The sequence below is a fragment of the Eschrichtius robustus genome, chromosome 14 (assembly GCF_028021215.1).
Source record: "Eschrichtius robustus isolate mEscRob2 chromosome 14, mEscRob2.pri, whole genome shotgun sequence".
NCBI classification, from domain to species: domain Eukaryota; kingdom Metazoa; phylum Chordata; class Mammalia; order Artiodactyla; family Eschrichtiidae; genus Eschrichtius; species Eschrichtius robustus.
In genome coordinates this window covers 47,225,774-47,341,576 of record NC_090837.1, presented here as the reverse complement: position 1 = coordinate 47,341,576, position 115,803 = coordinate 47,225,774, and the positions used below count along the sequence as shown (strand labels likewise).

At 39.7% G+C, this 115,803-nt stretch overlaps 2 protein-coding genes and 1 non-coding gene across 4 annotated transcripts; all 3 read right to left on the bottom strand.

Moving 5' to 3' along the window:
- Positions 1-21,824: 21,824 nt before the first annotated feature.
- Positions 21,825-70,053, bottom strand: DSG2 (desmoglein 2). 2 transcript variants are annotated; one of them, XM_068563137.1, is made up of 15 exons: positions 69,967-70,053; positions 52,574-52,609; positions 50,043-50,177; positions 45,824-45,985; positions 45,534-45,678; positions 44,555-44,721; positions 42,289-42,426; positions 41,989-42,174; positions 37,897-38,162; positions 35,360-35,502; positions 34,840-35,067; positions 29,955-30,182; positions 27,891-28,012; positions 26,339-26,674; positions 21,826-24,674 (listed from the first exon to the last, which is right to left on the bottom strand). In XM_068563137.1, the coding sequence occupies exons 1-15, from the start codon at positions 70,003-70,005 to the stop codon at positions 23,652-23,654; spliced, it is 3,354 nt and encodes a 1,117-aa protein (XP_068419238.1). In that variant the 5' UTR covers positions 70,006-70,053; the 3' UTR covers positions 21,826-23,651. The 2 variants fall into 2 exon arrangements, with proteins under 2 accessions (XP_068419239.1, XP_068419238.1); XM_068563138.1 differs by lacking the exon at positions 50,043-50,177 and having other exon boundaries at positions 21,825-24,674.
- A 7,079-nt stretch (positions 70,054-77,132) lies between these two features.
- Positions 77,133-77,239, bottom strand: LOC137777078 (U6 spliceosomal RNA). The gene has a single exon (XR_011076407.1). It is a non-coding gene; the product is annotated as a U6 spliceosomal RNA (small nuclear RNA).
- Positions 77,240-88,166: 10,927 nt separating this feature from the next.
- DSG3 (desmoglein 3) lies at positions 88,167-115,517 on the bottom strand. The gene is made up of 16 exons (XM_068562601.1): positions 115,470-115,517; positions 108,597-108,632; positions 107,944-108,075; positions 106,129-106,284; positions 105,396-105,540; positions 104,229-104,395; positions 103,238-103,366; positions 102,765-102,950; positions 100,020-100,291; positions 98,668-98,807; positions 97,368-97,589; positions 95,431-95,688; positions 91,728-91,867; positions 91,361-91,424; positions 89,718-89,965; positions 88,167-88,784 (listed from the first exon to the last, which is right to left on the bottom strand). The coding sequence occupies exons 1-16, from the start codon at positions 115,515-115,517 to the stop codon at positions 88,167-88,169; spliced, it is 2,961 nt and encodes a 986-aa protein (XP_068418702.1).
- Positions 115,518-115,803: the final 286 nt, after the last annotated feature.

The following is a 115,803-nucleotide window of genomic DNA, read 5'->3' as shown; positions in this document are numbered from 1 at the left end:
CAGCCAAGAAGGGTGATTAACAAAATTCATGCCTCAAGATCCTGTTTACTTTGTATTGTGAAGTACACGTATGCACAAACTCAAGGCCAATTGGATGCCTTACTTATAATTTATAAATAATGGCTGAAATTCATGTTTAGCTTTGAAACAGGTGGCAGTGAAATTCTCACCTGTGCCTACAGTGAAAATTTGATTACATTCTCTATATCGATAATGATAGCCTCTAGCACGAAGTAGGATAAGAATTATTTATTGAATGCAGTATCCATTGATAGGTATCAGTATTGCTGCAATAATTACAGCAGAAGACCGCCATGGAAACAAATACTTGGTTAGAGTTGATACAGAAGAATGTCTAAGGCTCTAATGAATTTGATATTATTCCTCTTGGGGCATTGATTTCTTCTTGGTACTATACCTGATCTTCAAAGTTCCTTCTTTTCTGGTGGACATACATTCAACTCTAAGGAATCACCTAGGGGAAAGTATATTGTAATTCTAGAAAAATCCCACAAGGCTTTCCCACACACAATCCTCTGGGCCAAACCCCATGGTCTTTATTTACCCTTTTGCTGCCTGTGGGGGGAGGAGTGGGACAGGTTCAGTGGGTGTGGGGTGGCCCAGCCTGGAAGTATCAGGCCCGGGGCATGAGGTTACCTGGGGTGCAAGGGTGCTCTGGGCAAGAGCTGGAGGTCATATTCAGAAGGAGAACAAAGGTCAACATGTGTTAACACGCCTAAGGTCTATGACCAATGTAAAAGACTAGCTGGCCAGCAAATCTTTGGCAAGAGAAAGCAGCAAAGCCAGGAGTCAGCAGAATCTGACCGGAAGAAGGAGAGGAAAGCCTGGAGGCCCAGAGCAGGCCACTGGGGTCTTTGTGTGTGGCCCCTGGTAGCCGTGCTCGGATGTCCTAGTTCAGTCTGTGAAGGGCAGTGGATTCCTTGCAAAACCGGGAATGTTAAGATGGTATCAAGCTTGGGAGTGAGTCTGTGTGGAACGGGACACCTGAGCAAGGGTGGCCGGAACACACAAGCTTCTCTGCTCACCTACAAGGGGTCAGACGTAGGTGAATGCAGGTTGTCTCAACAGCGTTCTGGGCCCAGCTTCTCTGCCACTTGCTTGGTTTCCCTTGAGGGCTGTCACCCACCCACTGGCTGTCCCCATCGTGTTTTCAGACAACAGAAACCTGAGCAGAAGAAGGGCGTTTCTGCCGATTGGCAAGAAAAGCCTTCCCATGACTTTCCCTCTGAGCCTGTTGGCCAGGATGGAGCCACAAGCTCAGGACCTGGCCGCAAGGCAGGGCAGTAAAGCTGGTGTCTGGCATTTTCGGCTTCTATCAGCCAGGAAAGAAGACGGTCCAAGGAGTGGCAATTGTAATTCTTCAGGCAGTGGCGGCTGCAGCGTTTTCACACCCTGGGGTCTTTTAGGTCTCGCTCGGAAGATATAAAGTTCCACCACATTTGCTAATTCCCATCTCAGCCAACCCATTTGACTGTGCTCCGTCCTGGTTGAGAGAGGAGTTATAGACGCACCCAAACTATTCTTGAGAAGCCAAAATGTGAGCCAGACAGGAAGCCGGTATTTCCTATCCTCTTGTTTCCCGTACCCTGCCGCTGTTTGTGGAGTAATTGGAGACAGCAGGACCAGGTCGAGAACTCTCTGCTAAGGAAGAGTGCAGGTTTTTGCGGAAGGGTTGCTATCAGGAATGGAACATGTGTGGGTCATGAACTATACTGCTCGTCAGAGAATCTGTCACACGCCAGCTACCACGTGACAGACATTCCACCTACAACATGATTTTTAGTATCAGATCCACCCTCAGGGTCAGCTTTTGTCCTGGCTTTCTCTGCGTTCCACCGATTTCGTTTGACACTGCTCTGTGTGCATGTGTCTAGTAAGCTTCAAGCTATTCCGTAGCAGGATGGAAGTGTATACACAGTGTACTGGGTTGTTCAATGGCCACATTTTTGCTTGAGGAACAGAATCCCCTATGTGTTCCAGGGTGCCCTTCCCTCTATGGTCTGAGTGAGAGTTGGCCAACAGAGACACCTGCATGAGATTTGAGGGGCAGCCGGGGAGCAGTGGCTGGTTTGCTCTGAGGCTCTTTGCAGGCTGATATGGTGGCAGCCGGATGGGTGGTGTCCAGCGGCTTCAGCCTGTCCTTGCTGCATCCCTCCGGTGTGCAGCTCTTTTTCCTGATTGTTGGCCCAGCTGAACGACAATCTAGCACCAAGCCACGTGGCTGGGGATCCGCAATGCCCCTCCTCACCACACAAGCAACCCTACGGCTGTTCTCCTCAGTGACTGACCAGCACTTGGCCAGCTCTGGTCAGCCCACCCAGCCAGCGCTTCACGAGGCCTGGACAGGGCGTTTTCTCTGATTGTCTCACTTTTCCTTCCAGTTTCTTGCTTTCCGAGCTCCTCCCACAGTAGGGTCAGGTCCACTCCCTAGACTAAATCTTATCCCACAGCACACATGGCAACTCTCCTCTCATAACGCAGCCTGGACGAGACACAATGCTACTCAAACGTGCACAAAGCTGGCCTTCATTTATTTTTCTCTAAGCCGTGTTTGGTGCCCCCATCTCTCCCCAGGATAAGGGGATGTGGGATGCTACTTAAACTTGCCAAATTAAGGAAATCCTGCCCCTTACAGTTTCAAACACTCATTTTCTGGGTTAACTTAAACTGTTTTGCATCTCCCTCCCTCCTCTTTTTCCTGGGTGCCCTGTCCGTGGGCGCGAGGGAAGGCGCCCATACTCCTGCTGGGACGGCCCTCTCCCGGCATGTTGATCTCCACGGTGGTGTAGCTAGCCTGTCCCTGGAGGCCCTGTACTGCTCTCACTTGAGATGTGGCTAATTCCATATGGTCCTTCGGGCCAATGTGCTGGAATCTTCTGCTGGATTCCAAGGCCCCTGACATTGTGGGGGTTTTTTTGGCTGCAACATGCAGCCTGTGGGATCCTAGTTCCCCAACCAGGGATCGAACCCATGCCCCCTGCATTGGAAGTGTGGAGTCTTTTTGTGTTGTTGTTAGTTTCTGCTTTATAACAAAGTGAATCAGTTATACATATACATATATCCCCATATCTCTTCCCTCTTGCGTCTCCCTCCCTCCCACCCTCCCTATCCCACCTCTCTAGGTGGTCACAAAGCACCGAGCTGATCTCCCTGTGCCATGGGGCTTCTTCCCACTAGCTATCTATTTTCCATTTGGTAGTGTATATATGTCCATACCACCCTCTCACCTTGTCACAGCTTACCCTTCCCCCTCTCTGTATCCTCAAGTCCATTCTCTAGTAGGTCTGTGTCTTTATTCCCGTCTTGCCCCTAGGTTCTTCATGACCATTTTTTTTCCCCTTAGATTCCATATATATGTGTTAGCATACGGTATTTGTTTTTCTCTTTCTGACTTACTTCACTCTGTATGACAGACTCTAACTCCATCCACCTCACTACAAATAGCTCAATTTCGTTTCTTTTTATGGCTGAGTAATATTCCATTGTATATATGTGCCACATCTTCTTTATCCATTCATCCGATGATGGGCACTTAGGTTGGGAGGCGTGGAGTCTTAACCACTGGACCGCCAGGGAAGTCCCCCAAGGCCCCTGGCATTTGCCCGGGCTGCTGAGGCGGCCACCCTCTCTGTCCTTGTCTCCTGACCCCAGCTCTACCCTGGCTCACCCATGCTCTTGGCAGCTCCACATTCCCCCACTCGGACACTCCAGAGGTTTCATCAGTTCCGTGCCCAGGCTGTGCGGGAATCAGGGCACTATCAGAACCATTTCGGGAGTGTCTAGAAGTTCAGGGAGAATCCACTAGCAGGAGGAGGTTTCCAGTCTCCAGAATGTTGAAGAGTAGATGCAGTGGGAACGGAGACATGCCTGGGAAAGCGGGGACTTGAGATAGCGGTTTCTGAGGTAGAGCAGTTCCTGGAGCTGACAGACTCGAGGACATTCCTCAGGAGTGGGGATGGAGTGAAATGACCCTGAAACGGAGCACACAGGAAACTTACCTTGTGCTCGTGTTGGGGAGAGGCTTCAAGGAGAGCAGCCAGGAAGCCCCAGGATTTGGGGGGAGAGCAGAAAGAAGCTCAGGAGAGGGGAACAATCGTGGACTTTGTAAGTCAACCTCCTGAGTTTAAATCCTGGGTCTAAGGTCGAGGTAGATTCTTTCTTTGAGCCTCTCTTTCCCCAGGTGTTAAATGGGGGCCATGACGTCCCTTCTGCAGGATGACTTGTGAAATAGTCAACAGGTACCTGGTGCTCTGCAATCCACCATTAGCTACATTCATGAGGCATCATTAGCTGGCAACAGCCAGAAAGGAAAACAGTAAAAATGCACCACTGTATTCCTTGCACTCCCCTTGGGTTTCTAGAATCCAGAGGGTGTATATGTTGTCGTACTCACTCTCATTTCTGGCCTCTTTGTTCTCTTATTAAAGCAAAGGGTTCATCCTATAATTTATGGTACCTTAAATCCAGGAGAGATATTAATTTACTGCCACTCCATGCACGAACAACGGAACTGGACACAGTTTGATGTTCCTTTTATCTCATTTTGCCCCTAGAGGGCGTGCCCATCCGCTATGGCGGCCCCCGCCCCTCCCCAGCCTAGCTCCTCCCTCTCCAAGTGGAAATTAAGAAATAATTGGATTTTAGTGATAAAAATAGAGCTGAAACTTTGACATGGAAAAATTAAGGTGGTTTTGAGTGGTCGCTCATCAAAATGCAAAGTTTCAAAAACAGAACACTCCCGCAGTTCACACAGCATAGTCTGCTGCCATTATTTCATTAAGTATCTGCGTCACCGCAGGAGACCATAAGCTCCTCGCCAGCGAGGACCATATTGTCAGGATCTTTGTATGTCCAGGACTTAGTCTAGTGCCAGGCCCGGTAAATGTCTTTCTAATGAATGACGGAAAAATTGAACCTGGAGGAGAGAAAGGTCCATGTGAATTCATGATGCCTGTCAAATTAATAAAAGACTGAGGAAAATCATAAGAAAAATAGATGCTTCCATTATAAAGAGTATAAGAAGGGATTAGCTTGAAACAGTTCCATGAGGGATTCCAGTGAGACTTAGGGAAGAACTTCCTGACACAGAAGCTGTGAATGGGAGTGGAAAACAAAGAACAATGGTGCCCACCCGCACACACCCCACTTTCCTACTTTCATTGGTCAGGAGGTGCCTCTGAATGGGAGGCTGGGTCTAGCTGACCTTCCAAGCTCATTTCAGCCCTGAGACTGTGAATGTGTTTTCCTCACTTATTGCAAATCATTGCTGTTTTCTTCACTGCTGCAATCTAGTCTTGACAATTTTTTTGGAGGCTTCAGAGCATTTCACCCCTGATCTTAACTATCATGGGCTGGTGGGGATTTCTGTGGATGTAAAAGCTGAGAAGTTGCAGAGGCTGAGTAATGGGCACAAGACCTCCTAGGGGTTCAGAGACTAAGCGAGCTGGGGACCCTCCCCACAGCCCAGACTCCGGTCTCTTTCAAAGACTATATGCATTTTATAACCCAAACAAACAAAGAAGACTTATTTTGCAGTGAAGGAGAAGAAACTCAAAGCAAACCAACAACAATTTTGCCTGACCTTTAAAACCCCTGTAAGCCTCAGGGTTGTTGGCTGTATTTTGTAATAACTCTGATCTTTTGACTAAAAAAAAAAAAAAAAAAATTGCTGATCAGCCTGGGGATGCCAACCTCCATTTGTTACCCTGTTGCTAAGTGATAGCTAAAGAGGATTAACCCTCATAGATCACAGGCGCATGGAAATTTCTGCCTTGTGCTTTTGTTTGTAATGATGAAAAATAGAGTATTTGAGGAAAAAAACCCTTTCCTGCATCTTTGGCTCTTGAATTGTTTTTAAAGAGCCCCTCTCTGTCCCAAAAAACCCAAAGATGGGAAGGTGCAATAAACAGATTTCTGCAGTCTTGAAGTGCCCCTTACACTTGACTTTCTCTTCTTTCTGTCATCATTTCTTTAGCTCGAGCTAAACCTCTGATGATGCAGAAGGCATGAGACAGATCATCTAGCTTTACATATTGTGTAACTGCACTAACCATCAGCTTACTCATCCATAAAGTGGGAGAAAAAATAGGATGTATCTCTAGAATTGTTGAGAGGATAAAACTAGATTAGTATGAGAAATGCTTAATTGGCATCGTGTCTGCACCAAGAAAGTACCCAGTAAATAGTGGATACTGTTATTGCTACCACCGCCATTGTCAAGTATCAGTGTCTCTCTGTGGCTTCAGAGTACTATTATTCCAAAGTGAAACGCGCATTTATTTTCTTCTCTTAAAGACTGACTGCAGTTACAAGTTTTGATCAGAGTGAGGACCACCCAGGGGCGAAGGTCACCGCGTGTGAAAGCTTTGCCCAGCATCCTGTACACAGGGCCACACCCTTTGGTTTGCTCATCTGAAAAGTGGGCCATTAAGCCTGCTGTAGCTGACACACACTGTCACGAAGTTTGGATGGAGCCGTGGAAATACCGATTCCATGTTCCCTTGTATTCTTGCAATTACTGAAAGTAATTTAGAAGTATCACCATTTTGTAACTTTAAAGCGTCTCATTAATCTACATGTGGCACTGCACAGAGCTGACTTTTAATTTATAATGTTTGCATGATAAACAACACTGTGATGAACATCCTTCTACGCACATCTGGGCCTCATTGTAAGATTATCTCCTGAGGTGAAATCTCAGAAACTTAGCTGCTGAATCCGATTATCTTTCGATGGGTCACTGGCAGTGTCACAAGAAGCGCCTGGTAGCAGAGGTTACTCATCCCCGTTACCAGGGTGTCAGAGCTGGAGGGGGGAAGACCTGGAGAGTTTGTTTCCCTCTGCGTTCCTTTTACTTCTTTTATATTTCTCTGCTGCTTTTTTCTAACCCCCTGATTTGTACTTGTGACCAAACATTACTGGAGACAGACAGAGAGAGAGAGAGAGAGAGAGAGAGAGAGAGAAAGAAAGAGAGACAGAGACAGAGAGAGAAGTGAGAGAGAGAGAATATTCCTCTTGATCATTGCCTTTATTTCCTTTTCAACCGAGCTATTGTCTGTGTCTAAGGTAGGTGGATTCCCTAAGCCAGTTTTTCTAATTTTTAAGAATTTAAATCCTGCTTTAGCACTAATGAGGCGGATTATATCAATACTACCCTTTCTGAGAATGCTCTAGATTATTCCTCTTCATTTGCAAGGGAAACTCCTGGAAGAAAAAGCTCATCCCTTAGAAAAGCAAGAATCCCCATTTATCTCTTTAACCACCGATTTGGCTGCTTTCAAAGAAATTGGAAGAGTGCTTTGTTTGTCTCTTTTTCCTTCTGTGTCCACTTTTAACTAAATGCTTCTTTCCAGTGTCTCCATTTCAAATTTGCAGAGAAAGGAATTAACTGGACCGGTTACCATCATCGCTTTGTGAGCAGATCTTTGAATCAGTCTTATCTTTTCGGCTTCTAGACACCCTATAGATGGCTACTCTCGGGCTAAGCATCCCTCTCTCATCTAATCAGCTTTCAGTTCTGTGTGTGTGTGTGTGTGTGTGTGTGTGTGTGTGTGTGTGTAGTGACAGTCTATTTGAGCTGCTATAACAGAACACCATAGGCTGGGAGGCTTATAAACAAATTATAAGAACAAATTAATTCTCACAGATCTGGAGGCTTGGAAGTCCAAGATCAAGGCGCCAGCATATTCAGTGTCTGGTGAGAGCCCCCTTCCTGGTTCACAGACTGAGTCTTCACATGGTGGAAGGGTTGAGGGAGCTCCCTGGGGTCTCAAGGGCACTAATCCCATTCATGAGGGCTTCATCCTCATGACCTAATCACCTCCCAAAGCCCCCACCTCCTAAAACCATTACACTGGGAGTTAGTTTGAATTTTGGGGGGAACACAAACATTTGGTCTATAGCTGGTGTGTATCACATGGAGTGGAAAGACCCCTCTGCTGTTCTGGAGTTTTGAGTGAGGTGTATAGCATTCAGTGAGCTTGTATGGGTGCTCTTACTCAAGGTTTCTCTTAGGTTGTCAAACCAGGGGGGAGAATTGCCAAGCATTTTGTAAAAAGGAGCTCCTGACAATATCTAAACATTTACCCCGTGACCGGCAATTGCAATCCTAGTTATTTGCCCGAGAGAAATGAAAACATATGGCCACAAACACCTGAACAAGAATGTTCATAGTATCTTTATTCCTGATAACACAAAATTGGAAAACAGCCCAGGTGTCCATCAAAATGAGAATGGATAACCAACTTTGACATGATTATATGATAGAATACTACTGCCGACAAAAAGAAATGTATTACTGATACACACAACACAGGTGAATCTCAGAAACATTATTCTGAATGAAAAAAGACTTATCCCCAAAAGTACATGATATACGACTCCAATTTACATGAAGTTATAAAGAGGCAAAACTAAAAAAATTAAAAAAATAATAAAAAAGTTGTTGCCTCTGGGGTTGGGAGTGGGGCCTCGGTAGGAAGAGGCGAGGCGTTAGTATTTTTGTTGTGATAATTTCTACATCTTGAAAGGGGTTTGAGTTGCACAGGTGTAGGCATTTGTCAAAACTTAGCAAATGCACACTTAAAATTGGTACGTTACATTGTCTGTAATTTTAACTCAGAGGGAAAAAAATGTAAACAAATCTTGAACTCTAGTTAAAGATATGCACTCTGACAAATTTAGGGGGAAGTGTACTTACGGCTATAATTTACTTTGAAATTGATTAAAAAATAAGATGGATTGATGCATGGATAGAGAAATGGGTAGGTAGATAGATATGTGATAAGGAAAGAATTAGTAAAATATTAATGGTGGAATTTGGTGATGGGAATACGGGTATTCTCTGAAAATTCTTTCAAATTCGCTGCATGTTTGAAGTTTCCCAATAGAATGTTGGCTAAATACCTGGTGAGGCAAGGAATGCCGTTCAATTAATTTCAATAGTACTCAGTTTAATTTAAGGTCAATGCAACAACAACGAAAAATAATTGAGTATCTGTAATCTATAAAGCAGTGTGTTATGTACTAAAGATACAAGAATAAACAAAGACAAAGTACTTGGCTCAGGAAGCTTACAGTTTCATAAGGGAGACCAAAGAAAACCCGAACTGTCATGGGGACAAACATAGGTCAATGATTTTCTGGAATAGTCTAACTGCAAGTACTTTCATTATTTTTAAATGTTAACGGGTTCATTAAGTAAATAACTCAGTGTTATTTTGATTGCTTAACTTTGTAAGACTTTGTATATAAATATATTCACAAATCAGGAAAGAAAATCTTTTGTTAAGTGCAGTCTCCCGATTTTGTTTAGGAAAACATTTTTACTATAATTACATCTGGCCTCTCTGTTGGTTCAGTGACCTTGTTGACATAATATTTAAAATTTACTTTACCCCAAGGAAAGAGGCACCGGAATACATGGAAAAATCAATGAACGTCAGAGAAGAAAAGGTTACTGTTTAAGGTTCCCATGGGTTGGAGTTATTTTTAACTTTCCCCCGCCCTCTTGCTTTAGTATTTCCCACCCGCAGCCCATCACCCACTACAACCGGGGGTCTCTTTCTAAACCCTGATCATAAGATTGTCCTGCTCAGAAATGTCACGTGACTCTCGGTTGCAGAGCCTGGTCCCATGGCCTTCACCTGCGATCTGTACGTACCCCTCCATCCATGCCTTCTGCTGCGTCCTCTGCATGTCATTTCCCAAACACTAGCTACCCGCAGCCCTGTGAGGTGAGCCTTTCATCCAGCTGATCCCTGTTTACTTAATCTTCACTTTTCATGAAAAGCCCTGCTCTCGAAGAAGTCTCCTTAGGTAGTCCCATCTCCACAACCTCAAAGGGGAATTAATCTCGCTTAGCAGCCTCGGCGTTTTCTATCTTTGATGTCTTATTACAAGCCGTCTTGGTTTTCGGAATAAGGTGTTTGTGACTACCACCTGCACTGCTGTGTGGGCCCCTGAAGGGCAAAGGCTGGGTCTTACTCACCTTTGAATACACTTTAAGGCACTAAACAGTGCTCTGCCCACAGTGAGAAGACAACAAATGTTGGTTTAATTAAATCTCGTTTTGCAGAAAAAGTCATTTCTTCTTAAAATTAGCCCACACCGGGCTGAGTCCGTTATTTGTAAATCCATGGGCCAATCCATCCTCCAAAGTGCAGCATTTTTAATAGGACCGAAGCCTCCTGACTTATCTTCGGAAAAGACACTGCGTATTTCGCCACCGAAGGAGCCTACAGGTTTCAACAGACTTCCATAATCTGGGCCTCGTTTCCCAGGTAATCCTGAAGCAGATCACACTTCATCTGGGAGGAGCACAGTTAGCAAAGGCAGGTATTGGTCTTTGTGAGTTTGCATTGCTAATGAATTTATTAAATTGCTTAATTTTTTCCCTCGTAGTTTTGATACTGATCGACTTTGATTCCTTTGCTGCATGCATAGTGCCATCTTGTGGCCACAATGCATATAACACCCACTTACTCCAATGGTACTGTGGCAGTGGTTTTTGAGCACCTACTTGCTTAGGTCGTTGTGCTTCTGTTATTCCATCTATTTCTGTGGTCCAGAGGATCTCCAAATGGGGAAGCATGTGAATTACTACTAGGTGAACGTACACATAATTCACTGCTAAGCCAACTCAGCTTGGGCTTCATCTACCAAGAGTATATTTAGAAGCAATTATGATGTTTGTATTTTCTGCGTTTTCTTATTTTTTTCATAACAGTACTCCAAGGGCTGTTTTTCCCTCCTCACCCCAGTATTTTTCCTCTGAGAAAGAGCCCGTGTAAAGCTGGGACGATGGTAGGCGTGGTCCTTAGAGGGGTTGGGAATGACAAAGCTCAAGGTTACTCCAGCAGGGTCCAACTCAAGAGTGTCGTGAAACCAAACGTTCTGCTGGAAGAAGCTGAGAGCAGTAGATGAGGGCAAGTGGGACATCTGGGTTCCATCCCAATGTCAGCCTTGAGTAAAAGGACAGAACAATAAAACAAGTCTTTAATACAGTGAGTAGAATGTCTTGACAATCTAAGCAACCAGAATGTAGAAAGGAACTCTGAAATAAACACATATGTTGAGTCATTGCAAATAATTCCCATTCTGCACTAAAACCTTCATAGTTCTCTTTATATTCTCAGAGTTTATTGATAAGACTTTACAATGAGAACAAACTTGGGCTTGGGATGCAGCAAGTTAGAGGCTGCAAGTTAAATGAAGGATGGACAGATGAGACACATCTGTAGGTTTAATAAATCTACTTTGAAAATTTTGTTGGATTTTCAAAATTCACAATTGTCCTGTTTGAGCGTATCATGAGAAGACAGATTCCTGCCTTCAGTGATCTCAATCCCTAGTGAGGTTGGGGATAAGAAACAAGATTAATATACACAAAATAGTTTGCTTTTTCTTCTTTAATCTGTGTTTTGCCTTTTTCCCCCCCCAACAAAGTACCCATGATACAAGAAAACGTTTTGGTAAAATAACACTTTAAAAGTGAGAAAATTGGAGTGACAGAAAGAAGGGGTTGAACCCAGGCAGTACATCTTCTAAGAAAATAAATTAAGCGGACATTCTGGTGAGCAAATGACAACTTTTTAAGATTTTAAATATTGATAATTTCTGCTAGTCGGAGATAGTTAGGGGGCTGTACCAATGGTTTATTACAAAACAAACATTAAACTAAGTCTACAACATGTATAAATATTTATTAGCAAACAGTTCAAGAAAGCCATACAACCTGATTTTGTAACTCACGGCATCTCTACTCTGCCCTAGTCCCTTCTGACTAGCAGTTGATGAAAGGTAGATGGAATCGTGTTCAGATGACAGGACGAGCCAGCGTTGTGGTTGGCCAGATGGCAGGAATCTCCTGGGAGTGGAAGGACACAGGACTGGTGAGGCTCCAGTGCTTCAGTGGAGCCATCCGACTCTTGGGACCCCCATATTTTCATGCCTCGTTCATGGATCTGCATGTTGGGGGGTGGTATACCCAATGCCTCAACAATCGCCAGTCTCAAAACCACTCATTTCACCAATTAACAAACTTCTATCCCTTATGCTAGTTAGCAAATCTTCCGATGTGGATTTTTTAAAATATATTTTAAAATTGAAGTATAGTTGAGTTACAGTGTTGTGTTAATTACGGCTGTACAGCAAAGTGATTCAGTCATACATATGTATACAATCTTTTTTTATATTCTTTTCCATTACGGTTTATCATAGGATGGTGAATGTAGTTCCGATGTGGATTTTGATACTGATATTTGAAGGGCTAAGTAACCACCCCCGGAGTGTCAATTTCTGATTAGAATCCTTCAAACACTAAGCACACCTTGGAAATAAATTAGAACTAAGTTGTATATGTTTATCACACACCTTACACTGAAGTGAAAATGAAGTGAATTATCTCGTAGATATTATAACAGAAGTCATGATGAAGAAGAAGATCAACATATTTTAAGGTCTCTGTATCAACATTTTTTAAAACTAGAAGGGAAGATAAGGGGAGAATAATTTGTACTGACCTAAATTCAGAATACAAACGAAAACCAGGAAAGGCCACTGAGCTAGGTAGAGAAGGCTCAGAAGCAAGTAAGAAAAAAAAATTAATCCTTGGAATGAGTTCCACGGGAGAGGATCACTATGCTTCCCCTCGCTTAGCTGAAGAGTCATTTGTGGTGCATGGATCGCAGAAACCTCTGGGGAAGCAGAAAAGCTATATGAAGCCCGCGTCCTATGGTGCTGAGCTGGGGTATTTGGTGCTGCCAACGATCTTAGGTCCCCGGGTTTGGAATCTGTACAAGCAGATGTGCTTTGCTTTGATTGCCTTTGAGGTTTTTCTCTAAAGGTTCAGTAGATACTCTGCAGTGTCTTCGTTCAGGCTACTTTCAACTCAGGTTTAAATTTTATTACTGTTTCAAGCAATGTGTATTAATTATTAACCAAATAGTTGAATGAAGAAACTCATGGCTTTCATGGGAAAAAATAGTACAGCTCTTCAAGCTAAGTCTGTTTGTTTACTAGGTGTTACGGGCTGAGTCCTGTTCCCTCAAAATTCAACTGTTGAAATCCTAATCCCTAGTACCTCGGAATGTGACTGTGTTTGGAGCTAAGGTCTTTACAGAAGTAAAGTTAAAACAAGGTCATCAGGATGGGCCCTAATTCAATATGACCAGTGTCCTTATAAAAGGTGGAAATTTGGACATAGACACGTACAGAGGAAAGACCATGCGAAGATACAGGGAGAAGATGGCCGTCCACAGCCAAGGAAAGAGGCCTCAGAAGAAACCAACCCTGCTGACACCTTGATATTAGACTTCTAGCCTTTAGATGTGTGAGAAAATAAACGCCTGTTGTTTAAGCCCCCAGTCTGACGTGCTGTGTCATAGCAGCCCGAGAAGACTAACATACAAGGATTTTTAAAGGGGAGCAGGTCTCACAACTTTACAAATGAATCATCGTTTAGCAGCTGAATACCTGAGTCAGTGAGTGAACTCCCCCACGCCACCCCGGCCGTCCCCGCCGCCCCAGGAAGCAGACAGAAGTGAGGAGAGTTTAATGGATCAAATACAAAAGGTGTGGCAGGTGGGGGGAAACCTCATGGGACGGTCCAAGATCCTGAGCCTGGCAACACTTGAGGAGGGGGCAGTCATCACCAGCAAGCCTCCAGGTGCAGAGAGAGGGAGTGGGTCCTGGAACTCAGAAAGGCAGTTGCTTTGTAGAGAGAGATGCCTGGCAGGTGCTGGCAGTAGGAGACGGGGAAGAAATGCCCTGACCTTATTGTTCTCTTTCTCACCAATCTCCAGCCAATGCCTCCCACCGGCCAAACCCATCTAGAAGCCAGAGGGCAAGGATGCTTGGTGAAGCATCCATGGGTTAAAGCAGGTGAGAAGGGGCGGAGCGTGACATGAAGGGGCACATGGGGAATCTACAGCTCCAGGCATATGTGGATTTTAGAGGTACACATACCTCATCTCATTTTTCCTACTTGGCTCATGGGTTGGTGGAGCTTCTCTAATCTGTGGAACTTTGAGTCCATTTCCACTCATAAATGGACTTGATAGAGAATATTCTATCAGAATTCTTCAGAATACTCATGCCAATAACGCATTATAGTCAATGGGGTGTATCAAGGAAGGTGTGGGAGGAACAGGAGGCCATGTTTGAGGGCCTCTTGATGACAGTATGGGTGTGAAGAGGGTCGGAGAACTAGTGACATAGCAAGATCCACAATGTGTAAGTTCAAGGTTTATGTACATTGTGAGGCAGTAGAATATTTGAAGGCAGACTACATAAAGATGCACACTGTAATTTCTAGAACTATGGTGCCAAAAACCTTTCCATAATGATAGAAATGGTCTATATTTGTGCTGTTCAGTTGGTAGCCACTTGCCACATACAGTGTAGCCCAAGAATCTAAGGGCAAGTAGAAATCTTAAAAAAGAAAAAACGGAATTTTTCCTAATGGGAAAAGGGAAAGAAATTTCCACCCCCCACCCCCACTTTACTTTAGAAAACTGGTAATTGATAATTCTTTCTCTGCCCTTTCAGATGGTATATCAATCTTTTAAAAACTAAATAAGCCTTTTGCCAGCTTTACAGGCAGGAATGTCTTTCTCAAGGACTTGGGAGCCATCTCTTTGAACATCAAGGAAGAAAGGACCGCATCTCTCCTTCTCCATGGGTTCCTGGCTCCAAATCATAACTAGCTACCTGTCATAGATATTACAAGTTTTATTTCTTTGGATAAGGGCAGTCAACAAACACAATGGCCACCTCAATTACCAGGAGAATTTAAGATGAGCTATGTATGAAAATGGTTCTGGCCCATGTTGCTTGAGAACTAGTTATCGTTTATCATCTTGTGAACAAGCATGTAATCAGTTGTGCGCCTGGTAAAGAGATTTCCTTCTGTCTTTGCAATTTCTTTATGGGTTGCCTATGATGCACGTCGCATTCTGGCTTAATGCGTATTCAATAATAAATCTGTTTTCTTTCTCTTCTACCTTTGTGAGAGTTTTTCTGGGTTGGCAGGAGATTTTGTTTTTAATTAGATTTCCACAAGAGCAACCAGTTAAAAAAATAAACATGAGGAGGTATAGTTAAAAGGTCAGTAGAAGAGCTACAGTGGAATTCTAGAACACACACACAAAGAAAGGCAGAAAATAAGGAGCAGAGAAATGAAAGAACAGATGGGACCAAGAAAAAACAAACACCAAGATGGTAGGTTTAAACTCATCCATGTGAATAACTGCTGTAAGTAAATTAAAACTTTCCATAAGAAAGCAAGACCTATCTATACGATAATTACAAGAAATACACATTGGAAATATAAAGACATAGACAGGTTGAGAATAAAAGAGTCAAAAAAGATATACCATGCAGACTGTAAGCCTAAGAAAGCTGGAGTGGTGACAATGTTAGGCAAAGCAGATTTCAAGACAAAAAATATAACCGGAGATAAAGACATTCTATGATGAGTCATTTCTTTGGAAAGACACAATAATTCTAAATGTATTTGTATCTAATAACACAGGTATAACAATTTTCAAGGTACAAGAAGTAAATAGAGGAAGAGTTAAAGAAGAAACAGACAAAACCACAATCAATTGGAGATTGTAACTTTCCTCTCTCAGCAATTAATGGAAAAAGTAGACAAAAAAATCAATAGTGATATAGAGGATTTGAACTACACTAATATAGTGAAACCAAGAGATTTCTGTATGTTAAAGAAGTAAGATTTAATTATCTGACAGCTGTTATGTGAAACACCTCATTTCTAGATGATACTTGATAAGCAACGTCTTACTGTATAAATTTTGATGTAGTGGTGACTGGAATATGTCTGTAGCGATTCAGGAAATCAATCAACAGTTGCTCCCATGGACCACTTGGGGTGGGAGCCCTGGGGTCACAGAACGGTCTTCACGCTTTAGGATGTCTTGATGCACTTGTGTTGTGAAATACTTACTTATTAATGTGACAATATAGTACAGGCAGAAACTCTGATCTTTTCTCTGGTAAACTATAATAAGAAACTATAACAGCCTCTCCACACTGGTTGAATGATTTCATCTCTTGGGGTCAGATGTGCAAGCCTTCTCCAGCCAAATCCACAGGTTCCTCCAATGTTAATTTCTGGGCAGACAGCAAAACTCGGTCCCTTAGAACAAGGTTACTAGACAGGGCAAATAGAAATACAGAACTCCCCAGTTCAACCCTGCACTCTTCAGTCAAAAAGGAAATTCCTCAGGAAACTACCTAAATTACTATCACCTCATGACTTCACTAAAAACTATTCATATTTGAACTCAATTTAACTGGGCCTTCTGTTTTCTACCCTACTTAGGAAGGGAAATATATTCTTGCAAGGAGGCTGGCTGAGCAGGATGTAAGCAGTTCGAATTAAGATGCCAAAGTCCCATAAACACCTGCCGTCAGAGTGCTGTCTCCTCCCTGGCGACCAGCTATATTCCTTGTAAACTATGATGGGGGCAATAAGAATATGAGGGCAATAAGAAGGTATGGACAGTAGGAAGATGGGGGCAATAAGAAGATATAGGAAGTAAGAAGATGGGGGCAATAAGAAGATATAGGCAATAAGAAGATGGGGGCAATAAGAAGATATGGGCAATCCACCAGAGGGCAGACAGCACAAGCAAGAAGAACTACAGTCCTGCAGCCTGTGGAACAAAACCACATTCACAGAAAGACAGACAAGATGAAAAGGCAGAGGGCGATGTACCAGATGAAGGAACAAGATAAAACCCCAGGAAAACAATGAAATGAAGTGGAGATAGACAACCTTCCAAAAAAGAATTCAGAATAATGATAGTGAAGATGATCCAGGACCTCAGAAAAAGAATGGAGGCAAAGATTGAGAAGATGCAAGAAATGTTTAACAAAGACCTAGAAGAATTAAAGAACAAACAAACAGAGACGACCAATACAATAACTGAAATGAAAACTACAATAGGAGGACTCAATAGCAGAATAACTGAGGCAGAAGAACGGATAAGTGACCTGGAAGACAGAATGGTAGAATTCACTGCTGCAGAACAGAATAAAGAAAAAAGAATGAAAAGAAATGAAGACAGCCTAAGAGACCTCTGGGACAACATTAAATGCAACAACATTGGCATTATAGGGGTCCCAGAAAGAGAAGAGAGAGAGAAAGGACCAGAGAAAATATTTGAAGAGATTATAGTCAAAAATGTCCCTAACATGGGAAAGGAAACAGCCACCCAAGTCCAGGAAGCACAGAGAGTCCCATACAGGATAAGCCCAAGGAGAAACACGCTGAGACACATAGTAATCAAATCGGCAAAAATTAAAGACAAAGAAAAATTATTGAAAGCAGCAAGGGACAAATGACAAATAACATACAAGGGAACTCCCATAAGGTTAACAGCTGATTTCTCAGCAGAAACTCTACAAGCCAGAAGGCAGTGGCATGATACACTTAAAGTGATGAAAGGGAAGAACCTACAACCAAGATGACTCTACCTGGCAAGGATCTCATTCAGATTCGATGGAGAAATCAAAAGCTTTACAGACAAGCAAAAGCTAAGAGAATTCAGCACCACCAAACCAGCTCTACAACAAATGCTAAAGGAACTTCTCTAAGTGGGGAACACAAGAGAAGAAAAGGACCTACAAAAACAAACCCAAAACAATTAAGAAAATAGTCATAGGAACATACATATCGATAATTAGCTTAAACGTGAACGGATTAAATGGTCCAACCAAAAGATACAGGCTTGCTGAATGGATACAAAAACAAGACCCATATACATGCTGTCTACAAGAGGCCCACTTCAGACCTAGGAACACATACAGACTGAAAGTGAGGGGATGGAAAAAGATATTCCATGCAAATGGAAATCAAAAGAAAGCTGGAGTAGCTATACTCACATCAGATAAAATAGACTTTAAAATAAAGAAGGTTACAAGAGACAAGGAAGGACACTACATAATGATCAAGGGATCAACCCAAGAAGAAGATATAACAATTATAAATATACATGCACCCAGCATGGGAGCACCTCAATACATAAGGCAAATGCTAACAGCTATAAAAGAGGAAATCGACAGTAACGCAGTCATAGTGGGGGACTTTAACACCTCACTTACACCAATGGACAGATCTTCCAAACAGAAAATTAATAAGGAAGCACAAGCTTTAAATGACACAATAGACCAGATAGATTTAATTGATATTTATAGGACATTCCATCCCAAAACAGCAGATTACACTTTCTTCTCAAGTGCGCATGGAACATTCTCCAGGATAGATCACATCATGGGCCACAAATCAAGCCTCAGTAAATTTAAGGAAATTGAAATCATATCAAGCTTCTTTTCTGACCACAGCGCTATGAGATTAGAAATCAATTACAGGGAAAAAAACTTAAAAAACACAAACACATGGAGGCTAAACAATACATTACTAAATAACCAAGAGATCACTGAAGAAATCAAAGAGGAAATCAAAAAATACCTGGATACAAATGACAATGAAAACACGATGATCCAAAACCTATGGGATGCAGCAAAAGCAGTTCTAAGAGGGACGTTTATAGCTATACAAGCCTACCTCAAGAAACAAGAAAAATCTCAAATAAACAATCTAACCTTACACCTAAAGGAACTAGAGAAAGAACAAACAAAACCCAAACAGCAGAAGGAAAGAAATCATAAAGATCAGAGCAGAAATAAATGAAATAGAAACAAGGAAAACAATAGCAAAGATCAATAAAACTAATACCTGGTTCTTTGAGAAGATAAACAAAATTGATAAACCATTAGCCAGACTCACCAAGAAAAAGAGGGAGAGGACTCAAATCAATAAAATTAGAAATGAAAAAGGAGAAGTTACAACAGACACCGCAGAAATACAAATCATCCTAAGAGACTACTACAAGCAACTCTATGCCAATAAAATGGGCAACCTGGAAGAAATGGACACGTTCTTAGAAAGGTATAACCTTCCAAGACTGAACCAGGAAGAAATAGAAAATATGAACAGAGCAATCACAAGTAACGCAATTGAAACTGTGATTAAAAATCTTCCAACAAACAAAAGTCCAGGACCAGATGGCTTCACAGGTGAATTCTATCAAACATTTAGAGAAGAGTTAACACTCATTCCTCTCAAACTCTTCCAAAAAATTGCAGAGGAAGGAACACTCCCAAACTCATTCTTTGAGGCCACCATCACCCTGATACCAAAACCAGACAAAGATACTACAAAAAAAGAAAATTACAGACCAATATCACTGATGAATATAGATGCCAAAATCCTCAACAAAATACTAGCAAACAGAATCCAACAACACATTAAAAGGATCATACACCATCATCAAGTGGGATTTATCCCAGAGACGCAAGGATTCTTCAATATATGGAAATCAATCAATGTGATACACCATATTAACAAACTGAAGAATAAAAACCATATGATCATCTCAATAGATGCAGAAAAAGCTTTTGACAAACTTCAACACCCATTTATGATAAAAACTCTCCAGAAAGTGGGCATAGAGGGAACCTACCTCAACATAATAAAGGCCATATACGACAAACCCACAGTAAACATCATTCTCAATGGTGAAAAACTGAAAGCATTTCCTCTAAGATCAGGAACAAGACAAGGTTGCCCACTCTCACCACTATTATTCAACATAGGTTTGGACGTTTTAGCCACGGCAATCAGAGAAGAAAAAGAAATAAAAGGAATCCAAATTGGAAAAGAAGAAGTAAAACTGTCACTGTTTGCAGATCACATGATACTATACATAGAGAATCCTAAAGATGCCACCAGAAAACTACTAGAGCTAATCAATGAATTTGGTAAAGTAGCAGGATACAAAATTAATGCCCAGAAATCTCTTGCATTCCTATATACTAATGATGAAAAATCTGAAAGAGAAATTAAGGAAACACTCCCATTTACCATTGTAACAAAAAGAATAAAATACCTAGGAATAAACTTACCTGTGGAGACAAAAGACCTGTATGCAGAAAACTATAAGACACTGATGAAAGAAATTAAAGATGATACCAACAGATGGAGAGATATACCACGTTCTTGGATTGGAAGAATCAATATTGTGAAAATGACTATACTACCCAAAGCAACCTACAGATTCAATGCAATCCCTACCAAATTACCAATGGCATTTTTTACAGACCTAGAGCAAAAAATCTTAAAATTTGTATGGAGACACAAAAGACCCCAAATAGCCAAAGCAGTCTTGAGGGAAAAAAAACGGAGCTGGAGGAATCAGACTCCCTGACTTCAGACTATACTACAAAGCTACAGTAATCAAGATAATATGGTACTGGCACAAAAACAGAAATATAGATCAATGGAAAAAGATAGAAAGCCCAGAGCTAAACCCATGCACCTGTGGTCAACGAATCTATGACAAAGGAGGCAAGGATATACAATAGAGAAAAGACAGTCTCTTCAATAAGTGGTGCGGGGAAAACTGGACAGCTACATGTAAAAGAATGGAATTAGAACACTCCCTAACACCATACACAAAAATAAACTCAAAATGGATTAGAGACCTAAATGTAAGACCGGACACTATAAAACTCTTAGAGGATAACATAGGCAGAACACTCTTTGACATAAATCACAGCAAGATCTTTTCTGATTCGCCTCCTAGAGTAATGGAAATAAAAACAAAAATAAACAAATGGGACCTAATGAAACTTAAAAGCTTTTGCACAGAATAGGAAACCATAAACAAGATGAAAAGACAACCCTCAGAATGGGAGAAAATGTTTGCAAACGAATCAACTGACAAAGAATTCATCTCCAAAATATATAAACAGCTCATGCAGCTCAATATTAAAAAAAGAAACTACCCAATCAAAAAATGGGCAGAAGACCTAAACAGACAATTCTCCGAAGAAGACATACAGATGGCCAAGAAGCATATGAAAAGCTGCTCAATATCACTAATTATTAGAGAAATGCAAATCAAAACTACAATGAGTTATCACCTCCCACCAGGTAGAATGGGCATCATCAGAAAATCTACAAACAACAAATGCTGGAGAGGGTGTGGAGAAAAGGGAACCCTCTTGCACTGCTGGTGGGAATGTAAATTGATACAGCCACTATGGAGAACAGTATGGAGGTTCCTTTAAAAACTAAAACTAGAATTACCATATGATCCAGCAATCCCACTACTGGGCATATACCCAGAGAAAACCATAATTCAAAAAGACACATGCACCCCAATGTTCATTGCAGCACTACAATAGCCAGGTCATGGAAGCAACCTAAATGCCCATCGACAGACGAATGGAGAAAGATGTGGTACATACATACAATGGACTATTACTCAGCCATAAAAAGGAACGAAATTGGGTCATTTGTAGAGACGTGGATGGATCTAGAGACTGTCATACAGAGTGAAGTAAGTCAGAAAGAGAAAAACAAATATCGTATGTTAACACATGTATGTGGAACCTGGAAAAATGGTACAGAGGAACCGGTTTGCAGGACAGAAATTGAGACACAGATGTAGAGAACAAACGTATGGACACTGAGGGGGGAAAGCAGCAGGGGGGTGGTGGTGGTGGTGGGATGAACTGGGAGATTGGGATTGACATGTATACACTGATGTGTATAAAATGGATGACTAATAAGAACCTGCTGTATAAAATAATAAATAAAATAAAATTCAAAAAAAAATAGACCTTATTTAACAAGAAAAAAAAAAAGGAAGATAGGGGCAGTAAGAAGATGGGGGCAATAAGAAGATATGGGCCAAGGGCTGCAGAGAAGGTCGCCTTTTTATTTAAATATTTTGATGATACACATACAAATACAACGTTTCTCCTGTAGGACAAATGTAAAAACTAATACAAATCACCCTTTCAGGAACAAAGAAAATCATTTAGAAAATGTGGTGACTTTATATATAGGAGACATGTTAGGTTTTTTAAGCCTGTCTGAGGTGGAAACTTAAGACCAAGTTTTGTTTGGAGTACATAGATCACATTCACATTTTCACACAGTAGTGATATTCTTGTTGCAGACTTGGCAAAAAATAACTACTAAGTCTATAATGAAAAAAAAAGCAAAAACAACTAGTACGTAGAGAATAAAAACTTTATAGCATGGAACAGTGACCTTCATTTTGGCCACAGGCTTATGGTGTCTAAAAATATTTGCCTTTTATTCATACACATCAGTGGGAGTAAAAAAGTATAAACCTTTTGCATAACACATTTTTAGAAGTGTGCCACAAAATGAATTTTTAGAGATTCATTTTCCTAGTAAATATATTAAAAATTCATGAAATCACAGCCTTTAAAATTTATGGAAATTATTTTGTTGTGGAGGATATTTATATAATTGATTACTGATATGCACTTATACTTTGAAACCTGAAGTGGATCATTTCTTCAGGGAGCAATAAAAATACTCTATTCATTTGGCCAAAACACCCAAATCACTTTTCAGAAAGAAAGGCATGATGTACAAATTCAGGTCAGCTATACAATATTTAATATTCCATGTAGTAAGTCATGACCAGCTAGTCAATGACTTTGAGATATGGAATAAATCATAATTTCAAACTCATAATTATAGAAATTATAGGGTCTTTCAGTATTTTTTGCAAGTATAGATAAAAGAGTAGCTTCTAAAATTCAGTTTAATTCTACAAATATTGAATTGGCACCCATGGTAGGCACTGAGGATTTATAGCAGTGAAAGGGGTTCTTACCACCGTGTATATAGTTAATTTAGATGTACTAAATTAGAAGATAATGTATCCTGAGTTTTTTAATAGTATATTATTCCTATAAAAAATAAAGTGATTTTATATTTATGAATTTCGCCCTGAATTATTCTACTGAATTTGAAGTATTTAATATTTTCATGATTATTGAGTGACAAAGGGAAGGTATAATGCTGTTTTTGAGGTCATACAACACACGCACACACACATACTCAGAGTCCAATGCACACGCACACACACAGTTACGTGCACAGAAACACACAATGTGTGTTCTTACGGTGTCAGTGTTCCAAAATTCAATTAACCTTACGTGGATTGAAGGGCCTCTAGTTTTAAGGAAATCAAACAAGCCAAACGGGTCACTCAAACTGTGCATGTATCTTTGGATAAGTAAGTTGTTGATAATCTTCTAGGTGCAGGAACGTATGGAATACAGAACAGCAATGTTAAATGTTAACATGGTAGGCAAAGAGGCCCACTCAGTTTCATGGGGGGCTCTATCGGATGGCTCATGAACTGGACATTTTGTTAATTTGATAAAATTCTTAGAAACCAGATTTACTCTCTATTTAACTTGCTTTGTGAGTGCTGTGAGTACTGTGAGTACTGTGAGTACTGTTCGGCCATAAGTCACTCAAAGGCGCCTAAGTCACAGCATCATCATCGTGCCCCCTCAGTAAGCCCTGGGGCATTTCTGAATTGCACTCCTAGAAGCTAAGACAGTGAGGCTCTCTGCATATTAGTGACCGAGAAAAATTTGCAGCCCAAGGTATATGTGCCTCTTACATCTGTAAGGCTCATGAAAAGCCAGGTCCTTTGAAAACATGAAATGAGTCACTGCTAGCTAGACTCTGGGGCGGTGTGTGGTTAGGAGAAGGACTGCTGGACTGTGCCAGGCTTGGAGACCCTGGTGGAAGACGTGGTTATCGTATAATTAGAATGACTAGACTCCTCGAAGCCCGAGTCTGGCAGAGGGCCCGGGACTCCAGCTCCAGAAACCACAGTCTTTTTGGCCATTACAGAGGTTTCGGCAGGAATCTGGTAATTAGATTGCAGAGTGGAAGCTGGTGTCAGCACTCTTTCCGTCACTGTCACGTTCTGTCCTACGGCTACACTGCGCGCGGCCAGAGGGGGCTGCACACTGGAGCTGGGGGCGAGGAAGCGCTCTCTTTCCCGCACCGTAACATAGTGTGCATCGGGCAAGTGCGGGGTGCCCTCCAGGGGGCCGGGTGAGCCCCCGTGAGGCTGGATGACTCTCTCAGTAACCACGATGCTACCCTCACTAGCGTACTGCTGCTCTCCCAAGGGGGACGCCGGGGCATAGACCCGCTCCGTCACCATCAGGCCTTCGGACCGTCTGGGGTCCAGGACCACACTGCTCAGTGGCACCGTGGAGCCTGTGGCATAGGAAGTTTCTGTCACTATCACGTTACCAGAAGCCAATGGATCTGAAAGTGGTGCAGCTACCTTTTGAGCCTGCCTAGAAGACACGGATTTTTCAGTGATTATTTCCTGAGTGACTTTCTCTGTGTTTGCTTCATGCAAAGGTTTTGGAACTTGAAAGCTGCTACCAGAGGGATAAGTATTCTCGGAATTAACCCTGGTTTGCTCACAGAATGAATGTGAAGCTGCCTTCATGTCTGTTTCTCTCACAGGTTTTGGCCTCTGCTCGATTTCCATATCCATCTCTATATTTTGACCCAAGCAAACTTCAGCGAGTGTCTTGAATTTCAATCCTAAGTCATCTAAGAAGCTGTCATCTAGCTCTCCTTCAATAAAACTGCAACAGCCAATGGAACCCTGGAGAGAGTCAGTTTCTTCCTGAGAGTAAACCAGAAGGCAATCTTTGGCTGCGTGAATGTCATCTTCCTCGGTATAAGAGGCAGCTTTCTAAAACGGAAAGAAAAACAGGCATATAATGAGTGACGCACTTCCTTTAAGAACAAGACTCTAGATTCCTGCTCAAAATGTTTAACCTCGGTCTTGTAGTTAGACAAGAAACACCAGAGAAACACAAATTGAAGGACATCCTACAACAGGACTGGCCTGTATTCTTAAAAAAAATATATCGTGGAAGATGAGAAAGGCAGAGGGCACTGTTTCAGGTTAAAGGAGACAGCAGTGTCATGACAACTAAATGGAAAGCAGGGCCCTAGATGGGAAAAACAGCGGCTATAAAAGACATTATTGGGATAGCTGGCTAAACTGAAATACGCAATGTGTCACTGTTCAATCTCTGTACTGTGGTAATGTAAGAGGACGTGTGTGTGGGTGTGTGGGTGTGTGGGTGTGTCTGTGAGAGAGAGAGAGAGAGAGTGACAGAGGGACGAGGGAGGGAGGGAGAAAAGGCAAAAAGCAAATGTGGCAAAATGTTAATATTTGGGTAATCCAGGTAAAGAGTATATAGGAGTTCAAACTTTCTATTATTCTTGCAAATTTTCTGATGAGTTGAAATGATTTCCAAATTAAAAGCTGAGCACACATACATAATCAAGACTGGTTCATGCATGATTAGAGCAGAGAGGGAAAAAGATACTGAAATAAAACAGGGCACCAGAGTGGAGCCTGGCAGTGAGATAGGAAATGGACGAGAAGTGCTCTTCCTTGACACTGACCAAATCACCATTTCCCCGTCTACCTGGGGGCGGGCAGATGGTATGAAAGAAGGGAGGATGGGAGGGAACAGAAAGTGGGAAAGCACTCAGGTAATTTGCAGCCATGCGGAAGGGAGGGGACAGAAATAAACTGGCCTCTATGGAAGCCCATCCCTTCACTCCTCTCAAGGGTCCTTCAGGTCCCTAGCAATCTGACTCTGCCCATCCCATTCCCAGGCATGACCTGGTTCTCAAGAGAAGCTTCTAATTCCTAATCCCAGGCATGAGCTTTCTGACTGCATCCCATCATCTTTCCTGCAACTTTCCTTCTAATTTTTTATGAACCACCTCAATAGTGAACCAAGTACTTGCCTTCAAAAGAAAACACTTAAACGGACATAACAGATGGTGTTTTTTAGGTCATATAGTCTCTCCCCTCCCACCCTACCCGGCGCATCTCTATCAAGTCCGCTCCTGCAGAGGGACAGCACTTTCTGACCCACTGACATCAGCCTGGTCATGTGACTCGCTTTGGCCAATGAAATGTGAGTGGGAAAAGGCAGTGGCTTTGGGGGTCGTTGCCAGGTTTGGCATTGCTCTGTTCCCTGTGCCCCAAGGATGCCAGCTTCCTGGGCACAAGCTGGGCTCTCAGCACACATCTTGGAACGCGGACCACATGGAGCAGAGCAGAGCTGCATCGAGGGGCAAAAGCATGAATGTGGGAAATATGCCCTGGCGAGAAGCAAGATCGTGGGGTCATTTGTTGTCACCACATAACTGAGCTGACTGACTGACCCAGTGGGTCACACCTCTCCTTTCTCATTGCCTGTAAGCCTTCTCTTAACGAAAGGAACAGTGTCCCATTTAGATCCAAGAAAATGATTACCCTAATAACATCACGTTCACATAGAAATGTCCCCCCCCTCCTTTCCCCGCCAATACATAAAACCCAACACTTACTTCAGTGAAATAACTTCTTAAGAATTCCTCGTTCGCTGCCACCGCAGCTGCTCGAGCTCCGGCCACTTCTCTAGAAGCCGCTGCGGCTCTCGTGGTCCGAAGGGTTTCCGTGGTCATCAAGGCTCCTGTTGTCCCTGTAACCTGGGTGGCCCCCCCTGAGACGAGGCTTCTGTATTCTTCCCATCGGCCGTCCACCTCGGACATCTCATGCTGCCCTTTGATAAAGGAAGCGGAGCTGCTTCCTTTCACGGTAGCATCCTTGGTTGTCACAGCTCCTGTCCCACCGCCTACAGCTGCACTGTCTCTGTGGTCTGCCCCTAGAAGAGGCACCACTGCCTGTGAGAGCAAACACAGCCGAGTCCCGGACGGTCAGTACGCTTGGTAGAAGGACCTGAGCTAAGTGAGCGTATGCAGGGAATAAGATATTTCCGCAGAGGACAATTAGGAAAACTTTGCTTGAATGACTGCTGTTTTGAGTCTTCTGAAGATCTCCGCTCTACCTTCTGGTTTTGTTAGCTGATTTTAATCCAAGGAGAAAACAAAAAACTTTAAAGTATGGTCTCAGCCCATTCACTCTACTGGCACCAGTGGCATTTCAACTTTCCTCTAGAGTTTGGTGCCTTCTTTTACGGTTCTACAACACTTATTTTGTTTTATATTCTGGACACACGGCTGCCCCAAATAAAGACTACCTTTCCCAGCCTCCGTTGCTGCTAGACTAAGTTCCGGCTAATGGGATTTCAAGTGGAAATGGTGCATGCAACTTCTGGGAGGTGTTCTTAAAAAGTGGTTCCTCATTTTTCTTCCATCTGCAGGCTGGAATGTGGGATGGTAGCTGGTGTCTGGAGGGTGGGGCCAGCAGGAGAGTGAACTCCTCCATGGAGGAACAGGAGAGAGGAGGAGCCTGGGGCCATGCCATGGAGGAATCATCACATTGGTCCCAGACGGCCCATGTTTATATTTAAGCCACTGTTACTCCGAGTTCTCTGACACTTGATACTAAATCATATCTTATTAGGCAGGAGGCTTATGGCAGATGGTGATGAAGAGACCCCCGGGTGAAGATGCAATAGAGAGATGATGGGAGATGGCTATTAAGTAGGTAGGGGAGGGGATTTTGCAACATTTTACAACTGTCATGGGGGTTGTGGGTGCCCCTCTGCCGGCACTATGCATCGCGTGGAATGGAAATGGAGAAGCACCTGGCTGTGGAAGACAACCATTTAATATCGGGACAAACATTTCTACCTAAATCCCTACACACTCTTCCTCTCTTTAACCTTTTTTCTACATTCTCGGTGTCACTACCCGATGCTTCTTCTACATTCTCTGTAACTTAGGACCTGTCAGGGTAGAGCAAAACCACCTCAACTCTGTCCTGGCAACAAATACAAAGTAAGTGGTTATTCGAGCCCTGTGTTTAACGAAGGCATGTGAATGAAATCTGTAGTAATCACTTTACTCTCTCATGACCTAAGGTGTTAGAAACACTTCCCAAGGCCCCTTTAAAGCAGAAAAGAAGACATGTTCTGTTGACATCTGATTATCTGACCTTGTCTTCAGGTGGTGCCCCTTCGTTGTTCCAAGGATGCAGCATCTCTATGGTACCAGGGATGGGGGTAAAGTGTTTGGCACCCTTCCCACAATGGCACATCAGTAGTAGAAGTGGTACAACTGGACAGAAACAAAATTGAGTACAGAGAAGGTTAGTCTCGACAGATGTGCAAATTCATGTTGCATAATTTTGGAATTTGCGTATCTCTTCCTGAGTTCAGTCTTCACTTATTTACAGCCCTATTTTTCTGTTTTTCTTTTCTTCCTCTGATCTAACGTCACCAAGCCTGTTTCGGGTGAGTTATACCTAAGCCTAAACGGCAGGATGAGGGAGTCTTACGGATTCAGGGTTCTTGGCCATCACAAAGACTGTGGTCAACAAGTGGAACACCGAGACTGGATTTGATACTATCCAAATCATCAAAACCAACTTAAAGGCTTAAATTTTTGGGTTTTTTCTTAAACCACTTTAATTTTTAATATGAGAAAATTCACCATCTAAAATATACATATGTGTTAAAAACGAAATCAGAAGTCCCTAAGGGTAGAAAAGCTTTAATATATTCAAATATTCGAGAACATTAGAACTTCTATAATACTGCACCACTTTACCCTAGAGCAGAATTTGGCAGAAGGCATGACTCACTGAGGTTCCAGTTAACCTCTGAATTACCTAAGTACTATTTTCTAAAAGGATTCCACATTAAAAACCCTTAGAATATATATAACATTTCATCTAGAAGTTAATAAAATTTCAGAGCTCCCTCCTTCAATTTTATTCTACCTCCAGGAGGAAGTAAAGGCCAATGCTGGCCCCTTGATCAACAGAGTAAAGAATTAACCACATCTGCAAGCAGCCCACCCCAAATTAGCTTTTATTGACGCTCCCACGTGGCAGCTTCCAAGGAAGAGCTGACTACTCCCTAGGATCCTTTTTATGTAATAGTCACGATAGTTACTATGCGTAATGAAAAGACTGAAATCAGCCAGGGGTAATTCAACAAATGTTTATCAAGTGTCTGCCATGTGCGAGGCACCATGTTAGGTGCTGGGAAATCTGAGGTGAGAAGGCAATGCAAGGAATCTCCAGGTAAAAGATGTAGTCCTGCCCACCTATAAACTTGGTAAGCTGAGACAAGTCATTTACCACCATGTCTGTATTTTTTACCCATTAAATGGAGATGATGGTATAAAAGTGCACTATAAACTGTTGAGTGCTGTGCATTCAATTGAACATCTACTAATGGCTTTGACAAGCTCGTCTTCTGACACTGAAATAACTGAGGCTGCCTTGGAGGCGGTTCTCTGCCCATGAGCAGTGGTCAAGTGGACTCGTTCCACACGACCCCAGGCTGCAGTCTTCTGTTCTTCAGTGAAAGGAAACCCAAGGTCGTTGGAGGGCGTGCAGGGAGGGCAGGGTTGGTTGTCACTGTTGGGAAACATACAAGTGCTCAGAGGGTCTGGCTCCTGTTGGTGCAGGTGAAGGGGCAAGCCAAGCAGAGGGTCTGGGGAGGTGGAGCTCTGACAAGATGAATGTGAAAAGCAAGGATCGATGGGAAAAAGATGAGTTTGTAAAATAACCTTGTAACCATAATCTAAATGCATGCAACAAATCTTTTCTGACGACAGCTTTCTATGCACAAGGTGCTGTTCACGGCACTGGGTATGGAAGAACAGACGACATCACTCTCTCATGCAGAGCTTATCAAAATGGAGACACCAAAAAGGTTTAGGTTAAAAGGTTGTTGAAGAGCATGTACAATAACCTTGGTTATTTAAATCAGGAGATGATACATTCTTATAAAACAAAATTCTGAAGAGCACTTCAATAACTTTTGGTGAATTTATCAATGATCAATCCTTGCTTCCCTACTCACCCTCAATAGCATTCGAGTGTGATTATAGAAAAACGAAAGAAATCAATGACTACCGTAGTAACAAAATACTAAAAAAAAAAAACAAAACCCTAAAAAGGCACTAATGTTACTAAAAGAGCTAAAGTGTAGCTTTTAAAATACTAACATTACTAAAAGAGCTAAAGTGTAGCTTTTAAAATACTTACGCAGCAAGAGCAGAAGGGCAAACATTATAAGCGCGATTGCTGCAGGCCCGAGGCCAACGGAGGAGTCATACCACATTTCTACACAGCTACCGCCTTCCACACACTTGCAGACTGTGAGTTTAAGGACCTGCTTTTCAGGGCAGCTGAAGCCTTTACTATCTGCAATCAGCAAGCGAATGTCACTCCTCCCAAGCGTTGGTTCCTTTTGTTGCAGTAGCACGCTGGTACCTGCAAGGACAAGATAAAAAAGGAAATAAAAATGAGTGATTACCAAGGAAGGGCAAGATTAAATTATAGAAACATTCTTTTTTAAAATTTATTGAGATATAGGGACTTCCCTGGTGGCGCAGTGGGTTAAGAGTCTGCCTGCCAGTGCAGGGGACATGGGTTTGAGCCCTGGTCTGGGAGGATCCCACAGGCCGCGGATCAACTAAGCCCATGCGCCACAACTACTGAGCCTGCGCTCTAGAGTCCATGAGCCGTAACTAATGAGCCCTCTTGCCACCACTACTGAAGCCAGCGTGCCTAGAGCCTGTGCTCCGAAACAAGAGAAGCCACCGCAATGAGAAGCCCACGCACCGCAACGAAGAGTAGACCCACTCACCGCCAACTAGAGAAAGCCCGTGCGCAGCAACAAAGACCCCACACAGCCAAAAATAAATAAATTAATTAATTAAAAAAAAATTTATTGAGGTATAGTTGATTATATTATGTAAGTTTTAGGTGTACAACCAGTGATTCACAAGTTTTAAAGGTTATACTCCATTTATAGTTATTATAAAATATTGGCTATATTCCCTGTGGTGTACAATATATCCTTGTAGCTTATTTATTGTACCTCTTAATCCCCTACCCCTATCTTGTTCCTCCCCACTTCCTTCTCCCCAGCGGTAACCACTAGTTTGTTCTCTACATCTGTGAGTCTACAGAAACATTCTTTAATAGCTAATCATTGTTAGCTCCAGTTAGAAGCTTTATTTCATAACTTCTCTATTGAATTCACACTGTGCGCTTGATGAAACTAGTCCACATATGCAGGTGAATAGCAAAGGACCAGATCTGGACATACCTTCCTTTTATGATGACTAATGTTAACAAATTTGTGTGGTTTACCAGAGCTAGGAACTCTTCCATTACTGGGATACAGTGACAAACAAGTGGAAAGTTAAATGACATTTCCATCGAATGACCCTTATTTTACTATTTCTTTTTTTTAATATGTATTTATTTATTTATTTTGGCTGTGCTGGGTCTTAGTTGCAGCACCAGGATTTTCGTTGCGGCATGAGGGCTCTTAGTTGCGGCATGTGGGATCTAGTTCCCGGGCTAGGGATTGAACCCTGGCCCCCTGCATTGGGAGTGTGGAGTCTTACTCACTGGGCCAACAGGGAAGTCCCCATATTTTACTATTTCTTAAAAGAACTTTATTAAGGCAATTTTCAAACAGATGTAATCCAGGAAAGAGCATAATTAACTCCCATGGTACCCATCTCCAGATTTAATAATTTTCAGCAATGGGCCAATCTTGTTTCATCCAGTCCCATCCTTTTTGTTCCCAACATTGTATATTTGAAATTTTTCAAATTTCACTGTATATATGAAAACCTGAAAGACTATTACAATGAATATTGATAAACCCTTCATAAATTGTTTACATTTTACAACAATACTTTCTACATGCACACTTTTTTCCCCCTGAACTATTTCAAGGTAAGTTGCAGATCTCATGACGTTCTTCAGCATAAATCTTCTAAGACCAAAGGATATTAACCCTCTCAAGAAATTCATTCTTGATATAATAATATATTTAATATATAACCCATATTCAAACTTTTCAACTGTTGTAAAAACGCCCTTTACAGTTCTCGCTCTTAGTCTCTCTGGGTTTTGTTTTTTGTTTTTTTATGATCCTGGATCCAATCAAAGATTATGCCCTGCATTTAGCTGTCACCTTAGTCTCTATTAATAATCTATAACAGTCCTAACTTCCTTTTGGCCTTTCAAGACTTTGACCTTTTTGAAGTCCACTTATTTTAAAGGATTTTCCACAGTTTGAATTTGTCTGACTGTTTCCTCATGATTGGAATCAGGCTATACATTTTTGGCAAGAATATTACACAGAAAGTGTTGTTCAAATGACCTTTTATCTTATTTTTTAAAAAATGTGACTGGTGGTTATTTAAGAAATTTTCTTTCAACATGAATAAAAATAATGACCAGTTTTCCCATGAGTAAAAATAACGATCAGTTAGGATAGCTTAAAACTTTTTCTAATATATGTATAACACTTATTAAAAAATAATTTACTTGCAAGGCAAAGATGGATGAATACAAAGATAAAAAATGAGGTGTTTGTTTGGGAGGTTTTTTTGTTTTATTTACTTATTTTTGGAAGTAAGAGACATCCTCTTCTCATTTTAAGGTCCATATTTTATGGAATTTGATCTCCAAAGCTAGAACTATACTTATTAAATCATCCCCAAAGCTCTGGAGAACTGAGGAAAGCATCTAGTCATTCATTTAAGGAATATGAGCTTATTAAAAGAAGTATAGGAAAACATGGCCTGGAAGAATATAACTAAATTCATGATTGGCTCTGAGGGGAAAGATGGAAAGGGGAGGAAGGGCACAAAGGGGACTTCTACTTTGTCAGTGATCGTTAAAAAAAAAGGCCTGACTCAAATGCGACAAATTGTTAATATTCTTTTAATTCTAGGTGGGAGGTACAAAGGTATCTGCCTTATTAATAAAGTCTCTGTAATTTTCTGTACTTAAAACATTTCCCAAATAAATAAAACAGTTAGGAGCTATTTATTATCATGATAGTTGGTCGATCATCTCATTATACAGCCAAGGAGAAAAAAGCCTGGGTTACAGAACCCTATCTCTCTCAATTGTCTAGATATATACAGTATAAGCTCAGTGACTTCTTGTTATAACACTCTAACATGTATGTGTATCCTAAGGAGTTTTATGTTTCTAAGGCTAGGAAAAAACATTCAAGAGCCCATCAAATTCAAACATCTTTATCTTTAGACAGAAAATCCATTGTGTATCTGGAAAGGCAACAGAGCATAAAGGTAGTGAGTAGAGACTCCACAGCTAGGGTGCTTGGGTTCAAATACTAATTCCAGCTCTTCAACTAGCTGTAACTTTGAGAATGTTAGTTGAACTTTCTGCACCTTTGTTTCCTCATCTGTAAAATGATGATGACGGTAATGCCAAACTTCTAGGGTTGTTAATATTAGTAAAGTGCTTAGACCAATGCCTGGCATTTCCTAAACATCACGTTTCTTAGATAAAAATAAGTTAAGTCTTGGAATCTCAGCAAGTTCAATGCAAAACACATTTACTATCTTAGTCAAAGAAAGGCAAACTCCAATCAAGCAGTCAGCCTAGGTGGGAGTCCCAGACTGCTGTGAGTACAAAATGAGATAATGTGAGCCAGGGGACCAACCCTGTCATGAGTCTTGAGGCCTGTGACTTAATTACCATAAGAAGAATCATCTGGATGTCTGCATCCCAGGGCTCATGCTAGTTGAAAACTTGATCTTAAGTAACCTCAATTAATCAAGATGGTGATTGTCACCCTTACTGGGGAGACCACTTGAGTTAACCAACAATATAACTATCTTTTGCAAGTGAGTACATAAACCCTAAGAAGATTCAGAATTAAGTATAGGAATATTTAAACAAACTAAAGACTTAGTTTTAATATTTCTGCATTGTAAAGAAATTATTTGCATTTGCTATTTATACACTTGCAATATTTTAAGGACAATTAGCCCTATTAACGTGACAGCTTTGTAACTCCAATTTAAAATGTGTAATTATGTTACTAATTTAGATTTATGGTTTTAGGTTGAAATATCACTGGTTTGTTCAGTATTGGACCATTGAAGAGGACTTCAGGTTTGATGTATTTATAAGGTAAATTTACTGGAACTTTAGAGTATAGGAATCACAAGAAAGTTTTATTTGTTCATTCAGATCATTGAAATACATAAAAAGGATGCCAAATATACTAAATTTATAAATATATTGAAATGTTAAAGGTGTTTAATTTGTAAATTGGACCAAACATGATTCAAAGCCTCTTAAAATGACTGTAAAATTTGCTAAGCCTGAGAAAACAATAAACTTAAAAGTTAAGAAAAATTGGGGTATTACATTTAAAACTTTTCTGAAACGAGCACTACCTGTTTAAGACAAAAAGAGTCTTCTGGATAGATTTTTCTACATTTGAAACCACCTTGAAGGAAGCCAAAAGAGCACGTCAATAAGGGGGTATGTCCCAAGATACGGATCTATGCACACGTCCTCTTGGCATGGGGGCCAAGGGGTCAGACAGACTCCTTTCCATGTTTTGTCCATCACTTACCAGCTTTGTGACTTCAAACAAGCTATCTAACTCTAGTTAAGCCAAAGCTTCCTCAGCTGTAATCAGGGAATAATGTTATGGGGTAAGAAGTAAACAAGATAATGCATATGAAGGGATAGCAGAGTGCCTGGCACATGGTATATGTTCGGTAAGAGTTATTTTTAATGGAATCATCGTTACCGTACATCAAGAGTTTTAGAAGGCACCTACTCTGATTGCTGTGCTTAGAAAGGAAATATTCCTCAGCTTATGAGACAACTACTTCAAGAGCGATTTGGAGAATACCCAGTTACCTTAAAGATATTAGATATCTATTCTCCTTCACTCTCTCCAAATAGGGTATTTATTATTAGGCAGATCAAAGACACTATGCCTGAGGTTCAGATCCTCATTTTATAAACTCAGTTGTATTGGAAATATAATTCATGCAAAGAAAAAAGCCTGTATTATAAGGATTTTAGATTTCTATCATGTTTAAACATACAGTCCAGTGATTTTGCTTACTTTCTCGGCTTACTATTTTCCACCTTTCTGCCATTCCAGCTGGTTTGTCAATGACAGAGAAACTGAAAGGCCAGCTGTTTTGGGGTCCGTCCAGGTCCTCTGCGGTCACGTTCACATATTGCACGTCATCACAGACCGTCTGCACAGCGTCGACCAGTGTGGGACAATTGTCATTGATGTCTTCAACCATGATAGTAATAGTGCCAGTGATGGTTTTTCTAGGATATTCTTAAAAATAAGAAAAAGATAATGTATATTCTGGTTATACTGCTCATATGGACATAGTTTGAATTCTCTTGCCAATTTGGTAAGGAGAAGGTAGTAACCAAATTAGGATGCTTTCTATCTTAGATATGTTTTCATATTCAGATCAAGTAATATCTTTTAATCCACTAAATAAGTAGAAATGTGACGGTTTACCCATTTGGCCTTCCTACAAGATCAAAACAAAGGTCTCTGATGCTGGAAAATAAAATCTAAATGCACATAACCAAGAAAAAATATCTATTTAATAACTTACCTTCTGTCAGAGCCAAAATCTTTGCAGTGTATGTACCATTTTGGACATATCTGGATTCATAATCAGGAATTTTTACAAGTCTAATTTCAGAGGTGGCAGAATTCACAGAGATCCAATTGTCTATATCTTCAAATTTGGCATATCTGTTAGAAAGCAGACAAAATTAATTTTGAGTTCTGGATAAAATGAGACTATCTACAACTAATATCTACAACTCTTTTAAGCTTAATTTCTGCTTTATTATATATGTTCTTATCCCAGGCATTAGTTTGGAATGTTTTCAAATTTCCTGAAACTATCCTAAAAGCCCCTCTGTTTACTGTGTATCACACCTACTTTGGACCCTTCCTTATTTCTGTAACATACCCAAGACATACGTGCTAGGGCGACGCCCTTGCCTACTCACCCGGGAGGTTTACGAGTTGCTCTTCAGTCTGTCTTACAGCTTTCAATCTAGTTTTCCTTAAATTTGGAGTTAACCTTGGAGGATAACTTAGTCACCCAACAAGAACTCGTGGAGAAAAGCAGTTTTACAGTCTATTATTTATTAGCATGTTATTAATATTTAAAAATATCAATTTAAAAAATCAATGACTGCCTTAAATGGAAGTACTTTAAATTTTGGGATATTGTTGATTGTTCAGAGCAATAGGCTTCTTTCAGTTAGAAATGGTTAAAAGTGAAAACAATGCTGATAAGGTGATTTCTGGGTTTATTCCTTCAAAGCAAAGGAGAATTGGTGCAAAAAGAGACAGCTTTGGGAAGGCAAGGAGAACATTCATAGTACATTTTCAGAAATATATGTAATTTAATACCATCGAGTTTAAAATGTATCCAAATACAAATATAAACCAAACATATGAGAATTTGATTCAACCAATCTTATTAATGATTTATTTTCTATTAAGTGGCTGTTTAGGCATACAAAAATGAGGGGCTAATATATGGCAATATTTGTTTATAGTGACTATTTAAAAAAATTTCAATTATACACTCGAACTAAATTTTCCTGTCTTTTAATATTTATACCAGTAAATGATGATACATTTGGATTTTCACAAATATTTCTGAATTTCATGGCTGGAATTTTAAAGCTTGAACTTAGCTGCTGTCAATGTTTTCCCACATAATGCTTATAACAAAGACAAAGTTAAAGTAATAAGAATCACATTGCACAATGGAATGTTTTGTGTGGTCTCATTTAAGGGATTTTCTGTTTTCTATTGTGAAAACTAGACACCATTCAAAGTAGGACAGCAGCTCACATGTCATGTCAAATATCCATAACAACTGATGCATATGAATAATCAATAAAAGAGTAAATTATGACAAAGTCAAGAGAGTGATCCTTCTGCTGTCCTTATCAACATTTCTAAATTAGGCGAATACTGGAAAATTATTTCACTTAGCTGTGCCTCTCATTCCTTATCTGTAAAATAGTAGGTTCAAATTAATCTTTAAGATCATTCTTATTCTAAAGTTCTGTAAGTGTATGCTAAAAATAAAATACTTTTGAGGAGTAAAGAAACATGGTTCATTATTTTTCAAGGAAGAACATATGATCTTTTGATACAGTCGTAACTCTTACTAAAAACAGCCACCAAAATTAAATAGTTAGATGGAAATAGAAGTTTCAATAGAGAGTCACAATATTATTGGAGGATAATTAATTAGAACATCTAAGCCTCTCAGGGGACAGCGTGAGGAATCATAAGGAACACTCATTCTCAATTCCGGGGATTTAGGTGGGGACTGCCTTCTTAAGTTTAGAGCCATGGAAATAAAAACTAGACTATAAAACTCGAGAGAAGCTGGACTGGTTCCTGAAGTTAAGGTGGGCAAAAAGGGGTCACCAAGACATTGCAGAAAACACAATGGAAGCTGTTTGTTAACATTATTTTGGAAAAAGGTCACTTGCTACTATTGGCTGATGAATTCCATGAAAAGGAGATTCACTAAAAGGAAAGAGATTGTTGAAGAGCTTCCTCCATATTCCCATTCATGCTATGGTTGCCCACGCATCTAAATACAATGTTTCATGAGTGCTGCTGGCACCCAGGGACATAGGCTTAAGGGGAGTGAAGCAACCGACAACTCTGGCACCAACAGCAGGAAAACATAGAAGCTGTTGTGTCTTGGGTGGCAGGTGGGGATTCTTAAATTCAACCAAATAACTACAGCTAGGTAGAACTTCATAAATAATAGCTCTGTAGAGAGTCATCTTTTGATGGCATGGCTCTGAGATCTAAGATGTAAATTCTCTTTCTCTTTTTAGCCTTCTCTACCCAGAATTGTTTTGAGGTGAGCAACCCAGCCTCTGCCTCATACTCGGGTGGTGGAGGGAAGGGGATCCTGGGAAAACTCCTCTTTGCCTCTCAGTGACATGTACAACTCTAGGAAACTTAATCTATAGACCTTTGGGGGATTATAATGGCGGGCCTCGAAGGAGTGAAGTGTTAAAATTTCATTACGATTTTTGAAAATAGGCATTCAAAGTCATTTAAAATGAGGAAACAATATTCATAACTATCTCTTACTTTACACGGGCTACTTGTCCAGTGTCGCCGTCAAAAGCTTGAAATTTTCCCATTATTTGGCTTTGGCTTGATTTTTCCACGCTCTCACTAGTGTGAAATCGGATTATGCTGCTTTTAAAATAAATGCCTTCTTTCACATTTTTCACTTTGACTTTGATCGGAATGGATGTAGGCTTATATTTATTCTTAACTGATTTGTGAAAAGCTGCTTTGTTAGTGACAAAAATGCTGAAGTCAAGATTCTTCATTTCTTCATAATCTACTTCCTAGAAAGGCAAAATCAAAGGGAATGCTTTTCAAAGGGAAAACAACTAGAACACACATGTGTGGTTTTAGTGTCAGATTACAGTAATTTAAAACATGAAAAATACAGCAGTACTGAGTAGTCCAACTCTTATATTGGTACCATGTCATTAAAAAGTCTGTCAATTTTGATGTTCATAAATGTTAAGGATGTTAAGGAAGCATCCCCAATTTATTTAAGGTCAAAATCATTTAAAATGTATCCATTTTTATTTTTAGCAATCTGAAGTGATTTTTTTTCCTTAATAAAAAAAAGTTAATGGACATCCAATATAAGTTAATATTCCTCAAAATGTGTTCCAGGGGTTTGTTCTGATGAAAAGGGCTACATAAGTAGCTGCAGCACTGCCAGCTCTATCCCATGGCATATCATAAAACCGAGACCTAAAAAAAAAATTAAAAACAAAAACAAAAAAACAAAACAAAAAAAAACCGAGACCTCCTGTAGAAAAAACAACTATTTAGCTTTGTTAAGCCGAGGGATTTTCAAATTTGTTTAAACAGAGAATCTAACCCCCTCCTTTTTAGCATAATGTCTATTAATATCTGGTTTGCTATTAATGCCATAAAAGATTAATCCTCCTCTAAATACTTTGATCTTTGTGAATTGTGGTATTTATTAAGTACATTTGATATAATCAGTTTATCACTCTATGCATATTTTATGTTCCAATTTGTCCACTTCCTTTTTTAAAACATTTCTATAGTATTCTACTATTTAGATACACTTAATTTACTTAGCCATTCTGTTATTAGGCATTTCGACTATTTGCAGTTAATACTGCTCTGAACGTTTTTATACAAATTATTTTTCCCCTGTTGAGCTACAGAGGGAAGAGGTACCCAGTCAAAGTTTATGTAGGTCCTGTTGCTTTTTATTTCTAGTGGTCCTGACCATTTAGATGTACTGACTGACCATTTTTGCTGTTTCTTCAGTATATCATTAAATATATTACATGTGTTTACATGAATTACTGCAACGTTCACTTTTGCTTTTGGATGATTTATTACGAAATCCGTTTTCCTCTCTATAGAGTTCCGGATATATAACTTCTGCCCCCTTTATTATATGGGTCACTGTGGTGTTGGGACAATAACACAACACAAATTGACTACAGAAAAATACACTCTTTGTGACTGTAGAATCCTTGTGAAAGTTATTGTCTTTTTAAGTTGCTCTTGCACTTCACACACTTATTTTGATGGTATGAAGTATGCCGGATGAGAAATAAAATCTTTCAGCCATATGTCATTAGTATTCAAAGACCATGGAAGAACAAGACAGTGGTAAAAAAAAAAAAATGAGCTAGGTACTAGCGACATAAAAACCGTTTCATAGTGTTTGTTATAAATAGCCAGCGTGGGGCTTCCCTGGTGGCGCGGTGGTTGAGAGTCTGCCTGCTAATGCAGGGGACACGGGTTCGAGCCCTGGTCTGGGAGGATCCCACATGCCGCGGAGCAACTAGGCCCGTGAGCCACAACTACTGAGCCTGCGCATCTGGAGCCTGTGCTCCGCAACAGGGGGGGCCCGCAGGCCGCGATGAAGAGTGGCCCCCACTTGCCACAACTGGGGAGGGCCCTCCCACAGAAGCGAAGACCCAGCATAGCCAAAAATAAATAAATAAATAAATAAATTAAAATAAATAAATAAATAAATAGCCACTGTGCTCCAAAGGGAATGGAAAAATTTTCAGCATCAAGAGCAATGTATGAGGGCATATACCTCTATTTTTACAACTGTTAGCAAATTTTCTCTCTCCCATTTTTGCTATCTTCAATAGCATTAAAGATACTAAACTTATTTGTTAACACAGCTGAGGCTTTTTCTCATGTGATGATTCACTATCTCTGTTTCTACAGTTTAAAGGATCTATTCTTCTCCTGTATCTTTTTTAGACTGCTTTATTGAGGTATGATTTACCTACAATGAAATTTACCCATTTTAAGTGTAAAACGTGAGGATGTTTCATAAGCCTATGTGGTTTTGCAAATATCAAGACTGTTGGTTTTAGAACACTTCCATCACTCCCCAAAAGTTCCTTTTTGCCTATTTGTAGCCAAGTCACAACCCACCCCAAGCAACCACTGGTCTGTTTTCTTTATAAGCGCTTTTTGCCTTTTCTAGAAATTTCACACAAATAGAATCATACAGTACATAGTATTGTGTGCCTGTATAAAGTATGTTTTTGAGGTTCATCCACATTGTAGCATGTATCAGTACTTCATTTCTTTTTATTGCTCAAGAGTATTCCATTGTATCAATAGACCACATTTTATCTGCTCACCGGTTGGTGGACATTTGGACTGTTACCAGTTTTTCATTATTATGGATACAAACCACTATGAACACTCGCATGCAAGTTTTTTTTTTTGTAGATGTATGTTTTTATTTTTCTTGGGTGGATACCTAGGACTAAATCATTAGGTCACTGGATAACTACTCTATGTTTAACTTTTTATAAAACTGCCAAACTGGCTCTACCATTTAATGTTTCCACTGGCAATATATAGGAGTTCCAGTTCTATATTCTTGCTGATACTTGGTGTTGTCAGTCTTTCTTTGACTGTAGCTCATTCTAGCAGGTGTGCAGTGGTAGCTCACGTAGTCTTAATTTGCATCTTCCCTAATGACTAATGATGTTGAGTATCCTTTATGCACACATTTGCTATTTGCATATCTTCTTTATCTAACTTCCTTGTCCATTCATTTGAATGAAATCTGATTACCGCCTTTATAATTTGGAAGTGATTCTTTATACAGTTGCAAAAGTAAATTTGTAATTTTCTTCATCTGTTGCTGTCATTTTAATACTAAATTCACTATTTTTTTTCATGCCCCCTTTGATAACCCCTTTTTGTGCTACCATGGTGCATTGAGGATATTTCTATTATTCATCACTAAGTGATTGTTTCTCCTTATGTGTATTACTGGCTTTTTATCTCAGGCATCTAGCATGGTTGCACCTATAATCTATGACTAAAAAGTATGCTTAGTTCTGTATAAGCAGGTAAATCTATTTCGTCTCTGATGCCATTATCCATGTGTTCAGTAATCATAAAATGTGTCTTCCCTTCAAACATGAGCTAATCTTTTTCTATTTTCCTTTGCTTTACAAAAAGTAATCTAAATGCATAACGTAGCCTATTGATAAATGGTATCAATAATTATTACTATGAAACCTCAAGTTAATTTTTCTCTATTCGGTTATACATTATCATCATTCCTCTTCCTGCTATTAGGGTTTACCTACTATGCCATATATTAAGTTTTGTAAAAATGTGGAAACCTCTGGAATCAATTTTTGTCTGTGACTTAATGAAACAGTACTTGGAAAGCTGTAGCTTTGCTTTTTATTTTAAAATCTGATAAGGTAATTCTATCATAAACCATTTAAACATACACTGATATTCTTCTTTCCTTATTCTGTTAGATGAAGATCCATCCTTTAAGTTTTGTTTAAGAAATTCTGTGGGAGTAAAGGGTTTTAATTGTTTAAGACCCATATGCTTAATAACACTATTAAATTTCTGTTCATTGATTCAATTAAGCACACTTATAACACTGGGTTTCAAAATGTGACCCTCCTACTACTGACATTAGAAACACAGAAAGTGTAACCACTTACTAACCACAGAAATTGGGCAAGTAGGGATGGCTCTTATCTCTACAACTGTGGTGCCAGTTAACTGATTATGAAAAGTACTTGTAAATATGTGGAGCTCAAAATATATCAGTCCCCTCCTCTGGACCAAACTCTCCCATTCCAGTTTTGAACACTAAGTACTTACCTTGATAAGGGTCACGATTCCTTCATTAGTTTGAGTATCAGTTTCTATGTGGAAATAACCCCCTTCATTTCCTGATGCAAAAGTAAAATTGGCTAACCAATTATCGGAGCCTACTTCATCTGCATCGAACACTTTTATGCGTAAAACTTCTACATTGGCTTTGTTTTCTTCAACTGTTCCTTCATACTGCAAAACATAAACAGGCAATTTTTATTCTGATGTAACACAAACCTAGGTGATATATTTTTAGCTTATGACTAAAATATACATAGGCATGTTTGTTATAAAAATAATAGTTACCACTTTATTTTCGACTACAGGTATATTGTCATTGACGTCCAAAATACGAATCTGAACTTGAGCTTGTTTTCCTGGTTTATCTGTTACTTGTCCATTGCCATCTCTTGCTTCTACCGTCAAAGTATAGCTGCTGTGTTCCTACAGGGCAATAAAAAATACCCAGCTGGGGTGAAAATGAATGGCTCTGTCTTTCTGGTTTTCGTTCACTGTATCATCAAGGGAATGAACCACAGTACATTTTATTCATAAATAAGTCTCATGATCTACTGTTAATCCTGTGAAGATGCTGTTTATTTGCCATCAGAGCTTTTCTAAAAGTGCAGAAAAGCCCAATGCAGTTGTTGATATCGAATTCTTAATTATGTCATTGGTGATATTTATCAGGAGATGAGTCTCTCCTTATAATAGTCTGAGCACAAAAGAGTGCGTTCAAAATGTAGTTTGCGCTACACTGGAAGCGATGGGACCCTAGGACTTGGCTTTTTCTATCCCACACATCATTTTCAGCTAAAAGTTAAGCCAGGAAAACTTAATCCCCCAAGAACACTTGACCAGTGAAGGCAAAACTTGGTGAACTTTGTCCATACATCCCGGGAGATTAGATTCTTGGAGAACGTGTCCTAGAGAATAACGTCTCAGATATTACTCCAAAGGGAAGCCTCTCTTCCACGTGGTCCCCTTCCGATGGCTCCATTCAGTGTGGGTGTTGTTTAAGGAGCCGGGCAGCCAGTGCCAATACCTGGGGACCCTGTGCAGGGCAAACTGGAGCCGGGCAGCCAGTGCCAATGCCTGGGGACCCTGTGCTCAGTGAGAGGCAGGACAGCAGAGGCTTTGGAACCAGCTGGCTGGGTTCCAATTCTGACTTACTAGCTGTGTTGGACACACATTATCCCTTTGGCCCTTGGTTTCCTTCTATGTAAAATGGGGGTAATTGTATCCGCTTCACAGGGTTTACAGGTGAAGTTAATTTGACTTAATCCACGTAAAAGGCTTGGAATAGCACCAGGCATGTGGTGAGCGCCCAATAAGTGACAGCCAGTATTTTCTGGTTAAACTTTCCAGAGACAGAAGCTCATTAAAAAAAATCACACTACTAATTCAAAATAGTACTTTTCCATTCTCATTTTATGCAAAAAGGTAGAGTAGAATTTTAGGAGTAATAATATGTTTTAATTTTACGAAGACCTTGATAGGAATGTTGAGCACCATCCTCTCCGTCTCTGGCCAGAGTCAAATCATTTTTCCAAGTAATACAAAACACGCTGACTGTGCCTGGATGATGATTTATATTTGACGATAATACATTGTTCTTAGGGTCATCAACATTTTACTATGCATGCTGTTAAGACCTTTATGTATGTAGCATTTAAAAAAATTCTCTCTCCCTTTTTCAACTAAAATGTTCCCTTTGACTTAGAAACAAAAAGTGAAATGTTTGAGAAAGCACCCTTTTTAGGAAACTGACTCAAATTTTCCTCCAATTTGGGATTTACAGTAACTCTTTCCTTTACAAATACTTCTGTTACGCTAAATAGGACTCCTATTTCAAACTTTTTTCCTCCCTCTGTATATGTATTAGTAGTACGAAAGATTCCTGACGTTTCATTATAGAGCCACAAATTAAGGAACATTGCTTTGGAACTCACTAGCAAACAGATCGAGACTGGAGAGGCCCTAGGACAGTGCTTATGTAATTTTGAATTTTTTAGCAGCCGCATTTAAAAAAGTAAGAAGAGGGAATTCCCTGGCAGTCCAGTGGTTAGGACTTGGTGCTTCACTGCCGGGGCCCACGTTCAATCCCTGGTCGGGGAACTAAGATTCCGCAAGCCGAGTGGCGTGGCCAAAGAAATAAATAAATAAACATTAAAAAAAAGTAAAAAGAAACAGGTAATACTAATTTTAAACAAATATATTTCATTTAACCCATGGTATCCAAAATATAATCAACTCAAAAAGTGATCAACAAAAAAATTATTAAGGTGATATTTTACACATTCTTTTTTTTCATACTAAGTCTTCCCAATCTGGTGTATATTTTCCACTTACAGCACATCTCAATTTGGACTAGTCACATTTCGAGTGGTCAATGGCCACATATGGCTGATGGCTACCATATTAGACAGCACATCCCTAGAGAAGGAGCATTCCGAGTTATCCTATGAGTAAGTAACATAGACCAAAGTCAGAAAATTAGTAAAGAAATAGAGAATAACCTGGAAAGATAGAGGAGAGCTGAAAAGATGAATAACATAAAATATTAATTTACCTCTCTGTCCAAGGTAATACTGGTTGTATAAACCTCTCCTGTATCTTTATTTAGGTAAAACAATGGAGAATTAGCAGGCTTCTGAGATACGAGTCTATAGGAAATTTTAGAATTCAGAGTGTTGGGCTCATCTGCATCTGTTGCGGTGATTTTCATCACGAGTGTATCTGGCATCAGAAACAAAGGTGTCCAAGATGAAACTCAACCCTTAGCACACTTAATGTATGTTATTATTTTATTTATAATATCAACTTGTTCCAAAAAGGATTCCAGGTATTTATCAAAATCAGTTTACCAAGATCAAAACATTTAATTGTTTGAGGAAATAAGTGTGAATGGAGGTAGGAATAGGAAAAATAAGGTGAGGGTGAGGCTGAGGTTAGTACATACAATTCTTAGGATGAAGTCCTGAACACTTGCTATAAGAGGGTCACAAATTTGTTTATAATAGACCTAATAACCCATACAAAGAAAGAAGAATGAACAGATACAAATACATGCTTATTAAAATATAAGCAATTCAGGAGAAGCATAGCTATTCTTTACATTCTGATCAAAGAGAAATCTCTCCAGCATTTAACACGTGCATTGAAGTCTGACAGCTGAAACAATACGTCAAAGGTCAGCAAACTACTGCCAGCGAGCCAAAGCCAGCCAGCCACCAGCTCTGGTGAATAAAATTTTATTGGAACACAACCATGCCTATTTGTTTACATGTTATCTATGGCTGCTTTCCTGATACAGACTAAAATTGAATGGTTGCTATAGAGACCTAACCTATCACATCAATCTACCACATCTGTTTGAGGGTAAAAAATTTATAACAAAAAAGCAGTTCCAAACCTAGAGCAATACGTTTATTATTATTTGTCCTGTGGGTAATACTCAGCCTCCACTAAGACAGAGGTTTCAGTGTTCAGTTACACAATGGGGATAAATTGGCCTTGGATATTCATTCGTAAGAAAAATAACCTCTTACTTGCCGCACTCAGCTCTTCAACAGACCCAACAAAGACGTCCTGTGTGAACACTGGCTCATTGTCATTGATGTCAAGAACTTTAATTCGGAGTTCTATTGGTTTCTCTAAGTTGTTTCCTTTCTCATCCAAACCATGACCAATTAGCTGAAATCACGACATAAATAATAGAAGGGATTAGATTTAAGCTGAGGTCATTCAAGTACCATAGTCTCAAAACAATAATAAAACATATCATAATTATTACCCAAGAAGAACTGCAAACTAATAAATGTAAAATTGTTCTTCTTACCAGAAAAAATGGTGTTTCTTCTCGATCTAGAATGGTGGTAACGTTCAATTCTCCGGTGTCTTTATTAAAGACAAACACACCAAAAGGTGGCTCTGTGATCCCTTTTCCAGTGTATTTGTATGTAATTTTTAGTTTTTTTTCTTCTGCAAGATCAGAATGTATCTAACATAGAAATAAGAAAGGAATGCCTCAAGTTAAACTCTCTATAACTTATAGGTAGTTGTTTTCAATGGAAAATTTCACTCTGAAGCTGTCAGATGTTGATGGGTCGAGGGTGGGCGGTGCACAGGTGCTCCAGAGCAGAGGTGCTGGTGTCAGAGGACCTGGTTCTGGTCCTGTCTCAGCCACTCACCAGGTAGTGATGCTGAGGCAGTTACCTACCCTCCTGTGTCTCAGTGCTCTCATCTGTAACCTGAAGAGACACTACTGCCTACCTCTCAGGGTTGTTATGAAACTAAGGTATCATTAGGGGGGGTACATCTTGGTGGGGGTGGATTTTAAATCTAGCACATAAGGTAAAAACTGCAGAGTCAAAATCACCTTCATAACTCTGTTCGATCATCAGGACAGTATGAATAAGGCATCCTTCCATAGAAGGGTTAAAATAGTCAAGTGTTTGCCTGCTTGGAATGCTTCAGCAAATCAGGGTTTCTAACCTGCTGGGTCTTCTGTAGTTAACACTTTCGCCCTCTATAAACAGCTTTATTTGTATCTCTAATTCGTTTGTTTGTTTGCCATTTCTGTATCTCTCATTCTTCATTAGTAAGTGTGTCTCTGTGGCCTCCTACTGGATCCTCAATTTCTTTTCTTCAGACATCGTTGAAGCCATCACCACCCACCTGCCTGGCCAATTCTTTGTCCTGAAATCTCAGGATTAGCTACACATTCTTCCCAGAGGATTCTCAACATGCACTGGGGCTGGAGGTTGCTGCTGAGAATGATCAATGCGGCTCCAATCTCCTGCTAGAGCTGCTCTGCTCCGAGAGTGGAACGGTGATCCTGGGGCAGCCCATGATCACTTTTCACCGAGCTTCTCTGTCTTTCTTGTTCTCTGTGTTTCTGTTTGTCTGTCTCTCTTTTTTTGCCAAGTACATGCATATACACACACAACACATGTGTATGTGCATATACATATATACTTCAGTATTTATAGAGGATATTCTAGATCTCTATGTGCTAGTTATATGTATTATATAATTTCACTTACGTTAAAAATAAAACCAAACTGTGTGTGGACATAACAGTTGGTTTGTATACATATGTATGCATGTAAGAGTATGTAAGTATATACATACTTATGTATTTCACAAGATCTGGAAGATACTAAACTGTTGACAGTATTACTCCTAGACAGAGAATTTGGAAAGTTGGGGAAATACAAGATCTTTTGCTTTTTATGTACATTTTACTCTGAACAACTTCTTACTTCACTTTTTTCCAGCTTTATTGAAATATAATTGACATAACATTGTGTAGGTTTAAAGTGTACAATGTGATCGTTTGATACACATATGTATTGTGAAATATTTACCGCAATAAGATGAACAACTTTTATAATTAAAATTAGTAAGAAGAATAGCCAACACTTATCGAACCCCAAAGAATCAATGCATTTTAGGGAAAGAATGTGTGAATGACTCAGATATCTCATCAAACCAAACCAAACCAAACCAAAGCAAACCGAAAAGCTTAACTCCTTATATACATACTATTATGTAAAACCGTAATTAAACATTTAGATTTTAGAAGGCTTCTATGAAAACAACATGCTGCTGGAAAAAGGAAAGTGTTGTCTTCTGTAGCTGCTCTTTCTTTTAAGGAGCTTATCACGTATAATGTTTATAAGATGGGAAAGATGAAGGTACAACTTGCATATGAACAATCATTCATTCACACAAATGTTTACTGAACACCTACTGGATGTTGGCACTGCTCAGGGCACGGGGCATGAGCTATGAGACCTAAGGTCTAAGCCCCTGCCCTGGGGGAGCTTACACTCTACTGAGGGAACCAGACAACAAGCAAGCAATTTATGACATAACGTCCTGGAGGCGAATGAGCTATAAACTGAGCAGAACGAGTGAGGGGACCGAGATGGGGTGAGGCCGGGAAGGGAATTCTTTCAGGAGGTAACTCTTGGCTAGAGGCTTGATGCTGTGAGATACTGCAAATATCTGTGGGGAGGGGGTTCTAGGCAGAGGCAACAGCAAGTGCTAAGGGTGGGAGGCTGGAATGGCTTGTGTCAGCTTAGGGAGGTGGCAGAGTGGGGGCTGGGGGCTGATAGGAGCTAAGGTCAGAGAGGAGGTCAAGGCCAATGAATCCCAAGAGCTCTTGTAGGCCGCAGTGAGGCGTTTACTCCTTCCACTGCAGTGGGCAGCTGTTGAAAGTGTCTCACTAAGGGGATGCTTTGATTTGTCTTTTCAAAAGATCACTCTGGGGCTTCCCTGGTGGCGCAGTGGTTAGGAATCAACCTGCCAATGCAGGGGACCTGGCTTCGAGCCCTGGTCCAGGAAGATCCCACATGTCATGGAGCAACTAAGCCCGTGCGCCACAACTACTGAGCCTGTACTCTAGAGCCAGTGAGCCGCAACTACTGAGCCTGTGCGCCACAACTACTGAGCCTGCGAGCCACAGCTACTGAGCCTGCGTCTAGAGCCCGCACGCCACAACTACTGAAACCCTCGTGCCTAGAGCCCGTGCTCCGCAACAAGCGAAGCCACCGCAATGAGAAGCCCACGCACCGCAACGCAGACTAGCCCCCGCTCGCTGCAACTAGAGAAAGCCCGTGTGCAGCAACAAAGACCCAACGCAGCCAAAAATACATAAATAAAATAAATAAATTTATAAAAAAAAACAAACCAAAACAAAAAACCCCCCAAAAGATCACTCTGGCCGCTTTCTGGAGAATGGACTGTGGTGGGGGGAGGCGGAGGCAAGAGTGAAGGCAGGGAGGTGAAGTCGGGGCGCTTTTGGTAACACAGGTCAGAGCTGACAATGACTCGGACAAGGAGGGTGGCAGTGGGGGAAGTGGACAGACCTGGAATACATTTTTGGCATAGAACTGACAGTACTTGCTACATTTTTGAAATACTGGGTAGAATTATAGTGCCGTTTACTGAAATGGGTAGAACTTATGGACAACAGCTTTTGGGAAAAATCAAGGGTTCAGACTTTGCACATGCTAAGTCTGAGATACATATTAATAGAATTACCATATAATTTATCCAAAACAATGGGCATTTTGAGAGTGAAAGGGGAGTTATTAATGATTAGGCTAGGACAATGGCTACAAACTCAGACTGTTTCAGGCAGGATGTGTGGTCACCGTACCACCTATTAGATATCAGTTCTTCTCATTTTGAAAACTACCTTCATGGGTGGCAGAATATGCAACTCTGGTATAAGAATTATTTCAAGCCGAAAGCAATTGAGAAGAAGCAGATAAAAGAAAGCTCTCTGCCCTCCCCCTATTTGCCTAAGAGCAGGACATAAATTTGTAAAGGTGCCTCTCCACCCTTCTCTACGAGGAAGGACAAAAGTTAATCACAGGAGTTAGATCCTTATCAGCCTGGAGACAGGACCAGAGGAATCCACAAAACAAACCTGACTAACTAGCTTTTTCTCTTATTAGTTGCCCGTATAGTTGCCTTCCCACAGTTTGCTGCTCCTGGAGATTCAAGGTCCTTTTCGTCTTGTCACTTCTCTAAAAATTTATTGTTCTTTTGCTAAGTAGCTATATAAACCCAAATCCTAACCAAACCTTTGAGTTACTCACCTCTGGGTGCTCCCATGTGCTACATGCGTGATAGACATGTTACTAAGCTTGCTTGTTTTTCTCTTGTTAATCTGTTTTTTTGTCAGTCCAACTTCCAGGGCTCCAGCCAGAGAAACTAGGAGGGTGGTAGGAAAAAGAACACTGCCCCGCCCCCAACACATGATACTATCTCCTTTTGAGCATAGTAACCCTCTGTTAAACAAAGATTCAACTAGTGCCAGATTCAACTCTTAGTTGAATCAAAGCCCTACATTATATATATATGTTCACCAATAGTGCTGCATCTTCCAGAATGGGAAAGAGGCTCTTCCAGGTGGTATCTGGAATATTAAAACCTCAGTAAGTACATCATATAATTTTCCTAAAATTTTAAAGTGAACATGAAAGTCCTCAGACCACACTTTAGCAATACGCATGCATTTCCTGTTCCTCTTCAGAAGGTACCTTGGCAATCGGATTCTTCCTGGACAGATCCTCTCCTTCCCGAAGAGTCACAGGGGCAGTGAGCCAAGAGCGCTTTTGCCTCACTGAGTGAGTATGTTTAGGAAGCAGCTTATTTTCATTTCTTGAGTGTAAGGCCTAAAACAACAAAATAATGCCCCCAAATGATTAAGTGCCCTAAGACATTAGTATGGCATCCTGAAATTTACTAAAAGTTGAAAAGGGGCTGTGCAAATTTAAAGGTATAAATTTCATAATTTTTTAACAGGCTTCATTGTCAAAGAGGAAATATATACAGTCTAGCAAACACTATATACCTGAAGAGCTTGTTTCCAAACCAGTAAAGCAGTAAAGCAGTTTTTTATCAGTTAGAAGAGATCTCCCAGAGTGAAGAGTTAAAAAGGTAGAGTAATTGAGTGATCTTACAAATGGGCAAATTAAAATTAACATACCAAGTCAAGAATTTTTTTCTGACTGACTGAAAATGAAGTTTTATTTTTCTGTGGTGGCTTATAATTTAAAAATGAATTACTAATGTTTTAAGACTAAATGTCAGCAACCTGTTGATAAGATATCAATTTAACTAAAACTAGTGCAAGTGTCAGTTAATGAACTTATTGTCTTAAGAATGTTAAAGGATTAAATCACCCATCTTTGGTTTATCAAAAACTTTAGGTAGAAAACTATTCTATAAATTTTCAGTTGTGCTTTAATAGATGAATATATATTTTATCCAAGGAAAATTTTAATACAGCTGACCTAGTATTTTAAGATCAGAAATGATTTTTACACTAGGTTTACAGTTTTACTCATTTTGTTGCTGTATATAACAAGTATTTTATTTCAAAATATTTACACTGGTTATCACTAGGTCACTGATTTTTTTCTTTGTTTTTAGTGGAAAAATTCTTCTATAATTAAAAAAAATTAAATTATGTATCAAAACATTAAAATAACATTAAAGTTTATAATGTAAAAATGTAAAACATCCTCCTACTTTTTCCACTCATACTTTGGAGCATTCACTGTTAACAGCTTGATAAATATCTTTTATGATCTTTTCTTATGACCTTACATCTGCACATGTAAAAAGGTCTCTTTTTTTATAAAAATGCAATTATACTGTACATCTCATTGTGCCCCTTGATTTTTTTTTTTAAGGGTGATTCATTATTTATTTATTTAATTTTATTTTTGGCTGCGTTGGGTCTTCGTTGCTGCATGTGGGCTTTCTCTAGTTGTGGCGAGCGGGGGCTACTCTTGGTTGCAGTGCGCAGGCTTCTCATTGTGGTGGCTTCTCTTGTTGTGGAGCACGGGCTCTAGGCGCGTGGGCTTCAGTAGTTGTGGCACGTGGGCTCAGGAGTTGTGGCTCACAGGCTCTAGAGCGCAGACTCAGTAGTCGTGGCACACGGGCTTAGTTGTTCCGCAGCATGTGGGATCTTCCCAGACCAGGTCTCGAACCCGTGTCCCCTGCACTGGCAGGTGGATTCTTAACCACTGCACCACCAGGGAAGTCCTGCCCCTTGATTTTTCATTCAGTACCTCATCATGGACATTCTTCCATGTACCATAAATTGTTTTACCATTCTCTCATTGATGGACATTTAGATTGTCAAAATATGCTGCACAGACATCCCTGGATAGATGTTCCTGTGCATGTGTTTGAGTGGGAATGGCTGGGTCTGAGGTTATAGGGATAGAGTAGGATAATCAAGTAGTTAGCTCAGAAATACCACTAGGGGATTGTAGATAGAGAGAGAACTTTAGGGGACTTTGGGAGACCCCAGTAAGTTAATGATCATTCAGGAAAGCAACGGAAAAATCCTGAAACAAGCTTGCTTGACTCATAAAGCAGAGCAAGTCACTTAGCATCAAAGCCAGATCGGCTTGCTTAGCAATAAAACCATGCAAAACAGAAGCATGAGACATGCCCCAAAACAATCAAACACTAGTGGAAAATAAGGCCTACAACCTGCCCAGTGATGTCAACAAGTTAATGACCCCTAGGACATGCTCTCTGCACACAAGAAAACAGTAATTTATGGAAAGGTGACATTTCAAAGTGAAAGACCCTCATTGTACTGAGACCTGAAATAATTTTTCCATAGTGCCATGACGGTCCTGGATGCACCATATAGGGTCAAAAACTCCCCCGCCCAGCATGTAGGAGGAGTTAATGATTGAAGACTCAAAGAATGAAAAAGAAGGTGGTCTTCTCCCCCTCCCTCCTCTTCCTCTGATTATAAAAATGTAGCCCACTAAGTACTCGGAGCAGTGCAATGCTTGCCTGCTCCCTTGTAAGCCTCACAAGTGTCCTAGTCTCTAATAAATCACTTCTTATTTATCACTTTGCCTCTCGCTGAATTCTTTCTGCACTGAGACATAAAGGACCGGAGCTCCCTGGAGCCCCCCCGAAACGCCACCTAGCGGTTTCAGCAGGAGTGTGTGTTTTCAATCTGGGAAAGGCACAACTGTCTTCCATGAAATTAAGCCCTTGAGTCCAAAAGACAGGAATAATCCCCTCGGTTCCTTACCTCTAAATGGAGTCCATCTCCAAAGTTAAAGCAGATCTGGAAAATAAAATTATTTGTTGTTTAATACAATTTATCACTCAATTCAGCTTAAATACTTTGTTAATGAATAACATAGTACCTAGGATATTATAGACATTAAAAAAGGGGGGGGGGTGTGTTTAACCACTACTATCCATCTTTGTCAAAAGGAAACAAACTTTAATTTTCCCCTTTGCTTCCCATCATGACCGGGGCCAGAGAGAGGAATCCATATTCTTTTATATGCATACTCCCTCCCCCAGGAAGCTCAGAACACAACTCATATCTGAAAAACAAAGACACAAACTCTCCTTTTGAAATCTTAGCCACTCTCTGGTCCTTCCCTCCTTACCCTGTGGTTTTCACCTCATGTTCTCAGGGACCCACATACCTTTCCTCAAGGCCTTTAGGGTGAGATGCCCTCCCCCCCCTCCCCCGCTAACGCCCATCATGCCCCATAGTCGGGTCACACATGACTGCCCATATTCAGACTTCATTCCTCAGCTTCCTCGGTCCTACCAACTCTTTTCTTTGGTTCTTATCAAGCACTCTGGACTTATATTACACATCATTATACAGAACTAAATACAGTTATGTTTACTCTAAATCTGCACAACAAACCCCCATCCTGCCTTTTGACTTTTGCGGCACTTTGTTTATAGTCCATTAATCTCCTCTTGGCTTCCCTCTTCTCTTGGTTTAATCTGAACCAGCACTTCTAACAGGGTAGCCACATGTGGCTATTTACACTTAAATTATTTGAAATTGATAAATTTGCTCAATTGCCGCAAGAGGCAAGTGGCTTAAGAACACTTCCACCATTGCCAGCCATTCCAAAGATATTGCCAATGACTCAGGGATCCTCAATCTCTTGATCTTCTAATATTCCTGCCTCACTTCTTCCCCTAACTCTGTAAGCCTCACTATGATTCTTTTTGACCCTGTACTGACATTGCTAGAGAGGGCCAGAGAGATTGAACAGACCCGTCACACATCCATGCTCCCTCCACAGGGGTGATGTTTGTTTCTAGGGTGACTATGTATGTTTATGTTTGCCCAGGCAAGTCCTGTTGTGCAGGCATCCCATCTGTTAGCACCCCTTTCATTCTCCAAAGTGTGCTCATTCAGACCATAAATTATACAACGGCCCTATCTTTGCTTCTTGTATTGCATCCCTATCATACCATCCCAAACTTCCAGGCAATACCCCAATCACATTGACCACACTTCTGAACCCACTCTTAGATGATCCCACGTTTTATTTGACTGAGATTGTATCTTCCATCACCCTCTCCTTCCCCTTCTTTCTCCAAGGAAGAGGTGTCCTGATGCCTTTCCAAGGTTAACCACCATCTGTGTGCTTTATTTTCATCTTTTCCACTTATTCTCCCACATTTATCTTCTCAAGAAACTTGTTCCTTTCACCAATCTTTTATCTTCATTTGCTGCTGGCTCAATCAAACATGTTTATTTCCTTCCCGTTGGTTGGTCAAACAAAGTTAGATCTTCCCCATCTTAAAAACACACAAACAAACAAACCTCTTCCTTGTTTCTGTTAACATTTAATCTACTGCTCCATATCCTTCTTCTACTATAATTCCAACCTGAAATAGTTGTCTATATTTATTGCCTTTACTTCCTCACCTGCTACTTATGTATTAATTCTTTGTAATCTGTCTTAAATTTGGATTTTTCTCAGTCTTGTCTGCCTTTTTTCATGTGCATCTCAGGTCACACAGATCCATGAAGCCTTGGTTGGTAAATCATGGAAAGCAGGGCTTTCTCTAAAATTTTCCAGTCTCTTTTGCTTACTCACAATCCCTTTGAAGGCTTCTTGCAGGGTCTGCTCTACACATGGATCTTTCACCTTCCTTTCTTTCCTCTACCTTGTAGCACGTGTTCTTGTTTCCACCCTTGCAAAGAGATACGTAAGGATAGTGGATGTTCAGCCTCTAATATGAGTTTCTCTGGGGCAGATGAACCACCATGGCTAATTTTCTATTTTATGGTCAGATATATTATTTCTTCCTCATCCTCTCTATTACTCGTTTACCAGCTAGCAATGGCCAGAGATATCTCCAACCAAAGTCGTGCTCCCCAAATTTATGTACTTTCAAAGGTGGCATGGTATAAAAAAACAAGTGAAAGCAATGCTGAATGGATCACTCCTCTCTGCATGTTTCTCTGGTGCGTATTTTTGAAGGGAAAGACTAGGGACTAGATCCAGGATTCCTCATTGTCACATCACCAGGGGACATTCTTAAAAAGTGATATATTTCTTGCCCAGCCTCCTAACTACTGGTTTCTTTTCTCTGTACGGGCCACACTGAGGAGTTGGCTGGATTAAATATTTACCACTTTTATTCTTCCCTAGAATCTTACTGGGCCTAGCAAAGGTGTGATATTAAATATGTGTTATTTTAAGTAAATGTTATCATTCTGACCAAATACCATGTGTGCCAGGATGCAAGCAAAAGGGGCCAATTTATAGTCTTCTAGTCAAACATAAACTCTTTATAAGAGTATCTTCATTTTTTTTTGGAACGTACTTTTTTAGATGTGACTTGTTAAGAAAACTACATGACTTTAAACAGTGCTTCTTAAGTGTTAATGTGTATTTTGTTCACTGGGGATCTTGTTAATGATAAAATGAAGATTTCAATTCAGTATGCCTGGAGTTCAGCTTTATACTCTGTATTTCTAACTGGCTCTCAGACGATGCCAAGGCTGCAGGTTCTTGAACCACACTTTAAGTAGCAAAGTTGTAGAACTGTGACAGGCAATATCATTCGTTTGTCGAGGGATACAGACAACGAAGTCCACCTATTCATTATTATCTCAGTACTCAACACAAGAAACTTTGTCACTCTTGATTGCTAATATCTTGAAAGCAGAGAATCTTTTATTTCATGAATTTACTTATTTTTAACCTTTAAAAACTTTTAAATTGCAGTTATAGTCAGCCCTCCATATTGCAAACGCGGAACCCGCGGATGCAGAACCCACAGATACGGAGTAAGACGCGCCTCACCATTTTACATAAGGAACTTGAGAATCCACGTATTTTGGTTTCTGGGTGGGGGTGGGGGGGAATCCTGTAATCAACCCCCTGCGGTTACGGAGAGGTGACTGTATGTACAAAAGCAGAGTAAACAGTACAATGAGCATCCACATGGCCAGCACCCAGTTTCAACAACTGCCTAGCACACACTTTTCTTTTTCTTTGCCCCATTGCTTCTGAAGGGGTTTTATCCCATTTACACTTTACTATTGTTAATGCTTTAGTTATAGCGGCATTTGATTTTTGATTTTTGAGAATTTCCCTAAATGTTTTTTAAAAAAAATTGAAGTACATTTGACATACAATATTTGTTGCAGCACACATTTCTTTTTAAATAAATTTTTAATTCAGGGATATTTTTAGATTTACACAAATATTGTAAAGAGGGTACCAAGAGTGCCTTTACTCATTTCCCACTAAAGCTAACATTTTATTTTTATTTATTTAAAAAAAATTTTAATTAATTAATGAATTTATTTATGGCTGCACTGGGTCTTCGTTGCTGCACGCAGGCTTTCTCTAGTCGTGGCAAGTGGGGCAAGTGGGGTCTACTCTTCGTTGTGGTGCGCAGGCTTCTCATTGTGGTGACTTCTCTTGCTGCAGAGCACAGGCTCTAGGCACGCGGGCTTCAGTAGTTGTAGCACGCGGGCTCAGTAGTTGTGGTGCACAGGCTTAGTTGCTCTGCGGCATGTGGGATCTTCCCAGACCAGGGCTCGAACCTGTGTCTCCTGCATTGGCAGGTGGATTCTTAACCACTGCACCACCAGGGAAGTCCCTAAAGCTAACATTTTAAATAACTGTGGTACATTTGTCAAAACTAAGATATCAAAATTGGTATATTTAGATAATGCGCAGTTAACTAAATTCCACACTTCATTCAGATTTTACTGTTTCCACCACTAATGTCCTTTCTCTGTTCCAGGATCCAATCTAGGATCCCACGCTGCATGAAGTTGTTATGTTTCCTTAATCTCCTCTGGTCTGTGACCATTTCTCAGGCTTTCCTTGTTTATGACCTTGACAGTTTTGAGGAGTACTGGCCAATTATCCTGCAGACTGTTCTCTCATTTGGATTTATCTGTTGTTTTTCTTATGTTTAGAACCGGGTGATGTGTTTTTGTGAAGAACACCACAGAGTGGTGGTGAAGTGCCCTTTTCCTCACAGCATATCAGGGGTACATGACACTCACCTGACAATATTTGTTAAAGTAGCCTTTGTAGGTTTCTCCACTGTAAAGTTGCTGTTTTTCCCTTCACATGCTGTATTCTTTAGAAATGAATCATTAAGTCTAGCTCACCCTTGGAGTAGGGATGCCGGGAGGAGAGAGGTTAAGCTCCACTTCCGAGGGGAGGGGCATCTATCTATATTATTTGGAATTCTTTAGTAAGAAAGATTTGTCTGTTCTTCCCTCATTTATTTGGTTATTAATTCAATCATTTTTATCAGCTTGGACTCATGCATATTGATTTTATTCTGCGGGTTATAATCCAATACTATTTAATTTATTTTATTGTTTAAATAGTTCCAGCTTTGGCCGTTGAAAGATCTTTACGGTTAGATTCTGTGTCCCTTTGACATGTCCCCATGTTTTGTTTTTTGAGCTCTTTCTTACTGTCTAGTATTACAAGATGCTCCAGGCTCATCTTGTATTTTCCCTGTCCTAGCTTTAGAATCAACCATTTCATCAAGGAGCCCTGATTTCTAATACTGAATGGTATTTAGAAGCCAAGATCTGGGTGTGTAGGTGTAGCACACACATTATAAAATTGTTTCCAGTCTCCTCAGCCACTTTAAAGGGGAGGGAATAAAGATAGAGCTTTTCTTTTTAACTTTGTCGTTACCAGAGGCTGTGTTTTAATTATTTTTCAGTAGCAAAAGGTTCATCTAAACTTAATTAACTCCCAAAGGTCCCATCTTCAAACACTATCCCATATGAATTTTGGGGGGACACAAACATTCAGTCTATAACAATGTGTAAGAGAATTTGGCCAATGAGATATCAGGAGAGTCTGGAAAAAGATTCTTCTCTCTGATAAGAAGAAAAACATATGCATAGCCTCTCTTTTTACCTGCTTCTGGAGACTGCTGAGCAAGGATGTGACATTTGGAATCGCAATGGCCATCTGTGACCATGAGTAGAAAGCTAATAAAATGGCAGAGAAGACAAACTGAAACCATAACATCTTTGAGTTACGAAATTGGTCAAATCTGGAGCCACCCCATCTCCTGACCATTTGTTATGCGATATTAAACATTCTTTTTAATTAACCTTTTAGTTGGGTTTTGGTGCTTACATTTGAAAGCAGCCTAACGTGTACCATTTTTCAGAGTTATTATACAAATTAAAAGAAATAATACATAAATGTATTTATTGCAATGACTGGCACACAGCAGGCACTCAGTGAATACAATTATGATGGTATTTCCTCATTTCTAAGACTTGCATTTCCCTCATCTTAAAATTTCTGAAATCTGGATTTATCCATGCCTTCAATTTCCCAAGCTCCTGCAATGTTCCTGTCCTCTTGGATTCTTACATGTTGGGGAGAGAGACGAAGGTAGGGTGTGATAAAAGTTGTGACGAAAATTAAAGCAGGGCCAAGGTGGTAGAGAGATTTAAGACTGTGGGGAGGCTCTGAGAAGAGGTTATATCTGCATAGAGACCGGAATGGGGTGAGGGAGCAAGTCAGGTGGAGCCCTGCAAAAGGAACAGCCAGACCAGGAGGTGGGAATGAGAGCGCCATGGTCAAGGTGGTGGTGGTAGAGGGGAGGGATTCGGTGAAGACGGTGTCAGCGTGCCGGTTATGTTTCTTGATCTTGTTGCTGGTTACATGGTATGTTCGGTTTGTGAAAATTCAGTAATTCAGTACGCGTCACTAAAAAGTTACCAAAATTGATGTGCACCTTAAAGTTGAGGGTTTTTGGAATCTACCTAATAGTTCTGCTGTTTGCATTTTAGAGCATCTATTGCAATAGCCTGTTTTCACAGACACTTAATAGACATGATAGACTGAAATATTTGCTCCACATTCATGGTACAAACAACCCAAGAGAGTTGTACCAACATTTTGTCAGTTGTGGAACTGTTTGTTTATTTGACTAAGGAAATAGTTGAGGTCTTAACTACTCCTTCCTAAAGTAAACGATCTGGATGTTTCCTTAGGAATGTGTATCTCACAGAACACATTCTTAATTTAGGACAGTAGTTCTCAGTTGGGGGAGATTTTGTGCACACAAATTCCCCCACCCCTTTCCTGTGACATCCTGTGGTCACCTGGGATATTTGGTAAAGTGTGGAGACATTTTTGCTTATGAAACCAGAGTGTGTGTGGCGGGGGCGGGGGAGGAAGTAAGTGCTACTGGCATGTATTGGGTAGAGACCAGAGAAGCTGCTCAACATCTTACAATGCACAGGACAGCCCCTCCCCCAACAAAGCATTATCTGGCTCTAAATGCAAAGTGCCAAGGTTGAGAAACCCTAACTTAGACCATGTTTCTCTGATTGCAAGTTACTGTAATAGCTAGGGTCAAGAAGGTCATGCAAGTTCTGGAGGACCATGGATTTATGCAAATTTCCAAACTGGTAGCATATTGCAGACAATATAAATGGAGTAATTGACACACTCTGTCTTCTGCCCTCCATTCCCACTCCTTCCCACTTCCCTTTGAACATTTTCAGTTCTGTAAGTTTGAGTGACATCCCGTGGGGATGTTGTAAAAGGATTTCAAGCATTGGAAGGACGTCTGGACAAGGTGACCATTATGGTTTCTCCCAACTATGAAATCTGTCATTCTTTTTTCTCACAAGGAACTTGGTGATAGAAAAATGTCATGTGTGACATGCCTTTAAGACTGAAGATGAAAAGTAAGCTTCTAGTCTCTGTAGTCAAAGAAGTAGTGTTTTTAGATGAACCAGAAAAATCCTTCAAAAGCTTTCCCAATTTACTGAAGTTTAGAAAAAATTTTCTTAAAAATTTCTACCGTTAGATCCCATGCATCCTGTAAAAACTGGCCTTCTTGGTAACTGGAAAGAAAATAATTTTCTTTTTTTTTTTTTTTTGGCAGAGCCACGAGGGAAGGTCAAATATCACTGAAAAAATACAATCAATCAATGACTCTTTGTTCCCAAGGTCGGCACCTTTAGAAAAGACTTCCTGCTCTGAAGTCACCTTGATGAGTTTAACAAACAGAATCCTGGAGGACTTACAAGTCATTGATGACAGTTCTTCCTGGCTAATAGGCTGTCGGCCTGAAGTAGAGGCTTTTGAAGCTTTCTTTTGTGATTCTATGAGTCCAAGGTTAGGTGACCCCTTAAACTTTAATATCTCAGACCAATAGATAACTTACTGAAGATGAGATGTAGAGGGGTACAAAGTAGTTTAAAATATTGTTTCAGGGGCTTCCCTGGTGGCGCAGTGGTTGAGAATCTGCCTGCTAATGCAAGGGACACGGGTTCGAGCCCTGGTCTGGGAAGATCCCACATGCCGCGGAGCAACTAGGCCCGTGAGCCACAGCTACTGAGCCTGCGCGTCTGGAGCCTGTGCCTCGCAACAAGAGAGGCCACGACAGTGAGAGGCCCGCGCACCGCGATGAAGAGTGGCCCCCGCTTGCCGCAGCTAGAGGAAGCCCTCGCACAGAAACGAAGACCCAACACAGCCCAATAAATAAATTAAAAAAAAAAAAAGCTGTTCATTTAAAAAAATATATATTGTTTTTTTTTGTTTGTTTGTTTTGTTTTAACTTTGAGGCATTATAATGGCTTATTGTTTCCATTCAGCCAGAAAGAACTTTAGCCTACTTTAGCAGGGTGGTCAACGGATGATCTTCGGTACCCAAATAGAGGTGACCTAACACATGCCCGCTGTTGCTCGTCAACCTCATGCCCACCCACGACAATCACAGAAAAACCTGTTACTTCCCTTTCCTACCCACCCTTCCAACCACGCAGAATGTTTTAAAATTCTGTTTCTCCCTTTCATCGTACAGAAGGCAGAATAAGAAATTGCTCTTAAGGTCCCTGGCTTACACCCAACCCATTCTTAAAGCGTTTCCAGCTTTGGCTAAAATAATTTAAAGGAAACAAAACGAGATAAAATAAAGGTCATGGATGCCACTTGTTTATTTCCTCTGATTACATATCCTGAATTTTCTAATTGTATAGACAGAACTGGTCCTCAGTAGACCCTGTATCCACAAGAAGGTCTGATAAACCTGATGTTAGACTTACGTTAGAATTTCACCTATCATACTATTTTCCTCTGGTCTTTTTTTTTTTTTTTTTTTGAAGGAGGAGAGGTGGTCTATAAAATTTCTTATTTTATGGCTAAACATTATACCATATTTAGAAATTCCCAACTTAAAAATCCAACTTATAAATGACCCATACATAAGTACAATTCCTAGGGCAGCCTCACTCAGCTAGTTTAAACATACATTTGTTTTCATGGCTGCTGTTTAAAAAAAACTCAACAACCAAGAAAAGCAATATTTTGAACTTTAATTTTTCAACTCTGAATTTGAATTTTAGATAGGAAAATTATATACTTTAAGTCTGACATAAATTCTATAACTGATCATAAATTCTATAAATTGATCATCATCTTTTGCCTGCTCTTCAGATGTTTGGGCTAATCCTAATGTAATAAATATGATTTGGGGTGAGTCATATTGAAGTTAACTTTAAAGGGGGAGATATTTTCCTTGGAAACATTTACTGGTGCCAAGAATTTTAACATACAGAGTTAGCAATGCTGTGCTACACTTGAGTTGTTAGAGCATGTTGTGAACTGTCCTTTCAAGTTGCCTTTTGTGTAATCATGGACAGCTCCTATTTTTAACTTGGCATAGACAAATAAACAGAAGACCCAAAAAAGTCAACATTATTTTATTTAGTCAATTTCCTTGGCCCCTAAAACATTAAAAAAAAAAAAATCAGAGTTGCTAATAAATAGCTAAAAGTGGGCTTTTTCATATTTAATCTTCTTTTTCCATTCCCAATTATTTTCTAATAGGGATGTTAATAAACAGTGGTTCTCAAACTTGAGTGGCACGTGAATCATCTTGTTGAAACACAAGACTTCTGAGTTTCTGATTCAGTAGGGCTGGGGTGGGGTATAAAAATCTGTATTTCTAACAAGTTTCCGGGTAATGCTCATGCTGCTGGTCCAGAGACCCCACTTTTGAAAACAATTGTGTAAAATCACAGAGTAGCAAAGGAAAGGGAAGGAGAGCCTGCATAATTCATAGACTGGAGAATTAGCTCTTAATTACAGAGATGTGTGAAACGATATATTCCAAATAAGGAAATTCAGCAACTGAGTTATTCCCATCACAAGATCTTCCACTTTACAAGTAGTAATCAACTACAATAAAACTGCTTTAAACAGTGTTTCCTCCTGGTTCATACCTCTTCTTCTAGCTGAAGATTTACTGATCCTGAGCATTTATCATTTTTGAAATATTTTACCATTTTATTGGTGTTTTCTATAATTGCTACAAATGCTTTTGGAATCAGGCAAAATACAAGTCAATCTGTAAAATATATCTTTTCAGATACATCTACATAATACATAATTTCTTAAACAAAAATGATGGGCTGTCTCCACCCTTTTGCTGCAATATATTCCTGAAAATTACACTAAAAAATAGAATGAAGAAAACCAGATTTCTTCCCCCCACAGAAGCTTAAGAAAACCAAGAACTTCAAATTGTCCTTTTTCATCACTAGGTGGCACTGTCCTGTCAGTAAGTCAAACTGCAGGAACTACCAGAAACTGACCAACAATTGACTCCAAGGTCCAAAGTGAAAAACAGGCATTTTCAATTGGCTTCAAATAAGTGGACTGGCAAAATTGAACAGTGAAAAATCAATGGTTTTAGAAAGTTGTTTAGAATACTTCTGCAGGACTGTGCAATTAGGCAAATTTCAATTTACATTTCTTCTCCTTTTTTTCCTTTCTAGAATGATTCTACCTTGTAATGAAACTGAACCAATTATCTAGTTCCAGACGTTCAGGCCTTACATATGACTAACTATTGAAAACTGCTTGTAAAGGAGGTCACAGTGATGCCTTTGGATTGACAGAGAGGCATTTGGTGTCGGGGGACTTGGGTTCTACCCAGATTCATCCATTAATAACATTCAGTAAATCCAGTTACTGGCACACAGTGGGTGCTCAAAAAATGTCAAATTAGTTTCCCTACATTCTCCTTTCCCCCACTGTAGGCTTCATGATAGTGGGACAGCTCACAAGCATCTAGAAGGCTGTTTGGCATATAGCGAAAGCACACCTAGTAATTGCCGAATGTGTTAAAGGTCAAACAAAAACTTAACCACCCACACTAGCTGAGCGTTAAATGTTTCTTCTAAACAAATGAAATTCAGATTATTATTCCACCTTTTTCCAAACATAGAAAGATACATTAGCTTTTAGGTTTTTAAAGGATTCTTCTGTGTCCAAGGCATTGAGCTAGTATAGATAAATGGTACGTAGATCCTGTTCTAAAGAAGTTTAGCAGGAGAGATAAAGTGTACATAAATTACTATAACAGAGGTAGAAAAAATTCATTGTGTGAAGGGCAGCTGCAAAAGCAGTTCTGGGGAGCTCAGAAAAGGCAGAAATGACCTCCTTCTAGAGAAATCCGGAGAGGTTTAGGTGCGGGAGCAGATGGGAGGCGGAAGGAAATGATCTGCTTTAAAGACCGCACCGGCCAGAACTTGCAGAGGGAGGGCAAAGAACAGGAAGGCGTGCAATTTGACACCTAGACCGTGTGTCGGTAGTGAGTAAGAAAATGAGGACAAAAAGTTGTGCTAAGGATCTTCACTGATCCTATAAGGGTCAGCTTCTGATGAGGGATACTATGCCCCCAGAGCTTCGGAGAGATTTTTTTGGCAGTGCTCCACGACGAGAGGCAGGAGACAGTTTGAAGGTTAAATAAGCCAGAGCAGATGTGATGAGGACCCGTAATAGGGTAATGGCACCGGGATGGGTGGGTGGAGGCAAGTCTTTATGGGGACGACGTTAGTGCTTGGCAGTGCCCTGCGTGTGGAGGATAGGGGAAGGGATCAGAGGGTATCAAAATTTTAAGTCTGAGGAGCTAGAAGGATGCGATTCTCAGAGCACAGCCTGTAGAAATGCTCAGCTAGAATCCTGGGGAAACGCTCTGCGTAAGGAGGAAGCAGCAGGCTCGAGAGCAGGGCGCTGCGGCTCAAGGGGCAGGGCTTACCGCGCGGTCCCAGGGGCGCGCCCCTCAGCCACCGCTGCTACCGGCCACGCTCTGCCTCCCCCACGTACCTGCTGTGCCTCCTGGTGATGTGAGTACAGCATATCCTCCGGTGCCGGGTGGGAAAACCACCGCAGCCTCCCGGAGGTGAAAGGACCCCCAGCAGAGTACTATGGAAGCAAAGGAAGGAGATATTTGAAAGAAGAGCCGATCGACAGTGTTAGAACAAGATGACGATTGAGCTAGGCCCCCTGCCCCATTTCCCAGTTAGCACTTTTGGGGTGTAAGGAGGGTGGATCTCCAACATGAGGGAGTTTATGGGCCACTTATTTGTGTATTTTTAGTTTGTATCGTAGGGAACTTGAAAGAGTAGTGGGATGGAGGTATTTTAGAATAGGGGAAATGGGACCTCTCTCTTCTCGTCTCCGCCCAAATCTGCCTTCTCATTCCATCAGCCAGGCGGCACCTGCTAGACTGATGAAAGGAATTCCCATGAAGGTGCAATTTTGAGGTAAGACCTGGAAAAGTGTTTGGCACAGAGTAGGTGCTCAATAATACTTGTTGAATAAATGAATGTATCAAGGCTTAATCAACTGAGAGGATATTTGCATTTTAAAAAGACAGAGGTAAGTAAGATGAATCCCTGATTAGAATCTCTATTTGCCTATCACCATTTCTCAGCGGGGGAGCTATTGGCATTTCTGATAGGAAAAGTCTTCCTGAGGGGCCAATTTTTTCCTGAAGGTTCTGTTCGTTGCTGGAGGTTTAGCCACCCTGCATTTGGAGTACTAAATGCCAGCAGCGTCCTGCACCTTGTGACAATCAAAACGCCCCTTTCACACCCTTCCCACCACACCCCCGACCCCGACATTTTCTTGAGAACCCTTGTTCCCAAACCAACCCTCCTGCCAGGCTGCACCCTCCCTCCACAGGACTGTCTGGGCTTTTCTGCCATCTTTGGTCACAGCATCCTAAATTCTGGAAGGTTTTTTTTTTTTTTTTTTTTAATAATGAGGCAAAATTGTACCCAGTTGACTACCATCTCTTCTTTCTCCACCCCTTCCTGACCAACTCAACTAACGTTCATCTTTTCATTTTCTTTATGATTTGAACACCTCCCTAAAAACACTCACTTGTCAATTAAGCCTTCTGTGGCTTCCCTTGGTATCAAGAAGGCTGCAGACATCTTTCAGCATGTCGTTCTGCTCTGCATACTGTGTTCCAGCTACATGGACTCTTTCTGGTTTTTCAAGGAACCACGCATCCTTGTCTTCAGGCCTTTGCATATGCTCTTCTCTCTACCTAGAACATTCTTCCCCCTCTTTCTCTTCATATCATCTCACCAATTTATAATTATTCTCAGGTCTTAGCTGGGATGCTCAATGCTGGGGCTCCTTCTGTAGGCTCCATGGCACCGTGTGTTCTTTTATCATTACCCTTCTTACCATCACCCATTTGGAATTCAGCCATTTACTTGTTTACTAGACTGTAAGCACCATGAGGGCAGAACCCATCTGACTTTTTACTGGTCTCCCAATGTCTGGCACACGGTCTAGAATTGAGCAGGGAATCACTAAGTAGTGGTCATGTGGGGTTAGTTCCTACCTAGTTTATTTTCTTGTGGGCCTCATTCATCTTACCATTAGACTATGGTACAAATCCTGGTGTTCCAGCTTCCTTCACCCTAACCATCAAGCTTTGCATATGATAAAAATCTCAATAAATTTTAAAATAATCTGAAGTAAACAAAAAGAGTGCAATGTCGTATGTGGTATACATCTGAAACTTTATGATAAACTTAACTGAGAAAACAATCTTTCATCACATGTGGACTGTATGTTTGAAAAGTGTTATCAGCTGTTAAAATCTGTGGCACAATGAAAGACAGAAAAACAGCTGTGACTGAGAAATGCTAAAATTGATCTAAAGCTCATTTACAATTTCAGTGAAGCTTTCTGACTTTTACTGCAATTTGGCGGTTTTAAAAATATGAACCCCTATTCAATGTGTAATTTCTTTTCCATATAAATATTTGTATGCTTCATTCGTGAATAAACTATTTTGCAAAATTTAGATTGGTAATTCTCTCACACCTGTCTAATTATTAGATTAACTGGGAAGTTTCTAGCGATATACATTTCTGGACTTTAACCTTGGAGATTTTAATTTTGCTCATCAGGTATTTCTAATGATCAGGGAGAATGTAAATGAAATTAATGCTCATGTCTTTTTGTAAAGTACTTTCCCCTAAGTTTAAAATTAAAGAAACTTCTGTTAAGAGTTGCCATTTCCCCATTACCTATTAATTTTTTAGAAACAAAAACAAATGTGAAATCATACATTTCTAAAATCCCTGAATATAACTGATTATTCTTATAAGCGTCAATATTTACCATCTCACTTGTACTTGAGTTTATTCTAAAATCTGTTATCCACTTGCATATTAGAACCTTAAGTATAACTCCAAAGTTGTTGATAATTTATAGATAGTTGAACCTACTTGTTACGGGTTGAATTGTGTCTCTCAAAAGAAGATATATTGAAGTCCTAACCCCCAGTACCTCCGAATGTCACCTTATTTGGAAACAGGGTCTTTGCAGATTTAACCAAGTTGATGTCATTAGTGTGAGCCCTGATCCAACAGGACCAGTGTTTTTATAAAAAAGGGAAATCTGGACACAGACTCAGACATGCACAGACGAAGTCGATATGAAGAGACATAGGAAGAATGCCACGTGAAGACAGAGGACTGGAGTGTGCACCGACAAGGCAAGGAATCCTAGAGATTGCTGGTCAACCGCCCAACCCCAGAAAGAGGCAAGGAAGGAAACCTGTAGGTTTCAGCCCACACCTTAATTTCAGACTTCTGGCATCTAGAACTGTGAGAAAATAAATTTCTGTTTTAAGCCACCCAGTCTTTGGTAGTTTGTTATAGCAGCCCTAACAAACTAACGTATTAGTAGACACAACCGTTCACAGTATAATTTGTTCCCACTGAATCTTTAAAATGTAGTTTGGTTTTGAAGGACAAGCTTAATTAGTCAAAGGCAAAATTGAGGCAACCACCAGAAAATCTCTCCCCCAAGTGCCCTCTTTAGCAGGGTGTTGAAGCCTGTGGACCTCTTCTCAGAATAATGTTTTTAAATTTATAAAATAAAAAACATCGAATTACGAATGAACTCAATTATATTGAAAGTTAGCAGAATTCTTTAAAAAACACTAATTTGTGATGCAGTCATATCATGTACTTCATTATCAACACATGAAGTAATAAAATATAGTAGAAAGTCTATTAATGATGAGAAAAATGGTATTTTAAGATACCTATAGTATTATGTGAAAATATTTGTGATTTCTATTGTCTAAAGTCACAAGTACTGCTATGCTATTGCAGTGTCTTTCCTACACATAGTTTAAAGAAATGTTAAATTTCAGTTAAACATTAGTGAGAACAGGTACGTAATTTATTCCCAGCCATGTCTAAGGACCTTCTGAATTCTATCTATGGACCATTTGGGAGTCGGTAAATCCCAGGTAAAGAACTCTTGGTGAGGAAAGGTTCTCTGACTTTATTTACACTATTACCTCTATTTCCCATTTTGATAGAGTTGGGCTCTACCTGTGTGATAGCTATGTGGGTGCCACTCAACATCTCGCTTCTGGTTTATCTCCCTGAACTTCAGAGGAAACCTAGAGACCACGTATCATAAGACTCCCAGCAGCTAAGGTTCTGAATGTGATTTAGGTTCAACAACCAGCATCTACATGAGATGTGAAAGAAGGAAGTGAAGCAGAAGCTACGTGTCTGCTGTTCTTGCTGGCCAGCATAGATGTGGATGGAGCTGGGTTTTTGCAGCTATCTTACTCTGGGCTCTAGTGTTCATCTAGTAGATTCCATACGAGATTCATGGGTACCAAGACGCAGAGTCCTGGCACATTTCGTTGGTATGCATCCTAGCAAACGTGGCATGGTTCTGGAGCTGGCAGCAAAAGTAGCACCCGGACCATGGCCGTTTCCACACTGCCGGGTGGCGGTGTTGCTTCCTGATCACAGGAGAGGCAGCAGCTCCCTAAGTGCTTAGGCTCTGCTGGATGGCTTTGAAGTCATTACTGACAGCTCAAAATGGAGTGTTTCCAGTCCTTGCCACACGGATGCAATCAACACAATGCCCTGAAATAAATATCTTCCTGCTTTAACTAGCTAGAGTGAATTCTGTGACCTACAACTGAACTCTGACCCATACGCACTACAATTTCTATTACCTTCTATAAATGAGCTGTGTCCTGGAGAAGGACTTCTGTCAGCATAGCTGCTTTCAAATATTCTTCACTAAAATCTATACTTCCAACTTCAAACACATCAGGGGCAAAATGCTGAACTGCCCACTGTTCTTTGACCAAAAATAAACATACTCAAATTTATATCATGCAAAGTATTGCAGAAAATACAAAGAAGTGTCCAAGAATTTTGCTTATTCAGTTAGTTATAATCGCTTTTTAAAGGAGCAATCACTGCTCAATAAAGTAAAAATACTGAATTGCTAAAGTAAAAAATATGCCTAAATTATATACCTATTTCTCTGTAAATGTACTTGAATTGGCCTGCTTGTTATATCATTTGAGAACAAAGGCAATTTCTTTTCTAGGATTTAATATTTAACCCTCAAACTAAGCTAGGTGCTATGCTAGTTTTGTAATCTCCTTAGTCAGGAAGTACCATGATGAGGGAACTAGTTGCTTTGCTACTCTGGAGGCCAAAAAGGAAACCACAAATTATCTTTGAAAGGTTTTATTAACAAAATAAACTTGAATTGAAAATTACCTCAATGACTTAGGCAAAATGAAATGGATAAAAAGCATGAAAATTAACTGGTGTGCCAAAGGTCCGCAGGTCCTAAACAGCACGCCAAGTGAGAGTTCACTGAAATCCCTAGATTTCATTAGTCATGTTTCTTCCTGTGTGAGATATATATATATATATATATATATATACAGGAAAAAAAATATTTTCCTTCTTTCATTGTAATTCTGGGATAGAGAGAAGGCAATCTTTTGGAAGTTAGCGGCTTCAATACAGAGAATGTACTTGTAGTTTTTATTTTCACCATTATATAAGAAAGCAGTATGATTTTGTACCTAATCTCTCTGAACATACATTTGTTAAGTCTCTGGAAGGCGAATGCACACCTATACGAATAGGATAACTGTCACTTTATCAAAACCCATCTAGCAAACCCTTACAAAGTAGATACATTTCTTAATTATGTACAATTCCTTTAACAAACATATTTTAAAACCCATCTGAATGCAGAAGCCAGGCATAAGAAATGCAGATCGAGAGACGGAACACTGTTTGCCAGTTCCTTTAAGAACCTCTGAAAATCCCGTTTGACTGTGGCGCTGCCTATCGATTTTCTGTAATCTTTTAAAATGAAAAAAATCTTAAAACTAGTACATATGTTCATTACCTTTAGTACTAGGCGACTGTTTTAAAACACCAACAAGTTTTAACCAACAAGTTAAAACAAGTTTGAGAACTTTAAGTTCAGACTATATGTGGGTGATTTCAAGAGTAACGTGGCTTTAACCAAAAAATTACACTTTGTAAAATACGTTAAAGAAACTATTTGGGGCCCTTTCCTGCAGTCTAGGAATACAGGTGTTTCCCCAGGTCACTGCCGCGCCCAGGTGGCGGGAGCCCCGGGAAGGAGGCGCGGCCGCTGCCCCCGCAGCCTCCATGTTGCCGTCTGAGGAGACTCCGGACAAAGCCTTCGACCTCCAGGAAAGGTGTCCCCGCTCCAGGGCTCACTACACCCGCGGATCGCAGATACAGAAACGCGCCAGGGCTTGTGCGTGGCGGCAAGAAAAACGGAACGTCAGCCAGCTTCCCACGCCCGCTCCTTCCCAGCGGAGCCGCAGGGTCCGCGTTCGCCGCCGCCTGCTCGGCCCTTTCCCACCTCGGGGCACAAAGAGGGAGGGCCGGGCGGGCCGATCCCTGCCCGGCGGAAGCGGGCAGGTCGGGGCGCGGGCCGGGCGCCCGCAGCTGCCCAGGCCCGCCCGAGGCTCCGCGCCCCTGCTCCCCGCACTTACCAGGAGAAGCAGCAGCGCGCCCCCCGCACCCAGCGCCATCGCGTCGCAGCCTCCGTCTCGGGCCGCCAGCACGCCTCGGCGCCGCCGGCTCCCCGCGTCCCCGCGCGCGCGCGCGCGCGCCCGCTCCTCCCCGGCGCCCCCGCCCCGAGGGTCCCCTCCCCCGCGGCGGCCGCGCGGCCCTGCCCGAAGGCGCGGTTCCAGGTGTGGCCTCCGCGAGAAAATGGAGCCCGGAGCCCGGCCGAGCTGCTCGCGCTGAGGTGGGACCTGCGTGGAGGAGGGAGGCGCACGGTGGACTCCCGCCCCCCGCCGCACACGCACCTGGAGCCGTGACGTCCCCGGCTTGGGGACTTGGAGTGGCAGGCCCCGCCCCGCCGTCCTCCCCTCCCCGCCCCGCTTGTCGCCGGAGGGTGGCCCGGCTCTGCAGCCGAGGCCCGCGGCGGCCAGTGAGCCGGCCCGGCCGCCCGACGCCGCCGGGAGGTCCAGCGCTTTGTAACTGTGCGCGAGGCCCAGCTGGCGCGGAGGAGAAAGACGAGTGACGCTCGGACCCGCGTCCTCACCGCGGCCGGGTGCGTGGGGCCAGCTCTCCGGGAGCGAAGGTTCTGGAGCAGGATTTCAGGTGGTTATCTCCGCGAAGGCTTCTCACCTCTTCCCCTGGCCCCTTCAGTGCTTCCCACAGGTTTGCCGCTTGTCTGGCTCAGGGAGAAGCGGTTATTAGAAGAATCACACATGATCCAAACGGACAGTTCTTCGACCCCTTGTTAACTGGCCTCGACTGGGAGAAAACTCTAGAGGGGTTCAGGGAAACATATACGCTTCGATATGATTTACAGAGTCTCTTACACAAAGCATCACTAGAGGTCAGAATCCTCTCTGCCCAATAGTTACTTAGCTGTGTGACCTGGACAACCTCTCTGTGCCTCAGTTTCCAGATCTGTCAAATGGGATTAATGGCATCCAACAAATAGGACTGTTGTGAAGATTAAATCAGAAAATCTATATGATGCGTTCTGTAGTGTCTAGCACATCCGGGTTCAACAAACAGTGGTGTTGTAATTATTTTTGCAAGTGTAAATATTAAGTTGGATTCTTCTTGTAAAAACAGAAACTCTAGAATCAGCAACAGATTAGGAAACTTCTAAGAAAGGCTAATTATTGACGATGAAGTATTGGAAGAGCCTATAAAAGTATAAAGGGTTGATTTGCTACTAGAACGAGACATTTGGCATCAGAGTTGGCCAAAATAGCAGAGTTCCTTTTGTGGTTAAAAGTGCCTTCCTCTCCCTCCCCCAGTATCTCCTACCCTTCTTTCCCCAGTTCTAATCTTGCCCCTTTTCCAGTTCCAGTACAATGGCCATCTCTGCCTTAGTCCCTTTCTTCCTAAGCTGCCAGGGACCACTCCCTCTTTGAGTTGAGAACCACATCTTCCTCTCTTTAGGAAGTAAATGCAGAGTGACTTTTCTCATAGTGTTACTTAAGTATCAGTGGCTAAACTGAGGACTAAGTATCTAGGAGGAGTGTCTGCTTAGTTTCCCACTGTTTCCAGTGACTAGAACAGTGCTGAGTACCATCATGGACTCTCAATAAACGTTGGTTACGTAGCTGAGTCAGTAGGGAAGAATGTCTTCTAGTTTCCACTCCTTTCTCTTGAGTTAGGTGAGGGTGGTAGCACCCTTGGTGATAATTCTCATTCCCCATCACTGCTGGGAAAGTTACTAATTAAACAAGGCAGGCTTTACCAAAACACTCACAGATCATCCCTGGAAACTATACATAAGTCCTACCTAAAATTAGTGCTCTTGCAACTGACTCCTATAGGCAAGTATTTATGCTTCATTATCTAGCGTTTGATCTCTGTTTAGTAATGAAGATAATTGTAGCTTCCAGAATGAGAAAAGCTAATGCAAATTTTATTTCTGTTGGATTATTTACTCTCTCCTGGAGGCTGTCAAAGGCAGTTTCAGGAAAGTATTCCTCTATAAGACATTTATTGTAAGACTTTGAGAGAAGATGTCAATACGTGTACAATCCAATGCCATAGGATGTCATTCTTGAATTAGTTCCTCTTTAAAAATTCTGAAACTTATGACTCAGTGAGTTGAAGGGACTTGCTGTAAGTCAGATCATACACAGCTAGTTCTCTAGGTCCTGACTTTTTTCTGCTGGCATGAGAGTCAATCTATTTCATAAATCTCTTTGCACAAGAACAAATGCCATTCCCAATGAAGTGCTGATTGCTTTAAAATAAATTGAAGTGTTAACAAGATGTGAAAGGTTTAACTTGCAGGTTTTTTCCCCCTAAATTAGTTGAACATTATGGTAAATGTACTTTTAAGACACGTACTTATAATGCATCAGTTAAAAAACGTACTTTGTGCAAATAATTAGCTTTAGCATCTAGATATATTCAAAATATCTATCTGGGTTTTGTTTCCCAGCATACTTTGTTTCACATGTACACACAGGTGATTAGCTTATTAGAATCATCTCTTAGTATTATCTAAAACAAAAATGTAAAAAAAAAAGGTTTCATAAAGACCAACAAAAACTGGTTATGATGGTCAAGAGGCTTTCTCATAGAATGTTGATTAATAAAGGGTATGTGGAACAGGGAATATAGCCAATATTTTATAATAACTATAAATGGAGCATAACCTTTAAAATTGTGAATCACTATATGGCACACCTGTAACTTGTATAATATTGTACATAAACTCTCAATTTAAAAAATGAAAAAAATAAAGGGTATGTGGATACAGGAAAAACTATGACATATATCTAGGTAAAGGGAGAAGGGCGAAAAGAGGAGGAGTTTATTTTCTGGTTTAGTTCCACTCATTTGTTCATTTATTCAACATTTAGTTTGTCTCTGTTCACCAAACATATAATTTGCATTTTATTGTCAATACAAAGACAGGTAGTCCAAGAAACAAAAATAGATGCTTATGAAATAGTATAGCTATACCTAACATATAAACTGTTATAAGTGCAGTGGTAGAACTATTTGCATGGTATAAAGCGAACATAGGGAAGAGAGTACCTAACTCACGCTTTGGACCGTGAGGTTGGGGTGGAGTGGTGTGGTGAGCTGATTCTTAAAGGATGAATAATTTTGAAGGAGACATTGAACCTGTCAGGACAGAGTAACTCAAAGCATAAAGGCTGTTGGTGAAGAGTCAGGGGTTTCAGATTTATCTGAGAAAAAAGCATTTTTTTTTTCATAATGTTGACACAAACAGGAAAGTCAGAAGTAAAGGCTTTTTTGTGTGTGTGAAAATTGAATTTGAGATATTAGAGCAATATCCAATGAGAAAAGTCTAGCAAGTAGTTTGAAATGAGAACACATTTGCAGGTAGATTTAGGAGGCAGAAAGAGTCACCTAATTTTCTTTCTTTTCGACTGTTCTTTCTCAATACATTTCTTATTCTCTGCCAACCTGTTAAGTGTTTATGCCTTTTGAGTTCTTTCCTTTCTATCTTTTCTTCTTACTTGGTACCTAGTATGACTCTGTAGCCACTCCCATTGTGCAGATCCATCACAACTTTCTCTACTGAGCTTCGAACATGGGACATTACCATTTGGACATTTCATAGGGACATCAAACTACCATAATAATTTTGTAGGGATATCAAATTCAGCATACTGACAAAAAAGATTTCCCTATCCCTGTGTACCTCTCCAGCTCAAGCTTGCTACTTCCTCATATGCTTTGTCAACTTGGCCACCCAAGCCAGGAACCTGACAGTCATCCTCAGTTCTCCTTTTTGCATTCTCTCCAATTACTGTACTTAACTTCCCTTTCATTCTCTGTGGCTGTGTTCAAAGTGACTCACACAACCTGCATAGCAGCAGTCACTGTGGTTTATAGTTAGTTCATTCCTGTCTGCTGCTTCGATTGTTTTCCTTTCTCAAGATTGTTACTTCTTTAAGAGCAGAGGCCATATCATATTCATAGTGGGCCCAGCCCCTCGCGTCCAGCACATATTAGATGATCAATAAAGATTTGTTAGACACATGCAGAGAACAAACGTACGGACACCAAGGGGGGAAAGTGGGGTGAGGTGGGGTGGTGGTGTGATGAATTGGGAGATTGGGATTGACATATATACACTAATATGTATAAAATAGATAACTAATAAGAACCTGCTGTATAAAAAATAAATTGATTAAATTAAATTTAAAAAAAAGATAAAACCACTTTACCTTAAGGGAAAAAAAAAAAAAAAAAAAAGATTTGTTGAACCAAGCCCACATGGAAGGAACTAATTACAAGTGGAAAAGGAGAGTTATAGGGGGAAGGTGTTTGAAATATCCACTCTGGATGGATTAATAGTGGATCTGGTCAGAAAATGTTGGTCTGGGATTGTGTGTGTGTGCGTGTGTGTGTGTGTGTGTGTGTGAGATGCACATGCATACATGTGCACATACACACACGCACGTGTGTTGGTGGGTGTTTGTTTCCCCCATCGATACTGCAGCCCAGGAGCTGGAGAGGAGTAGCGGATGGTGGGTGTGAGTCAGAGTTTCACAGTGGCCTGGCTGATAACTAAGAGGTCAAAGTGTCTGGGATATAGTATCTCCGGAGTTGAGTGTGGCAGGAAGGACATGGACAAGGCAAAGCTGGAGGAGTTCAGGGTCAGGTTGAGAAGAGAGTGTATTACACTAGGGGTGGAGAAATGGGAGAGGATCGTCCTTCCCCTTTGCCCTGGAGAAGGAGTCATGGTCTTTTTCCACAGAGGCCAAGGCAAGAGGGACATCACAGACTCTAGGTGTCAGGATGTTGAAATTTTCATGGATTCTCCAGTTAGCTGGACCAAGAGCTGCCTCTGCCTTAGGCAGTAAGAGAGGAGCACTGGCTGATTTGGGGGGTGGGGCCTCTAACAGCAGGGTGGGAAAAGCTTTGCTGCCTTTCTGAGCTAGAACTTGCAGAGTAATAAGCAAGCCCAGTAGACTGCCAGCCCCGTGGTCTAGCGCAAAGAAACCAGCTCATCCTTGGTGAACAGTCACTGCCAGCACCCTGCCTGATTAAGAGAGCCGCGCGCGGTGAGTCACAGGCTCTAGCTGAGCTGTTGCCCAGAGGCTCCTCCTCGTGAGTCAGTAGATGACGACTGACTCCTCAGATGCAAAGTGCCGAACCAAAATGACTTAAGGAAATTGTCCACGGTGTTCACAGGCCAGAGAATTAGAGGAAGACACTACAGTTGCAAAATGAGATTTGGCTCAGCAAAGAAAACAAAATTGTCTATCCTTGGGTCTAAGTAGAGTGCTGAACCAACATCGTCAGAGATTTTTTTTTTCGAAATAAATCATACACTAGTTTTACAAGGTGATGAGACTATAATAATGCTGCACTGAGGTGTGTACAAAGCAACGATTGTCTAGAAAACCTCAGCAAGGTCTTCATGGCCCATCAGAATGCCTCTCCCTCCTACTGACTAAGGTCTGAAATCCTTTAGCTGAAGGTTCCCTTGGCTGATACATGCATGTTCCTGGGAGGGTGGCATGCTAATCTCTTATCAGTTATTTACATCATAACATGACGCCACAGATACACCAAGCATGCTCCACCTCAGGGCCCTTGTACTCTCTGTTCCTTTTCCTGAGAAGGTTCTGCTCCAGACATGTACAAGGTTTACTCACTCTTCACTTTTTTCCCCTCAAATATTACCTTATCAGTGAGATCTTCTCTGACCACCCATATAAAAATTATAATTGCTCCCACCCCCAGGGCTCCCCATCGCCCTTTCCTACTTCATTTTTCTTCTTGGCACATCACAATTTAAAAGACTGTGCATTTACTTATTTATTATCTGTCACCATTCATTAGAATGTAAACTTCATGAGGGCTGGGGTTTTTCTCTATGAATTGCTATGTATTCAGAACCTAAACAGTGCCTGATCCATTGTAGGTCTTCAGTATATACTAGTGGAACGTGTGACTGAAAGAATAGTGAATATATTGGGCTGGCCAAAAAGTGCCTTTGGTTTTTAAGTAAAAATAAAACACGTTTTTCATTTTCACCAAGAACTTTATTGAACCACGTATTCACCCTTCTGCCATTTTTCAGGCAACTTCATAATTCCATCTTCCCAAAACTTTTTATCTTTTTGAGCAAAGAACTGTTCCAGGTGCTTTTTACAGCCTTCTAGGGAATTGAAATTTTTTCCAATAAGAGAAGTTTGTAAAGACTGAAATAAATGGAAATCCGAAGGTGCAATGTCTGGTGAATATGGCGGATGAATCAGAACTTCCCAGCCAAGCTGTAACAGTTTTTGCCGGTCATCAAAGAAGCATGCGGTCTTGAGTTACCCTGATGGAAGATTATGCGTTTTCTGTTGACTAATTCTAGACGCTTTTCATTGAGTGCTGCTTTCAGTTGGTGTAACTGGGAGCAGTACTTGTTGGAACTAATCTTTTGGTTTTCCGGAAGGGGCTCATAATAGAGGACTCCTTTCCAATCCCACCGTACACACAACATCACCTTCTTTGGATGAAGACCGGCCTTTGGTGTGGTTGGTGGTGGTTTATTTCACTTGCGCCACGATCTCTTCTGTTCCACATTATTGTACAGTGTCCACTTTTCCTCGCCCGTCACAATTTGTTTTAAAAATGGAACGTCTTCATCAGGTTTAAGTAGAGAATCACATGTGGAAATATGGTCGAGAAGGTTTTTTCGCTTAACTTACGTGGAACCCAAACATCAAAGTGATGAACATAACCAAGCTGGCGCAAATGATTTTCAGTGCTTGATTCGGATATTTTGAGTATGTTGGCTATCTCCCGCGTGGTATAACGTTGATTTTCTCAATGTCTTGATTTGATCACTATCAACTTCAACTGGTCTGCCCAGTGGTAGAGCATCGTCCGGTGAGAAATCTCCAGCTCAAAACTTCGCAAACCACTTTTGACACATTCGATCAGTCACAGCACCTTCTCCATATACTGCACAAATCTTTTTTTGCGTTTTGATTGCGTTTTTATCTTTCTTGAAATAATAAAGCATAAAACGCCAAAAATGTTGCTTTTTTTCTTCCACCTTCAATAATAAAATGGCTACACAAAAATGCACCAATTTTGATAAGTCTTTTTTTATTTTTTTAACGTCTTTATTGGAGTATAATTGCTTTAGAATGGTGTGTTAGTTTCTGCCGTATAACAAAGTGAATCAAAAAATATGGAACGCTTCACGAATTTGCGTGTCATCCTTGCTCAGGGGCCATGCTAATCTTCTCTGTATCGTTCCAATTTTAGTATATGTGCTGCCAAAGCGAGCACAAGTGTTTTTTTAAATGCACGCTGATATGACAGCTGTCACATACAATCTAACAAAATTGTTTCAATGAAGTTAAAGACAACTAAGTGCTACTAGAGCCATCTTACGGAAAAAACCGAGCAAACCTTTTGGCCAACCCAATATTTTCAAGGTTATTTTGGAGCATGAGTGTGTGTATGTGTGTGTGTAAAATGAGGGTAAAGGGGAAAAGAGAAGAGAGCATTATATTCCTGGAAGGACATGAGTAAATTTCCCCAAACTGAGGTGTGGGTGTGCTGGGAGGCCTGCTTCACTGTGGACAAAATCCCCCTACCTCACAATTTTATCACAGATGGGCCTGCTAAGGCTTCCCGAACAGTGTAAAGCTTGAGGAGTTTAGAGGCCATTGGAGAACATTTCTGTGTTCGTCCTCTTCTTCAAGACTCCCTTCCTTACAGGGGGAACAAAGTGCGAAACCAGAAACCATAAACAATATGGAAAATCCCTTTTCCCTCTGGAGGTGAACAAAGTTAGCATTCATTACAAGAGTGTGCCACTTGACAATGTTGATTTTATCTCTCCACCTACGTTTTCTGAAAAAAATTTCAGAATAAATCTCTAGCTTTGATTTCACCCTAGGGTTTGTTTATAGGAATTCTTGGAAAGATAAGGGAAGTAGCAGTGGCTGGGGAAGAGAGGAGGAGAGTTTGGTTGCTAATAGCAGCCCTGGACTGTGCGACAGGACTTGTGACAGGGCAGCACAAGAGTGTTTACTGAGAGTGTCAGACAGAAACCATCATGCTGACCCAAATGTGACTAATGAGCCTAGGGAGATCCACCAAAAAACCCCTCAGAAGACAGAAAAGAATACTGGTTTCTCGGCAGTTACTTCATTCATTTGCACGTAGACAAGTGACATTCTTGCATATCAAGAAAAAGTGAAATAGAAGCGATGCAATGGCTTTGGAGAGCAAAGGTGGAAGTAAAATACTGGCTTTAAAGACCTTTTCAAAATGATCTGATTGATAATTATAAATACTGTAGTAGAGAGAAGCAAAATTTCAAAAATAAATAACAATTTCCATGTTAAAGAAAAAACAAGGATTCAAAGAAATTAACTGATTTTAATTTACTTTCAAAACTAACGTTGTTGGTGGTTTGTTTTTAAAAAACTTTTGTACCATGCAAGTCGATGCAGTAACTTATTAATTATCAAGTTCTGAAATTTGTGATTCATTTACTTGTTAAAATCATTAGAGCACATTTAAAGTTATTCAGTAATGATGTTACTTACTTGCATTTTTGACATCCCCCTTGGGCGGAGAAAAGGTTGATTCCAGCGGGGGAGGCAGACGGAGCCTGAGGGTGAACTTGTCCATGGGAGGGTGTGAGCTTGTGAATGTCATTTGTCACACATGTTACACAGACGAAATATTGGGAACTACTACCCTGCTGAGCAAAAGTTATGATATTGTTATTCTTGAATCCCAAATTTGATATTACGAATGCAAATTATTTCTATGTAACTTTGCTTTTATAGCATAAGCAATTGAAAATCTTTTAATATGATATATAATAATTTAATTAACTCAGTTACATCTGTACACACCCAGGAAATTGGAGAGTTGAAGCAGTCTTTCAGATATCATAAGAAAGAAAATCAAAATGTCCCTGGTATGTGAGCATTTCAGGAAAGTGTTCTTAAACCCGTTTTGCTTGAACTGTACTTTTTTTTTTTTTTTTTTGAGGTGGACCTAGTTTGAGTTTCATCACCTCCTCTAGTTCCCATTCAGAGATTTTATTAGACAGAAATATGTTCAAACATTATCAAACCAGTTAAGCAAAACTTTGATACAAAAAAGGCAGTGGGAAAAAAATTGCTCCTGATATTTTAGTTTTAACGATCACGGTAACACTTACCAGCTGGTCTGAGGACATTTGTGGTTAAAGATTTTTAAAATATCATAGTGTTTATTATGAACATTACTATATGCCTTGAAAGCAGACCTCTTATTTTACAAGGGAATTGTCTGCTAATTTGCTATAACATTTTCTTAGGTGGACCTCTCTTAACTTCTACTGAAACAATGTCTGAATGATTCATACCTTTGGAGAGAGTCACACCCATTTCATGCAGAATCAGCTACAATAAAGGCAAGTCAGCCAACAAAGACTTTTTGTGACTAACTCTCCTGTGGGTATGAAAGAAGAAGAGAGTGTATCCTTATACTTCTTGCTTAACTTTAGGATTAGAACATTCATCTGAAGTAATCAGTAAATTTATGACAACTCAACAAGTTAAGCAGAGCAGTATTACAGGGAAAACCTGTTGAACAAAGAAAAATCCATGTGAAGGGTCATATGGAAGAATTGTTTTATGGTTCATAAAAGTGCCATTGTGAGTTTCCATTGTTTGGACCTTGGAATTTTCAGTAATTGGAATCTCAAGTCCATAGAGTATCGTTTATTGTTCTTTATAACTCGGATTTTCACTTTAGAAGTATGAATAAGCCATCTAAAACCAAAAAAAAAATTCATTTTAAATCAGAGGACAATTTTTACTCTAGGCTTCAGGAATAAAAAGATGATGGAGGGCTTCCCTGGTGGCGCAGTGGTTGACAGTCCGCCTGCCGGTGCAGGGGACGCGGGTTCGAGCCCTGGTCTGGGAGGATCCCACATGCCGCGGAGCGACTGGGCCCGTGGGCCACGGCTGCTGAGCCTGCGCGTCTGGAGCCTGTGCTCCGCAACGGGAGGGGCCGCGGTGGTGGGAGGCCCGCGCACCGCGGTGAGGAGTGGCTCCCGCTTGCCACAACTAGAGAAAGCCCTCGCACGGGAACGAAGACCCAACACAGCTAAAAATAATAAAATAAATAAATAAATAATAATTAAAAAAAAAAAAAAAGATGATGGAATTTCTATGGAACATTTTATTTACTTTTATTTCTTAGAGACTAGATGCATTAGGTCAATCGGTCAGAATGTGAAACCTGAATCTCGGGTATGCTCCGTGGTCCTATATGGACAGATAGGTGCCACATATGTGATTTGACAGGAAAGTGTCTGTGCACTGAACACTCCACCTCCTGACCTATGACCTAACGATAATGAAATTTCGCTTTGTTTCCTGAGTCTGCAGATATTTAAGTATTAAAGGTATATACTCCAAGGAGGAGAATAAATCATTTTCTGTGATTTATACTTTGCTGTGAATTAATTTATCAAACAATTAAAAAACTTATCAACTAGTTATGGTCAGATTTTTAAAGGAAGTAGGAAGTAGTGATTATGAAAACATTAAACATATCCTATTCTAGAAATAAGGTAATAAAATATGCAAAGGTAAAGACAATTGAACCTCCTTCTATTTTATGTTGGGTCAACTAGCTTTTGTAAATAAAACTTCTTTTCACCAGGCACCATAAATCCTATAGAAACTGGATGTAAAGTGTGGTCGTTTTCTTTGTACAGTAATTACTGTTCTACCAGCATTCCCTAACATGCGTATCCTACTGGAGGCTGGGTCAGTAGCACCATTCCTTTTATGCTAATTTGGAAGTAACGATTTTTTTTGCCCAAAGCCACCTAGCTGCCCTATTTTACTTGGTGGAAATGACACAGTTAGACCTCTTAGGGTAAAAAAGCCTCCCATTCTGTCCTTTTCCAAGGGAGCTCAACTGAAATATTGCAGCCACCTGGACAAATTCTCATTAGTTTGGCTACAAGTCACAGTTTGATTTGAATGAATTCATCTCTATTTGCTTGTGTATTCAGAGGAATTTCCAGTGCAGAGTAGAGTAGACAGGACAAGCTCTGTGGTTAAGGCAAAAGATTAGTGAAAAAGAAATATTACAGTGGCAGTTTGGAATCACAAGAAGAGAATTGGCCTAGTTAATTCCTAACTCTACCTTTGATGGACAAGTTACTTTTCTTTTCAAATTTTATTTATTTATTCATTTATTTGTGGCTGCACTGGGTCTTTGTTGCTGCACGCGGGCTTTCTCTAGTTGCGGCGAGCGGGGGCTACTCTTCGTTGCGGTGCACGGGCTTCTCATTGCGGTGGCTTCTCCTGTTGCGGAGCACGGGCTCTAGGGCGCGCGGGCTTCAGTAGTTGTGGCCCACTGGCTTAGTTGCTCCGCGGCATGTGGGATCTTCCCGGACCAGGGCTCGAACCTGTGTCCCCTGCATTGGCAGGCGGATTCCTAACCACTGCGCCACCAGGGAAGCCCTGGACAAATTACTTTTCAGCCTGTTTGAGCATCCGTAAAACAGGACTTAGGATCAGATAATATAGATGTTTTCAGTTCGTATGGTTTCAGTAGTTTTGTATGTCACCACTCAACTTTTTGAGTTCATTTTAAAGATTGAAAAAATAGTAATAATTATTTTTATTTCAAATCTTTATGAGTGCTGTGTCCCAAGTGCATTCTTGTAACTTCTTTACAGAAACCTCATGAGGTAGGGAATGTTATTATCTCTATAACAATAGTCCAGAAAGGTGCAAAGAGGTGAAGTAACTTGCCAAAGACACACAGCTAGTAAGTGGTGAAGCTGGGATTTGAACTCAAGTACTTTGTCTCCAAAGCCTGAACTCTTAACCATTAACTTAAAACACACAATTGAAAAACAAAACAAAACAAAAATTTCAAGTTTATCTTTTGTTAGTCATTAAAATATAATATACAGTTATTTTTGATTGACTAACAGATGGAATGAAATTTAAAAATTTTCTCTTAGGTCCTCCAGTAGTAAGTTTTCATTTTATGCAAACTAGCAGGTTTTCTTTGCCTGACAGCTCACAGTTTCCTATCAAAATATTCAATAACACCTCCTGACTTGTTCTTTCAGTGGAGACATCCTTCCCTAGCTAGAGCTGGCAAAGGTGGCAATAGCATGCATTGGCTTGCTCTGGAGGCCCTGGGAGAGTGTTGCATAGAGAAGGTCTTGGATCATCCTGACAGCATATGCCTTTGTTGTTGGTTTGCAATTCAAACGAATATTCAAAGACCAGCACAAAGAGGACAGTTCCAGGGTTCAAGAAAATGTGTATAGAAAGAGTGGCTAGTTAGAAAATCAACTTAGATTTCAAACATTAGCAGCCATAAAATATCTTCTGAGGAAGAATCCGTAGCAGTTTATAACAGTTGAGAGGAAAAGGGAAGATGAAGAAAAATATTGTCAAAACTTACTAGACTAAGGATTTATTATACATTAAAATTTTTTTGACATACAAAAAGTTGTACATAATTAATGTATGCAACTGGAAGAGTTTGGAGATAAGTATAAACCTATGAAGCCATTACCACAATCTATACCATAAACCTATTTATCACCTTTAAAAGTTTCCTCCTACCCTTTTGTTTGTTGCTGTTATTTTGTGTGTGTGACAAGAACACTTGACATAAGACTTACCCTGTTAGCAAAATTTTAAGTATACAATACACTATTTTTAAGTATAGGCTCTATGCTGTACATTAGTCTCTAGGACTTATTCATCAGTTACAACCGAAACTTTGTACCTTTGACTAATAGCTCCATTTCTTATTTCACATGTTTTTACTAATCAAAAGTTGTGGCTGTCAGCCCTGGATGAGAATAATTAAGAGTTTGGTCAAGCAAGGCCTCTTCATTGTGTCCTACCTAAAGAAATTTAGGTGGAAAATTTAGGTGATTCTTTTCTTTTTAATCATACATCTACAGAGTAGACTCCTTGTATTGTGTGTGTGTGTATATATATATATATATATATACACATACATATATATATGTATGTATAGAAACTTTGTTTCTGCAGTACCACTGAGCATTAGTGTCTGGTCCATGGGTTGGATGATGGAAAGACACTGCTTCAGCTATACCAAGCTACATAGTTACTGGAGGCAAATAGGTATGCACATGTGTGCATATGTGTGTGTGTGTGTGTGTGTCTATGTTTCTCCTCCTAGTTAGGACCATACAATCTTATTATCAATACTAGTCAGTAGGACATGGGAAGCCATGACTAAGTTAATCTCACATTTTGTGTTTAAATACTCATTTTTGGCTTAGTAACAATGCCTCCTTGCAGGGGTTGAAACCATACCATTATGTCATTTAAATAAATCCAAGATTACCTGATTCTGTATTGCTTTATAATTAAGAAACTTCTTTGCAATCTTCTCTTGATTATGAAAGAATATAAATACTTCCTCTGACTTCTGAGGAAATGAGGACATATTCTTTCAATATCAATGTTTGGCTTTTATCATAATTTGATATTCTGTTTTCATACAAAATTTACTGTTGCTAATTTAATAAAAATTCAGCTCACAGAAAACATCAGAGATGTTCCGAGGCATAAAATTAAAAATACAGTGGTCCCATGTCTTTCGTGGGAATAAAACATTTGTTGTAGTCGTTAAAATGTGTTGTTTTTCACAAATCATGGAAACACTGAGGTGGAAGGAACCATTTAAAGTTATTATTTTAAAAAAACAAAACAAAAACCCAGTTCATAGATACAGAGAACAGACTGGTGGTTGCCAGAGGTAAGGGGTTGGGAGGTGGGCAAAATGGGTGAAGGGGATCAAAAGGTACAAACTTCCAGCTATAAAATACATAAGTCCTGGGGATGTAATGTACAGCAGGATCACTATAGTTAATAATATTGAACTGCATATTTGAAAATTGCTAAAATCTTAAAAGTCCTCATCTGAAGAAAAGACATTTTTTTGTAACTATGTGTGGTGACGGATGTTAGCTAGACTTATTGTGGTGATCATTTTGCAATATATATAAATATCAAATAAAAAATTTTAAATATAGTTATTTTTTATATCTAGACACACGTCACATAACCTCTTCTAAATAGTGTGCTGTCAAAGTAAGTCTTCAGGAGCTTACCGGAAAAGAGATTCCATGACTTCCAGGTAGCTTGTTTCTGTTATTAAATGTGGAGGAGAACTGCTCACTGTGGCCTGAAAAATAAACCCAAATATTTTTCAAAAGAGCAGCAAATCATGTATTTGCATTCTTTCATCTATCCCTACCTTTTTATCTTTCTATCTCTATCTTTCAATTGTATATATGTATACATATATATGCCTACATTGTACTGCTTCTTTAATCTTTAGAATTATATCTAGATTTATAATCTTTTTATTGTATAATTTTCATTGTTTTCTTTCCAATTTTTCACGTTCTACTCAAGTCAGAGCTGAAAATAAACAGATTATTCCGAGAGAGTATTAAGTATTATTATTGCTGAATAATATAATTCAGCAATATAATAATATTATTATAATATAATAAATATTATATATTTATTATAATAAATATTTAAAAAGTATATTATAAATGTTATATATCTATTACTATAAATATATTGAAATATATTATACATTATAATAATTATTATAATTAATAATTATAATAATACAATTAGATTTGTGTCACTTGCATGACTTTGAGGAAGTTACTTTGCTTCTCTGGGTCTCTGTTTTTGCGACTGTAATCTCAGGGCTACTGTAAGAAATAAATTAGAATATAACTCTCTTGGCCATCTGGTAGACCTCACCAATGTCATGTTTCTTCCTGCTCTGGTAACTGCATCCTTTACACTTTTAGACCATCATTATCTTGAGTTTTAACTACACCTGCACTGTGCTTAGGTTCTTTTTTTTTTTTTTTTGCATTTGTAAAAAAGAAAAAAAGAGTCCATGTATAAAAGAAAAAGAAAGCAAAGACACCAACCTGGAATGGCCTATGTCTTGTCATGGAGGGAATTGTAGTGCACTCTGAATCAGGCAAAGCAGAAGAAATCTCAGTGTCCTTTGTGGAAAACGTGTTGTTTCTGGCACCTGGAATTTAAATAATTATCTTCTTTTCTCATCAGTTATCCCCCTTACATAAAAATGATCTCAGACTGTGCTGTTGAGCAAGTCTTAAATCATGTGATAACGGATTCAGAATTACTCTTTATAGACTCAGTAAAGGAGTTGAGAAAATACTGGATTGCTAATAACAAGAAGGAAAGATCCGTAATTTTTACTTAATTTCTAGTTGTTTCTTAATTGCTAGTTGCAGTGAAGCTAGTCAGTTGAATGTACTCCTTTACACTCTTACTTGGTTTCTGAAAATTAAGATAAGAGAAACTGATCTTGCTGTTTTTATTTGTTCAACTTTCTGTGAAGAAGAGGAACTGGTGATTTTTTTGGAATTTACCTGCATAGCTTTCATTTTCCTGAGACTGATTTGGAAGCCTGAGTTAAGCCATCCACTTTTCTTCACTCAACACTCACTCTAATCCAGTTTCTGCTCCCCATACCCCAGGCCCAGGTTGAATTGTCTGCATTTAAGAATGAGGAGGGTCAACCAAAGCAAGATCTGAGTTCTGAAGGGAGTTGTTTTGTGGCATCCCTTTAAAGGAAGACATAAAAATAATAGGCATTTACTGGGAGACAAACTCACTGCAGGGGCTGATGGCTGTCACCAAGGTCATGGTACATTTTGGTCACCATGTTAGGCTGGAAACCTTACCTTCTCTTTACTTCAACTTCTCTCTGAGTCTTCATAGAATGTCAGTTTTTTTTTGCCTGAGAGACCATTCCAAATTACCAAACAAATAATAAATGAGTTAAATCATCCAGTTAATAAGTCTGCCCTGACCTCGTCCAGCACCTTATCCAGCACTATTTCTACCCGAAGAAGAGATCCTGAGTCCCCCAGTACTTCCTTCCTGCCTGGGAGGATGCAGAAAAAGTATCAGCTAGAAAAACAATGTAGAATACTGATAAAAATGCATGTGCAATCTCTTTTTTACATCGTATTTCTTAACAGTTATTAACTGCAGAGAGTAGTTCAGCTTTTGCTAAATGGTTAAGGAAGTACTCATAAATTTGTTGCAAAACAGTTTTATTATAACAATGTTTGACTGTTAAAGTTTTAGTATATACTGTTTAAAAATTATAATGCATTAAGTCAAAAGACAGTTTTTAAAAAGTTTTTCTGTTGAAAACAATTTTTATTTTTAGTGAAAAAATACAGATACATTTTTGCTTTGAATTTCGTTTACATGGCAAATCAATTTTAGGTCCTTCTAGACAAGACTGATCTATTTTTATTTTAAAACTCCTTTAATTTCAATTTTTCCCTTATTAGTCTTTACTACTATGGCATAGTTTCCTCTGCAGTTTGACAACGAAGCAAAATTCCCATTTCATAAGTTGGATTTTAAGAGGCAATGTTAAAATACTTTGAGGATCCTGGAAACACATTTGACCTTGGAACAAGGGTTATTCTGATTATAATTTAATTCTCATGCATAAACAAGAGTCACAGGTCAACTCTGTGTGTTCTAGATCCCAGAGCAAGACCCCTCTGTTGAGAAGAGGCCCTAGTGGTAATAGCAAGGTGACTTCCTCAGGACCGGGCAGGCTGCTCCAAAGGGTCTAGCTCCCCTCACTTCAAGATGGGCACCCTGCAAGCCTTGTTGCCACAGCTGCCTAGTCTTGGAAGAACAGATTGTCTGTGCTTCTCGGGCTGTCTTAGCACGTGCCTTCCTGGTGGTCATGGCACCAGGGAGAGGGAAGAATGCTAGACGTAAGGATATTTAGGGGGTTTCTTCCCCCCCACCCCCAGGAACCCTCAGGACTGTACCCTTCTGGGTTAAAAAACAAACACTTCATTACTTTGCATTCCGTCTAAAAAACAAATATGGGTTTTGAATATGGCAAAAACCAGAAAGGAGTATTTTATATACAATTAGAGATAACAGAGCATAGAGCCAGACAATGACCTTGTAAAGACTCAGTTAAGGACAAAAATGTTGATAAGAGGTAGGGTGTTCTCTATGGGCTAAAGGCTGAAGACCTTGAATGATCAGAAATGATTTGAAGAACTGCGTTGCCATCAGGATAATACCCCTGAAATGACATATTCTAAGCCGTCGCATTGTTATGCTCAAGAATTAAATTGCGGTAGCAGCTTAATTTAAAAGGAGTGAGGCTTAATAAAACAGAGTTACTGATAATTCCTTTCTGTATCCTTTTTTGACCAGAAACACTGTGTATAATACACATTCACAAATTTCACTATGTGTTATTCTAGTCAGAGGCCTCTTTTGCTTATGAGAAAAGCCATGTTTTGTATTCCCGTGAAGTCTGTAGACACGGTTAACATGATAAACAACACTGTAAGTGATATGTCAGTTACAGCTACCTACTGACATTTAAAAAATAAAGAGTAATTTTCAAAGACTATTAACACAGGATTACTGTTACTGAGAAGTGTGTAGGGAGGAGCTTAATGTAAAATATTTTCTTTAGGTAGATCCTTTCAAGGTGATTTAAAAAAACACAAAGTATTTACACCATACTAAACTTTCCTAAGTTTTCTATGATACTTCTATTTCAAAATTGTCTTATTGTGAGAATATAAGGAATATAGATGCAGCGAGTTTAATGCATAAACCAATACCATTAGCTTGAGCAAAAGATGTACCCAGGGTCTCCCAGCACCAAGAAGATAGCAAAAATTCAATTGCAACTACTTCCTTTTTTTCCAAGCAGCTCAGAATGCTTTAGCAAAGACCTTATGACATATCATTATTAATGATATAAGAAAAGGTGAAAGATTCAACAACTGGGGCTCTTGACTCCAAGCACTTAATCCACTAAAACACATGGCATTTGCAGTTTAAAAATTATTAGGAAAATTTCCCACTGAATATGATCTCAAGATTTTTTGTAAAACATTAAGATTTACTAGGCCTTGAATAGTATTTGAGAAGTAAGAGTGACAACACATCCAGTTTGGGGATATAAACTAGACAATTTAGACTGTAATCATGATCAGTTTATGAGAGTAGCTAATAAGTGCCAAATCAGACCAATACTGTGAGATTTGCTATGCTATTTTGAATAATTTGGTTCACATATCCATATTTGGCCAGTATATAATTCCAGTTCATTCTGGTCACATCAGAAGGGAACAAGGATCTTCTGTACAGATTTTACTACCTGGCCCTTGTAGCTCTGCCAGACCATGTAGGTTGCCAGGAACACTGGAACTGGGACAAATCACTCTTTCCCTCACTATTACATTTTGTGTGAGAAGTGGATCAAAGACTGCAGTGGAAGACTGCACTTGGGAACCAGAAGCTGAGCAAGTCTCCGTTACCAAATAGCCACCATGCTGCAAAGGGTCACGGATGGAAATGGCTGGCTGGAGGACAGAGCCAGAAGCAGACAAAACAGACGCTCCCTGGCTGCCTGACAAAGTCTGGCACCTAACAGATTCTGACTGCTGGACTTGTACGGATTGGCCACGGGATTCAATCCGAGAACCGCTCTCTTTGGTGGGTGGCTGAGAGTTTTTGGCTTCTTCATCCATCCCAAGGCTTATCTCTGCAAGTTTTTTAAATTTGGGACTGAGTGAGTCCAAGCAGCTGTCATCAAACTCATCAGCAATAAAACTGCAACTACCCAGGGAGCCGATGGGAGAACCAGGGGCACCCATTCCTTCGTTATCATAGATCAGCAAGCAATCGTTTGCTTCCTGGCCATCGTCTTCCTCGGCACAGGCAAATGCTTTCTAAAGGTGGAGAAAAGTGGGAAAAAATGAATCATAAGAGACACCCAGTGGAAGAATGTAATATTATACCATTCTTAGAACTCAAGGTTTGATCAAGAATGCGTGACTTAGGTAATCCATAGAAGTAAGGGCACCCTCTATATCAGCAATCTTGTGAGAGCCTGACCCGTAAATAGGGCCCATGCCACACCTCGGAATATTCCTAGAATCCTCATCCTAAACAAGCCCTTCCCGCCAGTCTCTCCTCACACGCAGTGTCAGCCTTCATCTGCTCTACCAGGCTAGATGCCAGCACTTGCCAGATCTGATACCGAAACTGTAGGTGAGATCCGTTCTAAAGATGCACCAACCAAGAGGCAAGCAACCTGCCTCCCAAAGTCCTCTCTGTTCTTGCACCCTTGTCCCATTTTGATTCTATGCTTCCTGACACTTCACCTAATCTTGGACCACAGACCTTGTTCCCCCTTTTATGTTTGGGTCATTAATTCCATGGTTCTTCAACATTTTTGGATGTGGACTCCTTGACAATGTGAAGAATACTATCTATAACCCTCTCAGAAAAATGTTTGCAGATGTATTCTGACATACTTCATGGTATTGGAAATAGAAAATAAGCTGCTTTGTATTCCTAAAGAGGATGCTGCTGATCTGAAATGCAAAAGGTTTTGCTTTCTGTTGTTATTCCAGTTGGAGGAATGAGGTGCCATATTCTCTCATCTTATGTCTACCGGCCCCTTCTTCCTTTTGACCAGTAGCCTGATTTTGGCAGCCATCTTAGGTTATCTGTATTATCCTACAAGGAGCCTCTACTTTTTTCTTCTTGTATTTCACCAAGCTGCAAACCAACGAACTGTAAAACTGAAGTAGAGTCAAGTAGAAAGATCTCTAATGTTAACAAGATAACAAAAGCCACAAAGTTTTCCACCAAATTACCTGAGAAAAGTAGGAGTCTAGGAAGTTCATGTCTATTGCCCCTTCACCATAGTCCCTGTTGGTGTCTTCCATGGAATGCCTTGTTCTCATCGTTCCGGACCGTCCTGTGGAATCGTTGCTAAGTCCAGCGGCTGCTCCGAATTCTGCAGCGGCTCCAGATGCTGGAGCTGCTCCAGGGTTGGTGGCCACTTCCATTCTCAAAGCTCCTTCCACCACCGTCCCTCCAGCGTATGTATTTGTACGAACTTCTAAAAACAGGAGAAAATTCGATAACATCTCATGCTGTGATTTGTTTTGTTTTGTTTTGTTTTTTGTTTTGTTTCCTGGTCTTTGATATCCGTGAGCAGTTGCCAAGTAAAGCAAGTGTGTGGGAGAAAATACAATTTTATGACTCGAGGTGACAAGAACATCCCGCAGTCTGTTATGTGAGAGTAACAGAGGAGGTGAGGACGTAACAGAGGATATTAGCAGATGAAATAGCTCTGAGAACATGCTGATTGAAAAAATATACAAGGGCAATAGATTTTCAGTGACAACGGCCAGATATGGAAAAGTAAAAACAGAATATTCAGCACACAGCAATGGAAAGCTTCTAATGCAATGCTTGTTTGTTTTCAGGAAAAAAGAAATTGTAATTAAGCTGTCATATTGGCTCAATATGGAAACCAAAGAGGAAACATACATAATGTAATCATGCAAATTAGCAGGTGTTAATTTGGTGTCTTGGTGCTTAATGAAAATTTAATAAGCTGTGACTATTTTGCCTGTTACTTTTACGTTTTCATGGAAAGCTATTTTTTCTAGAAAATTCTGAATATAGTTTTTGCTATGTAATTATAATGGGAGAAGCAGGTAAGGATTAAGGATTAAGGTAGCTGATAAAGACAGTTACATTTTTGGGGGAGATCTTATGCGGATTTTTCAGGCTGGACATTTAAAAACAATCTATTGCTAAGCATGGAATTAAGAAAAAATTGAATATTAGGCATTAGGTCTTATGGTTCTAGTTTACACCTTAGTTGTAGCATTGAGATAAGATGAATAAAATAGTCATCTGGTAAACCAAAGAAATAAATAATTTCACCTATATGACAAATAAGCGATCCTTGTCCCATAATGATTAAATATAAGAATTGGTAATTGAACTCAAATCAGGATCCTGTTAGTTCTGGGGAAGGAAGAAGGGCAACAAGACCTAGGATGTGCACACATGAGGCTTTAACTGCAAATATTACTAATGTTGATAGGCAAAGTTGGGTGGTGAGTACATAGTGTTTGTTATATTTTCCTTTACATTCTTCTATATGTGTGAAATCTTTGCTTATTAAAAAATTAATAATGTAACCCCCTGAGAGCTCTACTTCAGTTTATTAAAGTTTGGAAAAGTATAACAAATCTTCAGCTAGTAAAAAATGGTGACATCAGTGGACAAATGAACTTATTGAAGCCAGAGCTAGGTCACAGAATTGACTGATATACTAACAGTAAACCATTTCATTGAAACCCTATTTCAGGGGTAACATCTCTCAGTATGTGCACAAATATGCAAATTATTAAGAAAAGAATTTAGAACATTTCTTATTTTTCAATATTTCTTATTTAACCCATTATTGCTTTCAAAAATAAATTTTATGTTCACTTACCAGAATTTTCCGTGAAATCAACTCCATTGGCAGTTATAGGTGGCACATAGATATTTGTGATTTCCTACAAACCATATGCAAAAAATAAATACATTTAAAAATTATCCAGATTTCACCAATATAAGTAAGCTATGCAAATGGAGACATTACAAGAATTCCAAATTCTTCCAGGAGTAACCATTTTTATGATTTGACATCTGAAGAGCTAAGATCCTAAGAGGCTCCATTCATTTTAGTACTGACTCTCATGAGTCCTTGAGGGTCAGGAGTATCATTTTTATACCCCATTACCTCTTTTTCTATATGAATATAAATCGAATTTTGTTCTGTATGATTGAAATAAATGTTTTACGAAGTGTATCCTCACCTTGTCTTCAGGTTGGGCTCCTTCAATTCCCCACGGACGAATTGTTCCTTCTGAACCATCAGGCACTGGGTTGAATCCACCGGTCACTCCCCTGAAAGGACCGGTCCCACAGTAACAGGTCAGCAGCAGAAGGAGGGCCACTAGTATATAGGAAAACAAAATATCAGCACATTTGAATCACTTGGAAACAATTTGACATGGCAATTGTCAGAAACATTACAAAGAAAATACAGTATTTTTCAACGCTTATGGATAATCTAATAGAAAGCAAAATTAGTTTCTACAAAATAAAATTTGGTAAATTAAGCATACTAAAATTTCGCATGATTATGAAACTGAAGGAGACAGATCAGATTATTCTTGAGACAAGTATATTGTTTTCTTAAAATAGGCACTGTTTGATGAATGATAAAGGTGGCCATTCAGTTCCTCAATCATTTTCCGTCATATATATTTTTTTATTATTGCATTTATTTGTACATGTTGAGGCTATGTTGTATATGGTGTCAAGTGAATACACACCTGAAGAGTCAAGATTTTAGGTGGACATTATAGTGATTTGGTAATCTGGTCTCTAATGATCTCTTAGAGAATAGCCATTAACTTGCAAACTCCCTCAGCAACTAGAGTGATGATCTAATATCATTGCACTCTTAATTGTGACTTAGGAATTCTTAGCTTGGAGGGGCCTTCCTGCCTGGGTAATAGCCATTCTTTCTGTGCTTATCAGTCACATCTTAGCAATAAAGATTAACATCATTCTCAGGCTAATGGGCCAAGAGAGAAGGGAGGCACTTCTCAGTCTAGGTAGTCAGTGACCACACCTCCACCTTTGGCCTGCTGAGGCCACCTGAATCCTAATGTTTGAATTCTGTTCACTTACTGGCAGCTTAGTGAGAGATTTAAGAGTATATAGCCTCTGGAGTCAGACTTCTAGGGTTTGAGTTTTGGTTCCACCATACACCAGCTGGACAAATTATGTCATCTTTTCTTGCCTCCATTAACTGATCCAAAGAATGGGAGAATATATAGTATCTACCTCATAGATTGCTGTGAGGATTAAATGAGATAATATAGATAAAGGATGGTACTGAGTGCCATGAGGACTTGCCAGTATTGTTTGGATGGGCTACATCAGTTGTACAAATTAGGTCAGTTTTCTATGTTTTATATATACATAAATGAAAAAAATTAGGCCAAGTATATAAAATAAAATAAGTTGGACATAATACATTTTCTCAAAATTTAGCATAATGTTCATATAAGTGATACTTCTAAAGGTTTTCTTTACTTATTGCCATTCTTAATTCTATGACTTTGTTAAATGTGTGGGAAGGGTTGAATATTATAAATGGACAAATTAGTTTTGAAAAGTGATGAATATATATCTGTATGGTCAGTATTTTTAGGTGGCCATAATAGTCTTTTAGAAATCTTGTTTATCATTGTGTGTGCAATATGTATTATGTTTTTACATATGCATCCAGAGAAAGTTCTGTCCTGCCCAAAATTCAAGATACGACATTTTGCAAATGGTGATATTTCACATGAAGCGAATGTGATTGTGGGAATAATGGAGTATATTACCTCTGACTGTCATCCTGAGCCACAGCTACTGTACAGCCATCCTGTACAGTAGCCTAGAGGATATATGCATACCTCAAAATTCAACATTTCAAAATCAGACTTATCATTGCCACCCTACTTATCTGTGCTTCCTCTGATATTTTCAATTTCATTTAATGGTTTCAGTAGCAGCCAAATTCAGTGGTGCATCTGGACTTCTGTTCCACTCTTCCCATCCATTTGTCTCCAGATCCTCTCCATGTACCCGCGTCGTGCCTTGCACATCAATTCTTTCCTTTCCAGTCTTATGCCATGGCTCAAAACCTGGCCTCCATCATCCCTTGTGAACTATTACAATAACCTCCTAACTGTTCTTTCCTTTTTAATTTACAGTACACACTGTGCCAATGTTATCTTTCTAAAATACAAATATGATCGTGTTAGTCTTTTATTCAAATACTCTCAGCAACTCTCCTTTCCATGTGTGTGTAAGCTCTTTCAAACTAGTCCCAAAGCATTCTCCAGTTTCAACTCCTTCACTCTCCACAATTTCCCCTTGCTTTAGCCTCCCAAGGCTGTGTGCTTCCTAAAACCTGCCAAGCATTTTCTGGCTTTGGCTCATGCTGTCACCCTTTGGAAACACCTTTCCCTCTTTTTGTACTTGCTATATCCTACTCATTTTCCAAGGCTCAAATGGACGATTCCCCTGAGTCTGTGAAACCTCTGCAATATTCCTTAGTGTTCACTTTTATTTTATATTATATTATTAAATATATTACAGCTCTATCATGGTATATGTTTTCCATAGAGTTAGACAATGCATAAATCTACTACTACATGAAAACCAGAATCAAGTTCCCTTTCTTGGAAGGTACCATAAAGACTCATATACAGGTACTTGAAAAATTTTTGGTTTTGAAATTGACTAATCATGACATTGGAAAACTGCAACTCTGAGTGTCAGTTTCAGCTATTAAATGAAATGATGCATGATAACTTTAGAATAGTAAACACTTAAGGGGAAAGAGGAAGGAGAATATATGGCATGTGTAGGAGGCCACTAAATGTATGGATAGCAATTTATTTCTTTTTTTTAAAGAGATCTGAATAAATATGGCAAATATTAATGTCTGTTAAGTCTGAGTGATGGTTATATGTTATATGATTATATGTGTGCAAATATTAATATCTGTTAAGTCTGAGTTGTGGTTACATTTGTGCTTGTCATGGCAATTTTCTGTTCTTCTTTGTGGCTTAAAAATATCTCATAAATTAAAAAAAATTAAATTAAGAGGTTGAATAATCTTTTTAACTCTAAAAGTCTATGGTTCTATAATAAATTAGGGAAGTGACTGTGAATTTATCAAGGATTTCTTTTATTTATACTATAAGAATTTGCCATGAAGTTCTTTTAAATAGAGACTTGTTACATTCAAGATACTAATTGATTCACACGATTTTAAGTGTAACTTTTTGAAACCTACCTATTAAAAAAAAATAAATTTTAGTTTTATTGAAAAATAATACATGTATGTAATTTCCCTCAATGTGTTCAATAAACTTAATATATTAAGTATGAGAGCCTTACAGGAGTATATTTTCAGGTAGAAAGCTGTTCTGAGGAAATTCTAGATTAAGCAATAACTTCTCAGAGCCTGTGATATATTTATGTGCATTGTAAAGCTCAAGGCTTATGATATATATTTTCCCTAAATTTATTTGGTCAGGGTTCTATTTTATTTTAGAAGTTCATGAGATTTGTATACGGAAAAGACATTTTAGAAAGTGCCACACTCATGGATAGAGTCATTATTTCGACCATGAACATCATGGCCAGTGTGTAGACTATTCATGCTTCATTTTTTTCCTTCTTGAATCTCTCATGCTGTTTTCTATATGTCTAACATATACGACTTGCTTTTCTGTATTATACATACAGATTGTTGGCAGGTGACGTGTTAGCTTTAAACATTTCTGAGTTTTCCTGAAAATGCCATTTCCGAGTCTTCCTGAAAATGCCATTTTCCCCCAGCTTTGCCTGTAAAACAACTGCGGAGATGCATTGTGCATGCAGCGGGAAGGCCTCTGCATGTGCTGACAACCCGGTGCAAGTGGAATGGTGATGCGGCATACTCACACAACAGCAGCAAAAGACCGAGGAGTAGCAGGCCGATGGCGGCAGGCCCCAGCCTAACAGGCCTCTCTTCAGTAGGCGGATTAGGGGTTTCGGTCGGGGTCAAAGTTCTACAGGTGCCACTGTTGTCACACCAACAGACTTCCAGAGCCAAGCTCTCCGGGGTCTCGCACCACATGCCCTTGCTGTCCACGATGACCAGGGAGATTCTGTACACACCGGGATATACCTGCTGTGTGCCTCGTAGCATTGCAGAGGTGGCTGAAGGGAAACAACCAGACAAATCAGCAGTAGGACAAGGCGTATCTTGCTCCTTGCTCTGAAAACTATGGTTGTTTTTTTTTTTTTTTTCTTTTTGGTGAACAGAACCAGAGTTGCCATAGACATCACTGTCACAAATAGTAGGGTGAGGCTTGAGCAGATATGAGGGCTATCGGAGATCAGTGGGTGTATGGGGTGGTACTGCCTCCTTGTCCTCCTGTCTGCCCCAGATGGGCCCATTATTCTCCCCCGTGAAAACTCAGTCCTATCTTGATTTTCCCCCAAAAGAGGAGGGGAGATGGGCATCATTTAAATCCCAGGCCTCCTTCTTCTGGGACTTAACCACTCTTCTGTACGTCTGCACCAACCCCTGGACCCTGGTGTAGACCTCTGAATGTATCCCTTCCGCCTCACTCCAGGCTTTTGTGCCTGACTTATCAAGACTGAGTTTCTGCTTTGGCTGCTGCTACTTCAGCTGCTCTTGTCGGTCCTCAACCCATGAGCCTAATGCCAGTTGTATGGGACTCCCTGTGGTGAAGGCCTGTTGCTTCTCTGACTCAAGAGCAATGATCGTTCTCCATTCTTCATTGCTATGCTCTCCCTTCTTAAGTGGGCTCCAGCAGCAGCTCTCATAAGCTGTAGGGTTGTATCCCTTGAATCATTCTTGACCCCATCATGCCCCTTGACATTGTGCCCGATCCACCTCGTCCAACCACTGCTACCTTGCCCACCCTCACCCACACAGGCGTGTCTAGTGCCAGGTCCTGTCTCTCTATGATGTTTCTTTTGTAGGCTTTTCGCTGGACATGTGTCTGGAAAACCCATTTGGCTACATGCACAATTTGGAGCTAGATCCCTACACCAGGATCAGTAAGACCCCAGGAAAGAAGGCCACGGAGAACAAGATGCCTTTGGTGACTCTGGCAATGGCAGATCCCTATGACTAGGGTACCACAGAGTAAGCACATTCATGAAAGGAAGCAAGATTAGTTCAGAAAAGAGCTAGAGATAAGTGAGTTCATTTACAAAGGATCTGAAGTGGCCTGCTGGTCATTATAAAATCCTAAAAGGGAGAAGATTCTTATTGTCTAATGGCTTCTTCCGTGAGACTCCTGGAAAGCAGAGGAAATGTGAAATTAGCATGATAAAGGTTAGGAGAAAAGGAAGGATGGATTAGCTCTTGCCCACTGGCTAATAGGTTTACAAATTTCAGTCCACCTTGCTCTCAAGATTCCTGACTAGTGACCGACTAGTGACCGCTTTGAGCAGGCTGACACCGCCAAATGCTTTATGTCTGTTGACAGCCTGCAGACATGAAGGCTGTATTTAGAAACCTAAACAGCTCTGCAATAAAATAGGTGCCTGACTATAATCTTATTTTTATTTTTTTGGGGTGTTGTGAAGGTACAGATAAAAAGTTAAAAATATAAAGCTATCCAAAAATTGGAGTCCACATGACAAGCAGAAAATATTAAATAGTGCTAATATTATATTATATCATCCCTTTTCTTTCCTGAAGAGAGAAGAAATTCATGAGGCTAGGACCTCATCTTCATTACAAAGAATTTTAAAAACTACTCTTGGAAAGGAACTGCTCCCAAATGAACTCTCTCTTAACCTTCTGGAAATATAAAGAAGCAGCAACTTTCACTTGTGGAAGCAGCTTTACAAGTACTCACCATCAAGTGTTGTGATCTCCCACACTGGCTGTCCTGTAGTTTTCTTCTGCGAAAATGTGTAGGGGCCAGAATATTCAACATTGTCCGGTAATGTAGCTTTGACAACCACGGAAGGTGATGAACTACAGATTATTTCCTTTTCCGGGACAATTATTGGACAATTTTCGTTAAAATAAGGTAGTTGGACACATATGGTGCCTGTAGAAGTTTTACCTGTTATTTCTATAAGAATAACATTTTAGAGTTAGAGAAATATACAGAACAAGTTGTACAAAAAAATAACTAAATAAATAAACCTTTAAAATTTCTCTCACATGCAGCCAGATTAGTGCATCTACTCATGAGAAATTGTATTCGTTATTCCCACAAGGAAAATGATGTCACCCAATTTCCACACCTTGTTGAGAGGAAATTTAAATTTATCAACTTGGCAGATGTCTTGATTAGAAGCATGGCTATTAATTTAATATGCTTGGAACCAAGACCTATAAGGTGATAAATTCACTGATTATGAATGAAATCAACATAAAAATAATAGTTTTCTTAAACGTATCCTACTGCACGAGCCCAGACTGTATGAAATATTTTTGCTTCTAAAGCTTGAGCCAAAGTATTTGGAATAAACTACGATTTATTTTTATTACCCAAAATATAAAGTTTATTGAAGAAAAAAATTTTAATGCTGACTATCAAAAACAATAAAATAAAAATCTCTCAGTGGTGGGATTATGAATTATTTCTGTTGTTTCCCTTAGTGCTTTTTTCTGTTTTCCCAGATAATATGATTTTGGGTGTTTATTCTTTTGTTTTATTTTTATGTTTGCTGATCGCCTTGAGCATAAATTAATTTTACACTTAGGGAAACACACATAGTCAGTGAATATTATTTTTAAAGCATTTCAAAAGATTTTTATTGTTCAATGATATAAGTGCTTGAGGTCTCTGTAAGTAACTCACTCTGTGTGTAAGTAACTCACAAAGGCTCCTCACATTTGAGCTGAGCTTCCCTGACAGGCTTTCTGTCTCAATCTTTATCCACCTTCTCAAACCCAGAAATTCCTGCCCCAACAGCAAACAACAGGACCAAACACAGAATTCACTGGTCCAACAAACTCAAGTGAGAGGCTGGGATGCTCAGTCTTCTCCTGGATTTAGCCACCTCAGACTTGAGACCCAGAGCCCCTAAGATAATTAACTTCATCTAATGATAAAGGTAATATGTTAATAATCACAGTCATCTATTCATCAAGAAATGCCAGTTGGAGTAACAGTTCTCTAAAAATGAAATATTTTTTCTTACTATCAATGGCCAGGACCTCAGCTGTGATTGTTTTGTTAACCATGAAAGTAGCATCCCAACGAATGGTTTTGGCAAATTCGATTTGAGCAGTGTTTGAACCAATAATTAGCAAACCACCATCATTACGTCCCAAGATGTATCTGTTTTGTAATAGAAGACAAGAACAGGTTTTTTTTTTCAAACATGGAATGTTACCTATTTAATGAAAATGACTCATTAGTATTTAATATATTTATACTTAATATAAGACTATGAAATATACTTTTATAAAAGCAGCAGAAGCTTAACATATTAGCACAGACAAGCAGTATTTCATAAACCTTAAGTATATGTTAGCCTGGTTTTTCAATTTTCTGCTCTGCTCAGTAAAATAACTGTGTCCTTGTTCTTTTTTTTAATGAAGATTATTATTATTGTTTTATTATTAAATTTCTTTTTGGCTGCGTTGTGTCTTTGTTGCTGCATGGGCTTTCTCTAGTTGCGGCGAGCGGGGGCTACCCTTTGTTGTGGTGCGCGGGCTTCTCATTGCGGTGGCTTCTCTTGTGGAGCACAGACTCTAGGTGCGTGGGCTTCAGTAGTTGCAGCACGTGGCCTCAGTAGTTGTGGCACATGGGCCCTAGGGCGTGCAGAATACAATAGTTGGGGTACATGGGCTCAGTAGTTGTGGCGCATGGGCTTTGTTGCTCCGTGGCATGTGGGATCTTCCCAGACCAGGGATCGAACCCATGTCCTCTGCACTGGCAGGCAGATTCTTAACCACTGCACCACCACGGAAGTCCCTGTGTCCTTGTTCTTTATACTGCAGCAGCTACTTTGCACGGTGCTCTACTATTTTAGGCATATGTGTCTTGTATGTGCTGTTCTATCTGACTGCACCACGGTCTTCTGGTGAAATTCTACTCTTTTTTAAGGCTCAACTGAAAGTCTCCATGAAACTTTTTCCTGATCTCTCTAGACAGGCTAAGTCATTCTTTTCTTAGTTTCCACTTTAACTTATGCTTATGCTACCTTTGCTCATAGCGTGCCTCTTCTTGAGTTATATGGTTCCTTGAGTTGGCTGCCTTTGTATCCCTTTGTAGCCTTGGCTCAGAATAGTTTAGATGTTATTTTGTAATAGTTTATAAATTAAAACTAGTCAAGGTAAACAACAAGTTCCTACTGTATAGCACAGGGAATTATGTTCAATATCCTGTGATAAACCATAATGGAAAAGAATATGAAAAAGATTATATATGTATAACTGAGTTGCTTTGCTGTACAGCAGAAATTAACACAACATTGTAAATCAACTAAACTTCAATAAAATAAAAAAAAAATTCAAGGAATAATAAAATATTAAAATGAAATCTCACCTGACAGTTAAGGCAGCTTGGCCAGTGTCTTCATCAATGGCTTCATATGATCCCACGATATAACCGATCAGGTATATACCGCTTATGCCTTGTGGGACAACAAATATCTTGAAAGGAGGACGGAATACAATTCCTTCCCTCATATTTATTACTTGGATTATGAGTTGGGCTGGCTGGGCTCCATGTTGAGAGATTATTGATTTGTGAAATTCAGCTTTGTTTTTGACGGTGACATTAAGTTTCAAAGTTTGTAGTTGTTCATAATCTAGAGACTAGAGTAAAAATAAAATTAGAAGGAAAGAGGCGTCACAAAAATATCTGGAAAGAGGACAAGAGAGCTCTATGCTACGTGCTATGAATGAATCCTTTATTTCTATACAGCGAAACGGTTTCACAGATCATTGCAATGCTGTGATGAGAATCCTTTAGAATTTGTAACTCATGAAACCTCAGTTTGGTAACAGATACTTATGAAGCAGAGTACTTCTTTATAGACTAACAAAACACCTTTATAGTTTCTTCAGGCTGTGTGGTACAGTGGGAAGAATCACAAATTTTCTATGGTAATGTGGTTTGAACCCTGATTCTGCTACTTAATAGCTATGTGACTCAGGGCACATTTACTATCTCTGATCCTCAACTTTTTGCTTCTGGTAAAACACTGTTACCTCATCAGATTGTCGTAAGGACTGAACTAGTTAAGGCCCATAATACATTCCTGTAAATGGCAGCTACGTCCATTCACAGAATAGTTATTGGATTCCTGTGCAATAATATCCTTTCTGGCTTTAAAAATTCCCTGTTGGCAAAGATAAATTATCTTAATAAACTTGGTTGGCAAATAGGCCTCTGCAAAGCAGTGAGTGGGTGGCCCACCGACTCTTCATAGAACCATTTTCAGATAGTCCTGTGTGTTACCTATTTGTTTGACCCTGTTATTGAGGTGGCCCAAATCAAGGCCTGAGGTATCCCAGGATAGTTTTTTCCATTCACTAGTAAATTTTTTAAGGGTGATGGGATAAGGAAATGTTCATTTTGGTTACATTTGTGTATAACTGAAAATAATTAAGGTATGAGATCCAGGTTTGAGTTTTAACTTTGCAATGACTGGTTTTGTGGGCTCAAGTGTTTCCTAGTGGAGAAGAAGAGAACGATGCTTAAATAGGTCCTTATAATATAAGGGGTAATTGACAAAAGAGATTACAGAGTCTATGTGTGAAAGCGAGTGAAGACTTGTACTGGAGAAAGTCAGGAAAGGCTTCCGAGAGGTTTTCATGTGAGCAGAGTGATTCGGGGTGAGGAGGAGTTATTCAGGCAGAGTGAAAGCACTTGCAAATACCAGAGTTACAGAAGGTGATAGGGAGATGGCTGCTGAGAGGCCTTGGATGCAATTCTGAGGGGGTTGAAGGTCATTCTCAAAGGCCAGCAGGTGGTCATCACCCTGGCTGCATATTGAGAGTCCCCTGAGGAGCCTTTAAGAGCCGCTTGCTGCCTGGCCTTCCCTGCAGACCAACTGAACCAGTAGTTCCTAACTTGCCACAGGCTGGGAGAAGCTGCAGGTGATTCACATGGACAATCTTGATTGAGGGCCATTTTCACAGCCAATGGAGAACAAGGAAAGTTTTTAAAGAGGAGAGTGACGGGTCCAAATTGGCTTTAAGAAAAATGTGATCGAAGGAGAATGAAGGGAAGTATACACAGGAGGTAGGTACGTCAATCAGGAGGGGACGGGGGGGCAAGGCTGAGAAGAGCACAGGCTGTGAGAAGGAAGACCAGGGCTAGACTTTAAGGACAGTTTCTAGGGCAGAATTTGATGTCTGGCTCTGGGTGGTGAGAAAATGCCACGATTGAAGGATAAGGCCCAGGTTTCTAGTTTGGGAGACTGGATGACACCAACACAGAAGACTGGGAATATCTCATTCCTAGGCATTGTCGGGAGTTTATAACAAAACCCTTGCAACTGAGGACGGCTGTAACCCACTCTGAAAAGCAGAGTAATAGCAACCGCTTATGTGGCTTCCAACAATCTAGAATTCCAGGGATCTCCCTTTTAAGGAATATTATGGATCTGTCATTCTACTGGAGTCACAGAATTAAAGAGAGAAGCTCCCATATAGTGCAATGTTCTATGACAAGGAATGTCACAGAATAGTGGTAATATTCTTCTAGTCTATACAATATCCAGGCATGAATAGCCTTATGTTATTTCAGATGAAGGGTCTGTTGTAGCCAAGCCTGTTAAATGGAAGTGTTACTCAATTATTTATTTTTTATTTTGCAGATTTAGTTTTTACATTTCCATTTTCTAGAAAAAGTCGCATTTTTTTTTTTTCCCTCTGAGGACCGTAGCTAATCCATTTAACGTAAGTTGACAAATTCACAAGCAACTATTCCATGTATTCTTGTCTGTTCCCGAGTTTAAGTCGGGAAGTGCGTTTTACTTTCTTGTGCATAAAACAGGCACACCGATAAATATATGTATATTAGTGTGTTTGTGTTTCTATAGAAAGTGTGATAGCTTGGAAGGAAACAAATCAACATGTTAAGAGAATTTCCTTAGGTAATGGGGCTATGTGTGTCTTCAAAATTCTATCTACTTTTATGTGTTTTTTACGTTTTCTATAAAGAAGTGGTATTATTATTCATAAGTGAATAAAGTTTATTTATGACAGTTTTGGTTAAAATATAGTAATAGTTTTGGTTAATACAGAACATTTTTCCCACTGAAGGGAAATCAGACCTTACCTTAACCACCTTAAAGATGCCTTCGTTAGTTATGGGATCAGTTTGTATTTCAAACCAGTTCCCATCATTTCCAGAGGTAAAGGAATACACTGCAAACCAATTATCTGTGAACTCTTCGTCCAAATCTATTACTTGAAATCGAAGCAAGTCAGAACTTAAAGTGTTTTCCTTGATACTTGCTGAATACTAAAAAAAAAAAAAAAAAAAAAAAAAAAAAAAGCGAAATTTAAGACTCACTGGCAGGCTTTATCTAAATGAATTATATTCATTCTGAATGGCATTAGTCATTAATTCTCTAATTATGTATTGCTTCTTTGCTGTTTACTGAATTCTTATATTTTACAATAGCTTATCTTAAAAGAAAAGTGCAGAGAGCTCAAATAAAAGCCAGCAAGCAGGCAAATCCTGGATTAGGATGGCAAGGTATAACATAAAAAAATATATAATTATTTTTCAAGGAATGAAAGGCACACCTGCGGTTTTCTGAACGTTGGGATATTATCGTTGACATCTTTCACTGTAATGTTACATTCACATTGTGTTGCTAGTCCTTCTCCATCTCTGTCTGCACCATGCACAACCAGATTATACCTGCTAACTTGCTAAATTTGGAGAAAAAATAAAGAAAAATGATTAATCTCTAGTGCCAGAGGTACGAATGACAACTCCTTGCTTCCTATGGGAAGGAGGTGAAAATATTCAAGTTCATGGTTCATTCTCTAGAAGGACCACACGCACCGTTCATCGTCCATCATAGAGGAGGTATGTGGGGCTCTGGATGGTTGGGTGGAAGTCTTTATGAGGCTAGTACAGGTTTTCTCTGAGCTTCTTAGGGCAGGATAGTACCCTTAGAGCAAAAATAGACAATGAGGGTGGTGGGATGTTTATCAGAGGGCAACTCACTTACAGAGCTTCCCTGCTGGTCTGTTTGGAAAATCACTTGTATAAAAGTTATACAGAGTCTGATGGGGTAGCGTGCATTGATGGAGATGTGGTGGTAGGACAATGGAGCAGAGAGAGGAAGGGGATTCTTTAGTATTCCGGAAGTAGGGGTAAATTTGAGAGAAGTCAGGAGAAAAAGCATGACACCAGAGAAGGCTTTACTCCAGATAGAAATTTCTCCCTCCATCTAAGAAATTTCCTTCTCCTCCATCATATGAGGGATTAACCCCAGTTCAGTCTCTGTCGTGCATGCAATGCCTTCCCTCACTCCCCCGCTTTAACTCCCAAGGGTATGCTGACACTTGTTTCCTTAGGTACAATTGATTGCGCAGGTCTCAAGTACACATCCTACCCCAGCAGAATCACGCTAGGATGCAAGGAGTTTCCCTAGATTGGGCCAAGTGAGTCCTGGGAACCTCTTTTCCTTCCTCCTTTCATTCTCAGGTAGAAAGGAGTCACCTCTCTTAACATTCTTACAACCGAATCCTGAGTTATTGAACGCTCCCCAGTGCCTTGCCTTACCTCTCGATCAAGCGAATTGGTCAAAGTGTGGACTTCCCCGGTGTGTCTGCTTAGGAGGAACATGGGTGCGCCTGCAGGTTCCTGAGAGATAATTTTGAAGGCAATTTTAGAGTTCAAGTTGTTCGGTTCATCTGCATCTGTGGCATTCAGGATCATCACCAGTGAGTCTAGGAATACGGAAGAAGTTTATTAAGGAATATGTAAAGATTGACACTATGTTCACATGAAATGTTCAGCACAATTTCAAACTGATTTTTGTCTTTTAAGATCTTAAAACTAGAGGGCTTCCCTGGTGGCACAGTGGTTGGGAATATGCCTGCCAATGCAGGGGACATGGGTTCGAGCCCTGGTCCGGGAAGATCCCACCTGCCGCGGCGCAACGAAGCCTGCGCGCCACAACTACTGAGCCTGTGCTCTAGAGCCCACACGCCACAACCACTGAAGCCCGCGCGCCTAGAACCCGTGCTCCGCAAGAGAGAAGGCACCACAAGGAGAAGCCCACGCACTGCAAGCCGCTCTCCGCAACTAGAGAAAGCCCGTGCGCAGCAACAAAGACCCAACGCGGCCAAAATTAAATAAATAAATAAATTAAATAAGTCTATTTAAAAAATTTTTAAAAAAATCTGAAAACTATCTGTGTGCTAAAAAAATATTACATGTCACTTGCAATATCTCTTACTGTCTCTCTCAATCAGGGGAGCTGCGGTGCCTTCCGGTAAAAATCCTCCACTTCTCACTAAGCCTTGGTTGGTTGTGTTGAGGTTGGGACTATTTTCTCTTTATTTTTTCCCTTGCTGGATGGCCTTATAATTCTCCCTTCCCCCCCCCCCATTATCCAAGTAATGAGTATATCTCTGTCCCTTATAACCTAAAAAAGCCCAGCTGATGCATCCAGGTTGCCTAAAGCCACCTCCTCATCTTTGTGACTAGGATAAGCTTTGACTTGACAACACAATCACAATTTGGAAATATAGTACACTGGCCGTGAACAAGTAGCTCAACCACAAATATTAGAAAGGAAGACTCAGGTTATCTTGACGAATTTTTCTTCAAAACTACTGATGAAGCTAAGAGAATAAATTAGCTTGTCAAAATGATGTACTATAGTGACACTTGTATCTGAAAAACAAAAACAAAATTAAATGGTAGTTACCGCAAAAGACTTACTCGAAGAACTTCTTTCTTCAATTTCACCCACGAACATACTTGTTGAGAACACTGGAGCATTGTCATTTATATCTAAAATTTTGACTGTTAGTATAAGCGGTTTCTCTACATCTTGTCCCAGGGCACTGAGAGCACGACAGGTAATCTAGAAAAGGAGGGGAAATGTTAATTAACATTCTACAAACTTTAGTTTGCCTACTATTAAAACTTGTAGAGATAAGGCCTCTCCTGGCATGTACAGTGCTTTTGTGCAAAGACGAAAAGTATTTCCCCAGAGAGGAGACGAAGCAGAAAAAGGTGCCGACTCTGGGCGTACCAGTTGGGCAAATTGCCCCTTCCTGCAGGCTGGTACGTGTCTCCTGGCAGCATGAAGCTCTTGGCAAGCAGCGTGCTGGAGTTGAGCGCTCATGCACCCTCCTGGGGTATTCCTTCAGGGGCACAACCATAAGGGGAGGCTCTTTGTTTTGTTTTAGTTTTTAATTTTTTGGCCATGCCGCGAGGCATGCAGGATTTTAGTTCCCCAACCAGGGATCGAACCTGCGCCCCCTGCAGAGGAAGCGCAGAGTCTTAACCGCCGGACTGCCAGGGAAGTCCAGGGGAGGCTCTCTGTAGAGGGACTAATATTGTTATTTGTTGGTGGATGGATTCATGCACTGATCTCTCTTCTAAATTAACCTTCTAAAGCCACTGTGCACGAGGGGAAGGGTGGCCGATATCGAGGACACAAACTTACTTGGAAGCTTGGGGTTTCCTCACGATCAACTATGGTTGTTATGTTAATTTCTCCAGTGTTTCTGTCAACAATGAAGATTCCAAGAGGGGGCTGATCAATTCCTATTCCAGTAATGTGGTAGGTAATATCCTGGTTTACTTGGAAATCTGAAGTAATCTGTAGCCCAAAATACCCAAAATGTTAAGGTGATCATCACTCAGGCCTATTCCTTCCCCTCCTCTCCTCCATACTCTCAAGTCAATCTATTCATTTTATTCACACTTTCTTGACACTGTGCTGTGTACTTTTTTGCCTTGATAGATAGTAGGAATGTGAAATAAATTCAAATTTTTGCTTCTGTTGACCACTAGGGACCAATGTGTCGTTAATCATGCTGGCTTTAGAATATTTGCCCGGATTGTGGTCACCATGGTGATGTTAAAAGGTTGAGAGAAAGTCAAGGACACTTAATATTGACAAGCCTACTTCTGAATGCTCCTTTCCTTCGCAGGTAACATTAAAAAAACAAAAAAGACATTTATTTTAGTTTAAAAAGGAGGAGCTGGAGAAAAAAAGGGAAAGGGATTATATAGTAAGTGTTAATATTAGAATGCATTGCTTTTATTATTATTTTTTAAACTTTTTAATAGGGAAAACTTCAAATATATTATCAAGTTAGAAGAGTATAACGAACCTGATATATCTCATCACCCAGCTTCAACAGTTCTGAATACATGGCCAATCCCATGTTGACTCTCAACCATCTTTAATTATCTTATTGCTGTGTATTGGTATGGTATGATTTCAAATCCACTTTAAAAAAAAAAAAATCTAAGAATAAAGTTGTTTTGTTCTAAGAGTGAAGTTGCCTACGTTGAGGAAGCTGTGTCAGGATGTCATCATGGACATCCGTGGCTGTCAATAAACATTCAGTAGCTCAGCTATTGGGGAGCAATGTTGGGAGCTTATTGATACGAACATGTGGAGCAGCCATTATGGCTGAGGGACATTTAAGCTTTAAATATCAGGAGATTATGAGGACCTCTTGAGAGCGTTCAGTCTGGGCAAGGCAACTCTTTGCTGATCTAAATAGCTCTCTTGAAGACCTTGAGGCATTATTAGCTCCTGCCTGGGCAAGGCAGCTCTTTGCCTGGCAGTGGTGAAAACCACGATCTTGCTTGCCAGTACCACCGCCTCTGTTCCCTAGTAACGTGCTCTAGTGATAAGGGACTTGTGCTTTTGCACTGGACATCAGCTTGTGGTTGACTAAACTGACTCTCCCAAGAACCAACTCGTAGAAAAGTACAACTCAACTACATTTGTACTCTATTCCTTTCACCTCTCCCTTGCCTGGAACAATAGTGTGATTAATCTACTTGTGGTTAGGAGTACGGTATTTACTGGTTTATTGGGAGACATTATCTTATATGTTATTGGCTTGTGAAATTATTATAACTCCTGCAGTGAACCCGTGCTAAATAAATTACTGGTAAAAATCTTATTCTCGGAGCATAATTTGCTGCCCCAAACAAAGCACTTTCCATATAATTTTCTATTTGTTTGCTAGAATCTGAATCCAAAAAGGTGTATCCATTGAAATTGATTGAAATGTCTCTTAATTATGTTTTATTACTCTAGAAGCTATAGCTCCTTCATCTGTCTCTCTTTTAAATTGTTATTACTATTATTACTGTGTTTTTTGTTTTGTTGAAGATACCAGGTTATTTGTTTTGTGGACTCCTCAGTCTGCATTTTGCTAATTGGAATTGCCATATTATTTTAATTTACATCTAGTACATTTATTCTGAAAACATTACTTCTGCTCATAATACTTACTGTGGCAATTGGATTTCTTTTCGAGTTGTCTTCTTCTTCTCTGCAGGGTCTTGCAAATTTCACCCATTCACGTTTGTATCTCCTTTTGCCTTGTTGTACCGCTGTCTCATATTCTCCATGTTGCCCTTTTGTCTTATGTAAAAAGGGATTCCATTTTATTATGCACATTGTTGGAAATTTTTGCTTTGAGTATTAATTATAGACACCTAGGTTGAGGAGCCTCCTACGTTTCAAGATCTCTAAGACTGTTAAATATCTAATTTTCTCTCCCTCACACTGTCAAGCAAAGAAGAAACATTAAATAACTAGAATAGCTACAGAGCTATATGATTTTTAATATTAGCATTTAATCATATTTTATATTTTCTATATATATTCCACAACATCTAACTATTCTGTGCATAAAAGACAGGTTTAATGAAAACCTGTTGATTTATTTAAGATAAGAAGAATGTATACGGTAAGTTACAATAAAGACACTTATTCTTGCTAGTATTTAAATATTATTAGGTTAGCCATTAGAATTTTAATTATATTTTCACAATTAAATTATTAAATAATTTAAAACATTAAATATTTATTTTTCCTGAGTACAATTTTAATTTTTTAACTAAACTATTATTTTAATTACAAAAAACGTTTTCATACTTTACCTCTATTCTCCATTCTCCATGAACCAAAAGGACCACCTGTAGACATTTAAATAAAGTCAAATTAAATGTGAATTCTTCAAATAAGCAATTATATAAGATGATAATCCTGGTTTTTACATTCTGCTGTTCATATTGTAGTTTGTTTCTATTTCAAAAGAAGTAGATTTGGAGACACAGTATTCAAAGGGCAAAATCCTTCCAAAAAAAAGAAAATACTCTTCGTATAAACAAGTTCTTTCAGTTCTTTAATCTGACTACAGCATTTCAATGATACACAGGAGAATCTATTGGACTTTTCAAAATTCTAACAGTTGTTGCAGCAACCAGACTTTTCTCACCTGGCTGCTCTATAAACACTTCCCGGGAGCTATGGAAGCTATTGCTTTGGGAAACAATGGTGAGCATCATTGTGATAAACTTCAGAAAGTGCCATAGGAGATTATTAAAAGCCATGACCTACGCTACTGACTTGTACAAAGGCAATGCTGTATTAGTTAGTTGCAATTGCAGGGTAAGGCATTTTCTTAGTCATATAAGAGTGGAGAGAGTGGAAAGGAACTAGTCTAATTTAGAGAATGAAACGTAAAAGATCGGGATATGCTATTCCAGTCACTAGTGTTGTTTTCTGTGGGACATGGATCTGCGCATCTCTGCCTTACTACTTCAATTTAAATTTGAGCTTAATATTCATACTGATCTGAAAAAAACTAAAAATAAAGATAAAATGAAGCCGGGTGGGCCAGGGTCTTCACTTTCTCAAGAGCATACAGGACCTTCATCTGTGTCATTTTCCCCCTGGAATGCATTCTTCTTTCCCTTCACACACTTAAATATTACTCATCCTTTAAGATCATTTCAAGTTCCAACAGTCTCCATGAAACTGTCCTTACTGATGTCTCTTTTTCTGAGTTTGTACAACACATATTCTATAACATGCAGTTTTGCTCGTAATGGTTTACCATGATTTATTATTTCTTATGGTTTTATGTGCATTGTGATATCGAGCCAAGAGAATTGCAAACTTCCCAAATCATTGCTTCTGTATTATTTTTCTTCTTGCAATTCGTACAATACCTGTCCCTCAGCAGATGTTTAACCACTATTTTGTGACTCACTGATTACCTAATCTGAAGAGAATCTGGTAGGGAAAAGATTGTGAAAAATAAATCAGAAGAAAAAAATGATTATTTTTTTGTGTCAGTTGCTATTCATAGAGCTTTATGTTTACTATCTCACTTAGTATGGCAGTCATCTGAAGGAGATTCTTTTATTGTAATCCCTATTTCATGGATGAAGAAATGGAGACATGAGAGAATGAGTACTTTGCCCCAACTAACAGCCCCAGGAGAGCCAGGATTTGCACCCCTGCAGCCTGACTCTAAAGCGTGCACATCACCACTACACTAGATTCTAACCAAAGTCAACGTAGATAAATAGAAAAAAACTAGTCATAGAAAGAAAGTTATATGATAGTCAGTTTAGATTTCTTCCTGGCAAAGGCTGCAGTTATTCCTGAAACAATGTAGATTTATTACATTGTTTATTTTGGAAGGTTATAATAAAGAGGCAGGCCCCAGTCTGAACCAAAGGAATAATCATACCAGACATAGAACACCAGGACCCTTCCATTCTAAAAATTTCAGTAAAATCTTTATTTCGAAGGGTGTTTGTTAAAATTGTCATGAAAAAGAACCATTACTGTGGTTCTAACAGGTCTCAAAATGATTTTACAGCTTTGCTGCTCTTTATTAAACAATATCATGAGTTACTTGGGAGAAAAGACCAGAGCAATGTAGTCACTGTACTACTTTCTCAGTTCTTAAGAACAACTCAGCCACATGTGAGAGGAGGGATGGACCAGGCACAATCTCTTTTACAGGAAAACCAGAAAGAGTCATCCAGAAAATATGAATCATGTTTGTACTAGCCCCATGGAGAATGATTCTTCTAGTAGACATTAAGGCATGATTTCTGTTTTCCTGGGAAGCAAAGGAAGGACAAACCCTAAACTATGGAAAATGAGCATTTCAGACAGGTGTTTCTTATTTGTTCAATCATTTCATTGAATCAGAGCCCCTAGAGAAGTTACTCAGCCAAACCTTTACTGTTTCCCATCCTCTCTTTTAAAGTCAGACCAACAAGAATGTTCTCCAATTTTAGGGAATATTGTGAAAATGGGATTATTTTTGTATTTCTAGGAATACGGGGGCACTTCTGAATAATGCAGTGTTCTTTATACATGTATTGAGACATGTAATCATAGGCTTACATTATTTTGAATAGTGCTTTTAAAAAACTTTCCTATTTTAGTTAATTAATACTTATATGTGGCTACTTAGATGTTTTAGTTACTTTGTTCATATACGTATTTTGAATATGTAATAAATATTTCAATAGTTTCTTGACAATGTAAATCAACTAAGTTTTCTTTTTTTGTGGCCTAGAGTCTAGGAAATACCAATGTGGAGAAAACACTCCATATCTTGAGAATTTCTTTACTTTTCTTTCTTCCCTTTGTTTCCTGGTTATTTTTATAATTTTGACTACATGATTTTTAAAGCATTGATATGGTCTAAATACCTTGGCATACGTAAGAATTAGAAATATTTTATTAAAAGCAAATGAGATTATTAGGTTAAAAAGCGTATGACATAAAGTGAGTTGATATTCACATGCCCTATTTGCTAATTAAAATGTATGTAGTTATAGCATTAAGATTCCTATTGAGTATGGTAGGTCAACAATAAATATATTTTGAGGATATGGGTGACTGGATTTTTAAATATCATATATAATAACAATTGCTTTTTACTGAGCTGGCCAAGGTTTTGTTTAGAGTAATCTGTTACTTTAGTGTGGGGAAGGACAGACTGTTAGACTGTGGATTGGATCCACGGAGCTAGTCCTAGCCAGGCTAGGGCATGGCCACTCTTCTCAGAATGGGATAAGAGTGGATCACACCCACTGCCCTCTGGGAAATTTGTAGAATGAATTGGGTAGTTCAAAGAAATCATTACAAATTTTAAACTTGATTTTTTAAAATTATTAATTATTTTTGGAAAAATTCATGAAATATATATACATAGGTTGGTGATATTTTTACAACTGGTTAAGAACAATGATTATTTATGTATCAGATCATAGAGGTCATTCAATACATGTTTGAATAAATTTCATATGTACAATTCAGAAGAAATGAGTGATTTATATTTTATGATACCTCATAGCTTTATATATATATATAGACTTTTTAAAATTAAAATTTAAAAACCTGGAAGTATTTTAATAAGCTTTGTATTAATCAAGGCAAATTCTTTAATTGAAATAAAATGATATATGTTTAATTACTTAAAAAGTAATTTAGGACGGTTTAATTTTTAATAACTGATGTTTAGAGTAAGCTCAATTTAGAAAGTTAAGCCTTGTATCATGATAGAGGTGATAAGAAAAACAAATACCCATGGCTGTTTTCAAGAGCTCATTTTAAAGACTGTGTAGGATGCAGTCAAATGTAGCAATGGAAAATTGGACACTGGATCCTGAATCCCTGAATTAAAATCCCAGTCTCACCATGTACCAGCTGAATAACTTAGGAACATTACTTAATTTTTCAGTTTCCTCATCTGTAAAATAGAAATAATAATTCTACTTACTTTATAGGTTTGTTGTGAGGATTAAATGAATTAACACCTCTAAAGCATAGAGATGATCCCTAGCCTACAGTAACTGCTTAATAAGTGTTAATTACTTCTGTCCAGACTTTTAAAAAATGGTGTAAAAGAGCCACTGTGATATTAAGTGACCTTTTATTATTATTATTCATGTCAAGGCACATAAGGACTTTCTCTTTCTTGAGCATCAGAAAAAGACAAGAACCAGCGCTCCACCGTACAATTGTGTAGGTTGCTCCTTGCACAACTCCAGGGGGCACTGTTCACATTGTAGTTTATGTGAATGCACTTCCTGGCATTGTGCAGTGTACAGCCTGGCCAACTGTGCAGTGGCCATGCAAGAAAAATGTGCATATTATACAAATTCAATTATTCATAGTATAATTATGGATAGTAGCCAATTGCCTATGTAATTCTTGAGATGAACTTCCCAAAGCAAGCCCTCACCTTAGGCTATCAGAATGACTCTTAACAGGAAAGGTAGAGACAAAGGCTAAGAGGTTTATGAGAAACGTCATGGACACTGAGTGTTCTAAGTGAAAACCGGTTTCCGGTATTAAGTAAGTGGGAGCGGTAATAGGTGGAAGTAATGACATCTTTCCTAAGTTTTGCTCAAGTCAGGCAGGGCTGGATGGAATTTCTTGGCAAGGTTATTCTGATTTTAGAATCTTAACTTTTGGAGAGGATCAGGAGGAAATTTATTTTCATATATTTATTAGTACTGGAAATTGGATTGCTTCATCAATCAAGATTCATCTTTATTACTAAAATATTACAAATAATAGGAATTAGAGTCTTACAAAGCACTTTATGTTTTCCAGAGCACTTTCCTATGCACATAGCTCCTTTATTCTTACTGTGGTCACTCTCGTTAGTCAGGGGGATATGATTATTCTTATTTGACAGCTGAGGAAGCAAGGCCTGGAGTGAGTCAGTGGTACAGGCATAGATTGAAGTCTGTGACTTAGCTTTCATATATTACCTCTCTAGGCAACACTTGTATGGTCATAGGTTGGTGGCATTAACTCAAAACCTCCAAACAGGTCTTCCAACTTTCAGACCCCACCCTTTAATAACAAAAGATGTGCGTTCCCACTCCGCAGTGCTTTTAAAAAGCATTGTTTTTTCCCATCACCAAGCTATTTTGAAACTCTGGGTGGCTCCCCACTTCTAAAAGGGTTTCATTAGCCTTCACAGAACGCACTTTTCAGTCTGACCCTCATCTGCCTTTTTAACTTCATGTCCAGATTCTCCAATGCAGACTATCATTCCAGCCAAATCAGTGTGTCCATTGCCTCTAGGCAAGTGCCGTAATTGCGCCTGCCTTTGCATGTGCTGGGCTGACAACTGAAGATATCTCCCTGTGGCCCATCTATACTTACCAAAAAGCGGCTCAAATCTCACCTGGTCCATGGAGCCTTGTTTGCCTACCCCACCTCTGACTGACACCGCCTTCCACTAATAGCATTAAGAGTAGACCAGCACTATCCAGTTGAAATATAATAACCACAAATGTGAGCTGCATATATAATTTTAAATTTTCTATTATCCATATTAAAAAGGTTAAAAAGGTGAAATTAATTTTATTAATATATTTTAAACTAATATATCCAAAATACTGCCATTTCAATATGTAATCAACATAAAAATTATTAATGATAAATTTTTTTTTCATACTGAATCTTCAAAACATGGTGTATGCTTTATACTTAACAGCACATTTCAATACAGATCAACCACATTTCAAGTGGTTGATAGCTACATGTGGCTACTAGCTACCATATTGGAAAGAGCAGGTCCAGACCTCTCAGTTTAACAATTATGTATGAAGTTATATTGTTGTTTAAATAGCTTGTGTGTTTGTGTATGTGTGCCTGTAAAATTTTCCTGAGGGGAGCAAAATGTTCTAACCTCTCATAGCTTCTTCCATGACTAACATTATAGAAGCACCATGAGGGGAAGTTATAGTTGAGAGAGGCCGCATTCAATCATTCATTTATCCATTCTTCAAACAATTGTGCATTCACTGTAAGACCGATATTACGGTGGGCATTGGGGATACAAAGATGAATAAAACTGTCATAATAGAAACAGACTCAAACAGAAGGGTGTGATACCAATTTTTCTGCTTGACCATTGCCATGAGAAGGAAGGCTGGGAAACTGGCTCACAGGCAGTCTATTCTAATTTTAAACGTACTTAATTTTTAGAACGTTCTTCCTTGAGAACTATCTCCCTATAACTTCTTGAAGTTCAATTATCTCAGTTTTTTTAGATGAGGAAATGAGGTAAACTGATGTGTAGGCCAACCCAACTTATTATTGATAAAATGAGGAATCAGTATTAGGAATCTAAAAAATATTCATTATGGCGTATTTCACTATTTTGATATCTTTGTGTAACTGATAATATTGTGACAAGTTTTCTTCTTTACTAAAATAACACATTTAAGGAAAAAACTAGTCTGTAATATCCAGGCTAGTGCTTTGCTCTCCAGATTCCACTTCTCTTTTATGTAATATTATATAAATCTTTCCCAATCCAAAAAAGTATTACTCTTCTGAAAAACTGGCTTATAAAATATTCTGTCTTCTTTCGTACCCAAAGGTTGGATGTCTTTTGCACATAAAGGCTGAACATAAAACACTGTTTTCTCAATAACCCTCCCAACTTCTCTAGAGTCAAACATTGCTTTGATTTTAATTCCATGGTCTTTGACTACTTAAAAACATGTCAGGAATCAAGACCAGGCATGTACAATTCTCAGCCATATGCTTAAGAGATATAAAACCTTGGAAAATAGACCTCGTTCTCTTTTATGTGTTTTAGTTTGTGTATTAGAATAAAAGCATGAATAAAAAGATGAATAAAAGCATTACTTTGAAGAAAGTCAAGGTGTTGTGGAAAATAGACTTGAGACCAGGATTATTTAATTCTTTAGTTAATTATTTACCTAAAGAAATGCTAAATAGCAACTTTCAAATTCATTTCTATCTGGCTTATTTTCTTATGTGAAAATACAACCTTAAAAAAAACAACTAAAGGGGGAAATCGGTAATCTTTACAATTTCATTTTAAAATGTTTATTTCCACTGAACTCTTTTTAGAATTTATAATAGAGATTCAGCAGTCAAATATAGCATTCTCTAACAAGGAAGGAAACAGGGAAAGTTTGCAATTATTAGAAAAAAATAGGACTTACCATTAAAATGGTCAGAGCCCCTGTGGTTCTGAAAAGGAACCAAGCCATTGTCTCTGATTTCCTTGGTGAACGAATCCAAGGGAGCTGCTGCTTTAGTCCTTCCAACCGCCTGCATGCGATGTCTAAGGAAAGCCCTCTCAGCGTCTCTGCTGTCTTCAGGACAGCAGGAGTCTTCAGGAGTCTGCAGATGGCCTGTTCTGCAGCTCCTTCCCACCCTAAACCCGAAACGCTTGCATCACTTTTGCTCCCAGGTAAAAACTTAGACACACCTCAATTCCTGAAGCAATGAAATCCTCTGTTGGAAGCTGAAAGAAAAGTTCGCAGGCTAAAAACC

Excerpts from the sequence above, each read along its gene's own strand:
- DSG2 (XM_068563137.1), bottom strand. The coding sequence starts at position 70,005 with ATGGCGCTGGGTGCGGGGGGCGCGCTGCTGCTTCTCCTG. Across the intron at positions 28,013-29,954 it reads TGCCCTTCTGCTCTTGCTGC|TTGTACCACTTCTACTACTG; the intron begins GTAAGTATTTTA and ends GTTTCTGTCCAG. Across the intron at positions 26,675-27,890 it reads GGGCACCACCTGAAGACAAG|GCAGTGGTGCCTCTTCTAGG; the intron begins GTCAGATAATCA and ends TTGCTCTCACAG.
- DSG3 (XM_068562601.1), bottom strand. The coding sequence starts at position 115,517 with ATGGCTTGGTTCCTTTTCAGAACCACAGGGGCTCTGACCATTTTAATG. Across the intron at positions 108,076-108,596 it reads ATGGAGAATGGAGAATAGAG|ACAAAAGGGCAACATGGAGA; the intron begins GTAAAGTATGAA and ends TTTTTACATAAG. Across the intron at positions 95,689-97,367 it reads GGAGATCACAACACTTGATG|CCACCTCTGCAATGCTACGA; the intron begins GTGAGTACTTGT and ends GTTTCCCTTCAG.